Source organism: Rhineura floridana, chromosome 4 (assembly GCF_030035675.1).
Source record: "Rhineura floridana isolate rRhiFlo1 chromosome 4, rRhiFlo1.hap2, whole genome shotgun sequence".
In the NCBI taxonomy this organism is placed as follows: Eukaryota; Metazoa; Chordata; class Lepidosauria; order Squamata; family Rhineuridae; genus Rhineura; species Rhineura floridana.
In genome coordinates, this window is record NC_084483.1 from 119,109,266 (window position 1) to 119,253,444 (window position 144,179).

Below are 144,179 nucleotides of genomic sequence, written 5' to 3' on the forward strand. Positions count from 1 at the left end.
TGGAAAAAGAAAATGTGGTTACTGTGGGGGAAGGAAAAAAATGGAGAATCTAGGTCAGGGGCTGGAGGAGGAAGGAAAATAATGGAGGACCCAGAGCCTGTGTGGGAGGAAAAGGGAATGCACATGGGTATGGGTAGCGTATTTTATTTAGAGGTGATTTGGGGAAATGACTTGTTTTCTGTAAAATGTATGTTGTATTGGAGCAGAAGACTGAATTCAAAGGAGTGGGACTCATATGTCCCACCTTGGCCTTTTACTAAGGTTCTTGGGCAAGTTACTTCTCTTTAGGTCTTCTGTGAAATGACTGTTACTTTGCAGCCCTTTTGTGACAGTGTCCAGAAAGTCAAGACGACTTAAGAAAAATTCCATTCCTAAAGAAGTAATTAAGTTTGTTTGTGAAAATAAACTAATAGTTTTCCAAACATTTTTATAGCTCTACAGATTCTTTTCACTTTGCCAGGTTCCATAGCTAGTGGCGACTGGTGAACATAGCTTCTCAAAGTTAAAATTGATAAAAACATATCTGTGTTCAGCAATGGTATAAGACAGGGACTTCCCAGGAGGATCCCTCCGCCTGTGCAGCTCTGAGACGGGCTCCCATCTTGGATGAAACTTTTTCAGCCTTAAATCCAGTCAGAAGGGTCTTTTTTGACTGGGGATAATTTCTTCCGGATAAGGAAGAAACGTGAGATTTCCCACACAGCTTTGTTGTGGTTGTGGGAGACTAGAATTCGTCAGAATCGTCTGTGAAAGAAGGTCTTCCAGCAGCTCGGACAGAGCGAGGATTTATAGCCAGCTCAGCTGAATAAGTGACCCGTTTTTTTTTCCTTTTTAAAAAAAATGGACTAACAGGCAAGCATCCTCCTGTCTATGCTTATCACTTTCTTATCTATATAGCTAAAGAGATTTGTCAAAGGATCAGCAATTAAGAAAACCTGGGTGAGCCAAAACTTTCCTTCCTTTTAACTCACGGAACTAAGGGGGAGGAAAATAAAAATAGCCTATCTTTTTCCTATTGCAAAAAGCTGACATGGAAAATGGCATTGTAAAGATTACAATGGATGAGGGGTTTCTGATTGGAAGAGAAAAGAAAAATCTTTTTGATTTATAAGACTTTTGTGTAATATATGTCTGGGACTATTTTTTCTGATCTACTTTTTCTTTTTCTTTTTTTTTGACGAATCTGCTCATTCTCGTTGCTACTAGTCATTAGGACGCTGTGAACTAAAGATGTTTTTGCACTTCTGGGCATATAAGAGATAAGGGCTGTCTAGAGTAGGACGCCAGTTGGTTTGAAAGATTAACTCCTTTATAACTGGATAAAGAAATAAACTGCTCTTTGCTTGGGACATTGAAAATTGAAGGAGTTTAGTTCCTTTGGCTTTAAGAATGACAATTAAGAAGATCATGGATGTACAAGAAGGGACTTTATCTTTAGACATGTTTCAGAAAATAATGAATGGGATTAAGTCAATAAAACAAGAATTGAGAAATAATAGACAAGCGTGGAGAATTGAATTTGATGAAATGAGACAGGAGCTGAAAGAAATTCAGGATTCTATGAGAAAGGAGAATAAAGATAGATCTGGAAAACCAAAAAAAGATGAAAGAGAAATTAAAGGCAAGGTTCAAACTATGGAGATTGGATTAAATATGGACATGGAAAAAGATTTAGATTTCCTGGTTGTGATGGATCCTGGAGACAAATATTATGGTTTGGAAATCAGCGCTGTCCCTGAAGGAATTGAAGAGATTGGAGATAAAGATATTATCGGTTCAAAAAAATTCCTGGACTGGAAGGATTTGATGGAACTTGAAATGGAGAAAGTTAACAGAATTAATCCCTGTTTTGTGTTAATGGAAAAATCTTCAAGAGATGTGCTAGTGTATCATGTAAAAAAGAGGAACAGAGATGCGGCTTTGCAACAATACTTCAGTGATACGTTCGGAATTGATGGCAAGAAAATATCTGTGATAAAGGAAATTCCTATCAGACTTTTATTATATGACTATGACAGCAAGATTATTTATTTATTTATTTATTTATTTATTTATTTATTTATTTATTTATTATTTCAATTTATATACCGCCCTTAGCGAAATAGCTCTCAGGGCGGTGAACAAACAAAATAAAATACAATATATCATAATAAAAATACAAAACATATACAAACAAACAACGAAAAGCACAGCAAAAACAAAATAAATACTACAAAAATTAAAATACAGATTAAAAGATTTAAAAAGTTAAGAAGATTAAAATGCCTGGGAGCATAAAAAGGTCTTTACCTGGCGCCGAAAAGATGGAAGTGTAGGCGCCAGGCGTACCTCTTCGGGGAGGCTGTTCCACAACTCAGGGGCCACCACAGAAAAGGCCCTAGATCTCGTAACCACCCTCCGGGCTTCCCGATGGGTTGGTACCCGGAGGAGGGCCTTAGATTCTGAACAAAGTGAACGGGTAGGTTCATAGCGAGAGAGGCGTTCCACAAGGTATTGAGGTCCCACACCGTGTAAGGCTTTATAGGTCAAAACCAGCACCTTGAATCTCGCCCGGAAGCAAATAGGAAGCCAGTGCAGACGCGCCAGGACAGGTGTTATATGTGAACACCGACTGGTCCTCGTCAATAATCTGGCAGCTGCGTTCTGCACCAGCTGAAGCTTCCGAACTGTCTTCAAGGGCAGCCCTACGTAGAGCGCATTACAGTAATCCAATCTTGAAGTTACCAGAGCGTGGACAACGGAGGCGAGGTAGTCCCCGTCCAGATAGGGGCGTAGTTGGGCTACCAGACGAAGATGGTAAAGCGCATTCCGTGCCACCGAGGCCACTTGGGCCTCGAGAGACAAGGAAGAGTCGAGAAGAACCCCCAAACTACGTACCTGTTCTTTCATGGGGAGTGTAACCCCATCCAGAACAGGTAAGCATCCACCATCTGAGCAGGGAAGGCGTTCACCAACAATGTCTCAGTCTTGTCTGGATTGAGTCTCAGTTTATTAGCTCTCATCCAGTCCATTATCGCGGTCAGGCAACGGTTCAGCACATCAACAGACTCACCTGAGGAAGATGAAAAGGAGAAATAGAGCTGCGTGTCATCAGCGTACTGATGGCAACGCACTCCAAACCTCCTGATGACCGCACCCAGAGGCTGCATGTAGATGTTGAAAAGCATGGGGGACAAGACCGATCCCTGGGGGACTCCACAATGGAGAGTCCATGGTGTCGAGTGATGTTCCCCAAGCACTACCTTCTGGTGACGATCCGCGAAGCAGGAGCGGAACCACTGCCAAGCAGTGCCCCCGACACCCAACTCCGCGAGTCTCCCCAGAAGGATACCATGGTCGATGGTATCAAACGCCGCTGAGAGATCAAGGAGAATCAACAGAGTCACACTCCCCCTGTCCCTCTCCCGACAAAGATCATCATACAGGGCGACCAAGGCTGTTTCGGTGCCAAAACCGGGCCCGAAACCAGATTGAAACGGATCTAGATAATCGGTTTCATCCAAGAGCACCTGGAGTTGGCTGGCAACCACCCGCTCCAAAACCTTGCCCAAAAAAGGGACATTCGCCACCGGTCTATAGTTATTCAGATTATCTGGGTCCAAGGAGGGTTTCTTTAAAAGAGGTCTCACTACTGCCTCCTTGAGGCTACCAGGGACTACTCCCTCCCTCAAGGAGGTGTTAACCACTTCCTTGGCCCAACCGGTGGTCCCAGCCCTGCTAGCTTTCACTAGCCAAGATGGGCAAGGATCCAGAACAGACGTGGTTGCCCGAACCATTCCAAGCACCTTGTCCACTTCCTCGAGCTGCACCAACTGAAACTCATCCAATAAAGAAGGACAAGGCCGTGCTCCGGACACTTCAATGGATTCATCTGTCACAACATCAGAGTCAAGGTCCCTGCGGATACATGCGATCTTATCTTGAAAGTGTCCAGCAATTTCGTTGCAGCGGGTCTCAGATGTTTCCATAGTATCGTGGGGGCCAGAGTGTAAGAGCCCTCGCACGACTTTAAAAAGCTCCGCTGGGCGGCATAAAGATGATCTAATAGAGGCAGCAAAATAGAGCTTCTTTGCTGTCCTTACCGCTTTTGTATACAACTTATTGGTGGCACTTACCAAAGCATAGTTGTATCCACTGGGAGTTTTCCTCCATCTGCACTCCAGCCTCCTCCTCTCTTGTTTCATCGCTCTCAGCTCCGGAGTATACCACGGAGTGGTATGAGCTCTACACCGGAGGGGGCGCACGGGAGCGATCATGTCAATAGCCCGGGTCATTTCCGTATTCCACAGTGTGACCAGGGCTTCGACAGGAGCACCGGTCCTATCAGCTGGAAAATCTCCCAGAGCCCTCTGAAAACCTGCGGGATCCATCCGGCTCCGGGAGCGGATCAACTTAATAGATCCTCCACCTTTGCAGAGGGAAAGAGCCGCTGTGAGTCTAAATCTCAACAAGCGGTGATCTGTCCATGACAATGGGGTAGATGAAAAACACCCCACCACCAGATCACCATCTCCATGTCCAGTGGCGAAGATCAGATCAAGAGTATGTCCCAACACATGCGTTGGGCCAGTAGAAAATTGAGACAGCCCCATTGTTGTCATGGAGGCAATGAAGTCCTGAGCTGCGCCAGATAAGACAGCCTCGGCATGGACGTTGAAATCCCCCAGTACCAAAAGTCTAGGGGATCTCAACAGCACCTCCGAGACTATCTCTGTCAGCTCAGCTAAGGAAGCTGTTGGGCAGCAAGGTGGACGGTACACCAACAGTATTCCTAGTCTGTCTCCCTGGCCCAATACAAGGTGGAGACATTCCAGACCAGTTGCCGTCTGGACAGGGTGCTTGGTGAGAGGAAAAGAACTCCTATAGACCACGGCGACCCCCCCTCCCCGGCCCTCAGATCTACCACAGTGCTGAACCAAATACCCGGGTGGACAAAGCTGGGAAAGAGCAACTCCTCCCTGATCAGCCACCCAGGTCTCGGTTATACATGCCAGGTTGGCACCCTCCTCCAGAATTAAATCATGGACAAGTGAGGTTTTATTATGTACCGACCTGGCATTCAAAAGCAGCACTTGGAGATCCGAGAGCTGGCTGATAGGACAACCAGCAATCCTGTGGATATGAGGAGAACCGGAACAAGGCACAGACACAATTTGTCTGGGACGAGTTCCCCTTACCTGGCCTGTTCTCCTCCTAACACCATACCTCCCATTACCCGTCACTACGTTAATTGGGGCCCCCTGCATCCTAGGGCCATAACTACGACAGATTTAAGACTGTATGCCCTGAAGGCCAGCTGGGAGTTGGAATCTGGGATCAGGAAACCAAAAGAAAAACACCATAACACAGACAAACCTCCCTTTAAACCGGGTAGCCAGTAAGCGAAGTTCGTAGTACCTCAAATCTAACTGGGGAGGGACACATGTCCCTGAGCAGCTTAAGCTGGAGGCTTCCTCTTACCCCCTTGAAGGCCTCCGGCCTAATATCTCACTGCTGCGCATATCCTTCTGCAAAGAAAGGGAGTAAATCATTTATGAGTAAGTACACTTTACCAACTACTATTCCATGGCAGCTAATCCAGTTCCCCTAAAGCACAGAGACTGAGGATATGCTGCTGTCACCAATATTTGGACCCACTGCAGCTTTCTCCTAGTGGGTTTCCAAACAACCATAATAATAAATGTTCAAATGCAAAATGTGCATGCTACATTGATTTCAGGTAACTGATATCAAAATAGAAGTGCCAATATAAAAGTTGCATGCTATATATGACTACAGGTAAATGATATCAGAAATCCTAACAAAGAAGGTTTTTGTTGTTGTTGTTACAAAATCATCAGGAAAGGGTGAAGAGTCTGCCTGGAACTTAAAAGGCAGCTTCTGTGTCAACAACAATCTAAACTCCTGTCAAGGTACCCCTGCTTTAGTAAAGTCTAAGATCCTGGAATTAGGATAAGAGCCTTATAAGCAGTCTGGCTGTCCTTTTTATTCCTATCCTCCCATCAAGCCACATTATAATCTGCTAGACCTTCAATTCCATGCAGAAGTTTGCATGTCCTTCTTTAGTACAACAAATGCCATATGCTTTGTTTTTGATACAAGACTAAATTCAAATAAATGCAACTTCTGTCTCAGAGGTAACAATTAGCGTGTCACTGACACTTGAAAAAGGATCACTGTCAACTAAGTTATGGTGATTTAGACATTTTCTAGCAAAACCTTGTCATCTGTGCACACCACTAGTATCTAAATAGGACAGGCACAAAGTCCCAGAAGGCTCACCCAGCCCCACCGAGGCCACCATATAATGTAATGATAATAGAATTAATTACCTCAACCTAATATCTGGGCCTAGCAAGAAGTTGGAAGCTTAGCCAAGTGCTCCGTATCTCCCAACAGCCACCAAGTAATAAATTAATAGAATAAAGTATCTGCAACCTAATATAGGCCCAGGTCTAGGGAAAAAAAACTGTAAGCCTAATCAAAGAGCCCCGCACAATTGCCAATAGAGGCTGCCAGGGCCTCACCCACATCCCTCACTGTGTTGCGCCCCCTACCTAGGCTGAACTCACACCCAGCCTTGGCAGTCAAAGGGGGAAATAGGGCCTGTGTTGGCAGGCTCGAAAAGCCTGTGCAGCTGTCTTACTGGCTTGTTGTAAAAAGTGGAAAGTGTGAAGAATCGTGTTATAACACAGCCTCCTCCCATAATTTGCTCTGAGCCTGCAGTAACTGGCCCAAGGTCACCCATTGCGCCTCACAGCAGTTGGGGAGACTCGAACCCTGGTCTCCTGGGTCGCAGTCCAACACCCTAACCACTACACTAAACCACCTTTTCTCCCACAATCTGCCCTGGGCTAAGGGTGTGTGTGTGGTTTTAAATGCCCAAAGGCCTAGGCAGCAAGGGGGTGCCAAATACATATATAGCATGTTTGTTAGCTTGATATGTTTATTGTATTTTACTTTATTTATAAATGTGTTTCTTTCTTTTACCATTATCAGCCCAGACGCTTCCTGCCCGCTAGGCCCTTTTAACGAGGCCTGCTGGCTAGGCACATGCCCCTTTTGGCCCAACTCTCTCCTTCTTAGAAGGCATTGGGCTCATATCTATTTATCATTAATTATTTAATATTTAATGTAAATGTTCAATATTTCTAAGTGGTACTCTTATATTACCTTCACCCCTTTCCCCTTTTATGGGGGGGGGGAGAAATCAGCAACCCACAGGGATGCATCTCTCTCTCTCTCTCCATCTATCTATCTATCCCTTTAACTGCCTAAATATACTTGCATAATATTTAAATGTATGTGGTTGTAATCCTTGTTTAACATCCACTCCCTCCTCCCTGTATAGGGTGGAGGATGTTTGTGTAATCTTGCTTAACTTGGCCAGGCCTCACCACCAGGCCACCTGCAGCCACGCAGCAGCATTAACAGTCGTTGCCCTCATGGCTGCCACCTTAAATGGGCTGATCAGGCCCAAGCATCGACCATGTGGCCAGAAAATGGCCACCGCTCTCTGTCCCTCGCTGTTCAGTAGCTCCATCTGTCCCACGCCGTCATTCTTCCTCTCTTAAAGATGGAAGATGGAAGATGGAACCAATACGGATAATGGAAGAAGAGCGATTTGAAATTACTGGACTTAGTAGACTTGATGAGTTGGATTAATTGACATGTTTATTTAGAAAAAAAATTGATGGACATATATCTCAAAGATTGGAAACTTCTCTTTGACTTTTTGTGGAAGAATGAAATGATATGATGTTAATGAGATTTGAAACCAATTAAGATAACCGCTGGAGGAAGGTGATTTTATAATCTATTAAGAGACAGGCTTGTTATATATTATAGATTTATAGCTGAACTACGACAAATCGGAAGTCAATATTTTTAATTTTTATTTTTATTTTATTGTATTAGTTATTGATTTGTGTGTTTTTTTCTTTTCGTATTGTTTTGGTTTTGAAAATCTGAATAAAAATTAATTGAAAAAAAGAAACAATGGTATAAGACAGACTTGTTGGACATGCCACGATGTCAATAGAACATGAAATACCTGGAAAACAGGATCTAAAAGAACTAGTGACTGAATTTTCAAAACTTAAAGCAAGATAAGTCATGTTTTAAGATCACAGAGTATTTTTTAATTACAGGTTAAAGTTCAATGGAGAAGTTTCTTAGTTCTTTCTATATTGGATGTGGTGGTAATGGCAGTTAAGGCAGCATAGCATAATGGATGATTTTGGATTTCTAATAATAAAAATTATAATTAACATTTTAATGCATTTTTATTTCAAATCAGAATGAAATATCATTGAGCTGTTGTGTACACATCTGTTCTGAAAATTTTGTGTCTCTTTTTTTATCTGATCTCAGAAAAATTGGTTGGACAGATGGATGGATGGATGGACATACTGAATTATGCCTCTGTTTAAATAAATATGCTTTAAAAACATTAAACAGAATATAGGGGCAAAATGTTTCTGTTTACCAAAAACTTCAGCCTCAATCTGCCTTTGGGAGTATGGGCGCCAATTGCCTAGTTCACCTAGGGCTCAGGTTCTTGGCAGCTAATCTAGGGGAGACCCTGTTGGCAGTGATAATCCCCACTTGAGGGGCTATCATGTCTTCAAATTTTCTTGCATCTATGTGGAAAAAAGAAAGTAAGTTATGGCCATTTTGGTTTCCCAATGCAAGTCAATTGGCAGGAGTCTCTATTAAAACATGAAGTTGCAAAGAGTCTGCATTTGTTGTTTGCCCTGCAGTAGACTGATGTCTCAGAAATATGGCTTCACAAATGGTGATGCTTAAATGCTTTGCTTCTTAAACACAAACTTGCTCTATTTGCTAAGATTAGAAATTATAACTACAATTATTATTATTATTATTATTATTGTTGTTGCTTTAAGCTAGAAGAAGTTTCCCCCCTTTCACCTCACTGTCTGTGTCCATTCCCTCTTTTTGCTGCCTTTGCTCTTTCCCTAATTCCATTAAAAAAATCAAGTATTTTGGTTACATTTTAATTTTATAAAACCACCTACTTAATATGGCAGCAGTGGTGCTTTGAGGTTTAAAAGAGTCGTGTTATTTTTTAAAATACTATATTACTATTTTGTTTTTTCTCAGCGCATATCTAACCTGAAATTCAAGGCATTTAACAGCACAAAAAACAGTACAGTTACAGTAATAACTCAGAATGATATCAAGACAAATGCAATGTAATCCAGTCAAACACAGGTTTCTTTTTCTTTTTCTAAGTCTCATTGAGTTATACATGTAACCTTTCCACTGAGCTATCCCATCAATGGACTCTAAAAGGATTTCACTGTGGAAGGATCATTCCCAATATACTTATTATTTATATTGTTAAAATTGGTTTGTACATGCTGAAATAAATACATATTGTTGCGTGCCACCCCAGTCTCCGAACAGTGAAAGATTTCCAGGGGTCCCTGCACTTGCCCAGGGTTTGGTTTCCTTGGAAAGAAGGTCAGCAGAGTATGTGGTGTCTTTATGAAATATGGTTTATTTATTTACACACATTCCAACCTGAGCTTAGGATGGAGGGTTTCAAGGCATCAGCAATCCAATGGTTCTTGCATTTTTCCTTACAGGAGACTCCCCAGAGTCATGGTGCAGAGAGCCAGTCTCTCTGCCTGCCTTCAGTCCCCAGCCTTTCCTCAGACTCTACTCCAAACTCAAGCCTGTCCGTGGCCTCAGGAAGGGGGGGCTTTCCTGAGGAGTTTCAATAACAATAGGATTTTGATAGGCCTGTTAACTCACCTGGCCACTCCATTAGACTAACAAAGGGAGATCTGGCCAGCAGAGCAGATTTCTCACCTCCAGGTGCAGGGTTCCCAAGCAGAGGCTGAAGGGGACTCATAGAAATTACCTATCTCAACCCCAAAACCCATAACAATATAAATATCAGAAAATAAATCCCCCTCAAAGCAATTCAATTCAAATGCCTCCTTGATTTTTGGGAGGTTTTTTTGCCTTCTAGAGTAAAAGGGCAATCCTTTACTCACCACAGAGCAAGTTTCATTGAACTTAATGGACTTACTTCTGAGTAGACATAGGATTATACAGCCACGAGAATGACTGTATGCTATATCCAGCATGGATTTTTCACATTTTGCAATATTACATTGAAAATACCCCCCATGCTATTCTGCTGCTTCCCATAAGCTCATTTCAAATCAAACTCTTACAAACCTTCAGGACTATATGTTTTGTAACTCTGAAATGCTTGCTTAACAACCCTCTAGATTTAGACTTTGAATTCTCGGTACTCTCTGCCTGTTTTATATGGTTGCCTGAACTTTAGATTTTATTTTGTGTTTCATGTTTGTGATTGGTGCAAACATTTCACTTGGGACTAGAATAGCTAAGAGAGCAGTCTGCAGCACTACAGAATAGAGGATAGAGCAAAGTTATTCTCTCTCTCTCATAATACTAGAACTCGTGGACATTCAAAGAAGCTGAATGTTGGAAAATTCAGGACAGACAAAAGGAAGTACTTCTTTACTCAGCGCATAGTTAAACCAGAGCTTGGAAAAGTTACTTTTTTGAACTACAACTCCCATCAGCCCCAGCCAGCATGGCCACTAGATTGGGCTGATGGGAGTTGTAGTTCAAAAAAGTAACTTTTCCAAGCTCTGAGTTAAACTATGGAATTTGCTCCCACAAGATGCAGTAATGGCCACCCGCTTGGATGGCTTTAAAGGAAGATTAGACAAATTCATGGAGGACAGGGCTATCAATGGCTACTAGCCATGATGGCTGTGCTCTGCCACCCTAGTCAGAGGCAGCATGCTTCTGAAAACCAGTTGCCGGAAGCCTCAGGAGGGGAGAGTGTTCTTGCTCTCGGGTCCTGCTTGCGGGCTTCCCCCAGGCACCTGGTTGGCCACTGTGAGAACAGGATGCTGGACTAGATGGGCCACTGGCCTGATCCAGCAGGCTCTTCTTATGTTCTTGTGAATTGTATCATGACATGGCTGACTCCTGGGTCTGTTGTTTTATGCTTTTCTCTTTCTGAAAATACCTTCCCAAAATGTTCACCCAGGGAAATCTGTCTTCACACGAGAAAAAGCTCCTGAGTTTGCACAATGGCCAGTCCAAAGCAGATCACTAAAGTAAGACTTTCAGTTAGGATCAATAAATATAATGATAAACTTTGTCAGTGACCTCCTTTAGCTAGTAATGTGTTCATTTATCTGCCCAGCTATAACTGAAACTAAATCCCAACAAGACAGGTTCTCAGCTCCAAGAGGGCAATAGATGACCTCTTCTGGACAGGGTTGCTTTCACCTGGAGAGATCACGTATGTACCTTGGGAGTACTCCTTGAGGGCTAGTGGCTTCTGTGGTCAGGACCCATGAGTGGTTATTTTTGGCCTGGCTGATTTACCAGCGATGGCCCTTCCTGGACAGAGATAGCCTGGCCACAATGATCAATGGGCTGGTAACCTGTCAAACTGGACTATTGTAAAGTGCTCTGTGTGGAACTGCCCTAGAAGACAGTTCAGAAGTTGCAGCTATATTATGTGGTGTTGAGATGCACCCTTAGAGTGTGATCCTAAACACACTTACATGGAATCCAGTTCCTTGCCCAGCAATCCTTGGAAGTGGGGTGTTAATATTCAGTACGTGTACTCTGTTCTGGACTCTGCCTGTTTAATCTTACATTTTCAAAAACCCACCGAAACTGGGATGCAGTCCAAAATTATTCTGAAGTAAACTACATTGCCTGCCTAAGTACAGCAATCTCTCTTTCTTCCACCTGTCTCCAACACACACAATTTCTGCAAGGGAGCTATAAGAGAACACTTTCAGCTTTGGAGTATTCATTTGTGGTGGAAGGCAAATCAGCTGAAAGCAGCTATTTCTGTCAAGGGGTGGTGAAGTCCAATGGCAACTTTGCTCTTACATCAAACAACCTTTTGCAGGGCATTTCTCTACAATTTGAAAGGGAAATTGACCACCATAACAAAGCTTGCAGTGATGTGTAAAGTTTCAAAGAAAAATACTTACCCTTCCCAGTTCTCCCTCCTTCTCTTATTATTTAGTTATTTAGTTATTAAATTTATATCCTGCCCTTCCTCCCAGAAGGAGCCCAGGGCAGCAAACAAGCAATAAAACACTAAAAGCATCTTAAAAATAATTGCAACACTGAAGCAGATTGGCATAAAGTCTCTACTTAAAAGGCTTGACAAAAAAGAAAGGTCTTCAGCAGGCACCAAAAAGACAATTGTACTGTGGGAATCTTTCACATGAAGAGCTATTGGTTCCTGATGGCTTCCTTCTTCAGTCTTTGCACTAGCAAATAATTGGGTAATGTCAGGCACAACGCTGCCACAGTTGGTGTCACTATTGCAGTCCAATGCCTTGCATCATTAGCACAGCAAAAATTAGAGCTATGCCAAAAGGTGGCACATATGGTTTAACTAGAATAAATTGTGCAAATCAAAATCAATGTATCAGTTTTCTTTATTTGCACAGTTCTGTTGTTGTTGTTAATTTGGAGGAAAGCATCCATGCAGACCACTGAAGTTTCACACCCTTCCCATTATAGTTCTTTTGCTGACACAAACTTACATGTACAGATTTTATTTCCGCAGGTTGGCGACCCCCAGTCCAGAGCATGAAAAATATGTACAGAATACAGAAGAAGTGTTGTTCATAGAGATAGGAGGTGTGATGCATGCTAGCCTCCAATTCCTTGAAGTGTCCAATGCATGTGCATCTTCTAAGGGATAGGGGGAATACAAGTGTATTGAGCTTTGGAATTGTATTGCCTGGATCTTCTCTTGGTGAATCATGAAAACAAGTTGTTTACCATTCAATAAATCCCTGTAACCAGTCTCAGAGAATAAGTTCCAAGGGAGACCCATCTGAGAATACCCACGGAGGAATCCATGTGGATACTTTGGAATGCAAATTCACCCACGCATTGGGCATGGCATTGGGATTAGGCCAGAGATTCATTAAACTTGTTTTTTCTGAAGGATCCCATTTCAGATTCTACTAGTGCTGGCTACAGATGCTACAAACCCCTCTCTTGTCTGTATGGGATAATTTGGGTTCCCTATACTATTCAACCTGGCCACTTTCTATTCTTCAGTGGGCTGCCCACAAGAATATGAAAGCTTTGTGGCATAAAGTTTATGTTAAAACGGTATGGCATATTGTCCTCACTCTCTTTATAGACTGACATGTATGACCAACCAGAGGAATAAAAGACTGAGATTCAGGAAACAATTGACAATCAGCTCATTTTAAAGCAGGCTACCTCTGCATTTTAGTTTTGGCATTGTCCCAATTCTAGGGCAAGTTTGTGCTGTCCAGTCTACACATGCTGTTGTTAGACTTGGAGGGAGAACTGGTCATGATGAGATCCTTCCCACCCCCATTTGAAAGGCAGGATGGTGTACATACCTGTGCATCACGGGGGAACACTTAGTACTCAGAGGGATGAGATTACAGAGGCATGCTAAATAACAATTCTCCAGGCAAAATTTGGGAAAGCTCCCTATCAGTTCTTCTGCATAAAACCAGGTGGGATGCTACTGAAAAGGTTGCTACTAAAAAGGCCTTGTGTCAAGTTCTCCTTAATGTGTCCTGACAAGCTCTCCTGCTCTCCTGCCCAGGGCCCTGCATAATTTTCATACCATCCAGTTCATTTCTAAAGCCACAGGGTTGTTCACTTCTTGTGCAAATCCCTCCTTTGCAAACCAAAGACAGGTTTTAAAGTTGCAGCAAGAGGGCAAGCAGAAGAGCAGTGTGATGGACCAGTTCCTGCTGAGTAGTGAAAAGATAGAGCAGGTCACCAGCTCTTGCCCAGCCTACCTCACAAGGTTGTTTGGTGGATAAAATGGGACATTATCCAAGCATACTACCTGTGTAATAGGTAAATGCATAAAGTTACATTGCTCATTAATACTGTCACAAAGATCATCTGACAGTTGTCCATATTGCTCATGAAATTTTACAAACTGTACTTGAAATGGCAAGTGTTCCAAAGAACAGAGTTTTATCACCAACAATATATTAAAATTTGAGTGCTAGGAACTTGTGATATTTTTGAAACTAAATTCTTTCCTTGAAGGGACACACGTGGCTCTCAGATAACAAATGAGCAGCAATTGCATCTGGAAAAGGATGAAGAGTTCAGCTTCTTATTCCAAAGGGTAGTTCAATGAAACTGGAGTTTTTAAAGTCAAAGACATGGATTGTCAGCAGAAACCTAAAAACTCCTACAAGTTTTGTTACTGGAGCAAATTCAAAAGACAAAATCCAGTCTCCTGTGTCTAATACAATCAAAGAAAAATCACAACTGAAGGTAGGAAACCCATGAATTACCCCATTGGGGGGGTATTTTGGCATTATTGATTTGTACTTTTTGGGTTTCATTTTCACACATTGTCGGATCAACCCCAAACAGATGGCTCCACTAAATAATCAAGCAGTAGCTACAGGTCTTTCTTGAACACAGACTTCTAACTATACATGTTTTGAGGGGGTACATGAAGACATTGCTTCAAGTAGCTCTGTCTACTGCTCAGCATGTGTAATCAAAAAAGTAATGTATAGCTCAAAGCATGCTGCAGATTGCTTCTTGACCTCAATCATATGTATAAAAAGCACACCACGCAAATCCAAGGCAACATAATGTTGTTTCCAAACATCATTTTGGTGTGGCCCAAGGTTTCCTGTTGACAACAGTCATCTTTAGTGAACATAAGGAATGGTGCCAAAATAAATGTACAGCTCACCCTTATCTTTGCCCTACATTGAGTTTGCATTACTCAGGAGCTCCATGATTAGCTGCCATAGACAGACAGACAGATTAAACAGACAGACAGACAGACAGACAGAAGCAGCACAACTGTGGAAGAGGGGCTAATTAGCATGGCTGTGCAAAGAACAACATATTTACTGTACTTCAGACCATCCTTCACGAAGCCACATCAGCTTGGAATCCCAGAATGACATTCAGTTCAGCTTGGATCTGAGCTTGGATTTCATTTTCCAAAGTCTTATTGGCTAAAATGGGAAATAAATGCCTATAGCATATTTGTTTATTTATTGAATAATTGGATGAAATTTGCAGACATACAAGAGCCTTTTCTGAGGGGAAGAAGCTTGCCACAATTTCAGGCAAAAAGGTGCTATCAATGGCTACTAGCCACAATTACTATATTTCACTGTCAAAGGCACTATACCTCTCTGAGTACCAGTTGCTGAGAAATAAGCAGGGAGAGTGCTTTTGCACTCAGGTCCTGTTTGCAGGCTTCTCATAAGCATCTGGTTGGCCACAGTGAGAACAGGGACTAGATGGGCCTACAGACTTTTCCAGAAGGGATTTTCTTATGCTCTCATGTAATCTGAAGTGGTCCAAATATATCTGAAGCTGGCCACTTCACCTTAAATTTGTGCTTTGTCCAAGTGATTACTTTTCCCTGCTAATTGGATAGAGGCTGTGGCACTGGAGTGTGTAATTTATTCCTCATGGCATTTTCTCAGATTAAACTGTGCACTTCCTGACACTGCTATTTGTCCTGTGAGGGGAAACCTAGAGGTGCCCAAATGTTCCCCAGTGCTACAACCGTGGTGTGATTCACTTCCTTGATAGCTGCTTTGAACTTCATGGATTCATATTCACTGATCTCCCCAAGTTCTACAAACTCATCAGGTTTGGCCCTATTTATCCTCATGATTTTGTACTCCTGATTCATTGCTGTTAGGGCACTATCTATCTATCTATCTATCTATCTATCTATCTATCTATCTATCTATCTATCTATCTATCTATCTATCTATCTATCTATCTATCTATCTATCTATCTATCTATCTATCTATCTATCTATCTATCTATCTATCTATATCCCACCCTTCCTCTCAGCAGGCGCCCAGGGTGGCAAACAGAAATGCTAAAAACACTTTAAAACATCATAAAAACAGACCTTAAAATACATTAAAACAAAACAACATTAAAAACATTTTTAAAAAAGCTTTAAAAACATCTTTTTTTAAAAAAAGGGTTAAAACATATAAAAAAATATTAACAAGCAATTCCAACACAGAGGAAGGCTGGGATAGGTCTCAACTTAAAAGGTTTGTTGAAAGAGGAAAGTCTTCAAAAGGTGCTGAAAAGATAATAGAGATGGCGCCTGCCATTCAAGGGGAAGGAATTCCACAGGGTAGGTGCAGCCACATTAAAGGTCCATTTCCTATATTGTGCAGAACAAACCTCCTGATAAGATGGTATCTGCAGGAGGCCCTCACCTGCAGAGCGCAGTGATTGACTGGGTATATAAGGAGTAAGACAGTCTTTCAGGTATCCTGGTCCCAAGCTGTATAGGGCTTTGTACACCAAAACTAGAACTTTGAACTTGGCTGGGTAGCAAATGGGCAGCCAGTGCAATTCTTTCAGCATCAGGGTGACATGTTGGTGATACCTTGCCCCAGTGAGCAGTCTCGCCACCGCATTTTGCACCAGCTGCAACTTCCAGACCAACCTCAAGGGCAGACCCACATAGAGCGCATTACAGTAATCCAGCCTAGAGGTTACCAGTGCATGGACAACAGTGGTCAGGCTATCCCGGTCCAGTGACGGCCGCAGCTGTCTTACCAGCCGAAGCTGATAAAAGGCACTCCTAGCCATGGAGGTCACCTGGACCTCTACCGACAAAGATGGATCCAGGAGCACCCCCAGACTATGGACCTGCTCTTTCAGAGGGAGTATGACCCCATCCAAAGCAGGCAACTGACCAATTATCCAAACTCAGGAGCCACCAACCCACAGCGCCTCCATCTTGCTAGGATTCAGACTCAATTTGTTGGCCCTCATCCAGCCCACCACCAAGTCCAGGCAGCGGTCCAGGGCTTGCACGGCCTCTCCTGATTCAGATGTTATGGAGAAATAGAGCTGGGTATCATCAGCATACTGCTGACACCTTGCCCCAAATCTCCTGTTTATTTATTTATTTATTATTTATTGCACTTGTATACCGACCCACAGCCGAAGCTCTCTGGGTGATTTACAGCAATCAAAAACATTAGAACAAATATACAATTTAAAACACACATTTTAAAAACAATTTAAAACACAATTTTAAAATTTAAAACAATATAAAAACAATTTAAAAATGAACAATTTAAAACAATTTAAAAATAAAAATGATGACTCCTCCCCAGGGCTTCATGTAGATGTTAAACAGCATGGGGGACAAGATGGTACCCTGCAGCACCCCACAGCACAACTGCCAGGGGGCCGAAAGGCAGTCACCCAATTCACTGGAATACTTCGTGTGCAAGCTCTGTGAAATGAGCAGGAGCAACAGTACAACAAACATGGCATTGTTATTATGTATGTGCCATTCATTTCATGGAGCACCCCTGCTGGATTGCATCCTTAGTGCTGAAACAGGAACATAAGGAGCTGTCCAATCAGTATAGTAGTCAGTTCATCTAGCTCAGGATTGTCTAGCAATGGCTTTCCAGGATTTCAAACAGGGAACATTCCCTGCCCTACCTGGAGAAACCAGGGATTAAACGTGGGGCCTTCTGTGTGCAAAGCAGATGCTCTACCACCAAACTATGGTGTACCCTTTATTTCAATGCGGTACTAGGGGTTTGCACCTTAACAGTGATCCTTCACTGCATATAGGCTGCATGCCCCATTCATAGCATACATATTTGTTGCATGGACAGGTGGAAAATCACTGTGGACTGTGCAATGGTGTGGTGTGAACTGTGGCCTCAGCTGTGCAGTAACCAAGATGGTTTAGAATGAGGAAAGCACTCCTTTAGGTACTTGGGTCCCAAGCCATTTATGGCCTATACACTAGACTAACATATCAGATTGAGCCCAATAGCTCACTAGTAGCCAGTGCTATGCTTTCAGGACCAGTAATACATGATCGCATTGGGCTGCCCCTCTTATCAACCTAGCAGCCACATTCTGCACTGCAGCCTCCAGAACATCTTCAAGGGCAGCCCCACATAGAGCGCATTACCAGGTAGAAGGTCATCAGAACATGGACAACACTGAGGACAAGCTATCCTAGTCTATGGACAGCTGTAGCTGGTGAACCAGCAGCACTTCTAGTCATCAAAACCATTTGAGACTCAACTGACAATTTGGAATTCAGGTGTATTCCCAGACTACAAATCTCTTCCTTCAGGGGGAGTACAATCCCTCTCAGAACAGGATTCTAATACCTAAACATTCCATCCACAGCATCTTATCAGGATGCATCCAGTTTATTGGCCCTCATTCAGTCTATCACTGCTTCCAGACATGGTCCAACCCCTGTACGGCCTCTGCTGATTCAGATGGAATGGAGAGACAGAGCTGCTTGCCATCATGTTCTGATGACATTGTGCCCCAAATCCCCAGCTGACAGCTGACAATGGTTTCATAGAGATGTTGAATAGCGTAGGAGACAGAAAGGACTCTTGCAGGACCCCACAGCATAAGAGACACAAAGCCACAGTCTCCTAGTAGTATTTTCTGGTAACAACCCCGAAGCCTTTATAACCACAACTCCTGCCTGAGTCATTCCAGAAGCACACCCTGATCAATGGTATTGAAAGCTACTGCAAGGTCAAGGGGAATTAACAGAACCACACTCTCATCATCTCTCTCCCAATAAAGGTCATGATCTGAATGTGAAGCATTAATCACTCCCTGCCCAGTCAATCCCCTCCTGCTAGGTTTTACGAGCTCTTATATGTGCAATGATGGAGAGGGCAGGTAGTCAGCCTCACTGCTGTAAGCATCCTGTCTAGGTCTACAGGCTGCAACTATTGAAACAAATCATAAAGGCTATAACTCAATAACTATTTGCTATTTTTTTAAAAAAATATTTGTTTGGAGATCTTTCCCTTCTTTTTGTTCTTAATTGTTGCTGTATACCAATAACTGGATTATATGCTGGATTCTATGTACAGAAATTAGATCTTGCTGCTGGCCCTGTACTATTAAATCTCTTGCAGCTTTTAGCATCAACAATAAGCTAATAAATGAATGTTGGTGAAACAACACAAAGGCAACAGCCTCCCAACCACATATACTCCTACATTTTACACATTTTTTTAAAAAATAGGTTCAATTTCTTCCACTGAAGGCTGTATGCTCCCTCTCTCTGGTACTGGCGCTCACACCTGACCAGATTTTTTTCAATACAGTGACCAGTAGAACTAGCCCCTTGCAGAAAACCTGCCCCAGGATTGCCTTGGGAGGCAACCGAGATTTGGAAGGGAGGCATCTGGCAAAGACAAAAAGGCGGTTCAGTCACGCATTCCTTGGTCATCTGGGTACCAGCCCTTCCTGTTCCTTTCTTTTAAACAAAGCAAGCAGCAATCTACCAACAACCATTGGGCGCTGCAGCCTAATGCCATATCATTGTTTCAGGAAAACTGCGGGAACAGAAAGAACAAATTTCCCAAGTGAGTCACATAATCCCAGATAGTAACATCCCGTAACTCGGTATGCTAACCAATTGTAGCTAAACCCTCTTCCCTTTACCCTCAAACTAGCAATTCCCGTTGACTCGGCTCTCAGGGCACTCCACGATTTCCCTGAGTGATGCTTCCCTTCGCTCTAACTGAATTAAATCCTATCATCATCATCATCATCAGTCTTTGTCCTGGTGCCTGCTCAGGCTAGCAAAAAAGACGGCCAGAGCCGCTGCTCACTCACAGCGCAGGACCGCAGGATCGCAAGCCCTGCTGACCGTGGACAGGTGGGGTTAAAAAGCACCGTCCCTCCCACCCTCTGTCCCATCAGCCGGAGGCGCCTCCTCTCCACGCTTATCCAGCCAACTTGCACACGTGCGCGCCTGTGCCGGAGAGCCCAGCCGTGTGAACACACGTGCGCGCGCGCGCCCCGGCGTACCTCTGGAAGGAGCGAAGGCTTGGGCTTGCTTCCTGCGAGATCCCGCTTTGCCGGGTCCTTTCTGCCTCGCCTTGGCTCCCCCGCCCTTGGTCTTCGTGCCCCTGAGGAGGGATGCGGTGGGAGCTCCGAGCAGAAGGCACCTTTTTCTCCCCCTCGCCCTGAGGTGTCCCTGGTCCGTCGCCTCTCTCTCCTGCGCTTGGGGCCGCTTCCAGGTGGCCGCAGGGCTCGCGGTCCCGCCCGCCCACTGCTAAGGGACGAAGGAGCGAGATCTGGATGGGACTGGAGCGCCCGGCTCCTGCGCGCGTCGCCTAGTCAGCACCACGGACAGCTCCCTGACTACTGAGCAGCCCCTTCGAGCCTCTCTCGCCGCTGGCCGCTGCCGGCGCTTGCTGCCGTCTGCTAAGGGGGCGGGGGAAAATCTTTCCGGGAGCATGGAAGGGGAAAACTGGAACCAGAGCGGCCCCAACAGCACCCAGTTGTCTTGCGGCGGCCCCAACGGCAGCCTGGGGGCAAGAGGTGGCGGTCTGTGCTCGAGCCCTGGGGTCAGCCCTTCCATGATCACAGCCATCGTCATCATGGCTCTCTACTCCGTCGTGTGCGTGGTGGGACTCTTTGGCAACTTCTTGGTCATGTATGTCATCATCAGGTAAGAGGAAGGGGGCTGGCGGGCTGGAGCTGCCTGGGATCCAGCAGAAGGACTGTTCGTGCAAATAGACGAGGAGGGAGACAGTAGACAACTGTCCTGACGACAGGTCCCAGTGGCCAGGGAGACCGTAAAGAGGCACGGTTCGTAGTCAGCTTCAAAGCCTTCCTTCAAGGAGGAACAGCCAGTTGAGGAGGAAAGAGCCAGAGGAAAGAAATGCGGCTCTTAAGCTGTCAGAAACCTAAAGCAACCTTCCCCGACCTTGCTGGCTGGGGTTAATGGGAACTGTAACCCAAAACATCTAAGGGCACCAGGATGGGGAAGACAGAACTACAGGTTTGGCTGGGAGATGCTCTTTGGAAGATTTTCCAAAGCCAGAGATCCTTTTCAATGTAGGGCTTGTCTTGTGCAGAACCCCCTTTTCACACCTCATGAAAGGAGACTGGACTCCTTTGAGGTGGACCAAAAGGTAGGCAGTAGGCCTGTTTGTGTCTCAGGTGCCACTGCAGTTTTTGTCCTTACCAACTTGGGGCAATTCCTACCAGTGCCTCTTCCCATCAAGAGGCACACAGTACTGGCGGGACTTAGAGGTGGGAGAAGGCAGCATGTGAAGGCAGCATGTTGTTATTGCTTCTCGTTTAGATGCCAAAGGACCCAAGTGTGTGCGGGTGCCTCTGTGCTAGCAAAAAGAGGAGGTCTGTACTTGGAAAAGAAAGTTGCAACAGGGAGTACATCCAACTGTGCAAGTAAATCATTTTGGGGTTGGAGTAGAGGTCAGGAGAGGCGAGGAGAGGAGAGGACTTTATTTAAAAGAAAGGAAGGAAGGAAGAAGTTCTTCTTGGGTGACAAAAAACAGTTTCCAATTAGAGGGAAGAGTTTAAAATATCTGTTTGTTAGGGTGATAATTCTTCTCACATCCATGGAGATATAAAAGATCAAGTTAATAACCCCATTTACAAGTAGCCCAAAAGCAGTGCCTTATATGCTTAGGACTGCAGCCTTTGCAATACTTGCCTGTATTATTTTGCCTGCCTCCCAAACAATATATCACTCACATCTAAACAGCTGAACACCAGCAATCTTTTTAGATATGTCACTATAGATGGTGATTGATCATATTTTCTCCCTCCCTTCGACCTGTTGACTTTCATGCCAAAATGCCCCCTCTGTCTTTCAGCTGGAAAAAGATCTGAGCCCTTTTAAAACAAAAAAAATGTTGTTGTTGTTGTTGTTGCATTTATATACTGCCCCATAGCCGAAGCTCTCTGGACAGTTTACAACAATTAAAAACATTAAAAACAAATATACAAAATTTAAAAACACATTTTTAGGAATGCATTTTTCTGGGCAAGTAAGTTCCTCTTCCCAAGAAATATTATCCAGTTTTCTTTCACAGAAATACTTCTGTCAGTTGGAAGTGTGCTGCAAATTTTGAATACATTTTAAGCAAGATTTGTTGCCCATTTCAATGAAAAGAAGCAATACTCTTGTCCGTGGAATGGGTTTTTTTGTTGCGTTTGTGCAATTAGATTTCTTTAATGAATGCCGGATAGGACAGCAATCAAATTTGCTCCTAGCACAGGCTAACCTTTAGGAGAAATGAGATTACAATCAATTTCTAAAAGAACACAGCACCATCTATTGAAACGATTGATAACAACAGGTAGAAATTGCTGCTTCTGGGAGCTTCACTGGAATAGGGAGGAAATGCTGCCTTAAGAAACAGCAGATTTTAAAAAAAAAATCTGCCTGAAATGGACAAGAGCCTAAACAAGGAAAATCTCCATTGCAAGCAATATCAGTATTCAGTCGTATTCGAAGAGTGGCATCTGCAACAAAATGTTTTGTTTTTAATATATTTTAAAGTCTGTTTTTAAGATGTTTTAGAGTGCTTTTAGTGTTTTGTTTGCCACCCTGGGCTCCTAGTGGGAGGAAGGCAAGGATATAAATGTAATAAATAAATAATACATACTCAGTTCAGTGGGTTTACTTCTTAGTAGACTCATCTAGGATTCCGTTACTATTTTGTTTATATCCTGTTTCTCCTTTATGGGACTCAGGACCGCATGCAAAAGTTTCCTCATGAACTCCTTGCTGCATCATCATCATTATCATCACCATCATCATATTTGTTAGTAGGTTGTTACCTGAAGGTCTCCAAGTGATTTATGACATTGTAGTCAAATCCACAGATCCTCACTGCTATAGGACTAGTTTATCACAGACCTTTCCTTCCTTCAAATCATTGTATAATGATTTAGGCTGCATTCAGACAGCACTTTATTCAATTTTCCTGATGTTTCATTACCTGACAATTTTCACATTTTATGTGAGCTTTCACATGAAGTAAAAGCCACTACTGGAAAGTGGAATTTAGCAGAAGCTTAGCACTCATTTCCATGTTAATTGCTTTCAGAAAAAATACACTTGCAACCCTGTTAACCCTAAAAATCTCAGGCAGGGTGCACTGTAATTTCCCTTAGTTTTTATGGATCACATCACCACCACTCACATGACAACATTTGGGGCAGTATGCCCCCATACAATTCTTTCCCACCATTTTCATAATGCAACAGGTACTGCAGTGTAAAAGATACATTAGAAATCAGGACATAATCTCCACATCTGAATGCACCCTTAATTGCTTTTGCAATAGTGGTTGGACTGTCTGATTAGTATCAGGAAGATCCAAATTCAGATCTCCAATGAGCCACAGAGCTCACTGTGTGAACTTGGGCTACCTGAGCCTAACCTACCTCACAGGGTTGTCGTGATGATAAAATAGAAGAAACCTTGCATTGCTACCCAGAGGTCTGTGGAGATAAGATAGAATAAAAATACAATATATGTATAAATGCAAAGTGATGCATGGTATTTTTTTTTCCTAGCACCAAATAGGTTTTCAAATGTAAAGCCAAGTGACAGAGAAATCCAAATCAATCTTAAATCCATGCCTTCCCTTGTAATTCACACTGAATCCATCATCCAGTTCCTGTCACTAGCACATTATATTGTGGTTTTGGCCTCTACCCAAAAGATAAGAGACTAACAGCAATCTGATAAAATTGTATTTTAAAATTACCTAACAGTCACTTTTTATGCTTTCAATTTAATAACGCTGTTGCTTTCCAGGGCACATCATCATATAGGCGGCCACTTTCATTTCTGATTTAGCCAGACAAGCACAACTGGGAACAATTAGAAGGTCTGGCAGAGGTCTGATTGCTCTCACTGTGGATGCAATCCACACCCCATGATGCTCAATAGAAACATTATGATTGATGGTAGTGGACTTGAACTAGAGGAGACTTATTAAAAAGCACATCAGAAACAACCTCAGATACTGAGCACACAAAAACCAAATGAAACAGGCATTTTTTAAAGGGCATTTAGGAATATTGCACTAGGAGAATTACTGAGCAATAAGAATTATGAAATCAATTTGTTTGGCAGGGAATCGTAGTCTGCCTTCCATGTAGTTGACTGATTTTGGTGTGGGGAATCTGCATTTCAATCTATGCCTGGCTATACAGTTCTCTGAAGCTAAAACTATATGTGACAATAGCATGCAACTTTTCTCCCATTTTTAAAATCTGAAGTTTTTCTTGCTTTTAATGTACAGAACATGTAAAAATAAAAACAGGCATAGTACAACAATCCATGGTTCATAACTTTGCTCCTTTAAAAATAATAAAGGAAACCAATTGCTGGAAGACACAATCTTCAAGTGCAGTGGGGTTCCAGCAGAGTGGAGTTCTCTGTGTGGAAGGACTACTTACCTTCTTGTCTGCTATTTCTACCATTGTCCATCGATTCCCACCCCCAGCCCAGCAGCTTTCACACCTGTGCGAGCAAATATATGGGAACTTGCCACTCTTCTCTCTGGAGAGAAAAGCAATTTTGGGGTAGCGATTTGGAGCTAGAAAGTGGCCTAAAAGGCAAGGGCTACACAGGAAGGATAATCTCCCTTCTGCTGGTGCTCTGATAAATGTACTAGTCTCCCACAACTGCTGTTCACTTGAAAAGGGGGGAGGGACATGACACACATCTGAGCATCATGTGTAGTTTGAGTCTGAGTGATCATGCACAAGTCTCTTGATACTTTGAACAGTTCTATAGAATAATAATTAATCTCTAGTGGTAAAGACTGTCATTCATAAGAAACACTTGCACATTCACTTACAACTTATTGAACTGATCTGAGTAAAAGTTATACCTAGGTAACAGTAGATACAGTCCTAACATTATTTTTTCATTTCCTAAAATTGTGATTATGAGTCATGCTTAATTACATTCTTACATTCTTAGAAATACTATCCCTGCCATTGTAATGAGAATAATTAAGTTGTTATTGCAACAGGTAGAAATCAGGTGTCCCAATTTAGGTCTATAACTATATAGAGGGCCCCCTGCCTGACCGGTGCACAGTGGGGGAGCTATGTGTGCGAGGAAATGTATACAGAATGGTCACATTCAATTCATTTTTTAGATTAATACAGGCAATTATTCTAGAGTAATACAATTACTATAAGAATTTTTGTAGTCCAAGACTGCTCAAGAAATCGATGGAAGAAGAGCCTACCAGTCCAGGCAGTCTCCTTACATCAGGGATTGAAATTTCCTCAGGGCATTGTTAAACTGAGGCATTTCCTACTGCAAGATATTCTAATAACTACTAACTTAGATGGCTTTAATGGGAGATTAGACAAATCCCTGTAGGTTAAGGCTATAAAGTCACAACGATTATACCACCTCCAGGATAAGGGGCAACATACCTCTCAATAGCTCTTGCTGGAGAACAACAGCAGAAGAAGGCTGCTGCCTTCGTGTCCTGCTTATGGACTTCATATCTGATTGGCTACTGTGGAAAACAGGAACCTGGGCTAGAGACTATTGGCCTTTCGTCAAATCCAGCAAGACTCTTATGTTCTAGATCAGAAGAGGGAACCTTTTTCAGGAAGAGGGCCACATTCCTTTCTGGGCAACCTATCAGGGGCCACATGCCAGTGGTGTGTGGAGCAATGATTGTACATTTTACCTTTGTACAGCAGGCTAGTTTCGATAGACACACTCACAAATTCCTCTCTGTCGTCCAAGCAAGTGAGAGGCATTATCGCAGTTCCAGGACACATTCAAATTAGGCAAAAAAACCTTCAAGGTGGGTGCAAACAGGTCTGATGAGGGGGTGTGGTGTGGGGGAGGAGTTGTGACTAGAAAGAGTGTGGCTTAGAGAGAGTCCCAAAGGCTAGGGAGAGGCTTGGAGGGCTGCATTTGACACCCAGGGCTGAGGTTCCCTACCCATGTTCTAGATGAAAGAATCTCCTTGATATAGGTACCATCTCCTGACACAATAAAAAATGGCTCCAGTGCCATCTTTAGCCTGAAAGGGGGTATTTTGTCCATATTGCTTCCTCTGCTGTGGTTCTATGGTAATAGAAAATGCTACATCTGCTAAACATCTCCCTGGCATGGAAACACCCTTCACACAACTCTGTTCCTGACTCTTCATGGTGCTTTGTCAACATCCATAGAATCATAGAATAGTAGAGTTGGAAGGGGCCTATAAGGCCATCAAGTCCAACCCCCTGCTCAATGCAGGAATCCAAATCAAAGCATTCCTGACAGATGGCTGTCCAACTGCCTCTTGAATGCCTCCAGTGTCGGAGAGCCCACTACCTCTCTAGGTAATTGGTTTCATTGTTGTATGGCTCTAACAGTTAGGAAGTTTTTCCTGATGTCCAGTCGAAATCTGGCTCTATCTATCTATCTATCTATCTATCTATCTATCTATCTATCTATCTATCTATCTATCTATCTATCTATCTATCTATCTATCTATCTATCTATCTATCTATCTATCTATCTATCTATCTATCTATGCTTATAAACTGCCCAATGTTGCAATCTGGAACAGAACCATACTGGGGCTACAGGGAATGATGCCCCACCCCTTTCGCTTCATGTCTTCCATCAGGGACACAACCTTCTTGAGGCAACTGTCTGGCTGAAAAGAGTCAGTGATCGATCATACTTCCCCCACATCTACTTAAAGATACCCCATATTGGGCTTTGAGAGTTGTGGCCTGACATTGCCTTCTGCATCTAAATGATGCATTTATTTTCTAGTTGTAATGTAGGTTAAAGAGGGAATGAATTTGATTTGGTTTTCTGTGGAGGGTGAAGTTCACAATTTAATTTAGTGTTAAAAGTTGCTTGGCTTATTATAACATGTAGGTTGCAATTTTTTAAAAAAACAAGCATTAAAAAGCATCTTCCATGGTTTTTTGGGAAACTTGAATCTGAAATGAATTAACTTGAAATGCCATTTTGAAGAGTGCAAGCTACAATACTAATTCTAAACTCTGGGTGATATCCAACATTAGTCATACTCAAAGTAGACCCACTGAAATCAATAGACTTAGTAATTTAGTTGAATATCTTCCTGTAATTCTCTTTATAAATGGCAGAGAATATAGAAGTGTTTTCAAGTCCACATATCAGCCATGGCTAAGATGCCATTGTGCTTTGCTACACCATGGTATGTTACTGCCTAGTGCTGCAGACCTGAGCAGATATAATTGGGGAGGAGGAACCTGTCATGACCTAGGACTCAGATTGCCCTTCTTCAGGGGATGAGCTGAGGTCAAAGACCCCGGATCAGAAGGGGAATGGCATGCAGAACCAGAAACAGAATGTACATGCTTCCACCAGATGAGCCTGTGGTGTCAGTGCCCCGCCAGCATGAAATTGTGGTATTGCTGGCCTTGGACTCAGAGGACTCCACTGCAGAGGCCCCAGTGAGACCAGTGGCTTCCCCCACTCCATCAGAGGAGAATTCTGGTAGAGTGGACTGGGTTCCTTTAACTGAAAGGGCAACTTCATCAGTGAGGGTGAAGCTAATTATTGGCATGCAGTTGCTGCTACTATATATGGCTCAGTATGAAGCAACATCAAATCCCTGCCCTGCCCTTGAGATCAGTGCTCACATCACAACAGAACCAGAGCTAGACAGAGCACAAACATTACTTGTGTAAGTTCTTAGCATCTCCAATTAAAGGGTGCCGGTAGCAAACATAAGGAAATTTTTGCCAGATACCTAGCTGTACTACATGAAACATCTAATACAGCATTCTGTTCCCAAAAGAGCCAGCCAGTTGGCAATCCCATGTCGTTTGTCACCCACTGGTAATCAGCTGGAGTAGTGTGCCCCATCCTCGGTATCATGTTTTAAGAAGGACATTGACAAACCGGAGCATACCCATTGGAGGGGGACCAGGATGATGAAGGTTCTGGAAACCAAGTCCTAACAGTTGAAAGAGCTGGTTATGTTTAGCCAGGAGATGGGAAGGTTAAGGTGAGACATGACAGCAGTCTCCAAATATCTGAAGGGCTGGCAAACAGTAGATAGGGCATACTTGTTCTCTGTTGCTGCAGTGTGAAAACTGCAAGGGAGCACAGTTTAACTAAACATTAGGAGAAACATTGATGAGAGCTGTTTGGCAGTAGACCAGACTCCCTAAGGAGATGATGAGCTCTCTACAGTGCAGGTATTTAAGCAGAGGTTGAAAAGTCATCTGACAGGCATGCTGTAGTTGCATCCTGCATTGAGAAAGGGATTGGACCACATGACTTCCAAGGTCCCCTAAAACTCGATGATTTTATAGCTCTATTCAGGCTTTCCTAAATTACACTGCCTCTGCTTCTGATCTCCCTGCATTCTGTGAGCTCACTTACAGTCCTCCCTAGACATGGTTCCCAATGATCAGGGTTCCCAGTCATGGAGAGGACTGGAAGCATGTTCAGACAACATTTTAAGGCTAGGGCTGCTGAAGCCCACACTCACTGTATAGATAGAATTTAAGAACAGCAGACTAGGGCTTATTATTCTAGGGAATATTGGTGCTGAACATGAAGGTTCCAAACAGCTGAGAGTGGCAGATATGCTGATCCTCTGTTAATTTGTCTCATCATTTTTAAAGTCATCTAACCTAGTAGCTATAACTGCTTTTTGTAGTACAGGCCTGTAGCCAGGAGGAAGCAAATGGGGGCACACATACACACACACCAGTTTTTTTGAGGGGAAATTGTCTTTTTAATTTGTGACATGACAGACAGACAGTGGCAACCTCCATTTAAAGAATGATCATTTGTTTAAAGTACAGGAGCAATTTAAGAACCCCCTGAAAAATTCAGTGAAGAAGGCAGGATGAGTGCACAACAAAAGCCTCAGTTGGAAGAGCCCCCAAAAGTCTGCTCACTCAAAACTTTCCTTGACTAAGGGTGGATTTTTCATGATCACAATCAGCCTATAATTATTAAGTGATCCTGAAAAAAAAACCAGCCTGTATGACCCTTGAAGAGTTAAATATTAGAACTTTGTATTATGGGCTAAAGTTAGACTCCACCTCTTGGACTTTCCTTTGCTCTGCTTTTCATTTTCAGTTATGCTTCCTTTTGGCTGGCTGGGTAGAGAACACGTTTGTTTGCTTGCAGTAAAAAGTAAGAGTTTGTTTTATTCTGTAGTTATTATAATGAGTAGAACAGAATTGGGTGCTTATTCTTAAAGGATGAAATACAGAGATAACTGTAAGTGATCTGAAAAAAATTGCTATCCTAAGTTACCCGTTAGAGAGCCAGTGTGGCATAGTGGTTAGTGTTGGACTATGACCTGAAAGACCAGGGTTCGAATCCCCACATAGTCATGAAGCTCACTGGGTGACCTTGGGCCAGTCATTGCCTCTGAGCCTCAGAGGAAGGCAATGGTAAACCACCTCTGAATACCGTTTACCATGAAAACCCTATACATAGGGTTGCCATAAGTCAAAATCGACTTGAAGGCAGTCCATTTCCATTTTTTCAAGTTACCCGTTACTATTTTAATGCACTCACTGTACTCGCAATCATACTGGCTATTTTTTCTGCTTTTTCTTGAGCCCTTGATAGCAAAGGATGAAAACAGCCTACACTACAGTTAGCTAGCTGGCTGGCTGGCCACCTACACTGTAACTCAAGCCTAATTTCTGCTTTTTCCAGTGTGTGCAGCTCAGAGTGAGGCCTCTTCAGGTTTCTGTACAGAAAAATCAACCCAGTAAAAAAAATCCAATCACTTTCCACAATTAGTTTCCAAGTGATTAGCTAGTCCTTCATGTAGCAGCTACTTAAAAAGTTTTTCCTTCATTGTCCAACAGGAAGGAAAATCTAAAGGCCAGGAGCAAGATTAGAAGGGGGGACTCAAGGAGGAGTTAACAAACACACACTATAGTATTTATTTTCTCCCTGCCCTTCACTAAACTTGTAGTATGGACAAGTTTGTTTTTCAGGTGGAATCTAAAACTGAGATACCTAATGCAGCATCAAGCCCAGCTCAGGAGCTCACTGTCTTTACCAAAGTAGTTTAGTTCATGGAGAATCAGAACACAGAGACACAGGTGAAAGGGGACTGTAGCTATCAGCAAAGTCAAGCTTTTGAGTTTTCAATTCAATTTCAATTCAATTCAATTCAATTTATTCGACCAATGGTCAGCATAAAAGTACAAGACATGTAAAGACACATCCTATACATATACATAAGATATATCAATGTTAATAGAATCAGTAGGTTTAGATTTAAAAGAAATATAAACTGGTATAAAACAACATAGCCATAGATATTTATGAGTCAATTTAAATTAAATATCACTAAAAAAAAAATCACTAAAATTAATTAAGAATACTTTTTTTAAAAAATGTTAGTTCTGAGGCTTTGAACAATAACACTGAATTTTGCCACCTGAACAGTTATTTTTGGAGAGGTATCTCCTAAGAGATATTCCATCCAAAAATGCTCAGACTCATGTGGGAAAGGAGTTAGCAAAGGGGTAATTAGTTGATATCTTGGCGTTTTATATAAAGGACAATAAAGAAGTACATGGATAATATTCTCAACAGCTCCTTCTCCACACGGACACACTCGGTCTTTGTATGGTATTTTGGAGAACCTGCCGTCCATGACGGCTGAAGGTAAAACATCTAGACGGATTTGGGTAAAGGCTTTTCGATATTTAGGGATTTCCAAATTCGTTAGATAAGGCATTGAGTTAAAGAATGTTGGGTTATGTCTCTGCTTTTTGACTAATAGTAACTGATGCTGATAGTCAATATCTATCAGGCATTGGCGTATATTAATCATTGCTGCTTCGAATCCCATAGTAAGGATGAGCTGAGGTGAAAAGCCTTTTTAAAAGTTTATCCATCACTAAACTCACCCAGGGAGAGTGGAAATTGTCTATCAAAATATCTGGAGCAAGGCCAGTGGGCTTTAGAGTAAGCTTTAACCAGGTTTTAATCCTTAGTAGCCAAATTTTGGTCTCTATTGATTGAGATCCTGCTTCTAATCTGAGAATGTTATTTGGGACACATGAAGGGATTGCCATGATAGATCTCAAAAAGATGGTCTGAATAGGCTTTTGAGTTTGGTATTCCTGGGGATCTATCAAAAAAGGGTGAGACAATTCAACAGATTAACTGCATTCATGTAAGTTAACACACTTTCTGGTTGGAAGAGGAGTGAGGGGGAATCCCCTGGCCTGGCCCTCACATCCTCTCCACCAGCTGGGAGGGGGGATTGGCTGGTGCTATGTGCCTCTCCCTCTCAAATGCCTCACCTAGAAACAGGGCTGTTGTAGTAGTGCTTTTTGTAAGTTAATTGAGTATTATGTGAAGGACTTTCTTTTTGTATCTCTCCCCTACTGCAGATCAGCATAATGTTGTAATCTCACATTCTGGCAGTATGAGAAAAGGAGAAAAATGTCACTCGATCTACCTTCCATGATATGAATGTGTCACAATATGCTTATGGAATATTTGAGAGGAAGCATCTAGTGAGATTTCACATTAGAAACCCTAAATGAAATAATTCCCATTTGTGTGAACAGCAAAACCTCCATTGATTTCAACAGAGCACCTATTATCACCACAATGGCTGTCATTAAATTGATTCACTATTTTGCACACACGCACTCACACTCCACCAGAACAGATGGGTTTCTTTGCATAACCTTTGCAATAGCTATTTGCGTACTTAAATTATGTTGCCTGATAACAGAGTTTAAGTGCCAGGGCTTATTTCACCCTAACAGATCAAAGGAACCAAACTAAGGATAGGCATTTTTAGACCTTTAAATTTACCTTTCTGACTTTTGAATACTAGATAAATACAGGTCTGGGTGTTAGCTACATGTGTTGCTTGAGACTGCATTGTAAACAAAGATCTGAAAAAGCACCAAGAATGTCAAAGTAATATGACGTTAAGAGGCTTGGAAATAATTATACTAGGAACATTCAGCTGGATACAATATGTTGCTTTTGTGATTCCTTTAAAATGATTTCAAGCACAGAGCAAATTATTTACATGCTCTCCTGCCATGTCTAGTGCTGTGACAAAATCTCTCTAAAGTATTCTTTCTCTGCAAAAAAAAAAAAGGCTTCAAATTTTCTGCCCCATTTTCAGAGCGTGTTAGAATTGCTTTACAAGTTTGATAGGTGTAGGGTTTTCAGCTTACCTTATCATTGTGTGATGGCCAAAGAATGGTGTATGCATTTTCCTTTCGAGTAAACATTTCTCCAGCACTCTACAGCCTTCCTGGCTGCCCACCCTGAAAAAGCCCCGTGAGAGGAGTTACCAGAAGTAATCTCTCAGGGACCGAATACTGAGTTGGGAGAGAGCAAATTGGAGTCAAATATGGATGGAGCCAAGGTCAGCAGTGGGTGAGGACACTCCATTTTTCCTCTCTCAGCCACCCTTTATCTCTTTTCTTCGCTCCCCCCATCTCACTTTCTCTCCTTCTTCCTCTCTCTTTTCCCAATGAAAATTGTTCCCCTGCACAACAGTTAGGTTCCACTGGCTGCAATGGATACTTTTTTTCTAAATCTAACTGACATGGAGGGAGCAATTTCAGGGGAATCACAGCAAATGGGGAGGGTCGATTCTTCCCTCCACAGATGTGAGCTATCCCAAAATCAGACTCCTGCATGGCAATTAGGCTTGGGGGGAAAGTTTCATTGATGCCACTAACATCTGTGAAGCACTTGGGGTGGGGGTTGCAGCTGGGAAGAGAAGAGCTACCCCTGCGTGCTGTGATCCTCCCTCTGAAAACTGGCTCTCCCCCATGTAGCAATTGGGCTTAGGGAAGAAAGCTATCAATAGGAGTTTTTTTTCCCTAAGTACAGTATAATTGCTGTGTGGGAGGGTCAAGAAGGAGAGACCACGAGCTAGATCCAAAGGCACTGTGGGCCACATATGGCCTGAAAGCTGGTAGTTGCCCTTCCCTGATCTTAATTCATATAGAATCAAAATGGCTGAACAGCAGTTGCAATTTTTAGGAAGGAACTTCCTGTTGAAATGTCATCAGCCTTTTCCATACATGAAGAGGACCAGGCAGTGCTGGGTCCAGAGAATCGCTGGAATGTTGCATTAGTTGCTATGGACGTAATCCACTATATTGTCTTTGGTAAACTTTGTTAAAACCACCATAAAAGAAGTGCATAGTTATAAATAACATATTTTAGTGATTTTACTTCAAATGACATGCATTTTTTTTAAAAAAAGTCACTCTGCTGCTGCTATTTAATATATTTATATACCATTTCCCCAAACCTCAAAGAAAATGTAAGAAAACATTTTTAAACAATAATTAAATGTAAAAACGCCCCAAACAAAAAAACTAATCAAAACAAAATAATTGTAAAATAAAATCTGGGCAGTCTACCAGTTGCTTCAGCAGCCGAAAGCCTTCTAGATTTTGCAATCTTTCCAAAAGACCATAAGGAACGAGCGGATTCTGACATCACTGGGAAGGTAATTCTAAACTACAATATCGTGGTAAAGGCCCTGGTCTATGCAGGTATGTTTTAACTCATAAGATTTTGTAGAGAAAGGCCTGAAAGAAAGGCTAGAATTCAGAAGATATTGTGCAACAGATGTATAGAAAGAGAGAGAGAAGGGTCCCTCTGGCAGTACGTAGGCTGCCAGTAACTTCACCAAGACTGCCTCCTGATTAATGAGGGCATATCTATTGTTGTTGTTCTGTGCCTTCAAGTCGACTATGACTTATGGCGACCCTATGAATCAATAACCTCCAATAGCATCTGTTGTGAACCACCCTGTTCAGATCTTGTAAGTTCAAGTCTGTGGCTTCCTTTATGGAATCAATCCAACTCTTGTTTGGCCTTCCTCTTTTTCTACTCTCTTCTGTTTTTCCCAGCATTATTGTCTTTTCTAGTGAATCATGTCTTCTCATGATGTGATAACCTCAGTTTCATCATTTTAGCTTCCAATGATCATTCTGGTTTAATTTGTTTTAACATCCAATTATTTGTCTTTTTTGCAGTCCATGGTATGCGCAAAGCTCTCCTCCAACACCACATTTCAAATGAGTTGATGTTTCTCTTATCCGTTTTTTCCACTGTCCAACTTTCACATCCATACATAGAGATTGGGAATACCCTGGTCTGAATGATCCTGACTTTAGTGTTCAGTGATACATCTTTGCATTTGAGGACCTTTTCTAGTTCTCTCACAGCTGCCCTCCCCAGTTCTAGCCTTTGTCTGATTTCTTGACTATTGTCTCCATTTGGGCTAATGACTGTGCCAAGGTATTGATAATCCTTGACAAGTTCAATGTCCTCACTGTCAACTTTAAAGTTACATAAATCTTCTGTTGCCATTACTTTAGTCTTTTTGACGTTCAGCTGTAGTCCTGCTTTTGTGCTTTCCTCTTTAACTTTCATCAGCATTAGCTTCAAATCATTACTGGTTTCTGCTAGTAGTATGGTAACGTCTGCATATCTTAAATTACTGATGTTTCTCCCTCCAATTTTCACAACTCCTTCATCTTGATCCAATCCTGCTTTCTGTATGATATGTTCTGTGTATAGATTAAATAAATAGGGTGACAAAATGCACCCGTCTCACACCCTTTCCTATTGGGAACCAATCGGTTTCTCCATATTCTGTCCTTACAGTAGCCTCTTGTGCAGAGTATAGGTTGTGCATCAGGACAATCAGATGCTGTGGCACCCCCATTTCTTTTAAAGCATTCCATAGTTTTTCATGATCTACACAATCAAAGGCTTTGCTCTAATCTATAAAGCACAGGGTGATTTTCTTCTGAAATTCCTTGCTCCGTTCCATTATCCAACGTACGTTTCAATATGATCTCTGGTGCCTCTTCCCTTTCTAAATCTAGCTTGGACGTCTGGCATTACTCGCTCCATATATGGTAAGAGCCTTTGTTGTAGAATGTTGAGCATTACTTTACTTGTATGGGATATTAAGGCAATAGTTCGATAATTACTGCATTCCCTGGGATCCCCTTTCTTTGGAATTGGGATGTATATGGAACGCTTCCAGTCTGTGGGCTATTGTTTAGTTTTCCATATTTCTTGACAGATTGTTGTCAAAATTTGGACAGATTCAGTCTCAGTAGCTTGTAGCGACTCTATTGGTATGCCATCTGTTTCTGGTGATTTGTTTCTTCTAAGTATTTTAAGAGTAGCTTTCACCTCACATTCTAAAATGTCTGGTTCTTCATCATACGGTTCCTCCGTGAATGACTCTGTCATTCTTGCATCTCTTTTATAGAGTTCTTCAGTGTATTGCTTCCATCTTCCTTTTATTTCATCTTGGTCAGTCAGTGTGTTCCCCTGTTCATTGTTCAGCATCCCTACTCTTGGTTTAAATTTCCCTTTCATTTCTCTAATCATTTGGAATAGGGCTCTTGTTCCTACCTTTTTTGTTGTCCTCTTCTCGTTCTATACAATAACTATTGTTATAGATCTCTTTGTCCCTACGTACTAGTTGCTGTTTTATTGCATTTAGGGTTCTGACTGTGTTTCTATCTCCTTTTGCTTTTGCTTTCCTTCTTTCTTTAACCATTTTAAGAGTTTCATCAGTCATCCATTGAGGTCTTTCTCTCTTTTTAACTAGAAGTATTGTCTTTTTGCATTCTTCCTTGATAATGTCTCTGACTTCATAGTTCTTCTGGTTCTCTGTCAACTAAGTTTAAAGTTTAAATTTCCCTTTCATTTCTCTAATCATTTGGAATAGGGCTCTTGTTCCTACCTTTTTTGTTGTCCTCTTCTCGTTCTATACAATAACTATTGTAGTTGTTCTCTTTGTCCCTACGTACTAGTTGCTGTATTATTGCATTTAGGGTTCTGACTGTATTTCTATCTCCTTGTGCTTTTGCTTTTGCTTTCCTTCTCTCTTTAACCATTTTAAGAGTTTCTTCAGTCATCCATTGAGGTCTTTCTCTGGTTTTGGGAAGGTGCTGAGAATTCTACATTACAGATCCCCATTCTTTTAATAAAATTACAGTTCTCAATATTCCTTGACTTGGAACCATGCTAGTTAAAACAGTGCAGGCTTCGCTAGATGCTCATCAGATTTCAGTTGTATGCTTCTGTATAGTCTGAAGGACTTGAAACTTGTCCTTGTTTATAAAATAAAAGCCTAGATTCACTGGACCATGATGGAGGTTGTGCACCATGCTCTGTTGGACAATTGTGGCATTGAAAGTGCCTAGAATACCAGTACTGGTCTCTTCCAAACAGTTTTTCTGTGTTTCCATGGTAACATATTTGAACAAGGTAAAGAACAGAGCAGTTAACCTTTTGTGGCCCAAAGGCTGCATTCACTCTTGGCGAACTGTCCTTGAGTCACATGCCAGAAGTGGGCCGGCCACCTCACACATTCAGGTGCACAGGCACACATCCCTGTCTCTTTATTATATCTGTGCAGATCAAATGAAGAAGGGGGGTCATACTGTAGAGCAGGGATGGGGAGCCTGGTCCATGGGCAAAAACCACTGGTGTAGTGGCTAGAGTGTTGCACTTAAGACTGTGTGGACCCAGATTCAAATCCCTCATCAGCTAGAAAGCATATTGGGTGATGACCCAAGGCCATTCATTCTATCTCAGCCTAAGCAATCTTGCAGAGTTCTTCAGAAGATATGTTGCTCTGAGTCCTAGGAAGGATATTTAACTATTTTAAAAACCTGTTTCAGTCTCTAAACCAGGGATGGGGGCCTTGTAGCCCTCCAGACAGGAAGTCAGTCAACTGGTCCGTCTAGCACGGTATTGTCTACACTGGCATATCTCCAGAGTTCCAGACAGGAAGCATTCCCAGCCTTATCTGGAGATACTTGGAATTAAACCAAGGACTTTCTGCATGCAAAGCAAGTGCTCTACCAGCTATGGCTCTTCCCCTACTACTGCTCTATGGCCCTCCCTGAAGAGTGTTATTCCCTGAAGATGCTATTGAACTCCAACTCCCATTTTCCCAGTCAGAATGCCCAGTGGTGAGGAATGATGGGAGTTGTAGTCCAGCAGCCTATGGAGGGCCACCTATCACATCTATTCTGTTTAGGGCAGAAATTGGGAAGCCCTAAACAGAGTAGATGTGACAGGTCTTCTCAATCCATCCTGGTTTCCAGCCCACACTGCGTGGAGCTTTTCCTGGTGGCTTGGCTCTTAACAAAAGTCTTAATTTGGCCACTTGCTGGTATTGTTTTTGTGCTTGAACATTCACTTTGCTTAATTTCTTTTTCAAATAAAATTTCTCTTAACAGCCATCTGGGGAGGGGAGCACAAATAAAACAGAAGAGGGAGGATTTTGCACTGAAGCATCTTATGAGTTTTTTATTGGAAGGCACGCAATAGATCTTTTGCCAAGCATCTCAAGTTGTACTGCAAGGATTACAATAAAGAAATACAAATAAAATCTTCCATATTGCCTTTTTTTATTTACCTTTGACTCCTGTCAAAAATATGTAATAAAAACCATGGCACAAGATTATGAGCAAATGACAAAGGGAAAATGACTTTCATTATAGAAAAACTCTGGAGCTGGCTATTACATATGCCATCTAGCATACGTATCTTTTTCCTGTTCCAACTTGGTTACACTAAAGGACAGTGTAAACATTGCCCTTGCAAACAGGAAATCATTTTTCTTAAATGGAGAAAGACAGTGTTCTTTCTAGGCAGGAAAAATGAGACAACTTCATCACAATAATAGGACAAAATGTATAAATGTAATACGGAGAAGATGAAGGGGGGGAATTATTAAAATGTGCAATATATTATTTGAATAATTGGATGGTACATATTTTTTAGACTTGCCAATAAGGGCAACAGTTTATAATGATAAGCTTTACTATGGCATCAGCTAGAAAATATTTTTCCCAAGACACATAGGTATGCCTGCTTCTTTTGCTCAGGAATATCATTCATTCAGTTTATGGATTCAGATTGGCTTATGCATGAAGTGTACCTAGAGTAATTAAGGAATGGGGAACATATGAGTCAAAGAGTATAATAGAGCCTGGCCTGTTTGGCTTAGAAAACAATAGAGTCACAGTGATAGCACTGCAGTCTTCAAGTATCAGGAAGCTGGCATAGTAAAGCAATGCCATGCAACCTACAATTTCATTCTAGTGACTGAAAAAGAGCCCTTTAGTATATTCTGCCACAGCAGTAACACATATTTAAAAATCATGAACAGAGGGAGACACAGAGAGTGCCTCTTTCATAATGATGCCAAGGTGCAACTTGTGCTAGGATGGAATTCAGTCAGCATCAGTGTCTGACACCATGTAATCAGTTTGAGTTTAATACCTTGTGACAAGACTTAACATAGTGTTGCATGCCTCCCCAATCTCCAAGCGGTGAGATTTCAGGAGTCACTGCGCTCATCCAGGATTTGATTTCCTTTGGGAAGAAGGTCAGCGAAGACTGTGGTGTCTTTATGAAATATGGTTTATTTATTTACACACGTTCCAACCTGAGCTTAGGATGGAGGGGTTCAAGGCATCAGCAGTCCAATATCCAGCTTTTCCATCAGTGTTACAGGAGGCATCCTAAAGCCATGGTGCAGAAAGACAGCCTCTTTGCCTGCCTCCAGTTCCCAGCCTTTCTTTGAGACACACTAAACACACTCAAAGCACAAACCTCTGCTAGCCGCCAGGAGGGGGGGCTCTCCTGAAGAGTTTCAATGACAAAAGGATCTTCCTGGCCCATTCACCAGTTGCTGGGCGCCTAATAGACCCATTAACAACCTGGCCACTCTATTAGCTTAACAAAAAAAAAAAACTCCAGCAGAGCCAGCCCCTCACCCCAAGGCACAGGATTCCAAATCAGAGGCTGGAAGGGGACTCACAGGGATCATCCATTCCAACACTAGTCTTTTTTTTTTAATTAGCAGCTCCAGCAACTAGTTTTCTGCTGGAGCTCCTTCAGCCAGTCAGGCTCCATGCCATCACACCATTTTCAAGGGATCATCTCTAAACTCCCATCCCAATGTTTCTTTTAAGGAAATGTCTCTAAATTACTACAGTCACTAGATCAGAGTCCTGGCTTGAAGGGTTTGTTTCTCACCCACACACCTGCTGTCTTTAGGCAAACCTCAGGTTAGAGGGGGCAAAGTGTCCTCAGTGGAACCCCTCCATTATTCCATTAAGGTTTGCTGGGAGGGGCCTCACCTTGTAGTGTGGAAGAGTTTTTAAAATTAATATTTAAAAAATAACCCAAACCTCTAAGGAACAACATAGTTCATAAGAACCATCTCCAGCCAGTGGTTCTAAATCTGTGCAAAATTAATGTGACTATTGTCAGGTACAGAACAGAAAGCACATAAAGTAAATTTATATGAACACCCAGAACACATCACTGTCTAAGATTTGAAGCCGTGCCCACCTGCTATTGATCCATTGCCATCAGCTATTCAGTAAACTCTGTCAAGAGGAAGGGCAGAAACCTCAAATAACTCGAGCCAAAGACATCATACATCCTTCTGGCATTTCTCTCTTTGCCCTTTTACTTGGATTCAAGAACATTTTATGTTATACATTGCTCTGACAGCATAGTGGAGTTAAACCAAAGTACCTTGGTTAAATTCTAATCAGTGGGAATGGCAATCTTGTCCTAAGGGGCTGCTTTAGCTTTGGTGGCACAAGCAGGAGTTTATGCCATTGATGCTAAAAGAACATCCTAACTATGGCAAGCGAAGCAGAGCCATAGAGTAACTTTGGAGCATAAGGACATGTTCATATAAGGGATCGGAAATTGCTCCAGTGACCTCTTAAATTCTTATTGCATAACATGCTGTTGGATGGCCATTCCTCTCTCGCCACCGCAAATCTGTGCCACATAAGAGGAACAGGACAAGGCAAAACTCTAATGCAGAAGGAGCATCCTTACCCTTTCTTGGATAGCTTTGTCATTGGCATGATACAGGGATCTTCTTTCCTCTTTGTAAGAACATAATTTTATAAGTATTAATCCATAAGTATTTTTATCCAGTTATATGCGTTGTTCTGTGTATCTATTTATGCCCTGGTTACTTTAGGAAACCCTGAATCTGTGGGTGCATAATATGCATATATTTTACGTATAATATTTATTTATTTATTTATTTATTATATTCATTAGTCGCTTTTTCCCCAAAATGAAACTCAAAGCGACTTACAAAAAAGAAAAAAAACTCAAAAACATATACAGAATACAGATAACAGTACAAAAGCATACCAAGCAAAACTCAATACAATAAATAGAACAATACGATAAAAATCGCAACACACAATATGACTCAAATATAGATTTTCTGCTACCCTCTCCTGTCCCCCAAACTCAGAACCTACTAGTTCAGCCATCGTAGCCAAGAACCCCCCCCCCCGGCTTAAGCTACAGGGAGTCCCACTTCAGGTATGTTTGGTGGCAGAAGCCACCTCGGAAACAAATAAACAGGGCGCTGCCGGGTTGAAGATGGAGGCAGGGTGCCTCTGTGTGCCAGGCAGGAGGCCTCTCTGGATGCAGGAAAGCCATGGGGCAACCCAGTGGGCGGCCCACACCTTTAGTCCAGAGGTGCGGCTTCAGGTGGGAGCTCTTGATGTAGATCTTGCAGCCGGTATAAGAACAGGTGTAGATGGCCATCCATTTGGGAGGCCAGAAGTGGCATCCCCTCTTGGGCTTGGCTTCCAACAGCTCCAGTGAGGAGGAGGGCGGGGTAAGCAGGCCCTCTGGGGCAGAGGCCTGGGAGGAAAGGCTCTCCTCAAAGAAGCCGGAGGTGCTCGGTTGCGGATGGGACTGATACTGGAACGGATGGGCGAAGGCCGGGTGGTAAGGTGGAGGAGGTGGATACAGGGATCCTCCCTGGTCCTCAGAGGTTACCAGGAAGTTGTCGGAGCTGAGCGGCGGCATCTCCGCACCTGGGTCTGCAGGGAGCCAGCGGCCAGCACGCTGGGTGTGGGGCTGGCCTCCTGTTGAATAATGCATCTATTACATGAGAATTGTTTGTATTGTTAGCAGACCACGTAAAGAAACAAACACACTTCTCATCAAGATCAAGGAGTAAGATGGGAAAGACAAAAAAATCTCTGCAGATAAGCTTAACATAGAGATTTTTCAGAAAAGTCTGTCTGTGCTATGAACTATATTGCTTGCTAGACCAAGGCATGAAAACAGGATGTTCGTAACCCCTCCTCCCCAAGTTAGACACTAGTGTTCTAATGATTGCATTTGATTTTCTTCCGGATTTTCATTCCTCTCCTTCATTTACTTTCTTGGATACTTTTTTCCTTTGCATTTTTTAGATACACCAAAATGAAGACTGCCACCAACATCTATATTTTCAACCTTGCCTTGGCAGATGCCTTAGCAACAAGTACACTGCCGTTCCAAAGTGTGAATTACCTCCTGGGAACGTGGCCATTTGGTACCACTATTTGTAAGGTTGTTATATCCATAGATTACTACAATATGTTCACAAGTATTTTCACCCTGTGCACTATGAGTGTGGATCGCTACATAGCTGTTTGCCACCCAGTCAAGGCGCTGGATTTCCGCACTCCCAGAAATGCCAAAATTGTCAACGTCTGCAATTGGATTGTTTCCTCAGCCATTGGCATTCCAGTTATGGTGATGGCAACTACAAAAGAGAATAATGGTGAGTAAGAACTCCACACTCCGTCTTCAAGATGCTCACTCTTTTTTTTCCAGCAGCAACAGCAGGAGAGAGAGAGAGAGAGAGAGAGAGAGAGAGAGATTCTCACTCAGAAATCAAATCGGTAGGGTACTTCCCAATGAATAGGAAATTTAGTAGCACATGCTGATTGCTAGGCATGCTGATAACTAGAGCATCTGGAAATGAGACGTGTATAGTTTTCTCAAGTGGGGGACTCAAAATGCATCCCAAAATGTTTATGCTCCCACTCAACTGAGTTATTGAACATTTGGTTCACACATTGTCTGAGACACACTAATTACTAGCAGGGGAAGGAGGAAGAGACTGTAAGAGGAGAGATTTCTAAATTAATCTCAGGAAAGAGAGGGGAAGATATGCTCCCAAATGATTAAGGAACTTTTGGACACCCAGACATATGAAATTTGGTATACATAATGTGAGTCACAGTGATTGCTCGGAATACTTCACAATAGGGCCTTTTGATACCTAGGTGTAAAAACTGGAGAAATAAAAAACAGAGACCAACATTCTGGCAAAGAACAAACCAAGCTACATGTAGGATGCAGTACTGAATTGTTAAGGTTCTATAGCTTCTTCACATACTTCAGTCAAACTGTGATATGGAGGGGGGGCAATTTCTAGGAACATTATGGTTGCATAGTGAAAGAAGTCTTATTTATTGTGTATCTATATCTATATATCTCTAATCTTTTTATCTTGGATGCAAAACCAGTTTGGTTTAGGGTGCAATCTTACACCCATTTACCTAGGAGCTAGCCTCTTTAAAGTCAGTGGGCTTTCTTCTGTGTAAACGTGTATAGGATTTTGCTGTTAATTTAAAAAACCTAATCAACGAAGAATGTGATTAGATACACATCTAATACAAAGTAAGCTCATTCACTTCAATGTGACTTACTGTCATGTAAGTGGGTATTAAGGATCATACTCTTAAGCTGTAGCTTGTTAAGTGGTGGGGACCCATTTTAGATGGTGGCACTGTGAATTAAGGGCACACTTGTTTATTTTTAAGTTATTTTAGATTTAGTGAGCTCCTTATAACAGGGAATGACAAAGCAATTATGTAACATGGCCTTTTCTAATAGTAATGAATGGCAGTTTTTATTATAAAATTGTACATTATCTCACACTTTATTTTGCTCCTGACTAAAAAGAAAGAAAGAAAACCGAGAGAGATAAAAGGAGAGAGCCATGAATTGCTTCTGCCAAGCTGTCTAACATTTAAAGTGATACTTTTTGACCAAAATTATTTTATTTATTTTTATTAGGTTTAAATCCTGCACTTTCTCTCAGTAGGAGCCCAGGGTGGCTGGTTACTGCTGGTTAGCTTGAGGAAGAGTAGTTATATGAATCTTATCTGGTATTTTCTCTTTTTTAAAAATGTTTTTCTATGGATATATGCACAAATTTCAGCCAAAAGCCTTTTTCTTCAGTTTCAATCGGGCTCCAGTAAATCTTCTACTCATTGATGTTTCCCAGTGAAATATTTTGGCCCACAGTAGCTAGTTTCCATTTTTTAAATGTGTGTGAAAAGTGGAAATGAATTAGCTTCATGTGTCATTTGGTTCCTAGTGGTATCTTTGGCTGTAATTTGCCACTCCACAAGTTTCAGCAACTTTACTGGACTCATAAGAATTAACCTTTGAATGAGAATTTTCAGGTGGATTAAACTAATAGCCGATTTCTAGGTATGTTTTTGCTCCATGAAAACCCCAACCCCATATTCTAATCTAGCCAGATTAAACTAAAAGTGGTTGTTGTCTCCTTTCCCCAGTAAGGATTGCGTTTGTTTCTTCCTTATGCAGGAAATTTTCAAGTGAAACTGCCCAACAAATACATTTCTTTGGCTTTCTATGGGTAGATCCACAGCATCCATTTAAAGCACATCCAAGGCACATTTAAAGAATCCTGGGAACTGTGGTTTTCCCCCTCACAGGACTACAAATCCCCAGCACCCTTAACAAACTGCAGTTCCCATGATTCTTTGGGGGAAAGTCGTGTGCTGTAAATGTGTGTTGGATGTGCTTTAAACGGATGCTGGGGACCTGTTCTATGTCTCTGGGGCAGAGGCGTGGAACCTTTTTCAGCCCAAGGGCCATAGTCCCTTATGGGCAGCCTTCCAGGAGCTGCACACCAGGGGTGGACATGGCCAGAGGTAAAAGTGGGTAGAGCAATGACTGCAACTCTTACCTTTGCCCAGCAGCCCTTTGTAGAGTAGATGACATTCCAGCCATGCAAAGACTGGAGGCTCCCCCATCCTTTCTCCAGGCAAACAAGATACATTATCACCGTTCAGTTATACATTCCTGCCAGGTAAAAGCAGTCAAGGAGGACTCGGGACAGGGTCAGTAAAGGATGTGGCCTAGGGAGAGCCCCAAGGGCCAGACAGGGAAGTCTGGGAGGCCACATTCAGCCCCAGGCCTGAGGTTCCCCACCTCTGCTCTAAAGTATCAAAGGCCCAGATGCTCCTGGCTAACCTCACAGTCTCATCACTTCCTCCTCATATTAACAATGTTTCTGCTTTCATCTTGTTTAAGCTGTACATCTCAGCCATGCTCAGGCATTCACCTGAAGGCCCCAAAGCTCCAACTGTGGACAGGGTCAGGGACACCCTGTCCCCACTGTTAGCAGGGGCACACATGCTGGCCCTGACCTTCCCATCTTGATCAATGAAGGTCTGCAAGGGGCTTTTACTTGCATTCACTTGAACATCTGTGGAATGCCTTGTGCAGTTGGGAACCTTACTGTATCAGGGTCCCTGAACATGCAAACAACTCTACCCATGTTCAAATGAACACAAATAAAAGCTCCCTGTAGACTTTTCAACTCAATATGAGAATGTCAGGCACTGGGCAAGCAAAACTGACACAAATAGGGACATTGGGGGGCCCTTGTATGTGTCCCCTGCCCTTACCCACTTTTTGAACATTGAATCTTTCCCCCAAAAGAGACTACAACATTAACATTACATCAAAAGTGAAAGTTTTGTACCTCATTATAATATAGTCTGGGCTTGGATTTGGGAGGGGGTGGAGGGACAAGAGGATTAAAAGGAAACCAATAATTCACTAAAAGTCATTTCTTTTTTTCTCTTTTTCATAGGATCTATTGATTGCACACTTATATTCTCTCACCCAGCATGGTACTGGGAGAACCTGCTGAAAATTTGTGTTTTCATCTTTGCCTTCATCATGCCAGTCCTAATTATTACGGTATGCTATGGGCTCATGATTTTACGCCTGAAGAGTGTCCGAATGCTCTCTGGTTCCAAGGAAAAGGACAGAAATCTTAGAAGGATCACCAGGATGGTCCTCGTGGTTGTGGCTGTCTTCATCGTCTGCTGGACCCCCATTCATATTTATGTGATCATTAAAGCCTTGATCCATATTCCAGAAACTACTTTCCAGACTGTCTCCTGGCACTTCTGTATCGCTTTAGGGTACACAAATAGCTGCCTTAATCCAGTCCTTTATGCCTTTCTAGATGAGAACTTCAAAAGGTGTTTCAGAGAATTCTGCATCCCAACAGCTTCAACCAATGAGCAACAAAACTCCACCCACATGCGACAAAACACTCGTGAGCATGCCTCCACTGCCAACACAGTGGATAGGACTAACCAGCAGGTATGACTAGCAGTGGAGATGTCATCTCTGGATTCAGGAATTCCTGCAGTAGATGACATAAATTCTGAAATTACAGTCTTTACTGATGTATAGCTTCTGGAAGATATGCAGCGCTTTTGATTTATCTTCCCTAGCTGAGATGGTACAAATATGTGGAAAGACCACTTCAGACATTGGCATTCCTAATCAGGTTCTGGGAAACTAGGGAGCTCCCATATGTACCTTGCATGGCCAGGCCATAGTCTGTGTATCAGCGTAATATTTATATGGTAGGTGAGAAAGGAGGAAATGTTTTCATGGATTTTTATCAGCAGAATGTTTGCTATTGCTCAACATTCTAGAACTGTATATGTTTTAAGAACTGCTTTGTGCCCAGTCAGAATCCTTGTAACTAAGGACTGTTGGCCCTAACTGGCAGCTGGCCTCACAGCCAAGAATGCAGGTCCTTAATAGCCCTCCTTTAGGCTAATTGACAGGCAATTCACTATAGACTTTCAATCAATACCTTTAGACGAGTCTGCATCACCATGATTCATTCTCCATAAGCAGACTATTCATTTCCTGCCACTGTTTTTTGTGAACAAGAAGCCCATAGAATGATTTGGCTGTAATCTCACCCTGAAATAACTATCCAGCTGGCAATTGTTCATATAGAAACTCACAATGTTGCAGTGTTTTTGTGAGCAAGCTTGGGTGGGCTGAACTCACAACAACCACACTATCTTTTGTTTAATATTAACAGTTCATTCAGTGGGACTACTTCCAGTGCCAACTCCAGATTTTGGGGAGCTCTTGGGCGAGATGCCTTCTGTAGGCCTCCCTCTTTGAGTGAGCCCATCTCCTCCTTATTACCATCACCATCTCTCCATGGGCACAACCAACAAAATGGTCAGAGGAAAAGGACAAAGCACTTAAAGGATGTACCTCTTCTCTTTGCTCTTGTCACTGCTCACATGCTTAGAAGGGATGAGTAGAGGCAGCAGTACCATGGAGAAGGGGCAGCAGGTCCAGGGTGGAAGCGTTTGCAGTGGACATTAGTCTTCCTGCTGGGATGTGGATATCCACAGGTGCCCAACAATTCTTGCCAAGGATGTACCAGCCCTGTGATCTCCCAAACTACAAACTTCATCTTGAAAAGTAACTCCCACCATTGAATCCCATCATCATCGCCACTACCACCCCCCACACACATGATGCACACATACCCTTGCTTTCAGAATTGTCCAAATGATCCTTTCCCTAAGTCTGTCTCATTTGAGTCTTTCTTCTTTATCCTTCATGGTGAGTCTCTTCCTCTTGTTAACCATTCTCCTTTTTCTCCTCCACCACAGAAAATAGTCCAGGGGCATGCATGGTGGAAATATTGCAATGATGGTGGAGGAATGATGGTTGCAGGAACAGTGACAGCTGATCAGACAAGGGTGCTCTGGGAGGGGGAAAGCTGCAGAAGGCAGGGGTTGCTCCTGTCACAAGCAGGTTTGGGACTCCAGATCAAGAGTGTCAAATCTCTCTGACTCAGGCTGCTCAGAATTTACCTGAAGTAGGGTTGCCACCTGTACATAATTGGTGTGGGCTCTTGATGTCTGTAAGAGGTAGAAAACCTATGATGGACAGTTTGTTCTTATTATTGTGTGTCTGAACAAACCTCAACTATCCCTGCCTTCTCTTTTACAAAACGTGTGTCTGAATGGAAAAGAATTACTAGTGGCAGTCAGCAACAGAGAACAATATTATGCCTTCTGTAAAACAATCGAAAGAACTAATGATAATAAGTAGTTTTGTAGAGGGAAAATTTTGTCATACCCATTTGAAAATCAAAACTTACTATACAGGCTAATAAGGAGCTACAGGGACCATTTTGATCATTTGATAATTAAAATGTAATGATTGCTCTGGTTATATTTTGATCCCGATAAGCCCTTGGTATCTTATTACTTTTGGCCCACTGATGCAGTGACTATCTGGATTGTTTATACTATGTCTGGTTACATGACAGCAACCCTAACTTAAAGCCATGCAAACTGCCCTACTCTCAGTTTTTAACCATTCTTGTTTGTTTTGTCTTCAAATTAGTCATGCATCTTGCAGTCCAACCTTATATCTTCACACAGCTTAAGAAAGAAAGTGCAGTTGTACAGAGAACATCAGTGAGTGGGGAGAGAGAGAGAGAGAGAGATCTACGGATCCCATCCCTAGCTGAAATATAAAGACTCAGAAAGGGGAAAGGTGATCTCAGTACTAATATTAGTATGGAGATATGGCCAGCTTAAAAAGACCTCTTAAATGAATTAATGTTTATACAGGAAGTTTGAATGCCATTATATCATGTACTCTTGGAAGTCAATCTTGTCTGAAATTGGCACATGAGAGGAGTTTATTTATGTGCCCATTTCCAAGGAAAGACCCATTTATGTCAAGGATCCAGGAGTAGTGTGGTGCATCTTTCCCTGAATGGTTATCTGAGAAATTATAAAGCCCTCCAACTTTGCCTGTGTGATTTGTTGGACCTCTCCCTTGAACTGGAGACTCATATCTGGTTGGCCACTGTAGGCCAGTAGCCTGATCTAGCAGGTTCTTCTTATATAGTCACTCTGCAATATATTAAAATGTTATTATTTATTATATTTATATCCCCACCAGGGACATCAGGGTAGCGTGTATGATTTTTACACACTCACAATTTTATCCTTACCACAACTCTGTAAAGTAGGTCAGGCTGGATGGTAAAATGATGACTGGCCAAAGGTCCCTGAATGAGCTTCATGGCCAAAGAAGGATTTGAAACAGTCCTCCCACTATTCTAAACACACCTCTCCAACTGTCACATTCTCTTTACATAAGGCCCTAAGATTCAGGCTCAGGGTCCTATCCTGCTGTGACAGTCCAAAAGTGCCGCATGCACATCCTTTCCAGTGCTTTTTACAAACCAGAATTCTCAAGGTCAGCCCAAGAAATTTTGCTACCTGAGGCAAAGGACAAGATGGCAAACCCCACCCCTTCCACATAACAGAAACTCATGTCATCTGGGAGTTGAATCTTACTTCAATAGGATAGTTTCCTCCACTGTACCTGAGGGAAGCAGGCTAGTTGGGGGGGGGGGAGTTGCAGGATAGGCTACGTGGCACACACAGCTCTGTCCTCCATCAAAAAGGTACAGCCAGAGGGCTCTAGAAAAACAGCTGAGAAGCCTGACACCACTGTCCCTCCCTCAGATTTGCCACCTGAGACAGTCACCTCACTCTGATAGGGCCTTCCGTGAGGATAGTGTCTCCAGCACATCTGTCTCTTTAAAATGGAAGTATCTCAATTTTTTTGCCTGAAAACCATATACTTGTCTAGCAATTTTTAAAATTTCTGTCACTAATGACCGATTACATGAGAACTCATAAAGATTACTCTTCATTAGTGCTTCTGTCATTCATTTTGTAATGAAGGACGACTCTGAAAAGACTGGATCGCAAGAGAGAAACCATGCTGTAGATATCTATTGACTGATAAAGGGAACAGATACTTAGAACCTGTACTTTCTCTTTAGTTTTATAACAGTTGCACAAAAGAAGAAATGACCACTCAAGGATGATTTCTTAATGAGGAGAGAGAGAGAGAGAGAGAGAGATTTGCTTCTTCATGAGACAAAACAGGCAGTGTTGATAGGGAAATTACAAAAAGTAGCCTGTTTTTGAAAGAAAGGTATGCATCTAGAAAATTAAACTTTTTTAAAACCCTAGGATGAAACACAAAGGGGAGGATCTCTCTTGCTCCTTAATATTAAAATAGTGTGTACAATAAAACTTTTGTATCAAAATGCTTACCACCACCCCACTTTTTTTGGGGGGGGGAGTCTTAAGATATCAGCCAGAGATCAGAGATCCATGTGGAACCATGACATTTTGAGAATCATAATCATAGCACTTGTGGAGAGCATTAGAAATAGCATTGATGAAAGTGTAGCAATCACAGAGCCAAACATATGCTTAATACATCAGTCAAGCTTTAGATCTTTCCAGCTTTAGATCTTTCCAGAGAGTGAGTAGGTTATTTTTTTTATGGTCTTCTAAAATCATCTGAGGTATATTCCCTACAGAGTGTCTTAACAGAGCATGTAAACACTAGGGATATGCATCAACTCAGGGAATACCCCCAAATCATGAGGCAAATTGGAGTGATTTGGGCAGCACTCTCATGTTTCCAAGTCAGATTGGAAACAAGGTGTCTTGAGCTAGGTCAGGGACTCCCTAGACTTCCAAGAGGCTCTGTCACCTCAGCTGTCCAAAATGCACACTGCCATTTCCCCACACCTAGAAATTAAACCAAATTGACTGGGGAAACACCAGAGGCTCAAGAGGGAAAGAGTAAAGCGATGAGGAGGAGTTCTGTTTTAATAGACAGATCTAGCTTTTCATCACAGTGAAGTATTTTCCCAGGGCACCCCAATCTCTGTGATCTGGGGGCTGGATTAAAACATTTCACATGGATATATGCCTTCCCCTATGCGGGTCAATGGAGAGATCTCCATTGTGTCCCCAAAAATCCGTGAGTGGGGACAAAAGCCTACTCCCCATCAACAAGCCTTGGAGTCAAAGGGTCCTTGCTGGGGGGTGACATTTTCCCCACCCCCATTTTTCCTGGGGACTGCTATTTTTTCAGCATCTCTTACTCTATGTCAGTCAGTGGAGGTGGGCTATATCCCCAAAAATATCCAATGACCCTTAGGGTAACAGGGTCCTTGCTGGGGGAGGGGATGACATGTCCCCCACCCATCTTTCCAAGTGACATGCTATTATTCCACCTTCCCTTAGTCAATGAAGAGATCTCCATTGTATCTCCAGAAATCCATGGGGGCAGAAGCCCATCCCCTACCAATGACGCTTGGCATAATAGGGTCACCGATGAACAGGGTCGTTGCTTGTGGGGGGTGACATGTTCCCCACCCCAATCTTTCTTGGGGATCCATGCTCTTTTTTCCTCTATCATCCACCCACCCTATGATTTCTACTGTACCCATCTCAAAATAGTAAAGACACCCCTTGCTGCAAAACCACTGCAGCTGTTATTCTGAAACATAGCAAGCTTTGTTGCCTCAGAAGCCTCAGAAGAGATGACCATGCCTGCGAATTGTATTCCAGTCAGGCAGAAAATGAAAAAGTTAGACTTTCCCTTTGCTGTAAAAAAATTAAAATTTAAAGGCACCCTGCATGAAAACCCCTATATATATCTGCCTAAAATTCAGTAGACTTAATCCACTCTGGATTATGCAAGTTCCATCCAGTTCTGTGTAAAGAAAAAAAGTTACATCTGTTTTTAGACATTATAGTGAAGGGAGGGGAAGAAAGAGTGTCATTATAAACATGTAATTTGGTCCCAAATAAGGAGTTAAAGTGGAAAGACAGAGCAGCTCTGAAACAGACGGGGCAGCTTCCCAAAGCTGCAGATACAAATTGAATCTTGTGGCCAGACCACACCTCCAGGGAGTGCATGCTTCTAGAACCAAAGTGACCAAGAGTGTATAGAGTGGGTACATTCTGGGATCATATCCTTTAAGCTTGCTATGCCTCTTATTTGCATGACTAATTTTCAAAAATGTTTCACGGCTTTCTAGGAGATGAGGGAAAATGTTTCATAACTTTCTAGGAGAATTTCTAGGGAAATTCTGTTGCATTTTCTCCCAAGCATTTCAACCTTAAACACAAAAGCTTAAAAGTGGGGGGTGGGGGGTTTCAACTCAGTAGTAGCAAACTGATTCTGCAGTCACGCACAAACGACGTGTAAATAAATGCCACTGAAATCAAAGGAATTTTAGCAGCCTAACTGTGGACAGGATTGCTGCTTATGAGATTACTATATATGGCATTACAGGGCCTAATCAATTCAAAAATACGTTCAGGCTTCAAAAAATAGCTTTTCATCAATGGCTACAGAAAAGGAACCTTCTACTAATGTGGTCTACATAGGTGCCACTGAAGCAAAAGAACAATCAGTAATCTGTTTTTAATATGTAATGCTTTGTGTGTATGTATGTGTTAATATTTTTCTATTCTATATGGGATGTTTGGGATGTATAGGACCAAATCATCAATTGATGTAGTCTAGTGAAACTTTGTTCAATTCAGTGGACATATGCTAATTTACAAGATGAAGCTCAATCCAACACTTCCCAAATGTGTTGGCAGAAGATCTCTTTATTGTGGCTTATACTCATTATTAAGAAGCTTGTAAATTTCTCAACTAGACATTTGGGCAATCAGTCAAAGCTTTGTCACTACTGTATCAAAGTCCAAATGGATCTACAAATGAACTTTTCCAACCCATCAGTTTGATTCTTCAGGGTTACAAGAATGATGCATGTTGCTAGAGAAAACAAAGAAGAGGTTGAAAACCAGTTACGGAGTAGGAATGCTGAAAAATGGGGAGAGGGGGTGGGTCAAGTGAGCAAGCAGTTGTGGAGGGAGACACAAAATGAGCAAAAAAACCCACAACGTTAGAAAGGGAGTCATATTTTGATTTTAAGAAGCAGATCCATTTTGAAGGGTTCATAAACATTGAAGTTCTACTATTGATGATTGCTCACTTGAAATCTGAAAAGCAAAAGTATTTCTTTGTGATGAAAATATTTGCACCTTTAGTCTTGGAGCTACCAGCCTTCTTTCTGAGATAATAGGTCAGTTCCAACCAGATGGACTTTGAAGGAAAAGATAGAAATGGCATCACAGAGGTGATCTGGCAGGCAGTTCTAAGCATATGAGGCAGCAAGAGAGAGAGGCTGTTTGAGGCAGCAGGAGATCAGCAAATACCTGGGAGGGGTGGATCAAAAGGAGGTTCTGCTGCTATTTCACATTTATCTGCTGCAAATTGCTGTGTTGTTTTTAGCTCATCCAATTTCAACTAGGAGTCCTGAGAGGCAGCCTGATTACCATTTACAGGGGAGTCACTGAGGTTGCAAGATGGTTGCCGGTGGAGTTCACGGAGTTGAAAAGTTGGGTCTCCCACCAAGCCATCCAGAGCATCACATTAGGTCACTTATACTAAGAAAATACGTCAGTCACATGTCAAATACATTGCATCTTTCACAGAGATGAAACATCATGGTTTATGTTGGAACTGGCCTAGTTTCCTCAGACGTTGTTGTTTCATGATGTAACGTGGAAGGGTATTCCTGCCTTCTCAGAATGACTCCACTCTGCTTTGTCTGCTAAGAAAGGAGTATCCAATGCTGAGCAAATTTGCCGAGCATAATTTGCAAGCAGCTGCATGGAGACATTGGCTCATTTTTTTTCATTGTATTTCTTTCCTTTCAGCTGGAACTTCTGGAAGCTGAAACCACACCATTGCCGTGACAGGGCCCCCTGCTGTCTAGCAACCAAAACCAGTGCCACTGGGTGGCTGTGCTATGTGTAGCGGACTGATGCTCTCTCTTACCTGCCTCACCCTAAGGCAAGTGCCTGCACATCCATCAAAATTATTTGCCTCTGTGGCAAATTTCTATTGCACAAATAACTTCAAAACTGAGTCTGACTAAATAGGAACTTTACACCCATCCTCTATGGTACTAAACACAGAGTCTCACACATAAATATTCTGAGATTAGACAGCCTTACCTTAAACCAGACTCAAACTAACAGGGGATCAAAGTCAGAATAATGCTATCCAGCCCTTGCCCGTTGCTTCATCAAAATAAATTAATGAATGAAAAGGATTTAAGAATGGGGAAAGGCAACGTGATGGAGAGTATCACTCCGTAGTATGTCCAGTTTCTTTATACAGGCCTTTAAATAGTTCTTTTTTAGTTATATGCATTTTGTTGTGCAGAATTCTTTTCATACAAATATTTCCAGCATATCATTCTCAGTGGGGGAAGTATGCTTTTTTTCCCCAAAGCTACCTTTGAGTATGAGCTGAGGCTGAAATTCTCATCATTTGGAGGACTCCATTTCACTAAGATTTCATCCATAGAAGATTCTCCATCCACATTCTGTGCTGACTTGAAAAATCTCTTTCTCTATACATTTAACAAATATTTGAAGTACAAAATTGTGGAATGATTGATAGCAGATGGGTGGAGTGTGCACAATAGGTTGAAAAACGTTTATGAAGTTGCTGAATGTGCATATCAAAAGCAGAAGACAACTGTAAATCTTGTAAATACCAGTATCAATCCTTGTACAGAACTGCAGAGAAACAGAGGGTTGCATTTTTTAAAAATGTATATTAAACCAACTTGACTTTGTCACATTCAAAAAGCTCTTTTTGCTTTGAAGGGTCTTTGTACATTCAGTGATAGGATAGGAGATAATTTATATTTATATATTATTACACATGTGTAAAATAATGTGTGTGTATATAAATAATTAAATCTGTAAAGTAGAAAACTGATTTACTACTTAAGCAGCAGGAAACAATAGATTTTTTAAAAAATTGAAAGATGGATTTATGCACATAGTCATGCTGTATAAGGTTTTCTATCCCTTTAATAATGCTGTCATCTGCTTCTCTGTTTTATGATAGCAGCTAACATAATTAACAGCTTACAAAAGCATATTCAGTAAAAAGAAGAACCATCTAGTCTCTGGCACGAGCAACAGTAATAATTGTCTAAATAATTTATAGTTGTGTAACATTTTCTACTTGTTGTTTAGTGTATGCTGTAATTAAATGGTCAAAAATTACCCAGGAAGCAAAAAGCACTTTGATGAATTTGTGTGCATTTTGAAGAAAATCATACCCATGGGTTCCTTTTCAAAATTTCTACCACTGCATTTTCATTACTGCTTTGTTCAATTTTGTAAGTAGTACCTGCCTAATGTGGAAAAAAATGTTTCTGTCAAGAAGGAAGCCAACTGTTCATCTTGACTTAGAAGGTGAAGCTCAGTTAAAGTTCAAAAGGTGAGAGATCAATTTATGTGTACAGGACTATGTAAAAACATATATGAAAGAAGTGCCTTACTTTTCTCTTGCATCTTAGTTCTTTTTTGATATCATGCATTTGCTAGCTTCAGCCATTGGTGAACTGCTTTTATGAAAGTGTATCATGGAGGCTGGTTTTATTATTAACTCTCCCCAACCCTGCTTCTGATGCAAAACAATGCACTGCAATGGATCGTTCCAGCAGCTATCCTAAATTAATTCCCACTCTACCCCAACCCTCACCTCTGTATCCACTCCAGCCCTTTCCCTTTGAGAAGGGACCCAACTAACCCACCATCAAGATGGGCTCAAATAAGCCTTCAAAGGAAGAAGAGCAGCAGGAACAACAAACAATGGTGGTGGTGGTGATGGGAATTCAAGAACACAAGGAGGAAGAAAGAAGTGAGGGAGTATGCCTTCAAAAGGAAGTGGATCAAGAGCTTAGAGATTCCAAATTTATACACACACACACACACACACACATCTCACCAAAAGGAAGTTAATGATGAGAGTGAGTTTGAGCGATTGATCTAGACTTTAGAACAAGAAGGAAAGGCTCTGGCCCACTTACAAAGCCAGTGCACTTTCTGTCTCTGGGGGGTGCACTCATGGGGCCTACAGCTGTTAAAAGTGACAGTGTCTTGAAAAGCTTGAGAAGAATTTGAGAAAACAGCATGCTACCTAGTAATGAAGTAGATGGTTAAAAATTTGAGGAGTGTGGTGAGCGAGGAACTGTCTGGATGAATTCCAGAAAACAAGAATAAATGCAAGGACCATGCTTATGAAGGTCCTACTGAAAGCTCTTTTTAAGTGAGGATTTACACTGTATTTAATAGAGGAGGCACATGGCTGTAATAAGCACAGGGACAGACACACACAAAATCTGCAATAGGCCATGGTGGCTGACTGCTGCACATTTACAGACACTGTTTCCCTACTTCAAACATTTCAGTTTTTCACTCGGAGCAACAACCCTATCTGCTTAACAAACTGTGAATTGGACCTGCAACCAAGGAACACAATTCACAGGACCAGTAGGTGGATTTGACATAAAGTTTTGGAACAGGTGTGTAGGATCTAAACCAAGAGTCCAAAGAAGACTAAGCTTTGGACTGAGCATCCCCCCAAGTTCAGGAAAGAGCATGCCCAATCAGAAAGAGGGGGGTGGTGCTCAAGGTAGGATCTGGATTGGCCCCAAGATTGGCATAAATAATTAGGCTAGGTCTGAGCAAGTAAAAATAAGGCAGTCCTCTTAGAAGGAGGGCTTCAGAGGAACATTGCCTTCATCTCAAGAAGAAACCCATGGGCCTAGGTTTTGCAGTGCATCAGACAATATGTGACAATAAGTGAATCTTCCATAAAATAGGGTGATCAGTGATAGACCATGTGTTTTGCTTGCAGACAGTCCCGGGTTCAATCCCTGCTATCTCCACGTAGGGCTGTGAATGTCTCCTGCCTGAAACCCTGGAGAGCCATGGCCAGTCACTGTAGACTACTGTTCTTCAACCTTGGGTCCCCAGCTGTTGTTGGACTACAACTCCCATCATCCTTGGCCATTGGCTAAGCTGGCTAGGATTTATGGGAGTTGTAGTCTGACTACATCTGGGGACCCAAGGTTGAAGAACAGTGGTGTAGACAATAGTAAGCTAGATAAACCAATGATCTGACTCAGTATAAGGCAGTTTCCTATGCTCCTATATACCTAAGAGCAAATCATGCAAAAGAAGCCATCTGTCATCAGCAACCTGGAGGTTGCATGGGCACCATCTAGTGGAAAGGAAAGGATATACATTCAACAAATAACTAATACAGTAAATCAGATGTATATACAGTTGATAACTAGACTGTTGTTCATCACCCAGAAAATCATTGTACATGCCAGATCAGCCAATCGCCCTTGGGCCCCTAATCAGGACTGCCAAAACACTGCAATCCCTCACAGATGGAATCCTGGAAAGCAGGATCCTTGATCAAAATAAATCAGGGCATGTTCACAGAGCACTACAGCATAGCATGCATCGGTATTCTGAAATTTGGCCTTTGGGAATTATTGTATAAACATTTTACTTGCGCAAAAGTGAGATAGTTCACCCGAGTCAAGCCAATTCCTGATATTAGTGATTGCACAGAGTCCTCCCATCTACAGTATAAATGGTGCCCAGTTCTTTACTATTGGGAGGACAGGGCTCTACAGCTGGAGGAAGAAGACAAGTTTCACTTATGATGTCAAAAGGGGCCAACCAGTTCCCTTTCTCCAGAATAGCAGGAAGCAAACCTGCAAACCAGCACTAATATTTAGCCTAGAGACTGAACTTGCAAACCATGGATATAATTCCACCGGTGTTATTTGAAGGCCCATTTATTTTACTATGTATCAGTTGCCCATTGTCTTAAGCAGCTTTTGCCCAGTCTGGTGCCCTCCATATGCTTTAGACTATAATTATTGTTATCCCTGACCCAGTGGCCATGCTGGCTGAGGCTGATAGAAGTTGAGGTCCAACCGACAGGAGCTGTAGTCAAAACGGCACCAGGTCAGAGAAGGCTGGTCTAAAGTATACTAGCTGCTAAGAAAGGAGTCCAGTTACACATGCAAGGATGTTACATTACTATTGGAAGCATCTTACCGTATAGCAGATGAAAAACTGGATACAAGAGTAGCCCAAAAAAACCAGCTTATGTAAACTGCAACTCTGTTAATGTTACTGTTCAACGGTCAGTGTTCTAATACTCCGTGTTCATTATAAACTTCTTATGGTACTCTGGAAGATAATGTAATTAAACAGAACCCCCAGGTTCCTGCATTCATGGGCTTTCCCGGATCCTCTTGATTGCTCTAAACCATTATTTCTTTAATGCCAGGAGTACCAATATGTCTCTGAGCATCACAGCTTCTCTCTGGTGGTTAGTCAAAGCACAAGACTTTGAAATATTCATTTGGGGCAATATCGGAATTAGTTTCAGCACATTATTCAGTGCATCTTATTGAAAGTGTTTAAGGGAAGACCTTGTGTCAGTTTCAAAGCATGGACAAACACTGTTGAACTGTGCTTTTCTGAGAAGGCATGAATATTCATGTAAATGTGTTACAATAAATTATGACTTCTGGCTTTTTTGCCCCCTGATGTATTAATAAAGAAGAATCTGAATCAAACTTTGTTTTCATTAATGTGTGATATGCAGCAGCTACAGCTGGTGGAGACAACTAGCAGCTGGGGAGATGGGGGGTAGCTGGGAAGTTGACCATCCCTGCATGGCTCTCTGTGTGGAGACACAGCTCTGACTGTGGGATCATCTGTCTCCTTTCTCCAGCCCCACCCCTGGTCCAGCCACAGCATAAAGTCACCCCCCCTACACTCTCTCTTGGGACAATCCATTGGAGTTGTACAGTCCAGTACTGTGATAGCAAATTCAGAAGTGCAGGGTCCCTTCTTGATAGTCTCAGCAATGCCCCTCCAGGGATGTAGTCATTTGGGTTCTCTGGGGTCTTAGATCCCTTACTTTTTTGGGAGCAGGGTCCCAGCAAAGTCCCTATGTCTCCAGCATCCTACGAGCCAATCAGCATGAAAGGGGAGTATATTAGCCACTGAGAAAAATCTCCTAACATGCTTCCTTGTCCTTTCCTGCTGATTGGAGCCAATCAGGGTGAAAAGAGGTGAGTTAACTACTGAGAAGGCTTTTGTCAGTAAACACCCTCCCCTTTCATGCTTATTGGATCCTAGAGATGTCCATTGTTGTGGGAGAAGGCATTAACAAGGATCTCATTCTCAATCCAGCAGCAAAATGGGGGGCATGGCTGTGACGATTATGAAGAGATCCTGCACTTCTGAATTTGCCACTACACTACTGCGCCCCCCCTTTTTTTTTTTTTTGCTGTTGGGTTGAGAACAAGATATAAATCTCTGTGTAAATCTGTGTCCTTTTTTTATGATGCATTACTTCTCATGTGGCCATGCATAAGGGGCCACCATAGGCTATGGGATGATGACAGGGCCAGCTTGGTCATATAGGCAGACCAGGCAGCCATCTAGGCTTTCACCTTTCAAGGATATCATCAATACCAGAGCAGTGGGTCCATGTTTTCCCATTGCTAATTGCACTGCTGAGACCTGACACACTCAGAAAGTGCACTACAAAGCCCTGCCCCTCCTGCACTGAAAAAAAGAGAAGCTTACAGCCCCCCTCCCTGAGTCTGCATGGTGAAAGCCTGGAGCACTGCATGTCAGTGATTCTGAGAAGACTGGGAAACCACATTAATAGGCAGAGAACGCTCTTGCCTACTTCTTGCTGAATAGCCTATGTGTGGCTTGTTCCATTACACAGTTTAGTCATTAGGTGGCACTGGGCCAGAGCTTGGAAGATCACTTTTAAAAAGTAATAAATTACAGTTACAGTTACATGGCCCCCCAAAAGTAGTAATTACTGTTACAATTGCTCTGAAAGTAACTGATTACTTTACTTTTACTCAAAAGTAATTGCTGCAATTACATTTTAGTTACCTTTTTTTAAAAAAAATGCCTACAAGGTGCTGGCTTTGGCTGCTGCACATCTGAGTAGCCTAAAACAACATTAAAAATAAGCACACACACACAGAGGGTTGTAGTATAGATTTTTGATCCATAAGATTAACAGAATGGCATAACAGAATCTCACATCCCCTCACCCCACCCCCAGCAATGATGATACCCCAACACACATATTTTTGTATATATATATTGCCTCCAGCTCTTTTCTCATTCCACTCCTGACAATTTTTAAACAATTGTTTTCTCCACCCCGTCTCACTCTCCACCTCCTCCCTAGTCGCCTCCTAAGCACCCATAGAGCATGAAGGAAGAACAACGCTGCACAGAAGCTCAATTTGAAGCACATGATTTTTATTCAGAAATCAGAGGAGCAGAAGACTTACCCTGCTCCTCCCCCAAGTAATGCACAAAAGTAATGCTGGAAACATTACAATTACTCCTCAAAAGTAATGAAGTTACTACTCATTCTATTACCAGCAAAATGTAATCAAGTTACCCACTCGTTACTCAGAAAAGTAATAAATTACAAGTAATTCGTTACTTGTAACTAGTTACTTCCAAGCTCTGCACTGGGCTTAGTTGTAGTTTAGTGAGTCAGGAGGTCTTTTCTTGTTTGATGGAGACAATAGAGTTCGTATCTAGTTTTCTGACCAGTGTGCCCTTTAACCTTTCCATGACAATTTGGCACGAGTAGAGTGCTTGATTTGAAGAGCCAAAGTTTCTCCTTTCCCTGCTGTGTCAAATAAACATTGCCCCATGGTAAATGCTTAAAAACATATTGTATGTGCAACGACTCTAAGGCCCCATCTGCACTATACATTTAAAGGAGTATCATACTGTTTTAAACAATCATGGCTTTCCCCGAAGAATCCTGGGAACTGTCTTTGTTAAGAAGAGTTGTTGAAGTGAGTGATTTAACAGTCAATCCCTCTTCCCAAGGAAATGCTGAAAATTGTAGCTCTATGAGGGAACAGGGGGTTCCTAACAACACTCAGCTCCTTTAACAAACTACAGTTCCCAGGATTCCTTGGGAGGGGGGCTATGGCTGTTTAACATAGTATGGTGCTTTACATGAATGATGCAGATCAGACCTTACTAACTAACTGTCTGGAGAAGCGTTTGCCAGCTGTGTGGTGAGGTGATGGTTCTAACGTATCCCTGCTTCTTCTGAACAGACAGGTTTTAGACACATTGGCAATACAGTGACCTAAAACTTACCAAGTGGAGGCTGCATAGAAAGGTGGTTGTCTGCAGCCTCCAGTCATGCAAAGAGGTGACTTTTACTATGCTGCTGCAACCACTTGGCAATCTGATGGCTTGGTAATAGTCACCTCAAGGCAAAAATATGCTTCAGTGTTTGGAGGGATCCAGTATTTAATCCATTAAGTGCTGATTGCTTCTCCCTTCTGGTCCTTCCAACCATATGTGGTGATTTCTCAGAAGCACCTATGCTGGGGTTTTTTCCACTTTACTGTCAAGTATATCCCAGACAGCCTTCACCAACCTGGTGCCCTCCATATTTTTTTGAACGACAACTCCCATCAGCCCCAGCCAGCCAAATTTTGCCTCTCAGAAGTTGAGGGGAGGGGAGCTGGAGTGTGGGCAAACTTGGCAGCTCCCTCAAATGAGTGCTATTGCCTGGCAGGAGCTGCTGGGTCTGTGTATAGCTCCCTCATGTGGTGAACTACTGAACTGCGGCTGGCAACCTTCTCAGTAAAGGCCCTTCATGCCCTGGCCTGACCCCACCCACCCTGACCGTGGGATCCTCTTCGACAGAAAGGAGAATAAGAGGACCTTGCTTCAGTTTAGTCTTGCTTTAGCAACACTGTTCTTGAGCTGAGATGTGTTCCTGTATACTTTCATTAGTCTTTTGTCCTGCCTCCTGGCTTGTCCTGGTTCTGACTTGCTCCTTAGTCCTGACTGCTGGCTTGCTCCACATCTTCTGGTCCTGGGCGCCCCTCAGATTTCAGTGCATGGGACAGTGCTGACATTGCCAGGGCTGTAAGGTCAGTTGGAGAGTATCTGACTTGCATGCAGAAGGTCCCAAGTTCAATCCCGGTGTCTCCAGGTAGGACTGAGAAAGTCCTTTACCTGCAGCCCTAGAGAGCTGCTGCCAGTCAGTGCTGGTAGTACTGAGCTAGATGCACCAATGATCTGACCCCCAACCCCATTATACAGCAGCTCCCATGTTCCTAGTGAAGTGATGTCTTATTCTGGAAGTTGGGTTCAAACCCAGACAGAGAGCGAGAGTGAGACAGAGAGAGATTCCTCTGGGCATAGTTTGATAGAGCACCAGCCCATCAGAGTTATGGATGCTTTGCTAATTTATGAATTAGCACTAAACAAAAAGCACCAGCCAGCTTGCCTTATCAAGAAAAGAAAAGAAAAGCCTTTGTATGTTTATTTTTTACAAGGGATGTTTGTATATGAGAAATTATGGCTAGGCCACTGAACCATAGCTCTAAGCAGTGAGTGCAATTGTTCTGGTGGATCTGTGTCTATGCACATCTCCACATAGTCCAATAAAGCTCTTTGGTCAAAGTAGTCACAAAGAGCTAGAAAGCAGCCGCAACTCTTTGCTTCACTGTGACCTAAATAGTCAAAGCTTATTGCTTATGCAAATAGAAGTAAATTATATTCTGCCCTCTGGTAAAGGCATCTTCAGCTGATCAGATAAATGCATCCGTCATGAAAAACAGGCATGAAAATGAAAACACTAACCAGTGCTTGCAATACCAGGAAAAACCACCAGGTTGTGCTGGTGTACCAGCTTCAAAACACCAGCACTTGGCATGTAGCTTATGCTAATTCAAATAAAGCACATTCTTTCCTTTAGCATTTTGTGTAAGGTGCAGGGGGAAACATCTAATTAAAAAAAAATACTGCTTTTTTACTAGTACAAGGATTAGCAGTTTTAAGAGACTGTGTCCCTTCTTTCTGCTATGGATATTAGAACATTGTGTTTTTAATTTTAAAAAGCATTCAGAACAAGCAACTATTACACTTTCATATTACTTTTGATAAATTAAACCAATTTCTTTACTGAGCATCCTGTCCATTCCTATGAATATAATAAGTAATAGCGAGGTGAGATATCTTTTTTGAAAGATGCAATCTTGAGGCTGCAGTCCTACACACACTTGGTGGTTGTAAGGAGTACTTTCCAGGAAGCACCATTTCAGCTCAGTGAGACTGACTTCTCCTTTCCGCCATATGGATAGAGCCAACATAGTGCTCTGCAGATGTGGCTGGACTACAACTCCCATCATCCAGGGGCATCACTACCAGGGTGCGGAGGGTGCAGACTGCACCAGGGTGCCACCATGAGAGGGGTGACACCCAGAGCCTCCACCCCGCACCGTTGCCCGGCAAAGGAGCCGAGAAGCGCTCCGGGTCGGCGCAGCCAACTCCTCCTCGGAGGTGGGCAGACGAGACTGAAAGCAGGCACCCGCTCGCTGGCGGTGAAGCCGGGATGGGCCTTCCACCGTCAGCCTGGAGCGCGTGGTGAGTGCACGCGTGCGCACGCATGTGCAAGCAAGGCCAGCCACCCTCATCCATGCAGCTGGGAGGGCGCACGCCAGAGGTCCACACACACACACCCCGCACTCCTGCTAGTGATGCCGCTGCCATCATCTCTGACCATTGGCCATTCTGATTGTAGCTGATAGGAAATGGAGTCCAACAATATGTGGAGGGCACCATACTGGCTATCCCTGAGTTAAAATGTCAGACTAGGAAGGCAGGGTTCAAATCCACTGTCATGAAGCTCATTGGGAGGCCTGCTTGAATTAGTCAATGTCTCCCTGCCAAGCTTGCCTCAAAAGGCTGCTGTGAGGAAAAATGGGGGAAGAGTCATGCACATCACCCTGAGATCCTTGGAAGAAAAGTGGGACATAACTATAATAAACCCGTCAGAAAACTTTCAGTGTGGGCTGAGCAGACATCCAGAGCTTTCTCACTTTGGAGGCCTACCAGGGGCTTTCTCTCAAACTCGCTAATATGAATGTTGTTGCTGTTGTTGATATTTAGGTGATTTATAACCCACTCTTCATTTAAATCAATCCCAGAATGGGCTAAAACATACAAGCACACAATATGTAAGAAAATGCCATTACATAAATTCAACTCTTTGAGATGGGAAGCCAGGCTCATCCCATCAGCTCTGCTGATTGGCCAGCTCCATCAGGACTCCTCTCCCTCAACTGTTCACCTGGCAGCACCCATACGATCAGGTTGCCTCAGCAGGACAGACAGGGAGCGGGGCTCATCCCATCAGCTCTGCTGGAAGGACGTCCCCATACGGCACCTTCTACCCCTAAGCCAGCTGCTCATTATAACAGCTACTATTTAATAATTGGTGCCCGAGTTTGCATTTTTCCTCCCCCGTCCCCTCTCCCTTTCCTCTCATGTGTTGGGTTTTTTAGACTGTAAGCTGCGGGCAGGGACTGTCTGGTGTTGTTTTAATTGATGGTGTGTACGCTACTCTGGGAGCCTTTTTTTGGCTGATGAGTGGGGCACAAATGCCCTAAGTAAAATAAATAAATAAATAATAGTCTAAAAAATCAAACCACAACAGTAGTAAATCAAAATTACATCACAGCACCGTGAGAGTGACAAAGCATCTCCTCCAGTCCACTAACCAAATGCCTGAGTAAAAAACAAAATGTAAGTTTACGTGTGTCAATGTGTGCTGGGAAGCTGGGGAAGTACTTGGACTTGGTTATGCTCTTTGACAAGAGTGAGCAATCTGTTATATTCAGTGGCACAGGGCTTTTCTCATTGATGGAAGCAAAAAGTCAAGCCTTCACTCCTGTTGCAGAAAAGTGCTTTTGGAAATCCATTTTTCTTGCTGCTGCAACCATATAATACAAAACCAAACTGTCGCTATAAAAGTAGGCTGATAGAAACATTTGAGTGATGTGCCATCCTAGACAATGAGAATTCCCTTTCACAGGCTGTGGATGGCGGGCATGGACTTACAGGCAGCCCCCATCCCAAGCTAAGCCAACTACTCTCCAGCAACAACAGGCTACATAACAGATAGACGGAGACAGGGACCAGCTCCTGCAGCAAACCAAGGGCACTTCCTGATGACCTATTTATTGAGCATCACTTCTGATTTGTTTGCAGGGAGGTTAGACAACATTGGCTATTGAAATAGCATTCGTCTTGGTTGATTTTGTGATGATTTCATTGCTTTATTGTTATTTTATGTATGGCTTGTTTTTATATACACTGCTTAGAAATGCAAATGATACAGCAGCATATAAATGTTTTAAATAAATACAAATAAATACAGCCTGATTAGTTTGCAAGGAGGTTGGGCCGTGTTGCATCAAAGCAAGCGTTGTCCTATCCTTTCCAGTGTGTTTTCCTGTCCCTTTCCTTATTGTAGAAAGTCCAGTCTTTTGGGGAAGCAGATCTGTTGCTCAAGACCTCCCAAAAATTCTAATTAAACAACCTGAATTTGCTGGTATGCAATTGACTCCCACCCAAAAATAGCAACAGTCTGGAAGCATCCCAAGATGACAACTTTTCTCCATATCTACTCTGGAAACACTATTACAAAGTCTTATAATGTCATTCCCAATTTCAGGGGGTCATTTACCTGCTCACTTTCTGCTTTGGTACCTGCCATCACCGGCCAGCAATGCCCTTTTGCATTCTCCACATAGGACAGGCAAGGGAGTCTCTACACGAAAGGATGAATGGACACAAATCTGCCATCAGAAATGACAATATCCAAAACTGGGGGTGAGGGAAGGGATAGATTTTATCCTCCCAGGGCAATTGGTAACTGATCTTAAAGAGGCCATTCTTAGGAAAAGGAACTTCAAAAGGAAACTATAACATGAAACTGCTGAATTATGTTTCCTCAAAAGGTTTACTGCTATCAGTGTGTGAGCTGAATCAGGACAAAGATGTGTTTTGTTGTTAATCACACTACATGTGTTCATTGACTTACCAGTGCCAGGATGTCTGTGTTATCAGCTGCGCCTGCTTTTTGTGTATGGCCAATATTAATAATGTAATTATCACCATCTGTACTTTCTGTATTTCATTTATTTCAGGCCTCACTGTTTTCCATTTTTATTTATTTATTTAACAAAATTAATATGCTACTTACTCAACAGAGGGTCTCTAAGTGGTTTACAATGGACAACTCTCCCTGGCCTGGATCCAATTAAAGCTTTTGTCATAATGCATTTGTTAGCCTTTAAGGTGTCAAAAGATGCTGTTGTTTCTGTAAGCAATGCTAGATCAGGGGTGGGGAATCTGTGGTCCACCTGGGAGTCCAATTTGGCCCCTTGAGCTCATTTTCCCCAAGCCATGTTCACCAGTCCATCAGCTGATGTCACTGGATAACATAAGCTAATGGGCAGGAGGATGGGGTACAATACAAGCTTATTAAAGCTTGCCAAGGGGGGTTGACCAAGTGAATCCAGGGTGTGGTCAATGTGTCGTTGCAGGAGGGAGTGGTTCCAGCTGCCCTGACAGGCTGTGATCCAACCATTTCTGGAAAAGCCCACCCTACTGGTTTGTGACAACTATGACCCGGTCACAAATGCCCCCTTTTTAGGGAAGGTGATCGAGAGCGTTGTGGTGCAGCAATTGCAAATACTCTTGGATGAAACAGATTATCTTGACCCATTCCAGTGTGGGTTCAGGCTTGCTTATGGGACTGAATCAGCCTTGGTCACCCTGATGGGTGATCTCTATTGGGAGAAGGACAGGGGGAGTGTTATTCTTATTTGATCTCTCAGGGGCTTTTGATGCCATTGACCATGGTATCCTTCTGGGCCGACTTGGTGAGATGGGTATCTGAGGCACTGTTTTACAGTGGTTCTGATCCTATCTCCAGGGTCGTTTTCAGAGAATAGCATTAGATGATTGTATTTCAGCCCCCTGGCAATTGTGCTGTAGGGTGCCGCAGGGTATCATTTGTCCCAATGCTGTTTAATATCTATATGAAGCCCTTGGGAGCAGTCATCAGGAGGTTTCAGGCAAGGTGTCAGCAGTACGCTGATGATACCCAGCTTTATTCCTCTGTAACACCTGTATTGGGAGAGGCCATGCAAGCCCTGAACTGCTGCCTGGACTCGGTGGTGCGCTGGAGGGCCAATAAACCTAGGAAGATGGAGACACTGTGGGTTGGTGGTTCCTGAGTTCCGATAATTGGTCAGTTGCCTGCTTTGGATGGGGTTGTACTCCGTCTGAAAGAGCAGGTCCCTAGTCTGGGGGTGCTCCTGGATCCATCTTTGTTGCTAGAGGCCCAGGAGACCTCAGTGGCTAAGAGTGCCTTTTACTAGCTTCACCTGGTAAGACAGCTGTCACCGTTTCTGGACCGGGATAACCTGACCACTGTGGTCCATGTGGTAACCTCCAGGCTGGATTACTGTAATGCACTCTATGTGGGGCTGCCCTTGAGGTTGGTCCAGAAGCTACAGCTGGTGCAAAATGCAGCAGTGAGACTGCTCACTGGGCAGGGTATTTCCAACATATCACCCCACTGCTGAAAGAATTGCACTGGCTACCTATTAGCTACCGGGCTAAGTTCAAGGTGCTAGTTTTGGTGTATAAAGCCCTATACTTGGGACCAGGATACCTGTAAGATCGTCTTACCCTTTATATACCTAGTGGATTACTGTGCTCTGCAGGTGAGGGCCTCCTGCAGATACTATCTTATCAGGAGGTCCATTCTGCACAACATAGGAAGCGGACTTCTAGTGTAGTTGCGCCTACCCTTTCGAATTCCATCCCCTTAAATATTAGACAGGCACCATCTTTTTGACACTTACTGATGACCTTCCTCTTTCAACAAGCCTTGTAAGTAGAGACCTTATCCCAGTCTGCATCTGTGTTGGAATTGCTTTTTAATACGTCTTTAAAGCTTTTTTTAAAAATGTTTTAGAAAAAGGTCTTTTTAAAGATGTTTTGTTTTAATATGTTTTTAAGGATGTTTTATTCTAATATATTTTAAAGTCTGTTTTTATGATGTTTTAGACTGTTTTTAATGCTTTTGTTTGCCACCCTGGGCTTCTACTGGGAGGAAGGGGGGGATATAAATCTAATAAATAAATATTGCTAGGGTCAGTTTTGTCATTGTGCTGTCATAGTTCTGGTAGTAATTGCCATTTCTTGGGCTCAGAACATGTTGGAGGCACACTATTCCGTAATTCATAGCATGACTACCGACTAGTCATATTTTTATACCTGGCTGGTGGACCTCGGGGTTCTAGTAAAAACCAAAGTAGATCCGGGGAGTTTGCCCATCCCTGCTGTAATATAGAGAGGTGCTCATACTTTGGGCTTGACTTGTGGCACATTTGCAAAAGAAAAGGTTGTTCACTCCTATCCTGTGATTATATGAAGTTTGAAGGGCAACAGCTGTTGCAGTCTGCCTTTTTCTACTTACAAGGGAGTGGGAAACTAACGGATAAAGCTGGGAGGGTGATTTTCATGGTCCTATTTTTAAAAAAGCAGAACTTGCACCAATCCAAGAAACAGCTCAGAAGTCAAAATAAATAAATTTAAGAGGAGATGTATATTTCATTATGAAACCTTCACACAAGCCAGGAAAAACTATTCTAGCTGCAACATCAGAAGAAAACCACAGATTTTCCTTCCTTCCTTCCTGTTAGAAAATTCACCTCACATAATTTTTTAAAAAATGTTTTCTATAATTACAATGGGTTTCGTGTTTTTAAAAAAATAATTTTAAAAAATAGAGATTTTTCATGCTTGACTACTCTTCCAGGACTCAGTTGGAGCTGAGCCAATAAAACTAATTTTTGTCTATTAACATTTTGTTAATGCCAAAATGTCCTTCCCCTATGTTACACTTGGCTGCCTTCAATGACATCATCATGTAGCAGGATCTGACTGGCTGTGTTGACCCACAACATTTTATTTATTGATGTCACATTGCCTATAGCATCATAACATCCTTTTCATTACAAGATGATGGACTGGATAATATTCCTCCATGACTGTAATGTTTCACAAAACTTTTTTGGGGGTGGGGTTCCTATCATGAAATGTTTACATGTGAACATTTGATGTGTCCCTGTTTTCAAGCCACTTATCAACATTCCATCACACACTAGCATGATTTTTAAAACTAAACCCAGGGGAGGTGCTATGGAAAGTGGAAGAGGCTTTTTCTTTAAAGCAGCAGAGACTACTAGCTCTGAGGTCAGTGGAGCAGTGAATCCACTCCAGGTTTTAGTGGCAGCATGGGTGGTAAGTAATGACTTTTTTTTGTAGAATAAGTCACTCAGATGTGCTCTGCTGCTAATTAAAGATCAATTTATATCCTACTGAAGCCTCCCTAAAATATACATTTTCATAATATGCAGAAAAGGATGATTTTTGGGGGTATGACTAAGATGTCTTTAGTTCTCTGCTGTATAAAAGGGAGAGGGTCAGAAACTTTCAGAGTCTGCACAATGCTGAAGAATTTATTTTGTCATGAAGAAAAATTCCAATGCAACTTTCCCCACATGATGTAAGAAATCACTTTTGTTTCAACCATTCATAAATGCAGTGACACTGTGATTGTTAAAGGTATTCACTGAACAGATGAAAGGCTTTATAAGAGAGTACAGACATGGTCTTTATTTCCCTTTTCCCCTCTGTACTGAAAACAGCTTGTCATCAGCAAAGACTAATTTTTTTTTTGAAGGTTAGAGAAGCTACAACAAAATGGTGGTTTTGTTTTTTAAACCCTGGTAGCATTTCTGCAACTCAATTTTTTTACTTCTCTCAACAAACTTTAAAATAACTCAGACTTCTTATTTACAATATGTACATACTCTTTGAAATCCATAATGTTCAGGTGCTATGCTTGCTAAAACATTTGTGTTATGAAGGTCAGCCACTTTTTTTAAAAAAAAAAATAGAATTCCATTTCTTGTCCACCAGATAAACTTTCTCCTCACAGCTTTGCCAAGAGTAACATCATCATGATGTGACACCTTGGGTGGTGACATTCTAGTTTAAAGAAAGATAGGATGATGACAGGCCATAGCTCAGGGGTAGAATATCTGCTCTGCATGCAGAAGGTCCCATGTTCAACCCCTTGTAGGACTGGGAAAGACTGCCTGTCGGAAAGCCTGGAGAGCAGCTTCCAGTCAGTGTAGACAACACTAAACTAGATGAATTGACTCAGTATAAGGCAGCTTCCTATGCTCCTATTGTTAAGGGAAGAAATAATGCTCTAGATAATGGGTTGAGTTTTCCATTGTAGGAAGTGATAATTCCCTAGAAAAACAAAACCTGAAATTGTAGCAGCTTAAACTATTTGTAAGTGAAGAGGTACTGGGGGAAAGTACCACACAGTCCATTGGTCTCAGATGGTACTTTCGATGAAAGATGGTTGAAGCACCATCCCTGCTTCTGTGCTATTTCCTTCAGATGTATTCAGAACATCCTGCTGCTGATAGATATCTTGAACCAACATGGTGTTTGAATTCTTCCACTCTCTGTACTTCCTTGCTGTTAACTCGTGATCCTCCAACAACTGGTTAATTATGGCCAAATCATGCTCTTTACACTAGCAGAAAGAAAGAAAAAAAATAAGTTCATGGAACTGGAAATGTGAGTTGACCACTAGAGGTCTCCCATATCTGAATTGTTGCCCAATATGGTTGTTCTCCTCTCCAAGCTATTCAGCAATCCAAGATGAGAACAATTTCCTTCCCAATTAACAAAACACCAACATGTCGAACACAATCATGTTCTGGAGGTGGGTGGGTTGCAGACAGTTTTCAGGGGCTGCTAAAAATTCCATTAACCCCAATTAGTTAAATGCTGGTGTTTGGCCCCCACCATGGCTAAAGCATAACTCCTCCATAAACCCTTACCTTTAATGTACTATTCAGTGCGCGGATTTTGTGGAGTTTCTCATTAACTGATGGGTTTTTGCTCCTTTTGATAAAGGATTTTCTCAGCTCCTTTTTGGTAGAAGGCCGCCGGTCCCCAATGGGAGATAAACTTGCTTGCTCTAAGGACTTGTAAAGTTTCTCCATTTCATCTATTGAGCATTTTGCATGTTCTGTACGGAAGACAAAAGACAGGCTTTCTAAACAACATGTTCCAGTGCTACTGTGTTTTGTGAATAAAGTGTGTTGATACAAGGCCTGATCCTGACAGTCTGATAGAGATTACCCTGTCACCAGGAGAAAATGTTTAGTGAAAATTTGGACATGGCCTTTCACAAGGCGAAACTTACATTATATCAGAGCATGCAGAACCTGTGGCCCTCCATATGTTGTCAGACTCCAACTCTCATCGGTCTCAGCCACCATGGCCAATTGTCAGGGATGATTGGAGTTGAAGTCCTGTAACATCTGGAGTACTACGACTTTCCCATCCATGCATTTATATGACATTACAGGAAACCAATGGAGCAGTATCAGACAATGTGGTAGGGTGCCACATTCATTGCTTGATAATGTGGGAAACAGTCTATAGATTCCTATCCCTGACAAGATTGACTGTTCTGATGTCAACGCATCTGCATGATCACATATTTAGCTACCTGTGCACAGCTACATGGAGAGAAACTCCAGTTGGTCACATTGCTGCTGCTTACTGGGAGATAGAAGGGGAGGGGTGAGGTGCAAATGCACCAGTGTTCCTACTGCAATGTGACCAATCAGAGGTCAGGTGAGTGGCAGTGCCCCACCATGCCATCTGCTACTGCATGGGGCTTGCTGAGAAATGGGTAGACATGGAGGGGAAGCTCCATTGGCATTGGCATAATGTACATACAGCAGTTCCCCATATGGACTGGTGCTTTCATATTGGAAGTCTCCATGCCAGCATCTGATGGCTTCTGGCGCTGGCGCTGGCACTGGAGACTGCCTGCATGAAGGATTTAGGTTCACAGTAATGTTGCAACTAAAGTTTCTCTCCATGTACCTAAATATAATAGATCCTCCGTGGCGCAGAGTGGTAAGCGGCGGTAACGCAGCTGAAGCTCTGTTCATGGCCGGAGTTCGATTCCAACAGAAGGAGGAAGTCGAATCTCCGGTAAAAGGGGTTCAGGTCCATTCAGCCTTCCATCCATTCGTGGTCAGTAAAATGAGTACCCGGCCTATGCTGGGGGGTAAAGAAAGGCCGGGGAAGGAACTTGTAAACGTTGCAAGACGTCACCCTAAGAGTCGGAAACAACTCGCACTATAAGTGCGGGGACACCTTTACCTTTTTACCTAAATATATGATCACACAGCTAAAGGATGTGTTGTGTATTGGTGTACTAACTGTCAAGTTACCGTACAAAGGATAATTTTTGCAGAGGTTTTTTTTAAAAAAAAAACTCTCCCAAAGCTTTAGCTCAGTGGTATCCTACAAATATTTGTATTTGAATACTTCCTAATGTGTGCATTTATTCATTTCATGGTGCTCTGTAAATATAGATACCCCATCAATTGTACTTGGATGAGAGCTAAATATAGCTTGCCGCTTTAACACAATGCTGAAGAAAAGAGCTTGTTGTGTAGCAAGACCACTACAGGAAAGAGCAATATTGGGGCCAATTTGCTGCTGCAGTATTTCCTCTACAAATCACTACCTTATCAAACATACCTTCACTGCAGCAAAAAAACCCCCACCCATCCTCATTATAGAAAGCAATGGCATATAATAATCTTTTTATAATTTCTTAGATATACATATACCTGCATAAAGTGTTTCTGTGGCAACTTTATAAAATTCATATACATTGACCAGAGAGCAGGGATTGGCCATGGCTATCTCTTAACAGAGATAGCTAGTTTTGTCACTAGACTTAACAGACAAAACCACATTCATTTCTAGATAATGTAGGAAACCGTCTATAGATTCCTACCCATTACAGGATTGACTACTGATGTCAAAATAGAGTGTTCATTGTGGTGTCAGTATCAGAACAAGACCTACATTTATCAGGCCTTTGAGCTTCTATCACCTTTGAGCATCTGCTCAAAAACATCAGTTAAAGTTTAGAGGAAGGAAGTGGCTACCTCTGGAACCCACCACAATGCCAGTTAGCACTCATCAAAGCATGCCAAAGGCCTTTCTCCCTTGAGTAACCACCTTGACATACGTCATGGGACTCTGGGGGCCCAAAGAAGGGAACAAGCAGCACTGTCATCTGATATTGACATCAAATGGTCCTTGTAGACCAGACCTCTCACCAAGACATCATGCTACTTCATGCTTTCTCCGGTGCATCCCTTTTCCAAATTGACTGAAGCTGTAGTAGGGTCAAAGGAGGGCTTGCAATGCGAGAACCATAGGACTGGCTTGGGCTAAAGGGAGGGCAACCAGGTTGGCAAAGGCTGCTGTCCTGTCACATTTGGGGTCCAGCAATAGCTGAAAGTTTGGGAGTGACAGCTGCCATAGTTATTCCCTGTCCATTACAAATATCCCCCAATGAGTTAAGAGATATATGAGAGAGAGAGAAAGAGAGAGAGATCAAGTTTATTACAGAATCAGATCAATTGCCTTGCCTACAGCCATTCACCAATTGCTTATGGAAGGAGGATGTTATTGTTGCTGTGGGGGAACAGACTACAATAATATAAATAAAGCTCCATTCTGTTGCAGCAATGTTTCATTTTCTGCAGCTTCCTTTTATTCTTTTTTGGCCATCTGTTATAACCAGGCTGTTGCTCCAAGAACTGCCAAAGGAAATAAAAATGACAGCCCTTGAGCACTGCTTGTTTCTGACTGCCCTGTAAATGAGAAGAGAAGCCTCTGGACGGAGGGCACGTACTCAAAACACTTGTTTTTAGCCTCACACTCACACAAGACGCTACATGGAGTTCTGTTGATCCCCCCCCTCTGCTTTTTTTAAAAAATTAAAGCCAAGAATAGTCTTGGCAAGGTGCAAATCAGAACAAATGACTGACAATGTTTAACCCTTTCTTTTTTGGGGGGGAATCAGTATCCCTGTGCTGATGCTTCCATAGATGAAAAGGTAATGGGGAAGACATAGGGATCCCACATTTCCAGCCCCCCCCCAAATTGGGTGAAAGAAGGAGCTCACAAAGTGAGATTTCAGAAGTAAAATGATCATTCAAATGGATCTATTTATTATTCACTAATAGGCGAAAAAAACCTTGTGGTTTAAGAACGTACCTATAGCCCACAGCTATTCTATCAAACTTTAAAAAGCAAGGAAATTGGGCAGCTATAGTGAATGCACCAGGGGAGCAGGAGACCTGACCTCCTCTCTGAGATATTGTACTGCCCTACAAACTGGTCAAAATGCAAACACCATTTCGGTTGGTCTTTCACAGTCCAATCCACTTCCTGTGTAGCTTGGAAGAATTTGGTAACAGGCATTTGGCTCTTAATCTTTTGGAGGGCTTTTGATGTTATAGCCTCTTTTAGGGAATGGGTTGTTCTACCATCTTACCCATGTATTGTGTTTGTTTTCATTTTTTAATTGTGTTAGTTTTATTTTGGTTTTCAGAGAAAGGCAATGGTAAACCCCCTCTGAATACTGCTTACCATGAAAACCCTATTCTTAGGGTCGCCATAAGTCAGAATCGACTTGAAGGCAGTACATTTACATTTTATATTGGTTGTAATCTTTTTTTGTATCTCGCCGTGTGTTCATTTTTATGAAGAAAAGCTACAATTAGATTAGGTCCACACAACCCTCTCTGTAGCCATTTGTAGATGCCTCAACCTGATCTAGAGGTGGCACAAATTGGTACAAATCAGTGCCATTGGGTTCAGGATTTGGACAATTTGTTTGCACAGTCCTACTAACAATGGCTATGTTCTCCCTCTACTGTCAGAGGTAGTACGCCTTTGAATGCCAATTGCTGGGAAACCCTTTTGAGCTTCCCATGGAGATCTGGTTGGCTGCTTTGAGAAAAGGATGCTAGACTAGATGGGCCATTGGCTTGATCCAGCAGGCTACTTTTATGTTCTTATATTCTTAATCTAAAAACCAAATATGCTTTTTGATTCAAAACTATTGACTGATCAACAGTGATTACTTTAACTGGGTGAGCCATAATGAAAAGCATAATATTGTCTAATTAGATCATATCTCATGAGCAAAATTATTATAGGAACATAGGAAGCTGTTTTATATCAAGTCAGAAAATTAGTCCATCTACCTCAGTATTGTCTACACTGACTGGTAGCAGCTCTCCAGGATTTCAGGCAGGGGACTTTTCCAGCACTAACTGGAGATGCTGGGGATTGAACCTGGGACATTGTACATGCAAAGCAGATGCTCTGCCGCTGAGCTACAGCCCTTCTCCTGCCTATAGATAAGGCAGGAGGAGGAATATTGTATGACTAACAGATCATCTACTGCTTGACTCACCTTTAGGTAGAGTTTTCGATGCTGCTATCCCAGGCACAGCTAGGTTACCCTTAGCACTACCTAACATAGATGCATCTTCATTCAAAGACATCCGAAAGCTGCATTCGGGTTTGACAGTCCCACTTTCCAATGTTGCAGTACAGCCTGTCACCAAGTGATCAGTATCTTGAGAGTCACCAGAGACAGCTGAAGACTGATTGTCCATTTGTTCCCCATTGGAAGTGCTGTTAACAAAGTCAAGCCATGATTGTCCCTCTGGATACAATACTTTGGACAGTGAGGAAGAAGAGGATCCTTCGGACTTCATAGCGCTTTCTGGTGAGGACAAAGAACATGATACTTCACTTGATGCATGCGATGTCAAGGAAGGCTCTTGCTGGTCCTGTTTTCCAGAATAAATAAGGTGGGGGAAAAAGAAAGTCAAGCCATAAGCGAACCATGGGTAACACTATAGGGGGTCAAGGATCAGCAAATTCCCAATCATACTGTTTATCGTGATTGCTGCCTGGGAACTTGGGATTACCATATAGTATATGAGTGAGTGGTGTACCAGGTTTGGAAAACCATTTGGTTAATTTTGCTTCAGTCTCACCCAGTCAAAGATGGTTTCCTCCAGTGCTGGATTTAAGCAGAAAGTATCAAGTAGGCATGGAGATAAATGATTTCATAAATATCTGAAAGATTGCCTCCTTCCCTACAGACTCTCTCAGGTGTTTAGATCAGCACAGGGGACCTTCTTGGTAGTTCTACTGCCCTCAGATTGATTGATTGATTGATTGATTGCTTTATTACGGTCAAAGACGAGCAGACTGCCCTCAGAAGTCCAAGTGGCAGCCTAGGAGAGAGCATTCTCTGTGACAGCTCTTAAGCCATGGAATTCCCTCCCCACAGAGGTCCGTCTATCATCTTAATTGTATAGCTTTTGCTGTATCCTTAGGACACATCTCTTTACCCTGGCCTTTGACACCAGAGGATTTTTCTTTTTAAGAATTCATCCTATTCTTTTGATTGTAAGTTGTTTTAACTGATTTTAATAGTGTATTTTACATGTTTTAACCCACCCCAGGACGTAAAGAACTAAAATAAAGTAAGTAATAAACTTCATAAATATTCTGCCTCAAGAACAAGAGACAGAAGTCTGGATGAGTTTGAGGCAGTGAGAAATGTCTCAGCTGCTGCCAAGTTAACATTATCTACAACAGAGATCCCAGAAATATCTCCCCATCACAACTACAGTTGAAGGCTCCTTCCTCTGGCTTCACCATATTGGTCCAGTAGTCTGCTTTCTAGTCTTGAATACTGCATAAACCACTAGCACAGTTTGGGACTAAGTTACAGGACTAAGGACTAAGAAATAAATGTGCCTCATTATCAGGGTAATTAATTTATTCCAGATTGAATACAAAGTAAACGGGTGTGATTTTGAGTCCTGGTGGATATATCCTTGTTCATCTGCTGCAATAGAACTCTTACTTTCCTCTCTTTTCATCTGCTCTGCCTCCTTCTCTCTCTCTGAATCTGGTTATCTTGTGTCCACGTACATTATAGACTAAGGGCGCAATCCAACTCGTGTTTACACTAGACTGAGGGGAGGTGGATGCGGCAGATCTGCAGCTGAGCCTGTGGCATTCAGCCAGGGCTCAGCCATTCAGCTGAGACCAGCATAAGTGAAGCGGCATAAATCCCAAAAAAGAGATATATTGAGAGCATGTCAGGGGAGGGGCCAAGATAAGGGACTTAGGCCACACCAGCTCGTGTTTGGAGCACTCCTGCAGGTCCCAATTCAGGCAAAAGTTATGGTCAGTCTAAGAAAAAAGTCAGTCTAAGAAAATAAATACAGTAAAGTCAATGGAGAGGGCTTACTCCCAAATATGGGTATTTGGGAGAGCAGCCTTTTACTTTCCAGTCCCAGAACACAGCTGAGCCAGAGGTTGGCCAATCCAGAGACTCCTGAACAGCAACTGGATATGGTGGAACTTTACACTGGCTTCTCTTGTGCCGGCACCACTTATGCCAGCTTCCCCTGAGTTGGATTGCTCTATAATTTGCCCACTATCCTAAGGCCTGTTAATTAGGTGGGCACAGCAATCTACATCATGGGAAGCCAGGAGGAGGGGTTGGCAACAGAGGAGCTGGCGGGAAGCTCCACAGCATCCACTTCCCATTAGGGAGCCGCCGGGCCAACTGAATGCCAGCACAGTCAGAAACCACACACAGGATCCAGAAAAGCAAAAGCTGGCTCCCACAAATACGCCTACCAGGGAGTAAGTGCAACCCATTGAGCACCACTGAAATTATTTTGCTCTGCCAGCCTATTGCTTGGCAGAAATTTTGCATAGACTGGAACCCAACGGAGACCCCCGAATGCAGGCAGTTCCTCCTCCGCCATGCCCCCAGAACACCCCATTTTGGGCCTTCCACCAGCTTTCCATCTGCGAGGCTGGGCTTCCCTAGCGGACCCCTAGCTGAGCCAGCAGGGTCCTGGTGCTGCCGTGGCTGGGCCGAGACTAGGGACTTCTGCTGGTCGAGTACGGTGCAGCCCAGAGCCTGCCAGCTCAGCAGGGGTCTGCCATATCCAACTCCCCCAGCCTGGCGAAAATACTAGTTGGATTGCGGCCTAAGAAAGCAAGACATCAGTAAAACAAATTATCAACACATCTTTGTTATGTTATTTGTAGTTGCCCTATTTTCCTCTGCCTTGAAACAGCCACACAAGAGGCACAGAATCAACAGGTGAAACTTCTCATGCATATCCATGCAGGGGGAATGCTTTTCCTGATAAATTTCTGCCATGCAACTGTTAAAAGCCAACCTTTCTGCCTGCATAAGACCTTCCTCTACAAGATGGATTTCTGTACTTGTTCTCTACTGAAAGAACAAAAGGACTTGTACTTTTAGCAGCACCTAGAGACATCTAAATTAAAACATAAATAGAATAAGAATCTTAAACTAGAATGTGAATTAAATCTGCAATCTTAAGCATACTTAATGTATGCTTAATGGATGTACTCTCATTAGCAATGCAATGTTTGTACTTAGGACTGGAGCACTGATGTGAAATACAGAAGTTTCTGTTTCAGAAAGTTTAATATTTGATATAAAGCCCCCCCTGCAAAAAAAAAAAAATCTACTCATCCCTTGTATGCTGGCCCCAATTATTTTTCTGGTGCTAATGCTGAAGGTAACTTCTCATGACTGTTTTCTGAGTGCTCTGTTATATGTTAATTGACTTCCCCACATTGAATTTCTCATTACCCTGCTATTTTGTTTAGTCAATCTTGTGCGTTAGCAGAGAACCAGCTGTAATGCAGCTTAAGTTCAGTGGAGTCAAGCAAAGGGTGCCGCCCTTGGCTCCTTCTGGGAGGAATGGAGGGATATAAATTTAATTAATAAATAAATTTACCTGAAAGGATCAGGCTTTTAAAACCTGAGATTTTGAAAAAAAAAGAAAGAAAAAAGTTAATTTATTTATAGAAATGTATAGTTGATAGGAAAGGCATGACTCATTCTAACTAAGTAACTAAGTTGGAGGCGCAATGACCAGGCTTGGTCTTTCCCCCCATGCTACAGGAGAGAGGGACAAAGACAAGATGTTTCTATTGTCTCCGTTGGATGGAGGAGAAGAAGAGGGTAAACAAGAAGGAGAGTTAGAGATGAGGTCAGCTCCCTAAGAGTATCAGTTTACATGGAAGGAAGACAGGTAAGATGAATACTGGTCAGTGACAGGCTAGCCACCTTGGAGGACTACCTATCTATCACCTCTCAGGCACACAAATTGGAGATGCTCTTTCCCCACTTCCAACAGATGTCATGCAAAAGCATCATACCAGTAGCCACCAATAATGTGGAATAAAGTAAGGGAAACTCAATATGTCATCGGGAGCATTCACATGATGAGTTCTAGTAAACAATATGGCCACATAGTAGGATGTAGGAAGCCCACCAAGGAGAGGGTTGCTGATATCATTGGTGAGCATAATGATAAAGGCTCTAATATCATTAATCAGCACAGGAGGGAAAGTGTACTTATGATGTAATATGTAAGATGCAGGTCAGGTCAATACATAGATTTCCCATTCATGCTCCCATTTTTATACCTAGTAGCAGCCTATAACATTTGATCCTCTGCTGCTGTAGGAACAAATTAAGAAAGACTTGTTTGAAAGGGTAGCCACAAAAGCTGAGGAGAGTGTGTGGAGTTGCAGTGGTGGCTCCTTGTGGCAGAAGTATGACTGCCAATACCAAAGGCTCTTTCTCCCAGATGGCTGTTCAAAACCTTAGCTGATGGGATCTCCCTGCCATTTGACAGAATTCTAAACAAATTGATGATGTCACCCGTTCATGTGGCAGAAAGAGTGTGTGGACTACTAAGCCAGTGTCTCTCGTCATGACATAGCCCACTTTCAACATGGCCATATGTCGCGGGGGGGGGATACTATAACTGCAGTGCAGTTAATACCTCTCATTCCCAGGCAGTGCAGTTAATACCTAGGATGTTTAAGAATGTATATTTAAGAATACTTGCCACATGAAATGTTGCTGTGTTAAAGTGGAGCTGCTCTTTGAACACTAAACTGATAGGCAAAACTTAACAGGCTCAGAAGAATCAACAATGACACATTAATCATCTGCTTTGACCATAAATCTCTCTCCTATTTCTATATGTAGAAATAAAGTTATGTTGAGGCAGACCACAAAATGTAATGCACGGCAGAAGAATCTCCAGGCAAACACAGCAACTCAATTTAAGAGCATTAAATACAATAAGATGTTAATACTGTTATGTAGCTGATCAGGTAACTGGTGAAGAAAATAGACCTTACTCATGTAGCTACAAGAATAAATGACACTTTTCTGGTCCATTAGCATTTCTTTTTTAAATCTTTTGAACTTTCAATGAAGCATTTTTCCTTATCACAAACTGATTTTATTCAACATTAAAATAAAGAGAAAGATTGGAAGTGGAAATTATTATCCTCGTTATTTTATTTCTGAAGGACCTACACTTGATCATTCAACTGTTTCATGACTCCCATCTACCAAATAAACATCTAAGGAAGGATATTATTTTTAAAAAGCAGATGTTGGTGCTAGCAAATGGAAAAAGGATTCCTCAGGGGATTATTGAATCCTTAGGGGACTATTTCAGAGTAAAGAGATGATGTGCCTTGCTAGGCCGTCTGGAAATCTTTGTAGTCTGTTGTCTCAGTATGCCTTGGGATACCACTTGTTGGGAATAGTAAGAGGGGAGAACGCTGTTGCACTCCTGTCCTGCTTATGAGCTTCCCATAGGCATCTGGTAGGCCACTGTGAGAAAAGGATATTGAACTGGATGGGCCTTTGGTCTGATCCAGCAGGGCTCTTCTTATGTTCTTATTATTAGCAACAAGGGACCTTGGGCCCAAATTGCCTCCAAAAGCATCAGATAGGGTGTACTCCAGGGTGCCCATACAGAGAAAGAGAAGGGTAGAAGAAATGGTGACTAGCTTTCCCATAAAAGAGTAGTTTGTCAGTTTCCTACATCCTGGTCCTTCTTATGGGTTCTCTCTCATACAATCCTGATGGGAAGAAATTATATTGGAGGGATTTTGGAAACAAGCAGGTTCAATTATCTGAGCAGCCACAAGGTCAGAATGAAACTAACAAGCACTTCACTTTGTCAAAAGATGCAAGAAAGATTAATGAATGTTATACTGCTCTGTAGGAGAAATAATTTCTGCCGTTAGAGGGGGGAAGAGAAGTTGAGGTTCAATAATATGGGGCTGTTTTATTCATTGCTGATATACAAAAGTTAACTGTTAATTTTTGATATTATATTTTATCACGGTCCAGTTGTTTATAAGGCATTTTGTGAAGCCATGCGGTGAGATATAAATCCATGAACAAACAGCACCCTGGCATATCTAAGCTACAAGCAACTCACTCAAAACTGGGGATGGAAGAGAAATTTGGTTTGGTTCACAATTTAAACAATATGCAGCCTGGAACACATTTATCTTTGGAAATTCACACTTCTCTGAATTTTGTAATGCAGTTCTCCAACCAAAAAATGTCCCCTAAATTAGGAGGAAAGGTGCATGTAATGCATATATTAGTGAAAATAGCCTACAAAATTCATCACATTAGGGAAACTGCTTGCAAAATTGTGCGTATTAGGAGAAATGCATACTAAAACGCCGATGAATTTTCATGAGATTTTTTTTTTTTAATTACACACTGGTATGGAAATGGGGAGCACTAAACTTAAGATTGGGAACAATGAGAAACATAGAGAAACTGAAACTGTTCAGATTTGTCCATCCCTAGTCAAAGCTCAAACACACTTTGAATTTCTTTTCTCACCAGTGACCAAGATCTCCAGGGCCCTCATAGTCTGATATTTATAGCCTTTACGCTGTGTCTGACTCTTTGTTTTTATAGTGCATGCAGAAACTTGGATACAGAGTTCCTGTGAGCAGACACTTCTGCAAGACAGATGATTTTAGCTGATTCCTCCTTCACCTTGCTCTGGAGGTTTGAAAAACCAGAACAGCGTGGGAGCACAATGATGAAAAATACATGCCTCTCTCTCTCTCACACACACACATGCTTCCTCCAGCGGAAGTGTTCACTAGATTATGAAGTCACTTCTGTATGCAGAATGGAAACTTTGGATACAACGCAGTATCTTTAATTTTATATCACTGTAAAAAATTAATGATCTACTGCCAGCTTATTCTTGAATTTAATGAGGTTGGAGGTGGGAGTGATTACCTTATCTTACTGAAACAGAAGGGGGGAAATTAGGAGAGGATGTTGGTGGCAGCATGTCCCACTATCCAAACAATATGCAACCAAATTTGGCACCAGCAAAACCTGACATAAATGTCAATTGTACAAGCCGAACATCTGCCTTCCCAAGCAATACCTAGATGATGTAACGTTTAAGGACAGAAATCTGTGGTTGAAGAACAAGTGCTGTAAACTGGGCTCACTGCATAGGGCGAGTTATTATGCAGGATAAAATAGTGAGATTAAAGTAACAGTATGGCTCAAAATGGTTACAATATTGCAAGAATAAAGAGCACTGGAGCTGTCCCAGGATGCACTAGATTCAACAAAAGCAAAGTAGATTTTTATACACCTGCCTCAAATTTCAAACAACCCCCCTTCTAGCAGAATTGCAACAATCCTACACAGCAGCCATGCACCACATGCTGTGAGAAGCTCAGTTTTTTCTCTAATCCAAGAGGAAATCAGCCTGCCTGGAAATGTTTAAGTGACTTCTTTGGCATGATAACTATTACTGGCTTTCAACATTTAAAGCTGTAACAGTGTATAATAGTGTATTAGACAAGAGATCCCACCTAGAGTGATGGTCTGGGGAGACTTAGGTTCAAACCCCTAGAGGAAGAGCAATCCAGCTCTGTCAGCGCAGACCTCCTCCCCTTACTGAACTTGGGGGGGAGGACAAGAGGGCCACTAGCAGGATACCAGCTGGTGGCAGCCAGTGGAAAGCCCCAAAATGGGGCATTCTGAGGGCTGGGAGGGGCTGAGCTGGCTCTGGATTCATTAGATCCCGAGCTGACACCAATGCACAGGTGATATGGCCCTGATTCCTGCACCAGATCCCCAACTACCATTCTTCCTACCGTGTGCAGCACAGCTGCGGATGCAGCAGTGACCTTGCTGCTTTCCTCAGCCCCACTGGGCAGTGGCCAGGGTCAGAACTGCATCCTAAGCTCCCTGGGTAACCAAGGACCAGTGGTTACCTCTCACTCTAATTTGTTTTACAGGGAGGTTGTGAGGGGGGAAATGGGGGGACAACAGAGCCATGAACACCATGTTGAGCTCTTTGGAAGAAATATTTGTTGTTATATGCCTTCAAGTTGATTACGACTTATGGCGACCCTATGAATCAGCGACCTCCAATAGCATCTGTCATGAACTACCCTGTCCACTAGAAAAGACAATAATGCTGGGAAAAACAGAAGAGAGTAGAAAAAGAGGACGAAAATATAGAGTAATAAATAAATAAATAGTGAAGATGCATTTTACATTTTTTTCTTCATGTGACTGATCTCATGACAGCCTTGCTGTAAGAAAACAGAGTAGAGGAAAAGTGCACAACTCCGTCCTGCAGATTACTTGTCAGAGAAGCATCTTGTAAACTGGATAGGGTGACATTTGTACAAGCCATTTAGCAAATGGAAGCAAGCTAATTACTATAATACATACCAAATGAGGCAGCAGTGGCTGATCTGAATATGGAGGGGGTGGTGTCTCCACATTTATTTCTGGATCTTCATGCTCGCTCTCACTATAGCACTCTGAAGCAAGAACACAGCAGTTAAAGTGCATTAGACACTTCATTTAATGCGTTGGAACCAATAAAGTGTACTTCTTTCAAGTAACCTGAACTGAAAGCAAAACATATTGGCTCTGAATCAGTCATGGATAACAGGTCAGATGCACACTAAATATAAGATATATTCTGATTTTTCTAATTAGCAGAATTTCTCTTTTCCCCCCCAGCTTTGAAAAAAAGGGGGGATTCTAAAAATCCTCCAAGTTTACAAAGTGTCTTGCAGTGAGAGACAGGGAACAAGTAGAGGTACTGCTGTTTAGGAAGGCAGTAAAAAGTGGTAGTTCACTAACAAATCCATCCACATATGAAACAGGTCTCTCAGGACAGGGTTGTTATAGTTAGAAGTCCTACAGTAAAACAACTATGTCTATATCTAATTGACCTTAAGCCCTAGTAACAGACTAAGTCACTTTTTAAAACACAAGCAAGCACACACACTGACACACTCGCTCTCTGTAAGAAATCTAACTAATGCTTGAAGATTTGTTCATTACTAGCAAAGGAAGTGGTCAACCTAGAGAATCGGAAGTAGGTATTATTGCATTGTATTATTTAAGAGTGTCTGCAGAAATATTTCTAGGAGGAAGGCAAGGTCTATGAATTGTTACTGCAGGTCATTGGCAACACACATTTAGAATTCGGTGAGGGCAGTATTATTATTAGTCCAATCCAACAGGAAAAATTAAGATCCCCCTCCCATTTACATCATTGGCAAAATCTGATCACCACTGGGAAGGCTCAGCCAGACCAGAACTAAGGCTATTTGCAGCCTTCCCTCCCACTTTCCATTTTGGTCTTTCTGCATTTGGCTTCCTCTTTCAGCTGACTCCTAACCTGGCTTGATCCTTTTTACTGTTGTGCCGGGGTGGGGGAGAACATTTGGCAAACATCAGTTGCTTGCCCAGAAAGGAAAACCCCATGCCATGTAACTTATTTCTTTTGTTCGTGTTTTGCTAGAGCAGATGATTGGTGATGTTGTGCATGCAGGAAGTATAAGGATATCAAAATTGTGGCCATTGGAAAGGCAGCAAAGCCATATAAACATCACAAGTTGTATAAGAAAGGGCAATAATCTAAGGTTGGTTCCCAAATGTGAAAATTGCCAGTGGTCTTGGTGGACCACTTAATGGTTTTTCTGCCTGTTTTAGCCATTTTAATCCACTGTGCTAGATGCCGTATGATTTTTAATTGTATTTTTCTTGCTTTTATTTCTTCTATTGTATATTGTATTATAATTTGCATTCCATAGAAGCTTGAGGACCACTGGTGGTCCACAGGCCAGTTTGGGAACCTCTGAGCTATACTAAATCTCAAAAGTAAACATCCATGATTTAGGCTAAATGGAATTAACTAGGTAAGCAAATGACACATCCTAAACAAATTCCACACCCAGCCATCATGTTCACTATTAATGGGGTACATACATTTCACTTTCTTGAAGACTGTTCTCTACCAATGATATATTAAAACAAGCAAATCAAGGAAAGCTACTAAAAATCTATGCACTGGGCTGTGCATATATGTTTGTTGCAACATCTTCTAATGAAATATTTTGCATTCCTCAAATTCGAATTCAGTAAATATTCCTTTTTGGTCCATGAAGGAGATTTTAATCACACACAGGAACGGGGCAGACATAAAACAGTCATCCAGTGGGTGTGTCCCCGTTTTGTAATAATGTTATATATAACTTTCTATGCATCCCAAACCTCTCTTCAATAAGTGCATTCAAACAACCAATTGATGCCCATTAGATTATGAGCTTTTTCACAGGCAAAGGCATTCTCTCTTTGACAGCTACTGTTCAGACATTCTAAACAGCAAAAAATGATGAAGGAAGGTTAAAATGAACAGACTATTGGATGATAACTGCAATTGCCATGCAAACAGCAGGAGCATGTAATTCAACTTCAACTTCAGCTTCTGCTTCAGATCAGAACTACCAGGGAAGTGAAACTCTTAGCTACCAGCCATGTGAGGCTGGGGCATTCCTTGGCCGTGAACACACTAGTCGCCTACAGCAAAGCATTTCCATTAGCCACACCTGGAGGGGGAACAAGCTGATCTAATGATCAGCTGTGAAATCTCTTTGAAGCTGATTTTTTAAAAAATGCACTCAAACTAATCCCACCAGGTTTTACAGTAAAAGGAGCAGGGTTTGACTAGGGTCGTGTGCCTGTTTTCAGAAAAGAGAGGTGGAGATGCACTGGAACCAGCAGAAGAGTGTGTTTCTACCCCTTGTCTTGTTTCATGCACTGGAAAAGGATGTCAAGGCTTTCTAGGGGAGATCCAGCTTACAGAAGTGAGGTCTCATAACTAATTTTATTTCTGCCACTAAAGCAACTGTTGGTATCAGTTTTGGATAGGTTCAATCAAATCACACATTCTCTTCAGTTCTCTCTCTGTGTGAGGAGAGAAACAAACACACACATGTAGCCATTACTAAGCATAGTCTAATTAGAATTTTAAAATGTATATAAATTCATAAAAGTTGAATATATTGACCATTGCCTAAATCCAAAACTCAAGGAACAGGGAAGGGAAAGAGAGAGAAAAAATGCTACATAGAAAATAGGAATAGAATCAAATGTATAAATGAGTAAACAGCCATGTCCAATTTGTACTCTGGTAGTCTACTAAATTATAATGGCAGGATGGTTGCCACCAAGAACACAATCTGCCCAGACACCAACATGGAAAAAGCTGTTTGCATTAAGTTTGTATTAAGGGAAAGAACTGTAGTTCAGCGGCAGAGAAGGTCCTAGGTTCAGCTCCAGCATCTCCAGGCAGGTTGGGAACATCACGTCTGAAAGCCTGGAGAGCCACTGCCAATCATTGTAGACAATGCTGAGCTAGATGGTGAAATGGTCTGACTTGGTATAAGGTAGTTTCCAATGTTCTCAAGTCCTTTCCCTCTCTTTTCTGCATCTGTGTGCCTAGACAGAATGAGGGTCTTCAGCTGGAACAACTAAGAAAGCCTTGGTCTGTTGTCCACATTTCCAGTACAAATGCATGTTTTGGAAATCATTGCAAGATTGTCAGAAGTTCATAATTGTCGACTAAATCTTTCCAAAAATAGTATCTTGTTCTAGTTGAACATTCAGCTCTGAACGTTTTGGACATGTTTAATGGCATTTGTTTTATGAAAAAATGGAAATGGACTGCCCTCAAGTTGATCCCTACTTATGGAGACCCTATGAATAGGGTTTTCATGTTAAGTGTTATTCAGAAGTGGTTTACCATTGTCTTCCTCTGAGGCTGAGAGGCAGTGACTGGCCCAAGGTCACCCAGTGAGCTTCATGGCTGTGTGGGGATTTGAACCCTGGTCTCCCAGGTCGTAGTCCAATACTCTAACCACTACACTTATACCAGTTAAAAATCCTATCCAAAAAGTGATACTTGAGCATACCTTCTTCATTCTTCTTATTGTCTTGTTTGTCAAGGACAGCCACACCTAGTTTACTCAGCCATCTGAAAATTGAAAAGAAAGCATAAGTATTTGTATGGAATATCCAAGCTGTGACAAAACAGGTTTGCATCATGACAGTTATATAGTCACCAACCCATATCTTATCTTCAACTGAGGATGGAATCCAATTGGTGCCTTTCAATTTGTGGAGGGTCTTTGGAAGAAGAGAGGAGGCCATTTTTGCCAATTCCCCTTCTCCCCAAAGTTCCTGAAAATTGATTCCAGAGAGTTGGGTAGCCCTGCAAAACAGGGTAGGAGGCAGCACTGGGGGCCGTAGGGTGAAGGGCAAATAGGCTAAATGGTCTTGCTTCTCCTTCCTTTAGCAAATATCTCCACTGGGTCAACAGCTCCACATTCTGTGAAAGGGCATCAACTAGATTCCACCCTGAGAATTTAGGCAACAATACAATAAACCAGAGGAGGCTAACCTATGACTCTCCAACTGTTGTTGGACTACATCTCCCATCATCCCTGACCACTGACCATGTTGGCTGGGGCTGATGGAAACTGTAGCCAAATATCATCTGGAGGGCACCATGTTTGCTACCCCTGCAGCAAACTAAACTAAAGCAAATACAGGAAGGAAGGACAGCACCTATTAGAATTATTAACCTGTGTAAGAATGATTGAAGGCATTTACTGGTATCTTCTCCTGTTACTTGTTATGCATTACAACACAACCCGTCACCCTTCAGCTTATGGCACGCTACAAGTGGGACAGCCACAGAAATCCTTACTGTATACTTTATGGCTGGGTAATCTCTTATGAACACTCAGAGAATGAGACTATCTCCAACAACTGTCAAGAAACAACAAGAAAAGAGATGGCCTTTTTGTCACAAGAGGGAGATGGGGGTAAGAATTTTACTTACATATTCATTTCCTCCACATTTTCTGCTGCAAAATAAAACGTCTTGATCTGTGGATGGATGATCTTCATAGCACTTCCAAAATAAAAACAAAAACATATATTCATATATATGGGAAATGTTAGATTTTAAAAGTTAGCGTGAGGGCAAGGTTTCAAAACAAAGCAAGGTAATTTAACCAAGACTTTATGATCCCAAAATAATATCACTTAGCCTGTAATCCTAACTCTAGTTCCCTGGCAATAATGGATGGTATTCAATGATAGGCCAGAGTAGACCCATTGAAGTTAATGAACATGACTCACTTATGGTCATTAATTTCAATGGGTCTACTCTGAGCAGGACTTCATTTAATACAACCTAATGGATTTGCAATAGTTTAAGCTATTATAAATCCCATCTTCATTCATCCAAGTTTGAAGTGTTGGCAGTGGTGTAGCAGCGAGAGCAATGGGAGGACTGTTGCCTTTCTGCCCTGATGGAGAGTTTCATTTACATAACTGTCTGTAGGAAATAGAACGTGGTGGACCCCAGCTGTGATCCAGCAAGGCTCTTCTTACATTCACATTTCAGTTTGTAAAATTTCATTTTCCCAATGCTCTGAGTAGAACAGTAGACTTACTACTTTTTCTTGCACTCTGTCGCTTGTTCCACTGTGAAGTTTGGAAGGCTGAGGAATCCTTCGGCTTTCTCTGCCTATGACAAAAAAATCCCCCAACGTTAAAGTATGCCAAATTATTTATCAAAATTGGCCACTGAAAATAAGCTGGATTTCAGAAAACATTTCACATAACAGAAATAATTTATAATCACTTGAGAGCTCAATTGTAAAGGTTAGTACAGTGCAAAGGAGAACTATTTCTACTATTCTTGGGCATATATGTGGGGAAACAGGTAGGCAACGCATGATGAGAAATGTTCAGGGTCTTTGCTGAATTCCTATGCTCAAATGTTTACCAACCAAGTACACTGACTGCAGTAAAAAAATTTCTCACTAGCAATCACACACTTTCCTGGATTCTGAAAGTTGCAAAAAAACCCCACATGTACAATGTTTATTGGATACAGAACTGTAAGAATTCAGTCCTTACCTATTCAAAACTAACCTGTTTTAAAAAATTAAGCCAGGATAGATCTGGATGCACAGTCACTCACACCTACAGCTAGCTTGTGTCTCATGGAGAGTTCCATCTAGAGGAGGCGACCCTCCATCCAGAGAAGCAAGAGGCATGGTGAGAGTCCAAGGACACATTCCAGCCAGATAAAAACATTGAAGAAAGGTGCAAAGCAGGGCCATTGAGGGATGTGGCCTGGGGAAAGGCCAGAGGACCACATAGAGAGGCCCAGAAGGCTGCATGTGGCCCCAGGCCTGAGGTTCCCCAACCCTGGTCTAGAGATAGCTATCAGCAGTGGGAAAAGGGACTCGTCAGCTGAGGATGTTTTGTCTTCATGTGTTCCATTCCTGCTTGGCTGCTCTTTCCTTTCTTAAAAAAAATTCTGGGGGTAAGTTCTGCATCTCCTTAATGGCAGAGAGTTCACCTGAAATTGTCTGTGTGCAGAGTCTTCTCCAAGCTCCTTCCATCGTGAGCCATCACATGCTGCTTCTGTACTGAATGGCAGGTTCTGTGCAAGTGCCAGCTGCAGTTACAAACCCAGCCATGCACTGGCAGAAGAAGCACCCAATGAGCTATGTTCAGTAGCAGCACAAAACAGCCGCACAAAGACACCAGGCAGTCTGTTTCAAGACTCCTTTTTGCAATGACAACAATGGGCAGACAATCTTCTGGAGACGTCAAGATCCCCACATTTACAAAGTCTCTTGCAATTGTCTTGTGGCGTTCCTGCACCCACCACCATTTCTGAGCCACATCCCAATGGGAAAGGGGCTCCCATAGGGGTGGGTAAGTGTGTGAGGAGGCCCGAAGTGTAGGCAGAGTTCATTTCAAATCCTAACTCATACTTATTTTCCCTCAAAGCTGACTGACGGACTAAAAGACACACTATACCATCCTGCTGTTGCTATGTTACAGTTCCCTGCATCTGGGCAGCTCAAGATTTTGCTTACAGATGAACAGAATTCTCACTTCATAAAAATATAACCCATCACACAGAAGCACAAGCATTGTAGGCAACAAAGATGAACAGTTTCTGCCCACACAGACGCATTAACACATTGTCTCAAAAAAAATAAATAGAATATCTGCTTAGAATTTGAGCTGCAGACTGAGTAAGTGGGAAGGGATTTTCCCTGGGGACCCTCAAAAACAGCAACCCCCACTTCCCTAAAACCACAGAAAACTGCAGATGTTGAGTGGTGATGAACGTTTGTCTGCAAGGAAAGCTTTTGAACTTTTGAACCAAAGCTGAAAAGGCAGACAGTAATTTTAAGGGGGCTGAAGGCTAGCATAAAGAATCCCTTGCTGGAGGGAGAGATTACAGGAAAGCTCAGAAGCAATGCTTAAAAGGTGTTAACCTTCCTCTGCTGATCCCCAGCTTCTGATACGGATACAGTATATACCGTCACTCAGCAATGTGGAACCCGATGCCCTCCAGACATTGTTAGACTCCAGTTCTTTCAGCCCCAGCCAGCACGGCCAATAGCCAGGGATGATGGGAGTTGACTTTCAACATCGTCTGGAAGGCCACAAGTTCCATATCAATGCCGTATCTGAACATCGAGGCTGTTACATTTGGCTAATAGGCTGTATGAAATACCAGTATTATACACTCTCATTTCTTTAGCCCAATTAACAGCATTGGTTAAAGATGCTTCAGAGATTTTTCAGGCATTAAAATCCCATGGAAAAATTATTTGATAGGGATAGTGATAGCGGCTCAAAAGAAATAAGCATACACAGACATGCCGTGCACAACAGTGGCTCGCATGCCCTTCCAGCTCTCTGAAGAACCTATCTTCTACCTTCAGCCTCCAGGGACCAGCCCAAAAGAAAATTTCTTTGTCAACTAAATGACAATCCCAGCCTCTAACCTAGAAGTGAAACCCAACTCAGAGCTTCAAAGCAGGGGAAAAAATATCTTCCTTGAAACACAGGGCAGTATGTGCAGGGGCGTCCTAGGTTAAGACAAACTCTGGGGTCCTCTGTTGCTTCACAAGTCATGCTGTTTCCTGCATATGCTGGCAGCTACCACAGAACACTTTCTTTTTCACACTTCATACACTTATGTCTCTTCTACACAAGAGATAATCATGTGTTCAGAACGTTATTTAAGTTCAAGTCCTTGCTTTGTGCTAGATTTAGGAAGCATGTGGTCAGCCAGCTGAAGGAAGAAATTCATTCTTTTCCACAGTGTTGTTATAAGGTGGGAGACAAGATGGTTCCGCACATGTGGCTTATTACTTAAGCAACAGGAGTGCCACTGTCTCAGTTTACAGGGTTTTGTTTTTCAGAGATCGACTCTTTTTTTTTTTTTTACTTGTCCCTTAAGTAGGAAGCGTACTTTGTGGAACACACACCTCTGGAACAGCTTTCCTTGGGTAATTCATGAGGTGGAGACAGTAATGGCCTCTAAACACCTCTTACAATTCATATGCTTACCCAAACTTTCCTAAGCTCTAACTCTTATTTTTTAATTTTCTGTTTTGTACGCTGCTCAGGTTTTATCTGTGATACATCATTTTGTTTTTACCTGTTTTTAAAGATAATCTATTGGATGCTATTGTTTGTACTTTTATTGTTTTTATGTAAACTGCTTAAGGATTTTGATTATACTAAATTATATCATATGTGACATAAATATGATAGAAATAAACATTATTATAAATAAACAATAAACAAATAATTAGCAAGGCTTCATTTGTGAGTCTGAGCAAACCAGGAGATTTATATGTTCAGGGAGTCCACCATTTTTTGGCTGGCCTTGGTAGCCAAGCCAACATCCATGGTTGCCAGGATTCTGCCCATCCTCTTCAGTGCAAACCTATGCACTTCACTTGGAAGTAAGTTCCAATGTGCCTAAAATTACTTACTGCTAGATATGTTTGCACAGAATTGCAGCCTTAGGCACCCACACACACACTTCATGCTGCACCTCTGTGGAAGGACATGAACATTCTGCTCTCCAGTTTCAAACTTTTAGAAATGGGAGAGGAGACTAGAGTTTTGGTGGTCTGCAATGGAGGCATTAATAGTGCTTTGGACATCTGATTTCAATATAATCAGTCCCAACTTTCTCCGCCAGAACTGGAGGGAAAGACCATTTTGTGGTGGGCAACCAATATGCTACAAGTACCTCAGCTGCCCACTGCCAAAACACCAGTCCCATCTTTCCTTTAGAGCAGTGATCTTCCTTGTCACTGCGCCAAGCCTGTGTAGTAATTATGAGCTCATCCAAACTGTGCACTTTGTCCTTAAGGACCCACCACCACCACAAGCAAATGCCATGTCCCCGCTAAGATGAACTTCCGCCGGGCCTTGAAGACCTGGCTCTTCAGACAGGCTTTTGGGGTGGGTTAGGTTTTATTACTACTGTTTGAGATTTTAATGTTTTAATGTATTTGTATGTTTTTATTCTGTTTGTCGCACAGAGTGGCTGGATAACCAGCCAGATGGGCGACTAATAAATCTAAAAAATAAAATAAATAAATAAATCACATTCTCCAGTATCAATACACCTCCCATTGATTTCGCCAATCTTATCCAGGTTGAGTTGAGTTTGTAATTTGTTTAGTTTATTTACTTAACACACTTCTATCCTGCCCTTCAGTAAAATTTCTAAGACAGGTTACACCATAATTTTAAAACAAACCAAAAGAAATAAAGCAATAAAAACAACTAAAGAATAGTAAGATGAAAGGGCAACAATAAACCATCAGCCACAAACCAGAAATAAAATCCTCCTCCATCCTTTCACTGTCTTTAGAACCTGTCTTCAGACACAACTGGTTTATAACAAGAGGAAAATTAGAGTTGGGCATCATCAACATATTGAGGACACTGTTCCCCAAATCCTCTGGTGACCATTAGTGGTGTCATGTAGAAGTTAAACAGCACAGGAGATAAAATCAAATCTTCTGGTATCACACCAGGAAATGGGTAATTCCTTTTGAGTAGAGCAGCATTGTTCTAGTACAGTACCATCTTTTGGTACCTTATTATCAGGCACAAGTAGAACCATCTCAACACTTAATTGGCAATCCAAAAAGATACTGTGATTGGGTTATCAAAAGCTGCTGAGAGGTCAAGAAGAATCAAAATAATGACATTCTCCATGCCTGTCTCCCATCAAAGTCCACTAAGGCCATTACAGTCCCACACTGGATTAGAATGCACAGAGTGAAATTGATCCAAATACCCAGTGCCACCCAAATAGAGCTGTTCCACTATTATAAGCTCGATTACAGTTTCCTCCCAAAATGCCAACTGGAGGCCAGCCTAAAATTTCACAGATTGGATGTGTCCAGGAAGGGTTTCTTAGAGAAAAGCCTTAGTAAAGCTACCTATAAGGAACAGGTATAAGCCCCTCTTTCAATAAGACATCGCAGCCTGGACCAGTCTGACTCATCTCCCTTGGCTACATGTTATTTAAACCACAAAGAGCAAGGATCATGCACACGTATGGACTACGTGTGCAGCTCCAAGAACTCTGTCCACATACTCAAGTAAGAAGAAGTGAATCTTGTCCAAGCAACTTTGATGAGAGGAAGCCAAGGACACTTCTAATATGGATTTAATAACTAATGAAACATTCAAGTCAGAGATATTTTATCTCCAAATGGCTTTACAAGCAGGTCACAATGAGTAACAGTGATTCCTCCTGCTGAAGGGTATAGGCTGCAATGTAGGTTGCTGGAAGTAAACTCAGTAAGGCTTACTTCTGAGTAGAAAATGCATAGGATTGTGCTGCATGCCACTTGAAAATGCTCTTCTAGATGGTACTGCACAGATGCAATAGGCGTAGAGAAGCGTGAGGAACCTCTGGCCCACCAGATGTTGCAGAACTACAACTCCCATCAGCCCCAGCAAAAATGGCCAATGGCCAAGGATGATGGGAGTTGTAGTTCAGCAATATCTAGAGGGCCAAAGGTTCCCCACACCTGAGGTAGAGGAATAAGGCTACTTAGGAATAACTGAATTCAGAGGGGCTTAAGCAGGGTTAGGAATGAACCCTACGTTTTTCCACGCTGCCAACCAACACTGCCAGGGCAAAGACCTTTGAATGGACACTCATGTTCATTTGAACTTATGTCTTCCCCATTTCTGCTCCATGTGCGTTATCCCTGCTGCTTTATCACCCACAACACACACACACACACACCAAATACCAGAGAGAGGCTTGGGCTCTAGCTTTTGAAAGAGGCCATCTTGGAGCAATCTTGACAACTGCCTTCATAGTCTACAGTAGTCCAGTACGGCTTCAACAGAATAGCTAGCAATGTTAGCTAGAAACTGCAAGCACAGTTATGATGGTGGTAGAAATCCACTGTTTTCCCTAACATCTTATACTACTATCCTGTACTACATTCCTACCTGCTCAAATATCCCCCTTGTTGAATCAGAAGCATGGAGGAGGCATGGGGGATGGGAGACCTAACTGAAAGCTAGGGAAGAAGCAAGGGAAAGTGCCTGCTTATCTTCCTACGGCCCAATACGCCTCTCAAACAGTCTGCAGAAGAACAAATATAATTTACTCATGAACTGTTGCCTAATCACAAGTGCCCTGTGCAGCTAACATGTTTCAATACAGGAAGGTTTTCCTCCAAACAATGAAGTGAAAACTAAAATTCCCCCATTCCTATGATAGCCCAAACAAACAAAACTCGTACATTCTTCAATTATTACATGAGAGAATTGCTGAGGAAAGCAATCTCCTTTTCTTTATTTACCCAGAGGATCTAAGAAATCAGCATGCTTACCAATTGATTGCTGTACCAATATAATGACGAAGCTTTCAGTACACACCAGAACTTTTTCCATTTGTTGCCAATAAAGCCCCCTTTTTCTTTTTTCTTGTATAGCCACCCCTGGCAATTGGCTAGTCCCAAGTCCTTACAGGAGATTCTTCGACGGCTCATTGCACAAATTCCTGTGCAATTAAAAAAAACCAAGTGTCACCTTTAAATAGAGGTGCAGAGCACGAACATTTTCCTTTGAAATGTAAACCAGAATCCTTTCTGTATGAACTGTCAGCAAAGATAAATGGAAGCTTTTAAGGAAATCCAGAATGACAGAGAACATCATTCCAGTGAATCAAAATGTAGATTTCAATCAATTATTGGATGTTACCATTAAAGAAAGTAATATGGATATATAGACAGAGAAGACATAAAGTCTTCAGCCATCATAAATATATAACAGTTATCCTCCAAAACTGATATGTTAGAAAATTTTATTTTCATGACACAGTCAGTACAGACCAGCAATGAATTAAGCAAAACTCTCTCTCCCCCCCAACACACACACCACACACACACAGAACTATCACCATTATTGACATACCAAAACAGCTTAGTCCAAATGAAGAGCATGTCATTTTTCCCCTCTAAATCAATGTAAAAACTAAGCAGAATAATGAGCTGCCTACCACCAAAGAATGCACCAAAAACCCTCTGCTTTATGCGAGCAAACTATCACACTGAACAAAAAGAGGAACAAAAGGAAGACCTAATTACCTTGATTTTTCTTCCTTGTCTTCTGACGCAAAGGAATCTGCAAGAAATACAGGAAGGAAAGAAAAGAGGAAATTTCAGATTGTGTCACAACATTTGTAGAAAAGGGAGGGGGCTCTGGAAGAGGAAGAGTAGGAGGTGGTGGTAGACTATCTCAGCATAGAATGGAATCTTTCAAACACACATACAGCTAATGGGAAAGCAAGTAGCTGAAGCATAGTAATTAAAATTGATTAATGTGAAGGTCCATGAGACCAAGTGTAGCACTCTTGTGCCTCTATCGCTAAAGCTTCCTGTTTCACAGCCACAGACAGCTATTCTGTGTAAGGGTATCTCAATATCTAAAGTCAAACCTGAAACAAAAATCTTAAGATGCAGCTTCATTGCCCTACATCGGCTGCTAGAAAAGCTCACCAGCACTCAGAGAGTGAAAACACACCAAGCAGTGATAGAATGATCATTATCCTCACAGCACACTTTGGTCACCACTACAGAAGAAGTTTGCAAAGAGCCAGAGAATCAAGGGAAGGAGGAAAGAAGGGCATGCTAGTTTAGTTCACAACTAGGGATAGAAGGAGCTGTCAATTTGGTTCTCTCTGGTTCTTATTTTTTCCAGTCTCAAATTCAGTTCTCCACATTTCTGCAGCAATTAGAGATTTTTAAAAAAATCCTCATGAACATTCATAACATTTTAGTGCAGATTTCTAAACATACTTTATATGCAGTTTCGACTGTACATGTTTTTGCAAGCAATTATCCCTACTGTAATGCATTTTATACTGTTTTTAAATATATGCATTTAAATATATGCATTTTTATGTGCAACTTTCCTTAATATATTCCAACATTGGTCGGTTGGAAAACTGCATCATGAAATTCAGAAAAGTGCAAATTTTAGAGGAGAGCTGTGTTTCGGTTCACATACTGTTTCTGGGAGTGCGATTTCGACAGATTCATTTTTAAATGTGATCTAAATTGAATTTCTCCGCCACCCCTATTCACAACTTAACCAATTTAATCTCACTGAAGTCAATGAGATTTAAGGCTCAAAATCCATGTACACATACATCACCCAGTGACTTAGGTCTTGATGAGTAACAACTGAATATAAGCATTGCCTCTAATGGAAACAGTTGTTGGGATAGGAAAGCTCTCTCTGCGGTGTTTGATCTGCAGTGGTTGTTTCACACTTGCAAGTTAGCACCTGATGTTGCACTCATCGAGCAATGAATGTGTAACACATGTTTAGTCATCTTCCTGTCCTCGTATCTCAGAAGGCCACATATGCAAGGCTAGGAGTTTCCTTCGCAGCTCTTGTGAAAAGGGATGCAAGGAAAAGAGGGAAACAAAGAAAACATCCCAAACAAAAGTGGGGAAGGGAAGGCAAAATATATAGATATCAGGTAGCAAGGCAAAACAGCCCTCACAAAGGTAAAGGCTTCAGCCAACGGAGAGGGATATCCTTCACCTTGGTTTGACATCCACTATTTCAGGGGTGGGAAGCTCTTCTCTTCCTTTGACCTTCTCCTAACTGACTTTCATTTCTCCACCATAGTAGTCCTCTGTTATTTGATTCCTCACACAGCATTTGCCCATACTTCATCTTCCATTTCTGACTCCTAGGTGTCTACCATTGTCAGCTTTCCCTGGGCCCTTGTGCCTGTACATTTCTCCGTCTCCCCAGAACCACAAGACAACTATCTCCCTCCAGCTCCCACCAAGTGATGTCTCACTTCACAACAAACATGCTCACCCTAATGTCCAGTCTGCATAACTAACACCTTTACATGTTGAAATGTCTTGCTGTGAATAGCTCAACACATTTCTAAATTGTGACCCGCCACATCCTGAGGATTGCTCAGGGGTGGGATACAGAGGTCCCAGGAACTTACTTTACTTATTTTATTTTAAAAAGTAGGCCCAGCCTACCTGGTTATTTTCATCCTGGGGTCTCAGTATTCAATCCTTTACTTGTGTTAGGTTAACAGAAAGCAGAAATGTTCAGAAACTTCCATTTTTATTTTATATAAATCAAACAATTACACACACACACCATTAAACAGACTACAACAGGCTCCAGAATGCCTCACATTTTGTGTCATATATCTGGCTTGGCTGCTTAATGCTGAGTGATGGCCCACCAGGAACCACAGTTTGAAGCAATGCATTGCCTCGGATTTTCTGTAGGGTTTTCTTGAGTTAGAATTCCACCCCTGGGATCACTGAAAGGTGGGACAACCAGAGACATGACAAATTACAGTTGCTTATTGAGTAATAATAATTAATTAATTGAGTAATAATTAATAAGAATTGTTCAACATCTATATGATCCACTGAAAAAGTCACAGGGGGGTAAGGTAGGGAGAGTCAACCTTGGCTGATTTCAACATGTTCAGAAAAATGTTTTCAATGAATTATTATCGGTTTAAATATCTTGTCCCGAACAGAAAAGGATCCACATGGCTGTTAACAACAAATGGAATGCATGAAAATAACCTAACACCAACATAAAGCAATATGAAATGCTTCAGAAAATAATCAAAAAAATGAACTGACAACTAAGTTAAAAATTCAGCATCACTAAGCAAAACAAAAAGCAAGAAAATTCAAACGCAGGATCTGTCAATTTCTCTTTTCTTAGTTTTGCTTCTCCACATTTCTGCACCAATTTGTAACTTTTTTCAAAAAAAGAAAAACCTCATGAAAATTCTCCAGCATTTTAGTGCAAATTTCTCCTACTAAACACATTCCTGTATATAGCTTTGACTAATGTACATGGTTTTGCAAGCAATTTCTCCTAATGTAATGTTTTTTTGTATGTTATTTTCAAGACTATATTCATTTTTATGCACACTTTCCCCCAATGTATGTATTTTTGCAAACATTGCTTAGTGGGAGAATTGCATTGCAAAATTCAGATAAATTTGAATTTCAAAGGATGGTTGTGTTTCATTTCCGATGTTGTTTTGGAAAGTGTGGATTTGATAAATTCAGCTTTAAATTAATTTCAAGTACCCCCTATCCCCATGCACTGTATTTCAGATAATGAGGGGACCAGAATCAGGGAATCATATTGAAAAATATGAATAGTTAGAACTTGTTCTACAATCAACTTAAATCAGAATTCTTCACACTTAACCAAGTTGTGGATTGAGAGGAGTATAATCCTTTGCATCTCTACTCAAAAGTAATTCCCACTGAATTCAATGAAGCTTATTCATAAGTAAGTGTGCTCAGGATTTCAGCTTTAGTGTGAAAGAGGGAAATGTGATGTCATCTCGGTCCCAAAATCTACGCTGAAAGGACAACACTGCATCATTACCATGATGGTGGTGAGTAAACATCCTACAAAGCTTTGTCATAGATTTAACACATCCAGGGGATCTAAATTTGCAACATTGTGGCAGGAAATGGCTCTTTCTTCCAGTTTCAAACCAAACTAGTTGCCCTGCACAAATGCACTAGCAGTTAACACAGAAACCAGCGAATATAGCATACCTCCCAATTCCAATGTTCAGTCTGCAAGTGCTTGTGCATCTGTAATCAAGTTGGCCCAGCCCATGTACAAGGCTTGGGGAAATCCCAGAGTTTGCAGAAGTATAAAAAAAGTTAAAAAAATTGTAAGGGCAGAGGGAAACTTGTCAAAACAGCCCAATGAAGACAGAGCATGCTTAGTGGCCATCGAACAACTACAGCTTGCTGTGGGGAGAAAAAGAAAAGTGGGGCATGGGAGGTATGGATTGTGAAGAGCATAACTCCACATTGCAATATTTTGTTGCAGGTTCCATTTGTTGCATTAAATAAACACTGGGAGAGGAAAAAAGACACACACACATATACAATATTGTAGTGCTCAGTGCCTAGGACCTTTTCCCAATGGACGTGAGAATGCACAGGCCAGGAATAAACCTCCTAACATGGTTTGTATCTATTGGAGTATTTGATTTAGATAAACTTTCAGTTGCAGCATGAAATTTGTTCATAACTATAATGGTATAAGGCATCCAATCTCCTTAAAAGCATGAACCACATTTCACTGTGTTTGCAAATTTTAGATTTCTAACCATAATTTTTTAGAGACAAGTGGAAGTCTCAAGAAGCGCTTTGGAGGAAAATATTAACATTCAACACAAGAAGCTGTTATAAAGAAATCATCAAGCCACTTCTTGTTTCAGGATTACAAATAAAGAACTGATCTACATAACGATTTGAGGACAGGATTGAAAGATCACATGTTTTGGTTATTACACAAATTCCCTGTACACAGAAATATAATTGCTTGATGAGAAAGGTTCCAACTGAGGTTTCTTCCTGAGATGCTGGCTTTTGGAGGTGCAGGGAGGGTGGTTTTATACAAGGGGGAATATTCATTTATGCAGTACACGCATACACACCCACCACTGAAAAGAGTTGTGTCATGTAATTTTTCTGAACATTATAAAGTAATCACATATGAAACACTCCTTCTTTTGGATCTATATTATACAGTATGTACCTGACACAACATCTTGTTGTGTGGACAGATTTCATAATGTTAGGGTGGCCATGTGGCAACCCTCTGTTTGAAGAGCTATTATTGGAGACTCCTCTGATCATTTATTTTATTTATTTATTGTTACATTTATACCCCATATTTCCTGCTAGGAGCTCAAGGTAGATACATGTTTCCCATCGGACCCTCACAACAACCCTGTAAGGTAGGTTAGGCTGAAAGAGGCAGTGACTTGCCCAAGGTTAGCCAGTGAGCTTCATGACAGAGTGTGGATTTGAATCCTGGTGTCCTAGGTCCTAATCCAGCACTCTAACCACTACACTACACTGCCTTTGTATGAAGAAAGAGTCCTATATTTGAAGGCCCAGATCCAGTTTAAAGATAAAGAACCATATGAAAGGAAAGCAGGAGCCTTGAAGTTGCCCATAAACAGCAGACTAAGTAGGTACACAGGTCATTTGGTCACAGTCTTCCACATTATGGTGCGATGCATTATATTTCTATTATTTCTAAATTTGTACCTATATATGTAAGTTAGGATATGCAACTTTTATGCAAACCTGTATTCTCTTTTGTCCGATCATTATGATAATCATGATCATGATGCATAAGTGGTCACCCTAGATATTGTTCAGAAACTGAAGAGACATCTGTGTTTCTAGCAATCCCCTAGAAACATCATGGGACAGAGGCCCTTAGAAAATACCTTCATCCTCTGGATGGAAGATTTACAACTCACATTGGTTAGTTCTTGCCAATCTTTTCATTTCCATTAGCTTTTTTTAAAAAAAAAAAACTTTTGAGATGAATCAATGGGCAATAGTACAGAGTAAAGGTCTTACACCCCCAACTATTCTGCAACTGTTTCCCCCAACTGTTTTTGTCTATTAATAGTGATCTTGTTGTATACTTACAAGAGCTTTGCCATCAGTTGCCATGCACAATTCTGAAACTGATGGGGAAGCTGGAAAAGAAAACATAATAATTACATTTCCATACATATAATAGTTTTCATAGACTGCCTCATGCTGTAATCACATGACAACAGCCTTCTAAATGCTGCAGGACCATGGTGGCGGCAGCAGGCTGGCAAGTGGGCGAGGGAGGGAGGCCAGCGGGTGAGGCAGGCGGGCTAGGCTAGGCAAGGTGGGGGAGAGGCTAGGCAAGGTGGCAGTGGGGTGAGGCAAGGCTGCGGGGGCTGAGTGAGGCGAGGTGGGGGGCAAGGTGAGGCAGTGTGTGGGTGGCTACAATTGGGCAACCTGCAGTGGTCTGGGCAAGCTGCTGAGGAACAGGCGAGGCAGGCAAGCAAGGCTAGGCATGTGCCCAAGGTCAGTGCATTTCAATGCCTGGAGGCGCTGAAGAGTTTGGTGAGGGGGGTTGGGGTGCAGGGTGCCTGGGGTTAGATGCTGGCACTGGCATGCAAAGCGCACAGGGGCAGAAGGCCGTAATTAAATCATATAAACCATAGCAAACATATTTCTAACCAAACCAATCTATATACTAACTATGGTGGGAGTGGAGATACACCGCCACTATATCAGCACAACACCCTCCGTATCTTGTACCACTAAGCCCAGGAATGGAGAGTAAAACACACAACACAGAAAATGGAATACAAATGGCCGACATGCCTCCAGCATTTCTGAAAGCACAGGAACATAGGATGCTGCTTTATACTGAGTTAGACCATGGGATCACATAGCTCAGTATTGCCTACACTGACTGGATCTCCAGGGTGCATTCTCTCGCAGCCCCACCTGGAGATGTGGGGGATTGAGCTGGGACCTTCTGCATGCAAAACGGATGCTCTACCACTGGGCTACAGCTCTTCCCCGAGGACTAGGAGCAAAGGAACATTGGAAACTGCCTTATACGAAGTCAGATTGGTACCGCCAATGCCTACAATTGACAGACTGTGCTGGTGACGATGCCAGCATGCTGCCCATAAACAGAGGAAGCCAATAAACTTGCAACAATACAGACACACCCCAGCATGTATCCCTGAATCACAGCATACACAACAATGCCACAGTATCCCCAGTCCATCAACCCCCGGTGGCACAACCAGCAATGACCCCACTACTAGCAGTCCCCAGGCATCCCTACAGCCAGGGGTTTGAAGCTCCTTATACTCCCACAACCAACATTTTGGTGGGAATGAAAGAAAGCCCACACAACACTAGGGGTGGTATCCAACTAAGATGTCCTGCCAGGGCAAGGATTTCTGGTTGTGCAACAGGACGTCCCCCCGGTGCATCCTGTGCCCTCCCTAAATCTGCTCTGGAGAGTTGGGGGAACTCCTAGAACAGATTTTTGGGGGGGTGAGGTGAGGAGAGAGGAAAAGCCCTGCTGTGCAAGCGGAAATCTTTGCACTCACAGGGCCATAACTTAGTGCTACGTTGGATACAACCCAAAGGATGGAATTTTCTGAAAATCTGTACACTGATCATATCTGCACTGATTTTTCTAATTTCTGTCTCACACCTTAGTCTCCATGAGAAGGAAAATTTCCCTCCAGTTCTGCTAAAAATATGAACAATACTCAAATTTTAAGCATTATTAAATGTTTTATTTTACATATAATACTATACATATACAGTAGGGCCCCGCTCTTCAGTGGCCCACTTTTCGGCGTTCCACTAATACGGCGGTTTTCAATTAGAGTAAGGCCCCACTCATAAGAACATAAGAACATAAGAAGAGCCTGCTGGATCAGGCCAGTGGCCCATCTAGTCCAGCATCCTGTTCTCACAGTGGCTAACCAGGTGCCTGGGGGAAGCCCGCAAGCAGGACCCGAGTGCAAGAACACTCTCCCCTCCTGAGGCTTCCGGCAACTGGTTTTCAGAAGCATGCTGCCTCTGACTAGGGTGGCACAGCACAGCCATCATGGCTAGTAGCCATTGATAGCCCTGTCCTCCATGAATTTGTCTAATCTTCTTTTAAAGCCATCCAAGCTGGTGGCCATTACTGCATCTTGTGAGAGCAAATTCCATAGTTTAACTATGCGCTGAGTAAAGAAGTACTTCCTTTTGTCTGTCCTGAATCTTCCAACATTCAGCTTCTTTGAATGTCCACGAGTTCTAGTATTATGAGAGAGGGAGAAGAACTTTTCTCTATCCACTTTCTCAATGCCATGCATAATTTTATACACTTCTATCATGTCTCCTCTGACCCGCCTTTTCTCTAAACTAAAAAGCCCCAAATGCTGCAACCTTTCCTCGTAAGGGAGTCGCTCCATCCCCTTGATCATTCTGGTTGCCCTCTTCTGAACCTTTTCCAACTCTATAATATCCTTTTTGAGATGAGGCGACCAGAACTGTACACAGTATTCCAAATGCGGCCGCACCATAGATTTATACAACGGCATTATGATATCGGCTCTTTTATTTTCAATACCTTTCCTAATTATTGCTAGCATGGAATTTGCCTTTTTCACAGCTGCCGCACACTGGGTCGACATTTTCATCGTGCTGTCCACTACAACCCCGAGGTCTCTCTCCTGGTCGGTCACCGCCAGTTCAGACCCCATGAGCGTATATGTGAAATTAAGATTTTTTGCTCCAATATGCATAATTTTACACTTGTTTATATTGAATTGCATTTGCCATTTTTCCGCCCATTCACTCAGTTTGGAGAGGTCTTTTTGGAGCTCTTCGCAATCCCTTTTTGTTTTAACAACCCTGAACAATTTAGTGTCGTCAGCAAACTTGGCCACTTCACTGCTCACTCCTAATTCTAGGTCATTAATGAACAAGTGGAAAAGTACAGGTCCCAATACTGATCCTTGAGGGACTCCACTTTCTACAGCCCTCCATTGGGAGAACTGTCTGTTTATTCCTACTCTCTGCTTTCTGCTTCTTAACCAATTCCTTATCCACAAGAGGACCTCTCCTCTTATTCCATGACTGCTAAGCTTCCTCAGAAGCCTTTGGTGAGGTACCTTGTCAAACGCTTTTTGAAAGTCTAAGTACACTATGTCCACTGGATCACCTCTATCTATATGCTTGTTGACACTCTCAAAGAATTCTAATAGGTTACTGAGACAGGACTTTCCCTTGCAGAAGCCATGCTGGCTCTGCTTCAGCAAGGCTTGTTCTTCTATGTGCTTAGTTAATCTAGCTTTAATAATACTTTCTACCAGTTTTCCAGGGACAGAAGTTAAGCTAACTGGCCTGTAATTTCCGGGATCCCCTCTGGATCCCTTTTTGAAGATTGGCGTTACATTGGCCACTTTCCAGTCCTCAGGCACGGAGGAGGACCCGAGGGACAAGTTACATATTTTAGTTAGCAGATCAGCAATTTCACATTTGAGTTCTTTGAGAACTCTCGGGTGGATGCCATCCGGGCCCGGTGATTTGTCAGTTTTTATATTGTCCATTAAGCCTAGAACTTCCTCTCTCGTTACCACTGTTTGTCTCAGTTCCTCAGAATCCCTTCCTGCAAATGTTAGTTCAGGTTCAGGGATCTGCCCTATATCTTCCACTGTGAAGACAGATGCAAAGAATTCATTTAGCTTCTCTGCAATCTCCTTATCGTTCTTTAGTACACCTTTGACTCCCTTCTCATCCAAGGGTCTAATTGTCTCCCTAGATGGTCTCCTGCTTTGAATGTATTTATAGAATTTTTTGTTGTTGGTTTTTATGTTCTTAGCAATGTGCTCCTCAAATTCTTTTTTAGCATCCCTTATTGTCTTCTTGCATTTCTTTTGCCAGAGTTTGTGTTCTTTTTTATTTTCTTCATTCGGACAAGACTTCCATTTTCTGAAGGAAGACTTTTTGCCTCTAAGAGCTTCCTTGACTTTGCTCGTTAACCATGCTGGCATCTTCTTGGCCCTGGCGGTACCTTTTCTGATCTGCGGTATGCACTCCAGTTGAGCTTCTAATATAGTGTTTTTAAACAACTTCCAAGCATTTTTGAGTGATGTGACCCTCTGGACTTTGTTTTTCAGCTTTCTTTTTACCAATCCCCTCATTTTTGTGCAGTTTCCTCTTTTGAAGTCAAATGTGACCGTGTTGGATTTTCTTGGCAATTGGCCAGTTACATGTATGTTTAATTTAATAGCACTGTGGTCACTCATACATGCTTGTTCCGCTTTTACGGCATTTTTTGGGCGTTGGGCGCCATTTTGTTGATGGAGTTCCGCTTTTCGGCGGGTTTCGCTTTTAGGGTTTTGATGATTGTGCTGAATTTACTTATGTATCTGGTCATGGAAGTAGTGTGGTCGATTACGTGCTGATTTCCCACTCTATTTCCAGCCTGATTAAGGATTTTTTGGTTGGAGACAGGCTTGATAGTGATCATTTACCTCTCAGTTTTACTCTTCTATCAGCTTCTATCCACTTGGACTCTAATCATTTGTACAGAGATCAACTTTTAAAACTTAGGCATAAGAGACTATATTGGTATGAAGATGTAAACACTAAGGTCACTGGTTTACTCAATTCCCCTGTGGGGGAAGAATTGAAAAGCGCTATCTTAAGAGCTACAGAAATTTCTGCTGCCCTAAATCCTCACCTGTTACTGATTTCCCTTTTGAAACCTGTCCTAAGCCCGAAACAGTCTACTTCCAGACCAATAGTACAGCAGAGTGTCCCTAAGTGGTTTGACAAGGAGTACCAGGTAGTAAAAAAACTGAGAAATGTGTATATCCAATATAGAAAGGAAAACTTTAAAGCCCTACCCCAAAAATATTATTTGCTTAAAAAGCAATACAAATCACTCCTAACCCAAAAGAAAAAAAAGCAGTCCAAAATGAGTGGAAGGCACTGTTCAATTCCTCATTAAACAATAACTCTAAACTCTTTTGGGCTTTGGTTACTGGTGCTCTCGGCACAGCATCAAGCCCAGTTAGTTGTAACATCTCTGCTGACATTTGGGAATTATATTTTTCTGAAATGTTTGCAGAAGCTAGGGAACATCCACCAGCTGGTTCTTCTTTTTTAGACCTTAATGATTTGCCAACATGGTCCCCAGTTACACAGTCTGGAATAAAATCTCTTATTGTTCATCTCAAATCAGGAAAGGCTCTGGGAACCAATTTAATCGCCCCTGAAATGTTGAAGGCGAACATAACCTGGTGGGCCCCTCTCCTGGCAAATCTATTTACACATATTAATAATACTGATCTTTCCCCCTAGCTTAGTTAGAGGCTATTGTAATACCAATCTTTAAGAAAGGGGCTAGGGAAGATCCATCAAATTACCAACCTATCAGTCTATTGTTGATAGTGGGTAAGCTATATACTAGTTATCTGAATCTGAGGCTTGCCGCTTGGATAGAGAATGAGAATATTTTGGGAAATGAACAGGCAGGCTTTAGAAAGGGTAAATCTACCATCGACCACTGTGTAGTCTTAATCCATTTGGCCAAGAAATATATGACCTCTTTTCGAAATGGTTTGTTTACAGCATTTATCGATCTGCTTTTGATTCAATCCCTAGAGAAAAACTGTGGCTCAAATTGCTTCACTCTTCTATTGACAAGAGATTGCTTTATCTTGTCAAATGTCTCCACCAACGCACTATGCTTTGAGTAAGGTGTGGAGTAGAAGGTAACCTGACAAATTCTATTTCTGTTACTAAGGCAGTCCGTCAAGGTTGCATATTAGTCCCTTCCCTATTCAATCTCTATTTGAACGATTTGATTGGATATTGCCTAAGTTCTGATTTTCACCCTCCAAAGTTGGCAGAGACCAAATGCCCTCTGCTATTATATGCAGATGATGCTGTGCTTATGTCTCTATCAAAAATAGGACTCGAGCGTTTATTACATGTCTTCATGGCCTATTGTAAGGACAATTTGCTGATAATTAATTTTAGTAAAACCAAGATTATGGTTTTCTCTAGGAGCCCTCAGTCAAATAAGTGGATTATTGGCGGGCAACATATAGATCAAATCAAGCAATTTAAATACCTGGGTGTCACATTCTTTTCCACCCTTTCTTGGGCCACCCACAGAAAACATACAGTGCAGGTAGCCCAGAGTACTACCAAGGCAGTTTTTCATTTTTTCTATACAAAGGGGCCCCAATATATTCCAGCGGCCATCCAGGTATTTAAGGCTAAAATCTTGCCTCAGTTACTGTACGGTGTTCCAATTTGGATCCAGGGATTTAATCCAGCTGTGGAAAGTGTCCTTTCAAAATTCCTGAGATCTCTATTTGGAATGCCAAGGTGTATCCCAGCTGCACACTCACGTCTTGAGGCCGGCCTTGTTTCTATTGAATGTGCTGCATGGTCCTTTGCTTTTAGATACTGGCTTAAGGTTGTCTTCAGCAATCCTTCTTTAGGCTATTTAAATCTTCTTTTGAAAGACGTTTACACCAGTTGTTGGTGTAAATTTTTTATTGCTAAAATGCATTCATTAGATTTTTCTTTTGATTTTATCCTTACGCAAAATTTTAGAACTGCTAAATTCATTTTAGACCAACGAATTAGGGATATCGACTTTCAACTTTTTGTACCAAATACTTGCAAAATGTGCTCCCCTACCCACCTTGGTCTGAATTTCCTGTTCCCCAAACACACTAACTATTTGAAGAATCTGTCTGTTCCTAAGTATCGGCATGTATTTTCCGGAGCCAGGTTTAATTGTCTCCCTTCTGCTCTCTTGGAAAGAGATACCAAGGTACCCCTTATGCAGACCGGCTGTGTCCTTGTGGTGACAAAGTTGAAACGTTGACTCACGTCTTTTTTGTATGTCATTTTTATAGGGAGGATTGTGATAGACTACTTGGCCCAATTATGAAGAACTTTCCTGGCAGGCCTTTGGTCTGGTTTTTGAAATATTTCCTAGCTAATTTTAATAAGTCTACAACAGAGTCAGTGGCTAAGTTCCTCTTCTATGCCCAAAGGAGTCACAAGAGGATTCTTCTCTTTTAACTTTCTTTTATGTTGTACTTTTATATTTCCGTATCTTAACTGTTCTGATGTTTTATTGACTATTTTATTTGAATGGGTCTGTGACCATATATTAATAAACGAAACGTGAAAGCTTTTAGGCGGGGGTCTGGAACATAACCTGCCGTATGAGTGGGGCCCTACTGTATTGCATGCTAAAGTAACCAGCATATAAACAGATGCATTCACCAATACATATAACTGTTTAAAATATGCATGTATTAATATATTTATAAAATTATGGTGCGGAAATATAGTAAAACATGGCACTTGACTCTTTTATATGTATTACACATATAATATCCAGAAGGGTGTGTGTACAATAGTGCATATAGTTAATCAGCCTTTAAAAACAAACACAGCACCCAGATAGCTCCATTGGGAAAAGGCCTCCAGAGGACACACAGAGAGACATCCCTGTCAAGCCCCACCAGAAGAAGGAAAAAATGTCTACATTCACCTTGTACATACCTGGCCAGCCACACCAGGGGCACAGGAATGTAGGACGCTGCCTTATCCTGAGTCAGACCATTGATCCATCTAACTCAGTATTGTCTACACTGACTGGCAGCGGCTCTCTGGGGTTTCAGACAGGGAGTCTTTCCCAGCTCTATCTGAAGATGCAGGGGACCGAACTTAGGACCTGCTGCATGCAAGGCAAATGCTCTACCATTAAGCTATGGCCCTTCCCCCCAAAAGGGGCAAATGAGAAGGAGTTCATGGGACTCAAACCCACATTGCCAACCATAGAGCAGTTCCCTAACCCCTCCGCCACAACACCAGTCAGGCATCAAACACATGACAAGGTGTTTGCTGCCCCAGCCTCAACACCCGACCGCAGCTGCCAGCAGCACAAGAACTGCAAAGGAGCTCTTGCTGGGGGAAACAGCTTACATTTTACATACAGCAGGTCCCAGGATCAAATCCAGGATACAGCCCTACAACAGGAAAGGTGGGGAGGGGCACCCACACTCAGGTATACACAAGCCAGTCATGGGGAGCTCCTGCATGGGCTGATCAGCAACTCATGTGATCAATCACACACACACACACACACACACACATACAATTTTGCCTATTAGGGTAGGATATACACATGCATACACTTGCTATTTGCTGCCAAAAGCAGCTTTAAAAGTAAATATCAGAAGAATGGAGAGTTAAAATATCAGTCCCCATGGCTCCAATTCAGATCACAGCCCCCTGCACTTGCTGTTCATTTGTTTAAGAAAAAGAAAGGGAGAATCTCAGTTATAGGATTCAAACAGATACGGCTATCATCATGTTTAGATTGACCCCGGGAATCTGATACAGGACCAGCAGCTGAGCTACATACTGTTGAAGTCTACTTACTTCCATTGTGCTAGGCTGGTATATTTGTACATAATTTTATTTATTTATTTGTTTCATTTATAGACCGCCCATAGCGAGTGGCTCTCTGGGCGGTGTACAAAAAGGTTAAAATACAAAATATCAACAATAAAATCAGACAACAAACAATAAACACAAGCAGCAACTAAAGAAAAAAATAAAAAATAAAAAATTTAAATTATAACATAAACGCTTAAAATGCCTGGGAGCATAGCCAGGTCTTAACCTAGCGCCGAAAAGATAGAAGCGTAGACGCCAGGCGTACTTCTTCGGGGAGGCTGTTCCACAGTTCGGGGGCCACTACAGAAAAGGCCCTAGATCAAGTAACTGTCCTCCGGGCTTCTCGATGGGTTGGTACCCGGAGGAGGGCCTTAGATGCTGAGTGAAGTGACTGGGTAGGTTCATAGCGGGAGAGGCGTTCCACAAGATATTGTGGTCCCACGCCGTGTAAGGCTTTATAGGTCAAAACCAGCACCTTGAATCTGGCTCGGAAACAAATAGGTAGCCAGTGCAAACGGGCCAGAACAGGTGTTATATGTGCTGACCGGCTGGTCCTCGTCAGCAGTCTGGCTGCTGCGTTTTGCACTAGCTGAAGCTTCCGAACTGTCTTCAAGGGCAGCCCTACGTAGAGCGCATTACAGTAATCCAGCCTAGAAGTTACCAGAGCATGAACAACTGAGGCGAGGTCATCCCTGTCCAGATAGGGGCGTAGCTGGGCTACCAACCGAAGGTGGTAGAACGCATTCCTTGCCACCGAGGCCACTTGCGCCTCAAGAGACAAGGAAGGATCGAAAAGAACTCCCAGACTACGAACCTGTTCCTTCAAGGGGAGTGTGACCACATCTAGAACAGGGTGAACATCCACCATCTGGGCAGGGGAGGCACTCACCAACAGTGTCTCAGTCTTGTCTGGATTGAGTCTCAGTTTATTAGCTCTCATCCAGTCCATTATCGCGGTCAGGCAATGATTCAGCACATCCACAGACTCACCTGTAGAAGATGAAAAGGAGAAATAGAGCTGCATGTCATCAGCGTACTGGTGGCAACGCACTCCAAAACTCCTGATGACGGCACCCAGAGGCTGCATGTAGATGTTAAAAAGCATGGGGGACAAAACCGACCCCTGAGGGACTCCACAATGGAGAGTCCAAGGAGTTGAGCAATGTTCCCCAAGTACTACCTTCTGGTGACGATCCGCCAAGTAGGAGCGGAACCACTGCCAAGCAGTGCCTCCAACTCCCAACTCCGCGAGTCTCCCCAGAAGGATACCATGGTTGATGGTATCAAACGCCGCTGAGAGATCAAGGAGAATCAACAGAATCACACTCCCTCTGTCCCTCTCCCGACAGAGGTCATCATACAGGGCGACCAAGGCTGTTTCAGTGCCAAAACCAGGCCTAAAACCGGATTGAAACGGATCCAGATAATCGGTCTCATCCAAGAGCACCTGGAGCTGATTGGCAACCACCCGCTTTTATAATAATATTATAAAACTATCAAGGGTTTAATGCTCTCTTATTCAAATGAAATTAACTCTTCCAGTGTTACCCTGGAACTTATTTATTTACCATTTATTTATGGTCATTTCTGTCCTGCCCCATAACCAAACTTCCATGGGTAGCAAACCTCTCACCGCTAAGGCAAATGGACCGCTTGCAACAATCATTTTGAAAGAAAACACCAATGAGAAGGTAAAAACTGGAGATACCAGAAAAGAATGCAACTATCTCCTTTTCAATCTAGTATTCTTTCACCAGTTCATGCCGCAATACACTACTGTGTGGGTGGGGGAGATCATGAATGTACAGTATCTACATATAATATTATATGTGTGTCTATAAGCACGTAAGGGTTCTAAAAAGTCTCTGTAGCCATACAGTTTTAAAATGTGCATAAACTGTTCTAAGTTGATGCGCAGTTAGAAAGCTTATCATCAAAAATGTTAAGAAGTACGAAATTAAAATTAAGCTTCCCAATCCATATTTAAATAATTATAGAAGCGATCTGATTTGCAGAATTCCTGATCCTCCACAAAATATTCTTCAGATGTATCTTGGGGACTCTGAAAATAAATTCTTCTCATAGCTGATACAGCATGAACACTATTATGTTAATGGAGAAGAAATTTGATTCCATTCACATTTAAAGTTGAAAGTATCAAATCTGCACTTTCCAAAACAATCTGGGAAGTGAAACACAGCCATCCTTCAATATTCTCACTTATCCAAATTTTGCGATGTAGTTCTCCAACACATGTTTACAAAAATGCATATGTTAGGTGAACATGTGCATAAAAATGAATATATTAGTGAAAATAGCATACAAAAACACATAATATTAGGAGACATTGCTTGCAAAAATGTGTAGTCAAAATTACATAATGTATTTATTAGGAGACCTTTGCACTAAAATGCTGATGAATTTTCATGAGCATTTTGTTTTAAAAAAATTGCAAAAAATTGCAAATTCTTGCAGAATTTAAGATTGTAGCTGTCTTTGACAGCCTGGTGCCCTTCATGTTTTGAGCTATAACTTCCATCCGCCCTTGCTAGCTCTAGTATGTAAAAGGAGTTGTAATCCAAAAGACAGGGAGGCCACCTAGTTGATAAAGGCTGAGCTACAGGGTATGTTGCTGCCTAATTTAAAATATTTATTTATTTATATTAAATTTTTATCCCACCCTTCCTCCCAGAAGGAGCCTAGGGCAAACAAAAACACTAAGTGGTCGTAGGAAAGCCACACTCTTCCAGTCTTAGCCCCTTTCATTTATATTGCATTTTTCTTCCAAGGAACTCATTCACTCTCCTTTGTTTTATCCTCACAACTTGTGTAGTACCTTAGGCAGTGTGTGTGAGAGTAACTGGTCCAAGATCACCCAGTGAGCTTCATGGTTCTCATAGCCTAACAGGTCTCATAGTCCAACATTCTTACCTATCTTACAGAATTGTTGTAAGGAATACTGAAAAGTGTATACAAAGCAGTTTCAATTCTCAGGCAAGAATTGGACAGAAGGTAGATCAGAGTCTACTGGTTGATCTCTCTGCAGTAGGTTAAATTAGGCAGCTGAAACAAAGAAAGTTTAGAGAGAAACCAGGAGTGGATTTAGGTGGGGAAGGACTGTGAGTTTAGTTCTGGTTCTGAAAACAATTTCCTGGGCTGAGCAGATGCACAGAGACACTCTGTTCGTTCTAACTGGTGCATGTCCACCCCTCTGAGCCACTGCTTGTGCACCTGACTCTGCTTGGTGGAAATCTTGAGGTCTGAGTAAAAGACAAAGTAGATCATGTAACCCTGAAGCCTGCCCATACCAGCTCTAATGCACTGTACATTGTCCAAGTATTGTTGCTGTTGTTACTGGATGAGTAATGAAAACATTTCTGCCTAATAACTACAAATTAGGCTTCACTAGCCATTCAATTCAGGGACTCTCTTTTTGATTCTTCCCAAACGGCAAAAATGGTTAAAGCCATTTCTATTTTGTTAACCTGTATTTGTGCAATTGTCCATTGTCTTATCTCATCTCATCACAATCTCAAACAACAGCAATGGAAAGAGAAGAGATCTGATGCAAGAGTTTGTTCTGCAAAACAATTTTCCCCAGTAAAAACCTGCAAGCCAGGAACAAGTCTCACTTAACTTCCAGACTAACAGGTGATATCCAGTATTAGTTATCCACAGAACAGACACTTTGAAATAAATGGAAGTCCATTTATTGTGCTGTAATGCACTCTACATGGGGCTGTCTTACATGGGGATGTTCAAAAACTGCAACTACTGCAAACTGCTGCAACGCACTGGTAGGAGTAGCAAGCTGTGAGCATATTACCCTTAAAAAAATGGATTGTAGCATGTCAGGCAGATGTGCCTGTAAGAATCTATGAACCAAGATGTGCCTTTCTTCATATGCATTGTGCTTCTAATAAGCCAAAAACAACAACAATAGACCAGAATGCTCACATTGTGGCCTTCACCTATTGGAAACTAAAAATAAGACAACTGCTTCTAAAAGTAGCTACAAGTGAGGAAATGAAAATGAGGAGGGATCCTATAAAATAGAAAAAAATCAATCCTGTTTAGAAATTATATCCCAAATATAAACAGGCAGATAGGAAACACCTTTTTCATCATGCAAATTATAAGAAACATCAAAAGTTAAGCAGAAAACAATGAAATAGTACAACAAAAACAATAGTGGCATAACTAAATGGGCTAAAATATATGAATAGCAAACAAGAGCCTGGGGAATTGTAGCAAACAAAATATTATCGTAATTGGTACGGGGTTTTCCTCCAGATTCAGCAAGGCTGAAGGCCTGAGCCAGATTGGACCTAATCAGACATATTTGGGCCTTAGCTGAGTCAGATTCCGACAGGCGCTGATTGCTCTGGGTTAGATCTGATGACCCAGAGGGACCCTGGGGCATGAGGGAGGAACAAGAAGTGCCACAGCTCTCCTTCTTGCCTGATCAGCAGAGGCAGTGGTCCTCGGGGGGGCTGAGGTGCTGTTTTGCAAGGGCTTTCCTACAGCCCCTTGCAAAACAGTATCGTGCAGGATCATGAGGCAAGTGAGCGATCCTGGGGGGTGCTGTTTTGCAAGGGGCTTTTGAAAGGTCTTTGCAAAACAGCATCATGCAGGGTAAATTGACCCGCTCTGTTTTCTGTTTCTCTTTGCAGCTTGGTAGGGAGTTGGGAAGCGGCAATGTAGCTGAGCCCTTGCTGTCTCCCTCCCTCATACTCATCAGTTCTTCACTGCTGCTCAGCTGGGGTGTGGGCTGAAATATGGAGGTTCTTCTGCCCTCTTCTTTCCATCTCCACGGAGGGATGGCTAGGTTGGCTGCAGCTCAGTAGGGAATCAGGAAGCGGCAATGTAACTGCTGCCCTCACTGTCTCCCTCCCCCACACTCACTGACTCTTCTCCCCATATGTTTAATTAGATTGTAAAAAAATTAAACATGAACACTACCACCCCAGGGCAGGGTTGGTTTAATGCTCCCCCTCTGGATTGGAGCCACAGAGTGGAAAGGGGGAAGTGTGCACAGCCCCAATTGGTGGAATCCCTGGAATCCCTGGAATCCAAATTTTGAAGGGACGAAGCTGGTTAGGAGTTTTAGGGAAGGGTAACCCAATTCTGTGCTAAGAAAATGGAACATTTTAATATATACACACACTATGTAAATTATGTGCATAATTGCTAATTTTGCATAATTTATTATGCTTATTATTATCAATTAATTTTTGTAAATTGTCTTTCACAGACACAGCCAGATTTGGTAATTCACAACAAAATCCAAATACCTGACTGACTGGAAATGCTGGTCACTTTTCCCCATCCTACCTCTTGCCTCCATGGAAATTTTAACTCTACGGGACTTTTGGGTGTAGAATAAATGTGCGTGGGTGGGGTAGGTAGTGGATCATGATAGCAGGCTCTCTCCATGTGATCAGCAATCTGATCAAAGCAGGGTTCTCAATCATGAAAAGAGTCTTGCATGTGTAGACTCTTCCAAACAAGTATGTGTGTAGAATAGCGCTGACACAGCCTGCAATTCTGTTCCCTCCTGCAGATTCTTTATAAACTCAAATGCCATCTGGGGCTAATGTCTGCATCTCTAAAGGCTGAAAGCTGGGATTCTCATAGAACACATCATCACAGTTTAGCTATATATAGAAACACATTTCTCCAAATGTACAGCTTGAAATGAATAAATGACAGTATGAACGTCAACTAAAAGATCACAACTTTCTATTAACTGCATGGCCAGCTGCAGAGGCCCTTTTGATGACAGGACTTGTCAGCGAGGTTTGAAAATAAATGTATTAACATGTGTGTATGCACATACATAGCCATAAAAGGCAGCTCTCTGTACCAAAATACATATATTTAGAATCTACTTTAAAACACCATGTTGTGAAATCCAAGTGTGACCTTTAAACACACACACAGGCTTTCCTATAGACACTGAAAAATGTAAGCATGTAGAGTCTTTGCCTCCAAATTATCTTCAGCTTGCATCTTGATCCCACAATCCACCTGGATCAAGTATGGTCTTTTAAGCATATCTCTTCGCTTCCTTACAGTTCTGTATGCTCTATTTTTGTAACCATCCATATTTCACACACCAGGAAACACATTTGTCAGGAACCAAATCTCATGTTGCTTTTTAACATGGTAAATTCACTGAGAGATTAGTTGTGTGCATCATTTTATTGTGGTGAATATTTCAACTGAATGTGCCCTCATGTGGCAAAAGCTAGTATTTTCCACTTCAGAATGAAGTCTTGCATTCAGTGAGGACAAAGAATGCTAGAAGATCCACTAATTTATTGCAGTTAGGGATGGGAGAGAAGTCAATTCAGTTCACATTTAGAATCAAATCTAAAACCTAATGGGAAACTGAGAGAACTGAAACTGACAGATCTTTCCATCCCTAATTACAGCACAAGCTTTTGTAAGGATGAGCCTACACTATAAGACAGGTGAAATGTTATGCTTTGGCATGAACTATTCCAGCTCCCATCATATGAGGATGCATCAAACTGGAATATATATGCACAGAGAACTGGTGCAAAGTTAACTTTTTATTTAGCCTGCCCTTACTGATTTTTTTAAAAAAAATTAGGCCTATATTTTCTAGAACTCATTGGAATTTGGAAATGCATACCCTTGTGCTACTGCAGAATTTCTGCATTTCACAGTGATCTTTTTCATCATTAAATAGAAACTGGTAACAAGTTTAGGAAGTTTCTTCTACACTGTCTGTATCCAGGTGATAGCTCTTCAGAGACTCGACAGTGGCACTGCCCACATGATGCACATTCAGTTGTGTGTCCTGGTGAAATTGGCTTTTCACAATTGGCTTATTGTACTTATTGCTTATGGTTATTTTGCACTTCAAGGTGCAAAAGCCAGTGTTACCAGTACAGATGCAATAGATGTTCCTAAATAATTTTATTTGTGTATTAAAAATATTCCTATACTACTATTTAGCAACATTTAATAGCAGTTTCATAGATATCATTGTGACTGTGTTGCTGTGTGACTCTAAAGTCTACTTTTTCAGGGAAAGAGAAGGAAGACAAAACTTCAAAGAAAGATTCAAGCCACATTTACAGAGCAATCCAAATACCGGGAAGCTGGTGGAAGGGGGGCTGGCAGTCAAAGAGCCAGCATAAAGTTCCGCAGGATCCTCCTCCTGCTCGGGAGCTGCTGCCCTGGCTGAATGCCAGCTCCATTGGCAGCTGCGCACATGAGCCAGCCTGGAAGTACCGGCTCCCATGAATCAGCCTCCTGGGGCGTAAGCGCTCCCCACAGAGGCCCATTACAATTTCTTACTCCGACAGCCTTTGGCCATTGAAGTTTCCGGGTTGAGCAGGATCCAGAGGAGGGCTCTGAATGTAAGGAGGATCTCACGTACATCCCCCCCATGGTTCCACCCCCATGAACACTCTATTTTCAGGGCTTTCACTGGCTTCTACTGGCCCTCCATCTGCCGGGCTGGCTGCTCTCAGGGGTGCCATGGCTCAGCTGTGGCAGAGGGCTGCTGCTGGCAGAGGCCAGCGCAGCCTGGGATCCACGGCATCCAACTCACCACAGCCTGGCGGAATGGTAAGTTGGATTGTGCCCTTAATTCCCAAAGTAGGTGCTAGTTGACCCTATTGGAGTTTCAATGCCTGCTTGAAGACATTTTTATTCACACAAGTCTTCCCATGTCTATTGTTAATTTTATGAAACAGAAGAACTACATTGTATATTATAGGTTGTATTCAACTAAGTACTTCTCAGAATAGACCCACTGAAATTAATGGACCTAAGTTAGCCATGTCCATTAGCTTCAGTGGTTTTACTCTGAGTAGGACTGTTGTTGAATATCACCCTAAGCTGCTATTTTTGTATATATGTTGAGATTATGTATAATATTTTCTTGTACATAACTTCAATTTTTTAAAAATATGAAATTGTTAATAAATTATTCAAATAGATAATAAAATAACATCCAAATACTTGCTGCTGGAAGTGAAACTGACAAGGGGATTCTCTTGTCCATTCCTCAGCTTTACATGAAAAGTGCTAGAGTTATGGTGGCAACAGGACGTTAGCAAGGGAGAGGGCAGAAATATTTTACAGTGACATCACAGGTATTAATCAATAAGTGCTGAAAATGTCATGCACCCACATTCTAGATGGCACTCCAAATCACAAGTTAAGCTTGGGTAAGAATTACATGTTGCTATTTGAATGCTGGGGAAATGCAGTATTCTTGGAACAGAAAGGCTTCCTTGAATAGATGGGTGGTTCTCGTGCAAAAACATGAAATTCTTGTTGCCCCATAAATTGATTATCTGGCCTTAAAGACCTCCTGGGAGAAGGAAAGAGAGCTAGAAGCATGGATCATCTCAGAAGTTATCAAGGACAAAACAGAAATGATAACATTGTACAGGAAATAGCCAAAGAAGTCTTGCTACTTTAAGAAATGCCCACAAGCAACTTCCCGTTCATTGCACAAGGGCAAATATCACAATGGAAGTCTATTTCATGCTGTACTATGTGCAAGCAATATGACTATAGTCCACAAAAGTTTATGTCAAGAAATTTGCTAGTCTTTAAGATGCCTTAAGTTTCTTTATTGTTTTTGATGCAAGAGCTACCCTGTGAGAAGACAGCTATCCCTGTGAGAAAAATGGACCAAGTTCTGCAAACAAAGATTACACCCATTTGCACTGCAGTATCAAAAAAAAAAATGTTCTGAACCTTAACTAATTGTTGGCATTACCTTTACACTTCACTATCAAAGCACACACAATGGCATGCATCTCCATCCAGTTAAAATTTCCTAGAGCTTCACACTGTCATTTCTAGTTTACAGATAACTTAACAGAACACAAAAAGCACAGTTTAGTCAAACTTCAGCACTTACTGTCAATTTCAATACATGTACTCAAGGCTGCAACCTAGTACACAATATCTGGGGAATGGCAATGGGAATTAAAAGTGTTTTAATTTTGTCTGATCTATGCCCTGTCTTTCAATCAGTCCTACGTATTGTCTAACTGAAGGAAAAGGGGAAGTAGAACTGATCTTTGAAAAATAAAAACAAAATTAATGTGAATACATTGTCACTTCCAGCCAACTCACAGATGAGGCAAACACCAGAATAGCATTTCAGTGAAATTTTAAAGAAACAAATGCACATACCCAGGAGCTAGGAATTCAAGAGAACCCTCCAATGCTGCCACCTTCTCTACCTTCTCAAAGGAGACAGGAAACTCTTCTTACTCAAATTAGTTGCAATGAAAGATTACCCAAGAGGAAACTGGTGGAAAAGACATGAGTAGGCAAACCAAAAAGAATAAGCTGGCTGGCATAGAGGCTACCCAAAGCCATCCCAATTGACAAACTTTTGTTCAGACCAATCTGTCTAGGAGCCACAAAGAGAGAGCATAGACTGAGCAGAGACACACAGGTCCTCTAACGGTTAACCTATATAACCAAGAAACTCATTCATTTTGTAGATTGTGTTGTCATCTTAGCCAATCTTCATTTACGTAACTGCAGACATACAGGAAAGAGAATTGTGTTTAACTATACTGCACAAAGCCATTGCTCTTAACTGTGTCTCCCCTATTCCTTCATGCTCTACACCACCAAACATTTCCCTTTTCAGATTCACACAGACCACAATCAATTGGGAAGGACTGCAGTCTATGTATATGTATCAACTAGACAAGCCTTATCCAACATCTTACATTATTTATTTATTGGATTTAAATCCCACCTTTCTGCCCTTCTCCCCCTCTCCATCCAGCTATTGCACATACTTAGAAGTTTCTTGTCACCGGTCAATACCATCCGCTCATGATATCCAGCAATCACAATCTGGGTCACAGCCTGGCATGTGGCTAGGAACTCTAGCACTGCATTTTGCAATGCATCCTGCCACCCTGTAAAAAAAAAAAAAGTTAAAAAAGAGGGAAGGGGCAAGAAATCAAGGGAATGGCACAAAAGACTTAGGGCCCAGAGCCCTTGGGCCACTCTTTAATATAAACACAGCCAGTCTCTCTCCCAAAGTCAGCAGAGTGCTGACTGACTGTTTTCCTTAAGTCATGGAAGTCCCCACAATACAGTACACTGAAAACAGAAACAACTGCAACAGCAGACATCATCAGCCTCCTTGATTTCACATCGCTCTTCAGGGGAAATGGTTTGCATAGAGGCTACTGTGATAAGTTTTATGTTTTAACTCCTATGCTTAATTCCACTCTTGAGTGTAACAAAGTGGTGACTGTGAAAAAGTAAAAGAAACTCCTTAACTGCTGGTTTGTATTATTAGGCATCCTCTTAAAACAAATGAGAAGAACATGAAGAATTCAAAACTTCTTGTTGCAATACTGGGAGTCCCAAAACTCTTTTAAATTGGCAAATAATTCAGTAACTTCTATGTTTCTGTAACTTTTTTTAAAGTACTAATTAAAGTAATGAGTAACTTAATGGGGTTGTTGGCCATGGGTCTTTTTACTCCTGAATTGTATGTCCAAGGTGTGTCATAGGGTTGCCAGGTCACAAGCATCCCAAACCCAGAGATTTCAGGGACGGGCCCTAGTGACATCACAGAGGTGGGTTCTAGTGATGGCACTCCCTCTCACACCTTCCTACCCACACCAACCCTACTCATTCCCCCTTGCACCTTCCTACCCACACCCATTCCACTCACTCTCCCCCACCCCCACCAAATTCATCGCCTCGGCACTTTCCTTCCTACTTCCCACCCCATTCATTCCCCCTGGTACCTTCCTACTCACCCCACCCCACTCACTCCTCCCACCCCACCCTACTCACTCACTCACCCACACCTACTCATTCACCCACCTACCCTACTCCCTTCCTCCACCATCACCACCACTTCACTACCACCCCACTCTCTCCCTCACCCACCCACCCATATTGGAGCAAATAATCTTAATTTCACACATTTGCTCACGGGATCTGAACTGGCAGTGACTGACCAGGAATGAGACCTTGTGGTCATCATGGATAGCTCAATGAAGATGTCAACCCACTATGCAGCAGCTGTGGAAAAAGCAAATTCCATTTTATTAGGAAGGTATTGTGAAAAAACCTGCTGATAGCATAATGCCATTACACAAATCTATGGTGCGGCCACATTTGAAATATTGCATACAGTTCTGATCTGCAAAAAAGGATATTGTAGAGCTGGAAAAGGTCAAGGATCAAGGTGATGGAGCAACTCCTCTATGAGGAAAGGGTGCAGTATTTGGGGCTTGTTAGTTTAGAGAAAAAGCAAGTAAGAGGTCACATGATAGAAGTGTATAAAATTATGCATGACATGGAGAAAGTGGACAGAGAGACTTTTTCTCCCTCTCTCATAACACTAGAACTCATGGGACATCCAATGAAGCTGAATGTTGGAAGATTCAGGACAGACAAAAGGAAGTCCTTCTTCACACAGCACATAGTTAAACTATAATTTGCTTCCACAAGAGGTAATGATGGCCACCAACTCAGATAGCTTGAAAAGAGGATTAGACAAATTCATGGAGAATAAAGTCATCCATGGCTATGATAACTATGCTCTGTCAATAGCCATGATGGCTATGCTATGTCTCCACAGTCAGGGGCTGTATACTTCCATATGCCAGTTGCTGGAAACTGCAGGAAGAGGAGAACGCTCTTGCACTCAGGTCCTGTTCGCGGGCTTCCCACGGGCAACTGGTTGGCCATTGTGAGAACAGGATGCTGGACGAGATGAGCCATTGGCCTGATGCAGAAGGCTCTTCTTATGTTCTTATTGGTTTTTAACTGTTTGAAGCTTTTAGCAGCTGCCCTGACCATTGTGAGGAGGTGGAATATACATTAACTAAATATGTGATATTCTTCAATGCTGAATGCTATTTGATTTTTAAAATACTTGGAAGGACACTAGCTATGAAACCATTCAGTGTGGCCAGTTTTATCATTAACAAGGCTTTAAGGGAGCTTCATTTGAGGGTGGGGGATTCCTTAGTGAATTTCCAAAATAAACTTTGAAAATGTTCAAAGCTGAATTCAAATCTCAAAGTTCTCCAATTTCATTTTGGTACTGGTACTTATCTCTATATAGCAATAGGTAGCATTACTCAGGGCTGATTCACACGGGAGGTAAGCTTTGGATTGAAGGCACAGCTTTTCCCTTCGTGATAGATTTGCAAGATTCACACTACCTTACAATCCGCTGTTTTCCATTCACTTTTAGTATCAGTTTCCTGTGGCCACACCCCCAAATGGAGAAGGGGAGGTTTTTTTGTATTTCATTGTTTCTTGTCAATTGCACACTGTAGTGGGGAGAGCATGGGGGGTGCAATTGACACAAAACCTTTTCTGTCATTTTCATTTCCTCCCAACATATTCATAGCAAAAGCCCTTTTCTATTAAGTACATATAAAATGCAATTTTTAGTGGAAGTAGAAACGTGTGTGTGCGTGTGTGTGTGCTCGTGCACACACATGCACACCTTCTGTCACATCAGTAATCGGATGATACAATGATATTGGGGGGGGGTTCCATCAACCATCATGCAGGGAATTGTTAAATAACACACACACACACACACACACTCATGATGTAGTCAGAAGAAGAAACTATGGAACTCAGAATACAGAGGGGGGTGCAATCCCCATGACTGTTTGAGCTTCAAGACTGAAGCCAGGAGAGCACCCCTGTGTGAAATTGACATGACACTGACTAGACCCCCCCTCCTATTCCTAGTAAAACCCTTTCTTCCTTTTTCTTTTTTAAAATTAGGTAGTTGGAGACAGTTTTTTTGTGCGTGTCTGCTGCAATGAAAAGTAGACGTCGCCACCACCACCACCCCACGCTTCACAGCCCAACATTCCCTTCCTTCCTGCAGATTGGCAGAGCTGTGGGAAAGTCATGGGGGTAGTTCAGCTTCACTTTTGCAAAACCCAAGGCAGTTTGGGTGGAAAGAGTTCAAACTGTGCTGAAGTTTAAGAAAGAAAGAACAAGAGTGAAGGAAGGCAGTTTATTGGGTGAGAAAGGGGCAAAAGAAAGGAGAGCTGCAGCAGTTCAGGATCCGTCAGTCGTAAGTTGCTTGTTGAGCAAACAGAAATAAAATGGAGAGTTTAGTGGGCGGAGAAAGGGGAGTATCTGAAAGTGATGATCCACCCCCCAATAAAAAACATCAGAGCAAAGCACCTACATGGGAGGAGTGCGGCAAAGCGGAGAAGGGTTTTCCTTCACTTTTTGCATTTTCAGCGGGTTGGTTTAATTTGGATTCAAAGGGGAAAGCAGCAACGCACCTTCCCTTTGTCTGCAACATCATGTAAACCCAGTGAATTAAATGAGGATGCAAGTAGCACCTAAAAGAAATAAAAATGTACTGCCTTTAAGTCGATTCCGACTTATGGCGACCCTATCAATAGGGTTTTCATGAGGCTGAGAGGCAGTGACTGGCCCAAGGTCACCCAGTGAGCTTCATGGCTATGTGGGGATTCAAACCCTGGTCTCCCAGGTCGTAGTCCAACACCTTAACCACTACACCACACCTATTTCACATTAAATTGCCATGTGAACCAGCCCTCAGTTTTCAACTCCAGAGTACAAACAGAACATTAGTTCAGCTCTTACCTAAGGCCAAATGGCACAGCTCTATTTTATGTATAATAATGGAGTTTCATTTCTACACCAACACTTATTCACTTGCAGTTGCTTGCAGCCCTATGCAACCAGAATGTAAGTCTACCCGACTCTGCTCTAGTTTGATACCCACACATAGAGAACCTGATGGATGACTCACCAAAGTCCATTGCTCTCTGAGGATCCTCTGCGTGTAATGATTCACACAGCTCAGAGCTTGTAGCTCGCCCACTCCCTTTGACCTTGGGTCTGCTCAAAGCCAGTCACCCCCACCCACTGCTCTGATGCAAATAGAAGTCAAGTCTACCCACCAGCCTAAAAAGTTGTTCCCTCCATGCAAGGAAACTTTAATACTCCTCCCCAACACTCAGGAACTTGAAGCTAAACTTCAAACTCACTTTTTCCAGCATGAGAAAAATGCTGAAACCGATGTGATGCAAGAGATCAATAATCAGATCTCCTGGATTTTGTTTTGTTTTAGCCATGGACTATGGGAGAGTGCATGTTCTGAATTCACTGGAGAAGCAGCAGCTCTGTTTCTCCTGGGCCATTTTCCTGATCTAAATTGTACCCCATAGAAACATAGAAAGCTGTCTTATACTGAGTCAGACCCATTGGTCCATCAAGCTGTGTATTGTCTATAGTAACTATCAGCGGCTCTCCAAGGTTTCAGACAGGGACCCTGAGTCCCAGGCCTACTTGGAGATGTCAGGGATTGAGCCTAGGATCTTCTGCATGCAAGGCAATGCTATTACCATTGAGCTGTAGCCCTTCCCCAAAGCTACTTCACCAAGCCATGTTTATCCCTACTTGAGGAAAACACAAGTACCTAAGTACCACAGAGGTGGGCAGATGTCAAGTTGTGGATACGATCTACTACATTTTGTTTACTAGGGACTGCCACCCCTGCTCGCTTCACTTGCCAACCCTGCCTACACTCTACAGCATCCCCAAGGCCTCCTCCACCTCCTTTTCCAGGCACCCCCTAGCCATCTCTCCATCATCTCTGCCATGCCACTCCTACCACTCCCCTACCCTACCTCCCCAGGTGCCCCTAACTGTCCCCCATCCCCTCATCAACTTCACCCCAAAGCCACCACACACGGGTTGCCAGAGGGCCCCTCCATGCACATACTGGTCGCTGAAGCTTTCCCCCTGCCCCTGCAAGGGTCTCCTCACCTCCCCCACCCCCTACTGGTCTCCACACCTCCCCCCACCCCCTCCAAGGGTCTCCAAACGTCAACTCTCCCCCAAGGGTCTCCAAGCCTTCCCCATCCCCCACAGGTCTCCAAACCTCCCATCTCCCCCTCCACATATCTCCAAATCTTCCCCCTCCTAGGGTCTCCAAACCTCCCCACACCTCTCCACACCCCTTCCAAAGGTCTCCAAAACTAACCCCCACAGATCTCCAAATCTCCCCATCTCCCTCCAAGGATCTCCAAACCTCTCTGTCTCCCCCACAGGTCTCCAAGCCTCCTCCCACCACCCACCACAGATCTCCCTGCCCTCTCCAAGGGTCTCCAAACCTTTCCACCACAACTATGGGCCTGCAAACTTCACCCATCCCTATGGGTCTCCAAACCTTCCCCTTGCCCCCCTTGCCAGGCAGGGGAAGGGAAAGGCATTAACCTTCGCCATTGCTCCTCCTCCATTCATAAAGTGTGTTAACTTACATGAATGAAGTTTAATCTTTTGAATTTTTCATCCTTTTTTGAGAGATCCCCAGAAATTCCAGACTCAAAAGCTTGACTTTGCCTATAGCTACAGTCCCCTTTCACCTGTGGTCTGTCCCTGTGTTCCGATTCTTCATGAACAAAACTACTTTGGTAAAGACAGTGAGCTCCTGAGCTTGGCTTTGATGCTGCATTAGCATCACTTTTAGATTCCACCTGAAAAACAGACTTGTCCTTACTACAAGTTTAATGAAGGGCAGAGAGAAACTAATTATTTTAGGGTGTGTTTGGTAACTCCTTGAGAGTCTCTCCTTCTAGTCTTGCTCCTGGCCTTTATTTATTTATTTTATTTATTTATTTTATTACATTTTTAGACCGCCCTATAGCAATAAGCTCCCAGGGCGGTGTACAGCATGATAAAACAGGTTAAAATACAAAAACACAATAAAACATAATTAAAAATTTTCAATTTTCAATTCAAATTTTTAAATTTTTAAAATGCCTAAAATCCCTGGGCGAAGAGGTAGGTCTTTACCTGGCGCCGAAAAGATAGCAAAGAAGGCGCCAGGCGTATCTCATCAGGGAGGGCGTTCCATAGTTCGGGGGCCACCACTGAGAAGGCCCTAGCTCTAGTTATCGTTCTCCGTGCCTCCCTATGCGTTGGGACACGGAGAAGGGCCTTCGACGTCGAGCGCAGCGACCGGGTAGGTACATAGCGGGAGAGGCGTTCCGCCAGGTATTGCGGTCCGATGCCGTTAAGGGCTTTATAGGTAAGAACCAACACTTTGAATCTAGCCCGGAAACATATTGGTAGCCAGTGCAGCTGGGCCAGGACAGGTGTTATATGATCAAATTTTTTTGTCCCAGTAAGAACTCTGGCCGCAGCATTCTGCACCAGCTGAAGTTTCCGAACCGTCTTCAGAGGTAACCCTACGTAGAGTGCATTACAGTAGTCCAATCTAGAGGTTACCAGAGCATGGATAACTGTGGCAAGGTTCTCCCTATCCAGATAGGGTCGTAGTTGGGCTACCAGCCGAAGCTGGTAGAACGCATTCCGTGCCACCGAGGCTACTTGAGCCTCCAGTGACAGGAGCGGATCTAATAAGACCCCCAAACTACGGACCTGCTCCTTTAGGGGGAGTGTAACCCCATCTAGGGCAGGTCGGACATCAACCATCTGGGCAGAGAGCCCCCCCACCAACAGCATCTCAGTCTTGTCAGGATTGAGTCTCAGTTTATTAGCTCTCATCCAGTCCATTATCGCGGCCAGGCAGTGGTTTAGTACATTAACAGCCTCACCTGAAGAAGATGAAAAGGAGAAGTAGAGCTGCGTATCATCAGCATATTGCTGGAAACGCACTCCAAATCTCCTAATGACCTCGCCCAGCGGCTTCATATAGATATTAAAGAGCATGGGGGACAGAACTGAACCCTGTGGGACCCCATATTGGAGTATCCAGGGACTCGAGTAATGCTCCCCAAGCACCAGCTTCTGGAGACGATTCTTGAGGTAGGAGCACAGCCACTGCCAAGCAGTGCCTCCAACTCCTAAGTCCGCAAGACGTCCCAGAAGGATACCATGGTCGATGGTATCAAAAGCCGCTGAGAGATCAAGGAGAACCAACAGAGTTACACTCCCTCTGTCTTTCTCCCGACAGAGGTCATCATACAGGGCGACCAAGGCTGTTTCTGTACCAAACCCCGGCCGAAAGCCCGATTGACATGGATCCAGATAATCAGTTTCATCCAAGAGAGCCTGGAGCTGGTGAGCGACCACACGCTCTAAAACCTTGCCCAGGAACGGAACATTTGCTACCGGTCTATAGTTGTCAAGATTTTCAGGGTCCAAGGACTTCCGGGAAGGGTGACTTAGCCTGTGCCTGCTTTTGAGACGGGCTCCTGCCTCAAAAGAAGCTTATTCAGATATATCAGTCAGTTTTTTCTTTTTTTTTGACTGATTAAACTTCTCCCGGGTAGGGAGAAACGAAGAGATTAACCTCAAAGCCTATTTTTGTTGGGACGACCAGATCTCATTAATTTATGGGACGAGGTCCAGCCGACGAAGGTGGGACGGATTTTCAACAGCAAGCTCTATCTGATAAAGCGAACGTACATCTTATCTTCTAAGAGAGAACGCACTAACAGGCAAGCACCCTTCTTTCTATATTTTTCTTTTACTTGACTTAAATTGTTGCTGTTTAAAAGAGATTTGCCAGATTGATCGGTTTTTGACATCTCACTGGGGAGCCATAACTTCTCTCTGCTACGCACTAATTAATAGCTTATCTCTGTTTTTGTTGCAAAAAGCTGTCCTGGATTTGCATTCTAAAGATATACACAGAAGAGGGATTTCTATTCCAGATTTTTATTTTGAAGAATATTATATTGTCTGAGACTACTCTCTTTTTGGTCTATTTTATTTTGACGAATCTGTTTCTTGACGACTGCCATTAATTGTTTCGATCCTGGGAACTGCATTTTGTTTACTTAACTATGGAGAGATAAGGCTGTCTGCTTTGTTTATACTGTGATGTCACCAAGTTTGGAGTATTAACCCAATTGTTGCTGAAATAAGAAGTGGTTTTCCTATATTTTTCTTTTAAAATGGCAATTAAGAAAGTGGCTGAGAATCTGGAAATAACTATGTTTCAGAAAATAATGGATGAGATTGAGATAACGAAACAAAACCTGCGACAGGGTTGTAAGGAGCTGAAAATTGAATTGAGTAAAATGACGCAGGAGATTAAAGATATAGGGGTCCCTGTGAGAGAGGTGACCCTGGAAGGGGTCCCTGTGAGAGAGGAGACCCCGGAGATTGGAACAAACGTGGAACAGGAAAAAGATTTGGAGTCTATGGACTTTAGAAATAAAATCTATTGTTTGGTGACACAGGAGATTAAAGATATAGGGGTCCTTGTGAGAGAGGAGACCCTGGAGACTGGAACAGGGGTCCCTGTGAGAGAGGAGACCCTGGAGACTGGAACAGGGGTCCCTGTGAGAGAGGAGACCCCGGAGATTGGAACAAACGTGGAACAGGAAAAAGATTTGGAGCCTATGGACTTTAGAAATAAAATCTATTGTTTGGAACTCAATGTTATCTCTGAAGAAATTAATGAAGATTCTAGAGATAAAGTTATCAATGGCATGGATAATCTTCTGGACTGGAATGATGTGATGGAGCCCAATATAGAGAAAATCTATGGAATTAACTGCAGCCATGTGACAATGGAAAAACTTTCAAGAGATGACCCAGTGTATTTTGAAAAAAAGAACAGAGATATGATTTTACAGCAGTATTTCAGCAACCTATTCAGAATGGATGGCAAGAAAATATTTGGGATAGAGGTAATTCCTATCAGACTCTTACTATATGACTATGGCTTTGACAGCAAGATTATTATGGAATACTGATAATGGAAGATTGGATACTGAAATTACTGGACTTAACAAGACTACTGAAGATGGAAGATGGAAAATGGAACTAATAGGGATAATAGAACAATGGCTACTGAAATTACTGAACCTAACAGATTCTGATGTGATGGATTAATTGAAATGTTTATTTTGACTATGGTTATGACAATAAGATTATCATAATTAGTAATGAGATGGATTAATCGATATGCTTATCTGGAAAAAAAAAATTGATAGATATATTTCTTAAAGAATTGAAACCTCTCTTTGACTTTTTGTGGAAAGAATAAAGTAATGTTTATGAGATTTGATGATTAAGTAAGATAACTATTGGAGGAAAGTGATTTTATAATATGACTTAAGAGACAGGATTGTTATATATTATAGACTTATAACTGATCTGATCTTTGACAAATGGGAAGTCAATATTTTACTCTTTATTTTTTATTTTTATTTTTATTTTTATTTTTTTTTTTGTTTAACTATTTTTGATTTTGTTTTTTGTCTTTGAATGTTTTATGATTTCGTCTTGTATGTTTTATGAAAATTTGAATAAAAAATTATTGAAAAAAAAAAAAAAGATTTTCAGGGTCCAAGGAGGTTTTCTTTAGGAGCGGTCTCACCACCGCCTGTTTCAGGCAGGGTGGTACCACTCCCTCTCGTAAAGAGGCATTGATCACCTCCTTGGCCCATCCGGCTGTTCCGTTCCTGCTAGCTTTTATTAGCCATGAGGGGCAAGGATCCAGAGCAGAAGTGGTCGCCCGCACCTGTCCAAGCACCTTGTCCACGTCCTCGAGCTGAACCAACTGAAATTCATCCAATAAAACAGGACAGGACTGTGCTCCGGACACCTCATTAGGCTCAACTGCTACAATATTGGAGTCAAGGTCCCGGCGGATGTTTGCGATCTTATCTTGGAAGTGTCTCGCAAACTCATTACAGTGGGCTATTGATGGTATTATTGCGTTCTGAGGACCAGAGTGTAAAAGTCCCCGAACAACCTTATAAAGTTCCGCTGGGCGGTTAGAAGATGACTGAATGGAGGCAGCAAAGTACTGCTTCTTCGCTGCCCTCACCGCCTTCACATAGAGCTTGGTAGAGATCTTCACAAGTGCAAGACCACAGCCGTTGGGAGTTCGTCTCCATTTGCACTCAAGCTGTCTCCTTTCTTGCTTCATCACTCTTAGCTCCGGGGTAAACCACGGAGCCAATTGAGCTCTGCAGAGGAGAGGGCGCACCGGGGCGATCGTGTCAACTGCCCGGGTCATTTCCGTATTCCACAGATTGACCAGGGTTTCGACAGGAGCGTCAGTTTTATCAGCCGGAAAACTCCCCAGAGCCTTCTGAAAACCTTCAGGATTCATTAGTCTCCGGGGGCGGACCATCTTAATAGGTCCTCCACCCTTGCAGAGGGGAGAAAACATTGTGAGATTTAGATTTAGATTTTCCTTCTTGTTGGACAATCAAGAGAAAACTTTTAACTGGCTGATATATAAAGGATGAACTAAGCAACTAGAAACTAATTGTGGAAAGCAACTAGAATATTTTGTTACTGGTTGTTGGGTTGATTTTTCTATTCAGAAACCCCAAGGCCTCATGCTGAGCTGCACATATTGGGAAAATCAGAAATTAGGCCTGAGTTACAGCCTAAGTGTCCAGCCAGCTAGCCAACTGACTCTAGTGTACATAGCAATATTTCTGTTCCTCTAGGGCTGTTTTCATCCTTCGCCATCAATGAATAAAGAAAAAGAAGAAGAAAATAGCCAGTATCACTGTGAGTATAGTGAGTGCTTTAAAAGAGTAAAGGGTAGCCATTTTTTTCAGGTCACTAAGTTATCTCTTTATTTCACCCTTTAGCAATAACCACACAATCCTGTTCTACTCATTAGAACAGCTGTAAATAAACTCTGTCTTCTTACTGCAGACAAACACACATGCTTCTTTATGGCTGGATAGCTGGGTAGACAGCACAACTGAAAATGAAAATGAAAAGCAGGGCAAAGGAAAGTCCAAGGGGTGGAGTCTAACTCTAGCCCATAATACAAAGTCATACAGGGTCATATAGGGTCATACAGGCTATTTTTTCAGGATCATTTAAGTAATTATAGGGTGCTTGTGATCATGAAAAATCCACCCTCAGTCAGGGAAAGTCTTGAGTGAGCAGACCTTTGAGGGCTACCAGGTGAGGCTTTTGTTGTGCACTCACCTTGTTGTATTCACTGAGTCCTGTACTTAAATTGCTCCTGTCCTGAAAACAAGCTGTTATTCTTTAAATGGAGATTGTCATCGTCTGTCATGTCACAAATTAAAAAGAAGACAATTTCCCCCAAACTTCGGGGAGGGGGCAAACACAGCTCTAGGGGGCACCCCCATTCCACCCCCCAAGCTACAGGCCTGGTTAAGAGCAAAAACTGAGACAACGCTTCTGAGATCATCTCAGCACAGGAACTTGCTTTCATTGTAAGAAACAGCATACTGTTATTTCATGCAAAACACCACTCCTGACATTCTCCCAAGCCTCCTTCTTCAGAGCAGCCAATTTCAAAAGAAATACTTTGTTGCAGCTATTGTTAAACAACTCGGAGTCAGAAATCCTTGGGATCTAATATATGTAAATCATACACAGATCTACTTGATCTTCTTTCTTCCTGCCCCCACGGCATCATGTATACATACTTTTTTCCTCCCACAGCAGCTTTTGGGGTCAGGAGGATTGGGATGAGTGGGGAAATGCCATTGGAGGAAAAATATTTTTTAAAACTCAGCGTTACACCTCAAAAAAAAAAAAGGTTAAGAGGAACCTGATCAGAGGCTTCCTACCTGGTGTCTGGTTTTGTCTCAAACAACACCTTGTTTAAAAAGGAAACATTTTATGCAAAAGTATGGACCAAAGAACACAGCATTTGAGGCCAATGGCCAGTGGTGCACTTAGGATCAAAACTCCAGGGACCCACTCAGCAGAATGAGCAGAAGGGCAGCTCCCAAAGGCAGAGTTCAGAGGGGTGGGTGTATCCCTATGTAAGAGCGCTTAGGACTGCAGCCTGAGTTACATAACTTAATTTCGTCAGACAATATCTGCGTTAATAAATTCATATAGCATTATTGCATTCTTGTGGTGGGACTGGACTTCACAGCTAGCTGACAGAAACTAATCCTTGGCTATCAAGCCCAGTCATAATTAGTAGACCCCTGGCTTGATAGATGTGACAGATGACAAAGTATAAATTTCAGGGCCAACACCCGTAGCCAGACTGGTGGGACAACGATCTGGCTCAGAGAAGAGACCCTGTACTGTATCCTTTTTGGCACCTTTTCATTTGCCCAGGTGTTTTCAATTGCTGCATTTTTAGCTGGTTTGATAGTTCTTTGTTGTACTTTGGTTTAATGATCTATGATGTTTTTAATATTGTATTGTGGGTTTAAAATGTTTATGTACACCACCCTGAAATTCATTTCCTAAAAAGAGATATACATTCTTAAAATAAACAAACAATCCAATAAATGAGAAACCGCTGATGTCCTCATTATTTTCATTGCCTCTGGGACCCTCCCCTTATCCAGCACTATGTTAGGAGTGGGAGCCAGAGACACTCATAGAATCATAGAATAGTAGAGTTGGAAGGGGCCTACAAGGCCATCGAGTCCAACCCCCTGCTCAATGCAGGAATCCAAATCAAAGCACTGGGGAATAAGGAAGAAGATAGCAGCAACTGCAGTGCCCCACCTTCCCAATGCTGGGCTGAGGAAGCAATAGGTGGTTGAAGCTGTAAAGCCTTCAGTGCCTCTGCTCAGCCCCTCCTCCCACTCCTCTAAGATTGTATGACGTCTGGGGTTATCTTTGGGGCCTGACCAGGGGCAACTTGGCCAAGGACCCTTGTTGCTGCCTCCTGTGGTCCTCAGTATGGGATGTTTGTATCTACCAGTCTCAGGGCAAACCACCCTGCCCTACATGCAAGTTATCCACGCAAACCAGGCTTTTATACTCATTGAAATGGGATGTTTGAATCTGCTAGGCCAGGGAGATGAAATCTTCCTGCACAACTCGGCCATAGTCACAATTTCTGTAATAAGTGGTTGACTCCAACACCTAATGAAGTGACACTTGATAATCAAGTCATCAAGCTTCTTCCTTCAACCATGTCATATCTTCTATGTAGTATGGGGATCTGTTCCTCTCCCCAGACAATAGTCTTTGTGATTGGGCATGCCAATTCAGGTAGGTGATACACAATCTCTACCTTTTCAATTGTTGCATGAGGCAAATGGAATCAACGGCATCTGCATTCAGAAAGAGTATGTTTTTCAGAGGAAATGCACAGTTCAGTCTTTTAGAGATCACAGATACAGGGCATGAACCTTACTGTAGCAGTTAAAATAGCAGTGTGGCCACCGTGGCTAGAACTGAAATGCAACATTCAGAAACATTTCAAGATGTGACTTTTTGGCGTTTGAGCTTTTTCTACCTCATTTTCCCCTAAAGCCCATAAATCCATCAGAATTTATAAGTTGCAATGTTGAAAAAATTCAAGTTTAGCAATAATATGAATTCTACTTTTCCAAGCCCCCTTCAAAGCTACAGTTCTCCTTTCCCCCCAGCTCATAAAAAACTGGATATTTAAGCCAATCTCTATTTAACAGTTTATCAAATTAATCCTAGCTCTACCCATGTGATGGGTTCATTTTCCTACAAGACTTTGCCAGCAGGTAGCATGCCAATAAGCTTGAAAAAAATGTTATTCATAACTATTAGTCACATCATGACCAATGTTTGCATGCAATATCTGAAATTCTGTCATTATTCCAATTGCAGGATTTGGGGTATTGTGTTTTTAGAATTTCAGACCATGTTTCTGCAGCTCTATAAAAATATATAGGTCCTTTATTCTGTAAAGTTTAGTCTGGAAGATCACACGCAACACTAATGGTCCTTGGATGATTAAGCAACCAAATTATTATTTTCTTTTTCTTTTTGTCATTAATTAGATTTCACATTTGTATCTGTAGTTTAACCTTTCCATGAAGAAGGAATTGTGCACATTTCCTGGTCAATATACCTAAGTTCCAACAGCCCTTGGGAAATGGGTATATATCGTTTGAATTTTGTACATTATCTGGTCATTATGCATAATCCCCAACAGGCCTTGGGTAATGTGTATATCTTGGCAAAAATTTGTATGCTTTCCAGCCATTAAGCATAAAGCCCAACAGGCCTTAGGGAAAGAGCATATATGGACTGCATTTTGAACATTCTCTGGGCAATATGCACATTCTCCAATCAGTACGCAGTCTTCAAGAAACATTCCTTGTTTCTGTTATGTTAAATTCTCTCCCTCTTTTCAGAAGTCTACAATCTGAGCCCTCCTCCCCAGCTGTTTCTGGCCCACTGCCTAATCTTACGTATCCCACAACATACCCTCCCACAGAGCAGCAGAGCAGCAGGAAGAGGGTGGTGACAGGAGTGGGGTAGACTCCAGATAAAGATTAACTATTAACATTGTTGGGCAGTCAATCCCCCTTTTCACCATTTTCACTTGTTTCCCAGTCAAGTGAGCAGCACAAGGGGAGTTGCAGGGAGAGGAAATTGTTTATATTTTATGTACACGTCCCAAGCCTGCTGGAGATTATGCATACTGGCCAGATAATGTACAAAATCCAGGTGATATATGCAGATTCCCCAAGGCCAGCTGGACTTTATGTATATTGACCAGGAAATGTGCACAATTCCATCTTCATACAAGGTCAATGTGCACATTCTCCATGTGGCCTAGTGAGTGTGCAAAATGGCCAGTTATTAACCCCTCAATTTATATTCCCTTTAACATGTGTATGTGCGTGTGTATCTATCTAGATAATTTTCAATAGCTGTCCTGATGCATTTATTCATGAGTTATTATTTATTGCTATATTTTCTTGCTATAGTTTCCACATGGTGGCAGTATTTATTTCTTTACTTTTTGCTCTTTCATTAGCTTTTATGGTTGGTTAGGAGGATTAATAGATGCACTACTGTAGTGGAAACAGTACATACCAAAACACAGTCACACACCTTTTCATAGTGCAAGATTTTTTCATGTGCCTACTAGTTTTAATTGGATCTTAAACACTACACTGATTAATTTACGTTTTCCATATAATAATAGCCCTGCCCTACAAAGGACATAACAAATAGGTTACTAAACCTCAGGAGAATCGTCACACATATATACCTAATAATATTTAGCTAGATACATTTTAGAGGTAAAACAGTGTGTGTGTGTGTGTGTGTGTGTGTGTGTGTGTGTGTGTGTGTGTGTGTGTGTGTGTGTGTGTGTTATCAGCATGCATACTACCAACATGTCCTTCCCAAAATACTCTGGAAGGACCTATTCTGAGACAGGCTAGGGATCTCTAACAGAAAAACAAAAGCCAGAATATTCTACTAGCCACAAGGGCACAATAATTGGGGGCAGATGCGGCACAATGCTGAGCATGTTTAATCAGGCCCAGTGTGCTCAATGGGGTCTACTCTCAGGCAGCGCTTTTTTGGTGATACAAGCATCATGATAAAAATGTTGTGAGTGCCAAAATGGCTGCCATGGGCAGTAGAAAAAGAGGTGACGATAGTCCAGAATGGTGAGTACCATCACAAAAAAGTACTGCTCTCAGGGAAGTGTGCATATGATTTCAAACTTTGAGAAAGAGCCATAGCTCAGTGGTAAGCATATGCTTTGCATGGAGAAGGTCCCAGATTCAGTCCCCAGAATCTCCAGGTAGAGCTGGGAGAGAACTCAGTCTTAAACCCCTGAAAGCCACTGCCTGTCAGTGTAGACAATACTGAGCTAGATGGGCCAATGGACTAGGTGCAAAGCAACTTCTTATGTTCCTAAGAGCATTCATGACAATCAGTATTGTTCCACACCTATAACTATAGTTTTAAGATTGCCATCTGTAAGAATAGAACAATAAAATTATGTTTATGCTTATAGGACCAACAAGAACAGCATGCCATTGATGCTTTTCCTTTACCACTAGTGGCATTTTGCTGCCACTCAACTCTATGAAATATGCAGGCAGCATTCAAGTTTATGTCTCCTTTCCATCACAGGTGGTTCAAGTTCTGTGTCAGTTACTGGAGGTAGTAATGGACTTGATGTGGGCTTGATCCAGACTAGAGATGAACACAGATTTTTTTTTTAAATGGACTTGATATCAGATTTTCTTAAAAGTCCACATGTATGCTTTCTTTGCAGGCCAATCATTTAAAAAGTTTTCATGCATAAGAAGGGCCTCGGGGGGATGGAGTATAGGGATCCTAGCAGGGGTATAGCCATTCAGGGTCTCGGGGGGGTCTTAGACCCCTTATTCTTATGGAAGCAGGGTCCCAGCAGGGTCCCTACATCTCCAGCATCCTATAAGACAATCAGCATGAAAGGGGAGTGTGTTAGTCACTGAGAAGTGTCTTCTAACTTGCTTCCTTGTCCTTTCCTGCTGATTGGAATCAGAGTGCAATCAGAGTGCAAGGAGTTGAGTCATCCACTGAGAAGACTCTTTTCAGTAGCTAAAACTCTTCCCTCTTGTGCTTATTGTGGACGGGCCCCCAAAGAGCAACTCTGAGCTCCGAGAGGTTGCAGGGAGAGGAAGGGCAGCCACGCGTGGGGGATTTCCAAGCCTCTTCAGTCCTGGCCCTTCTTAGTGCCTCGGTCTAGTGCTGCCCTGGGGAGCCCCTCCTCCTCTTGGGGCTTGGTGCCCCACCTCCAGGCTTTCCTTGCCTCCCATGGCACGGCAGTCCTCACTAGCCTCCCTCCCTCCCTGCAGAGGCGGGCTGCAGAGCCCAACAGCTAGCTCACAACGGCATCTCGCTGGTGGTCCTGGGCCACTTGTTGATGGCAGCAGTGGAAGCCAGTTTGTCTGCCTGGTATTACACAGCCTCCCTCCCTCTTTGTGGAATTGGCCCCTCTTCAGCCTCCTACAAAGTGGCCCTGCTTCAGGCAGCTGCCCCACAGGAGGTGGCTGTAGAGGACGGCTCTGAAGGGGAGCCTCACCACCAGCCTCTGGTTGAAATGAAGAGTGCTGCCTTTGAGGGTGGAGGGAAGAGAGCTACCCACTTTTGCTGCTAGACTGCCCTTCATGTTCTTGAACGGACAGATGAGCTTGTGTTCAAGGTGCAGAGCTGGCCAGGCAGGAATCTCCCCCAAATTGTTTTTTTTTAAGTGTTTTGAATTTTGTATATTTGTTTTTAATGTTTTTAATTGTTGTAAACCGCCCAGAGAGCTTCGACTATGGGGCGGTATACAAATGTTATAAATAATAATATTGGCTTCTGTTGTTATGGGAGAAGGCATTAACAAGGATCTCATTCTCAACTCAACAGCAAAAATGGAGGGCATGGCATGGCTGTGAATATCATGAAGGGACTCTGCACTTCTGAATTTGCCACTGCACTACTGGACCCCAGGCTTTCCCCTCCCTTCTCTTCCCAGCTTACTGCTGGCTCTACGAGGTTTCCTGCAACAGCCCAAGCCCCCCCCCGCCCCAGCCACCTCCATGGCACCAGACAGGGCTAAAGAGGGTGCAGCGTAGGCCAGGGAGGCAGATCCCCCTCCGAGGCCAATCCTGCTTCCCTTGCTCTCCTCCGAAGAGTCTGCGGAGAAGACCAGCAAGCACATGCTGGGTTCTCTCTGAGCAGCCTCTCTTCTCTTTTTGAAAGCAAGCAAGCAAGCTGGCTGAGGCTTGCTCCCTGGCCGCTGGAGCTGGCAGGAAGTCAACACAGTAAGGATTGGAGGCAGTAGGCATTTAACACATTAATAGGCTAGACATTAAAGGGAAAATGTAGAGCACTTTAGGCGAGATACTCTAGGCATCCCTGTTAATCTGTATAGTATCAACCATGTAAAACCTTGTTCCTAATTAAAGTTTCAAACCAGATGCAAGCTGAAGGTGGCGAAAACAAATGGACGAATTTGGAACTGCATTCCAGTTTGATGGAATGCTAGCAGATCGGGGCCAGCAAGCAGATCCCAGCTCTAAGCCAGACAAGGTAGAGAAACTGCAGCTCAGGCAAACTGCTGATCTGGGAACAGGATTCAACTTGTGTTTGATGGAGTTGCACTCCCCTTAAAAATTCAGATTTCTAGTCTTACAGTTCTTCTGGACCCAAGCGTCCAGACACTTCAATTGGTCTGGATGCTGCAGCTAGGTTGTTAACTGGAGCTTCTTATTGGGAATATGCACTTCCCATATTGAAACAGATCTGGCTGCAGCATCTGGACCTTGGGTTGCCACCCTGGCACCTGTGAGCACCATGACAGCTCCAATGGCCTTCATTGACACCCCGGGCAGGACCTCCAAACTCTGAGCTTTCATTTTTAAAAAAGTATCTCTCTAGCCTTTCTAAAAAAAAAAAGGTATGAAGCAAAATGTCCAAGTATATTTCTAAGCCATTTCTATGGAATAAGCTGCTCCTGCCTGTCAGTGTTTTTAGCCAATGAGTGACATCAAGAGCTATGATTGGTAAGTGAGTTGTTTAGACCCCAGGCAATAGGAATCCCCCGGTTCCTAAAAATGCTGCTGTTTTCCCCTCCTCTTTAGTGTACTTTTCCTGCTTCTGTCTCATTTTCTAGTAGTTCGTAGAAACTAGAACACATCTTTCCTGTGGTGGGTTTGTCTGAGATCGAACAGTCCCTAGAAGTTATTTTCTGCAAGTACTACTATACAATCAGTGTGGATGGCTGATTTAAAAATCCCCTCCCCCCCCGGCAGATGTGAAAACTTTGCAAAGAGGCAAATTCACTATACAGTTAATGTACAGCAGGGGCGTCACTACTGGGGTGCGGAGGGTGCGGCCTGCACCCGGGTGTCACCATGAGCGGGGTGACACCCAGAGCCGCCACACCCCACGCTGTTGCCCGGCAAGGCTGCTCCAACTCCTCGGAGGCGGGCTGGCGGGCGAGCACAGGAGCAGCGTCGGCGGGGCGAGGGAGGCGCGCCGGCGTTCCCAGGCCTTCTCCGGCTGGGTGCCCCTCCGGCACGTGCCCTCCCAGGGGCATGGATGGGGCGGCTGGTCTCGAGTGCATGCGCGCACATGTGCACGCAAGGCCAGCCACCTCGTCCATGCCCCTAGGAGGGCGCGCACCAGAGGTCCGCACCCCCTGCACTCCCGCTAGTGACGCCGCTCATGTACAGTGCAATGGAATACATATCTACTCAGACGTCACTTTGTGTTTAACGGGGCAGCCTAAGCTTTGATTTAGGTTTGATATTGGGGGGAAACAGGGTTCTTTTGCCTGTAACAGCTGTATGGCAGGCAGAAATTCAACAGGTTAAGCCTTTTCTAATCTTGAAATACAATTATAGGAAAAGCTTCACCATTATTGTACTGTCTAATTTTATGTTATGCCATGCCCCATGACAGCCATTTTGTGACTGGTGCCCAAAGATCTCTTTCAAAATTCAAAATGTGCCCACTGGCTGTCTGGCATCCCTCTTGTTTCTGTGCCCAATTCAGAGTGCTGGTGCTAACCTTCCAAGTTCTGTACAGTTTGGGACCAGGGTATCTGAAGGGCCTTCTCTTCTTATACAAGCATGCCTGCTTACTTGGGTTATCACCAGAGGCCCTCTCATCTGCTCCATTAACCCTGACAATTAGGATTAAGGAGAGGGACTTCTCTGTTGTCATGCATACTTTCTGGAACACTAACCTGAGGGCAGCTCATCTTTTCCCCTCTCTTATGCCATTCTACCATATGGGGAAGACATTTCTGTTTAGAAATCCTTTGAACAATATTACTTGCCAACTCTGTTTTAATCTGTTCTAGCAGTAGTTCTTCACTAGAAAAGACAATAATGCTGGGGAAAAGAGAAGGAAGTAGAAAAAGAGGAAGGCCAAACAAGAGATGGATTGATTCCATAAGAGAACCCACAGACTTGAACTTACAAGATCTGAACAGGGTGGTTCATGACAGATGCTCTTGGAGGTCGCTGATTCATAGGGTCACCATGAGTCGCAATCGACTTGAAGACACATAGCAGCAGTAGTAGTAGTTCTGTAAATATCAGTTTCTGCAGCTGTTTTATCGATGCTGTTTTACTGAGGATGTTGTAGGCTTTCTTTATTCTTGTCTGGGGCTTTTTGTGGAGTCTTGCTACTGGCTTTTACTACTAAGGTTTTTATTCTGATGCTCTTGCTTTTTAGTTTTTAAATAGTTTAGTTATGCTTTTTTCTGAATACTGATTTTGTTTGTTAGCTGCTTTGAACTTTTGAGGAAAGAAATAAATATAATATAGTAAATGCACAAGACTCAAAGTATCCATTATTACTGAATATAGGAATAACATATTGAAAGATCAAATGGCTTAGAACTTCCATAAGGTAATAAACAAACTCCCAGTTTTGTGTTCACCTCCTCCCAAAGTCACATATACTAACAGTCTAATCAACATTACATCCTCCATATAAAGGACACTAGAAAATCCTTCTACATGACAGCAATCCCCATAGAGGCTTTAATGTGTGAGTAAACTTGACCCTGTAAAACCTAGCACCAAGAATATGTGTCAATGTGAGGGTAGAGCTGAGACTTTCAGTGTGATCAAGGAGCTCCACAAGGTGAGTCACTGTGAAACATTAATGCCCCTACTGTGGGACACTGCTGTACAGAAGCATTTTCCGGCTGCTTCCACAAGAATTTGCCTTAGCATTTGAATTTGTTTTAAGTAAAGAAGAATAACCTATACTCTGGACAAAAGGCTACTGTAAGGACAGAATATGGAGAAACCAATTGGTTCCCCATCGAAAAGGGTGTGAGACAGGAGTGTATTTTATCACCCTACTTGTTTAATCTGTATGCAGAACATATCATACGGAAAGCGTGATTGGACCAAGATGAAGGAGGTGTGGAAATTGGAGGGAGAAATATCAGTAATTTAAGATATGGAGACAATATCATACTACTAGCAGAAACCAGTAATGATTTGAAACGAATGCTGATGAAAGTTAAAGAGGAAAGCACAAAAGCAGGACTACAACTGATCTATTCATCACAAGATGATCTGAAGTTTTTAAAACTCATTTTAATGGAAGAGACTGAATCACAGATAAACATTAAAGACAGGCGACAACCTATTTGTGCAAGGCTGCCCTTTCTTTTTTTTTTTTTACAATAATTTTTATTCAAATTTTCATAAAACATACAAAACAAAATCATAAAACATTCAAAGACAAAAAACAAAACAAAAATGATTAAACAAAAAAATAAAATGTTGACTTCCCATTTGTCGCAGATCAAATCAGTTGTAGGTCTACAATATATAACAATCCTGTCTCTTAAATTATATTATAAAATCACTTTCCTCCAGTAGTTATCTTAATTAATCATCAAATCTCATAAATATTACTTTATTCTTTCCACAAAAAGTCAAAGAGAGGTTTCAATTCTTTAAGAAATATATCTATCAATTTTTCTCCAAATAAACATGTCGATTAATCCATCTCAATAATAATAATAATCTTATTGTCATAACCATAGTCCAAATAAACATATCGATTAATCCATCTCATCAAAATCTGTTAGGTCCAATAATTTCAATAGCCATTATTCCATTATCCATATTAATTCCATCTTCCATCTTCAATAGTCCTGTTAAGTCCAGTAATTTCAGTGTCCAATCTTCCATTATCAGTATTCCATAATAATCTTGCTGTCATAGCCATAGTCATATAATAAGAGTCTGATGGGAATTTCCTCTATCCCAAATATTTTCTTGCCATCAATTCTGAATAAGTTGCTGAAATATTGTTGTAAAGTCATATCTGTGTTCTTCTTTTTTACAAAATGCACTGGCTCATCTCTTGAGAGTTTTTCCATTGTCACATGGCTGCAGTTAATTCCATAGATTTTCTCTATATCAAGCTCCATCACGTCATTCCAGTCCAGAAGATTATCCAAGCCATTGATAACTTTATCTCTAATATCTTCATTAATTTCTTCAGAGATAACGTTAAATTCCAAACAGTAGATTTTATTTCTAATATCCATAAACTCCAGATCTTTTTCCAATTCCACATTTGTTCCAATCTCCAGGGCTTGTATCTTCCCTTTATTTTTTCTTTTCTCATCTCTGATCTCATTCTCCTCTCTCACAGGATCCCCTATTTCTTTAAGCTCCTGCGTCATTTTGCTCAGTTCCATTTTCAGCTCCTTACTGCCCTGTCGCAGGGTTTGTTTCGTTATCTCAATCTCATCCATTATTTTCTGAAACATAATTACTTCCAGATTCTCAGCCACTTTCTTGATTGCCATTTTTAAAACCACGAAAACAAAACAAAACAAAAATAAAGAAGAACCACTTCTTATTTCAGCAACAATTGGGTTAATATTCCAGGCTTGATGACATCACAGTATAAACAGAGCAGCCTGCCTTATCTCTCTATGTTCAAGAACACAAAACAAATTTAGTTCCCAGCATCAAAACAGTTAGTGGCGTCGTGAAGAAGCAGATTCGTCAAAATAAAATAGACCAAAAAGAGAATAGTCCCAGACAATATAATGTTCCTCGGAATAGAAATCCCTCTTCTGTTTATATCTTTAGAATGCACTTCCAGGACAGCTTTTTGCAATAGAAACAGAGATAAGCTGTTAAATTCGTGAATAACAGAGAAGAGTTATAGCTCACCCAGAAGTTCTTTAAAGCTGATTCATTTGACAAATCTCTTTTTGCTGCAACAATTTAAACCAAGTAAAAAAAATAATAGAAAGAAGGGTGCTTGCCTGTTAGTCTGTTTTCTCTTTGAAGAAAAGATAAACGTATCGCATTAATCAGATAGAGCTTGTTCAGAAGTCCGTCCGGCATTGCTGGCTGGACCTTTACTCATAAATTAATGAAATCCAGTCCTCCCAACAAAAACAGGCTTTTGAGGTTGATCTCTACGTTTCTTCCTGCCCGGGAGAAATTTCATCAGTCAAAAAAAAATGTTCTGACTGATTTATATCTGAATAAGCTTCTTTTGAGGCGGGAGCCCGTCTCAAAAGCAGGCACAAGCGAAGTCATCCTTCCCGGAAGTGACAAGGCTGCCCTTTCTTAAAGGCAACCAGTTTTAAGTTTAGCAAAGAACTGCAAACTGACAATTATTTAATTTATCATTATTTTACAATGTGGAATGATGCAAAAAAAGTTTTTTAGGCCAATCCTACATTTTCAAGAAGCCAGTTTGTCCTATATTAGTGCTAAAATGGAATACATTGCCTGACTACAACCCTAAATGCACTAACTTGAGAGTATGTCATTCTGAGCACATTTCCTTGGATCAATCTTTGTTCAAATGCTGTAGAAATTGTGAAAGAAAGATGTTAAAATAAAATTTAAAAACTGCCAGCACTTCTTGTACAGACTACAGAACCACAACTCAAATATACCTGTGATCGTAAATACAGTGAGAGGAAAGAGAGAAGCAGTGAATGGCAGAAATAAGAAGCTGCCTGACTCAGGCTGTAAACACACTAAACGCCAGAGCAAGCATTTCCATTGGCCACGCCTGGAAGGGGAACATGTTGATCTGCCAATCAGCTGTGAAATCTCTTTGAAGCTGATTTAAAAACAAACAAACAAACAAAACTCCCACCAGTTACAGTAGGGCCCCGCTTTACGGAGCTTTGATTTACAGCGATTCACTAATACAGTGGTCTCAATTAGACGCAATTAGACTAAAAGCTCCACTCATATGGCACTTGTTCTGCTTTAACTGTGGTTTTTGGGCATCGCGCACCATTCTATTCAATGAATTCCCCTTTACAGTGGAGGTCCGGAACGCAACCTGCCGTATGAGTGGGGCCCTACTGTATACAGTCTCTTTCTCTCTCTCTGTGCTAAACTGGTTTGTTCCCCCTTCCACTATTTTACTTTGCTGCCCCTCCGCCTGCCAGAAAAATTTCTGTGGACACCCATAGGGGAAACTTACCTCTTTTTTACTCATAAGCTTTTAAATCAGGGATGGGAAATCTGTGGTCTTTCAGCTATTGCTGGACTCCCATCATCCCTGATGTTGGCTATGCTGGCTGGAGATGATGGGAATTGGAGTTCACCAATGTTTGGAGGGCCACAGGCTCCCCACTTCAAATATTATACACATCCACTTCTCCAAAGAGTGAGAAGTTCCAGGGCAATCAGGGCTGGCCCAAGACATTGTGGCCCAAGACAAGATGGCATCTCCCCCCCCCATCCTATTCTACTCACATAAGCTATTGGACTGGCCATTGACTCTTACCTAAACACTGGCAACAGGGGAGTGGACCTGAGGGCAATAGGATCTCTTAATGGATTCAGGACAGGCGGTATGGTATACACATCTCTGTCCTCCAACCCCTCCCTGCTGCTCTCTGCATCTGCTGCCTGGGGTGGCCGGCCTAGGGATGAAGAAGCAATTCAATTCAGTTCATATTTAAAGGTGAATTTATCTAATTCACACTTTCCAACACAATGCATAAGCCAAAACAAAACCATCCTTTGAAATTTGCACTTTTCCTACCTTTGCGATACAATTCTTCAGCCCAGTAATGTGTACAAATATGCATAAACTAGGGTAAACGTGCATATAAATGCATACATTGGTGGAAATAACATACAAAAACGTATTAGGGGAATATGGCTTTGCAAAAATGTGCATATTAGTCAAAACTGCATACAAAAATGTACATATTAGGAGATACGTTTAAATATGTATTTTGTATTTTCTTATATTTGTTTAATTGTGGTGGCCTATGGCTTTGAACAATAAAGATTTCTTCTTCATATTAGGAGAAATTAAAATTAAAATGCTGATGGATTTTCAAGAGGTTTTTTTTAAGTTGCAAACTGGTGTGGAAGTGTGAAGAACTGAAGAATGGAAACATGAGACATGGAGAAAAACCAAAATGGACAGATGCTTCCCCATCTCTTGTGGCCGCCTCACTCTGCCTGAGGTCAGGGCCTGCCTGGGGTTTGGTTTCCTTTGTATGACAGAGCACTGGAGACTTACAGTTTCATTGTAATATTAGCTTTATTTACAAACATACAGGCACAGCGTAAGGGGAGGCCAACAGGAATTCCTGCTGCAGGCAAAGGTTCCCTAGACAGCACATTGAGGAGTCTGCCAAGGCTGCCCTCCCACCCAAGTGTCTACTTACTCCAACTGAAAGCTCTCAGTTCTTTCCCTCTCTCCCCTGGTTTGTCCATTCCAACCGCAAACTGTCACACACATACACACCACACCTCCATTCATCTCAGACCTCTCCACCACAGAGGAATTGCCCATTTGTGGGACTACCTACAATCATTAAGAAGCATTAATACGCTTTTGCCAAAATGCCAGACTACTCATCATAGTGATTTTGGGAAAAGCCATAGTGATCGACTCATTTCATTTGCCATAATCAATACAGGGCAAACTCATAACAATACCTTCCATTTCATCTACAACGCCTCTGAACTAAAGGAACAACCAGCAATTTTCTGATGGCTGGTCTATATGCACTGGACTGTACCACATCTGGATGTTCATAAGGAATACTATTTTTGAAAGCTCCCTCAGTTAAACAAATAAATGCCCAGCAAGTAAAAATCCTAGCACATCAGGGAGAAAGATTTTACAGCTCCCTGATAGGCTAGTTTTTACATGAGAGAGTTTTCTACTGTAAAGAAATGTTTAAAAATATAGCACACACACACACCACCTATAAAAAAAGTAGTACAGTCCATTCTACCATCTAAAAACTCTGCTGCTTCATTTTTATCTAATTCTGCTGCGCAGGCCAAGCCTAAGCAATCTAGCAGGAAGTGCAAAGAGAGAGACAGATGGTGTAAGTGGAATCTACAACAGTGTGAAATGGCTAATGTTACTACACATAACATTTGTTAAGACATTTGCTTTTACTCTTTTTTGTCACTAGGATTTGTGTTCTGACATGAAAGCTGCTTCCCTAGGATTTGATTTTTCTTTAAGATGACATGATCTCACAAGGATATGATATTCAAGAGTTGGCTTAATTATTATTATTATTATTATCTTAATTTGTAAAGCACTTGTTCCTTTAACAGTTGAAAGACAGGCAGTAACACTGTCCATTATACAACCAGTATAGTGGAAATAGTCACCCTAGAAGAAGATTTCCTGAGCTTGCTTGTTTGGTATCTATAGACCAGCGGCAGGGTGAGATTATTGTGAACTCCCCCTAACAGAACCAAGTTTTACTGTGGGGCTACAATTGCCATCCTCTCCAGTGTAAATTGATGCAAAAACCAAACTGGATTTATCAAAACAACAAAGATGAATGGTTTGATCTAATTTTGATTCACACAGCACTTTCTCCATACACCCAAGCAAACTGCAGCATCCTCAGGCCAATGTTCTTGTGAACAAATATAATGTATGAATTGGGCGGTAATCGTTATCACCAGAAGCAAGCAGCATGATTAAGACTGCT

The 144,179-nt window shown here is 42.2% G+C and overlaps 2 protein-coding genes across 6 annotated transcripts; one reads left to right on the forward strand and one right to left on the reverse strand.

Moving 5' to 3' along the window:
- Window positions 1-20,331: 20,331 nt before the first annotated feature.
- On the forward strand, window positions 20,332-52,516 carry OPRM1 (opioid receptor mu 1). Its single transcript, XM_061626349.1, has 4 exons — window positions 20,332-20,546; window positions 41,171-41,523; window positions 44,662-45,182; window positions 52,478-52,516. The coding sequence occupies exons 1-4, from the start codon at window positions 20,332-20,334 to the stop codon at window positions 52,514-52,516; spliced, it is 1,128 nt and encodes a 375-aa protein (XP_061482333.1).
- Window positions 52,517-68,059: 15,543 nt separating this feature from the next.
- Window positions 68,060-118,050, reverse strand: IPCEF1 (interaction protein for cytohesin exchange factors 1). Of its 5 annotated transcripts, none has more exons than XM_061624179.1 (11): window positions 117,829-118,050; window positions 99,659-99,708; window positions 94,256-94,292; window positions 93,500-93,669; window positions 87,248-87,321; window positions 86,629-86,700; window positions 85,697-85,758; window positions 82,158-82,249; window positions 73,941-74,322; window positions 69,472-69,662; window positions 68,060-69,161 (listed from the first exon to the last, which is right to left on the reverse strand). In XM_061624179.1, exons 1-11 carry the CDS (start codon window positions 117,857-117,859, stop codon window positions 68,958-68,960), a joined length of 1,365 nt encoding a protein of 454 aa, XP_061480163.1. In that variant the 5' UTR covers window positions 117,860-118,050; the 3' UTR covers window positions 68,060-68,957. The 5 variants fall into 5 exon arrangements, with proteins under 5 accessions (XP_061480163.1, XP_061480164.1, XP_061480165.1 ...); XM_061624180.1 differs by lacking the exon at window positions 117,829-118,050 and adding an exon at window positions 117,206-117,277; XM_061624181.1 differs by lacking the exons at window positions 99,659-99,708; window positions 117,829-118,050 and adding an exon at window positions 96,343-96,390.
- Between the last annotated feature and the right edge of the window lie 26,129 nt (window positions 118,051-144,179).

Coding starts and splice junctions, on each gene's coding strand:
- IPCEF1 (XM_061624179.1), bottom strand. CDS start 117,859: ATGGTATTGACCGGTGACAAGAAACTTCTAA. Junction 86,701..87,247: donor ACAGAGTGCAAGAAAAAGTA/GTAAGTCTACTG, acceptor TTATTTTGGAAG/TGCTATGAAGATCATCCATC. Junction 69,663..73,940: donor ATCGAAAACTCTACCTAAAG/GTGAGTCAAGCA, acceptor TCTTCCGTACAG/AACATGCAAAATGCTCAATA.
- OPRM1 (XM_061626349.1), top strand. CDS start 20,332: ATGGAAGGGGAAAACTGGAACCAGAGCGGCCCCAACAGCACCCAGTTG. Junction 20,547..41,170: donor GTCATGTATGTCATCATCAG/GTAAGAGGAAGG, acceptor TGCATTTTTTAG/ATACACCAAAATGAAGACTG. Junction 45,183..52,477: donor TGGATAGGACTAACCAGCAG/GTATGACTAGCA, acceptor CTTTCCTTTCAG/CTGGAACTTCTGGAAGCTGA.